At 38.5% G+C, this 144,179-nt stretch overlaps 1 protein-coding gene and 1 long non-coding RNA gene across 12 annotated transcripts; one reads left to right on the top strand and one right to left on the bottom strand.

Moving 5' to 3' along the window:
* Positions 1-26,104: 26,104 nt before the first annotated feature.
* KATNAL1 (katanin catalytic subunit A1 like 1) lies at positions 26,105-116,548 on the bottom strand. 11 transcript variants are annotated; one of them, XR_013763617.1, is made up of 13 exons: positions 115,762-115,931; positions 100,514-100,689; positions 98,670-98,830; positions 82,494-82,659; positions 73,218-73,345; positions 72,505-72,610; positions 62,286-62,444; positions 61,452-61,578; positions 58,860-58,994; positions 36,816-36,942; positions 28,249-35,525; positions 28,031-28,148; positions 26,105-27,244 (listed from the first exon to the last, which is right to left on the bottom strand). XR_013763617.1 is itself a non-coding variant. In XM_079138587.1 (12 exons), exons 3-12 carry the CDS (start codon positions 100,673-100,675, stop codon positions 35,327-35,329), a joined length of 1,470 nt encoding a protein of 489 aa, XP_078994713.1. In that variant the 5' UTR covers positions 100,676-100,689; positions 112,843-112,982; positions 115,762-115,932; the 3' UTR covers positions 26,105-35,326. The 11 variants fall into 11 exon arrangements, 7 of the variants coding, with proteins under 7 accessions (XP_078994713.1, XP_078994714.1, XP_078994710.1 ...); XR_013763614.1 differs by having other exon boundaries at positions 26,105-26,800; positions 27,158-35,525; XR_013763615.1 differs by having other exon boundaries at positions 28,031-35,525.
* Positions 116,549-125,262: 8,714 nt separating this feature from the next.
* Positions 125,263-137,591, top strand: LOC306660408. The gene is made up of 3 exons (XR_013763621.1): positions 125,263-125,440; positions 133,762-133,873; positions 137,069-137,591. It is a non-coding gene; the product is annotated as an uncharacterized lncRNA (long non-coding RNA).
* Positions 137,592-144,179: the final 6,588 nt, after the last annotated feature.

Below are 144,179 nucleotides of genomic sequence, written 5' to 3'. Positions count from 1 at the left end.
TCAAACCATAGCCAATCCGTAGCCCCATGTTCTACGGCTAGGAAGCAGGGAAACTGGGGCAGAAGCCTGGAGAGTCTGATCCCAGTGACCTCACTCTTTACTATTAGGCAAATCTGCATGGTGACCACTTGGACGTGACTTCAAAATACTACCAGTAAGGGTCATGGTGTATTGTGAGCTACGTCAGTCATTATGAACACTGAAAGAGAGAGTGGACTGGTCTTCTGCCTTTCTACACACCCCACAGCTACTTGCCATCTTGGGCCACAATGGATCCTATGCACATGCTCACTGGCTTGAACAGTCCTTTGGCCCCTGGAGAAATCTCTGGAGCGAGGCTGTGGAGTCCAGGTGCCCCCTGTGCCATTTCAGCAGGTTTCCACCTGGACAGAGCCTGACGTCTGCATTACCTTTGCTCCTTTTTCACTGACAGGCTTCCAGGAGTGTCCTCCTGGGCTTGTCTAATGCCAAACAGGCAGGTGGGGCCCAAGTGACCATTTTAAATCATGGCTCAACTGTGAACTGGCCAATTTATCCTTTTGTTCAGTAACTCCTTAAAGCTCAAGCATATTGTCTAAATGTTTCCCTGTAATTATATAGAGCTTTAAAAACAAGTTTCTACAGGTTCCTGCCTGGTGACTAAGAAGTGGTGTTAGAAGCCACGACTCTTCATAGCCTTCAGGTGGCATTCTGACCGGACTTTGAAATAAACAGACTCAAAACACTATTTCGTAAGAAGAGACAAGTCGATTACATCCTAAATTTTGAGAGCTTTTAACTTTGTCTTTTTTCTTCTCTTGTAACTAATAGCGTAGTTTGAGCATGAAAATAAACCAGGGAGGAAGAACAGCAACTTTTGTTTGTTAATGTTTTTTCCTTTTACTCACTGTTGTGAAACATCATTTTTAATGAATGATATTTAATATTATGTGTTGCCCTCCCTTGAGGTTCTGTTGAGCGTGACAAATTTGTGGATGATGACTTGTTGGTTCTCATTGAGAAGATAAAACATGAATATATTAAATTTTGTATTTTGATCACATTTTTCTACATGAGGGCTTTCGTTTTCTCCAGAGTTGTCGTTGACAAATAGGGGTTCGTTGTTTTCCAGCCGGAAGCCACCCTTTCTCTTTAGGATGTCACCCGGCTGCCCACAGTCTGGCTTCTCAGGGGCACTGTCATTTGGTCTTACCCAATGCTCACGCAGCCCCATGAAGGGCTGGCTTCTGACCCTGGGGACCGTAGGACAGTCACAGTCGAGTGTCCTTCAGGGTTCAGGGAGACAGGGGTCACTGCTGGTGAGACCCACGCCTCTTAGAACAAACCTCTCAGGACGCCGCAAGGGTTGCAAATTCACTTCCTGTCCCAGCAACATGCCATGGAAAGTTTTGGGCTGGGCAACAGCCTGCCCTTTTATCTTCAAAGCTTGAAAGCTCTTGGATCTAAGAAGGAAATAGCTTATTTGGGTTGAAAAAGACAATTAGGTTTTTGGATGGCTAAACCCAGGGTTACCAAAAAATTAAAACCAAACAACTTCTAGCCTCATAAGAAACCCACATGTTTGTAAGTCTGCTCTTAACTCATGAATGCCACCTAAAAACCAGGCTTCCTCTGTTGGAAACTGCAACTGAGGTGTGAAAATAAAAATTTGACAAGTAGAGTCTGGATTCCTATAGCCTTTTAAGGAGTTTGGGCCAAAAGGTTAGGAAAACAGTTTGAAATAGGACTATGGACAAGACAGTGATGAGATGCTCCTAAGTTGTCTTACATGTGTACACACACAACACACACACACCCCACAAACCTATCAGTGTTGACAAGGTGACTTGCCGACTGAGCCAACAAGCCGTTCACTGACCACTGTGGTCTCCTAGGCTGATAGACGACACTTGGCACAGTGATTTCAAGACTTTTCTAGGGCTGGGGCTGTCGTTCAGTGGAAGAACCTAGCATGCACAGGCCCTGAGTTTGATCCTCAGCTAAAAACAAACGAACAAACAAAAAAAAACCCTGTTTTGTTATGAAGTGATTCAATGACTAGCTGTATGACTTAGTCAAGGTTGCCGACCATGAGGCTGCTTCTTGCTCGGTGAGATAGGTCAGGTAATGCCTTTTATCCAGGGGTGTTGAGGAGTAGCAGCAGCGTCACCTGTGGTATCAGGCCCAGCACCTGGGACACAGAGTACCCCACACATGGCACCAATTGTAATGATTTTCATTCCTTATATTCAGGGTTTGAGAAAATCAGGAATTTGAAAAAAAAAATAAATGTCGATGGTCCTTTATAAAGGAATGTCCCAGGGATAAAGTAGATTTTATTTAAAATATTACCTTTCCTTTTAGATTTGCTTTAAGACTACGGCTGTATGTCCCTGTGTATCAAAAATCCACACATATAGCTATTTTTAAAATTGTTAATAAGGTATTGAAACCAGGTGCAATGGCGTGTGCTGTAATCCCAGCTACTCAGGAGGTAGGCACGGAGGATCACTGGAGCCCAGGAGTCTGAGGCCAGCCTGGGTGACATAGTGAGACTAGTCTCAAAAAGAAAAAAGTATTGGAACTCCATGTTTCTTTTCTTCTTCTTCTTCTTCTTTTTTAATGTTACCTTTTGACAACAGTTTGTAATAGAAACCAGAGTGTTAAATTATTTCTAGAAGACCATTAATATGATATGCCACCTACTTTCACAAAAGGACCCAGAACAAGAAAAAAAGTTTAAAAGTATGATATATTTATTATATGTATGTATGCATATGCATATATATATATATATATATATAAAGCCCTTTTTAGAGGTTTGGGAAAATGCCAACTACATACAAAGTAACAAATATTGGGAGAAAGTTGTGTCCAAAATCCTAAACCAATATTAGATTTTATGACTGAACACAAGATTTATCTAAGAGTTAAGATGAAATGAGAAACACAAGCAAAGCTTTCATTTCTTAATAAGAGGAAGTTCGTCAGTTTATAAACGGAAAGAAACCAATCACGTATGAGTCTTCATATAACAGTGACTTGATACTGTCATTCTTGCATGGATCCTCTTTGGTGGGATTTCCATGGACAGTTAACACAATGCAGCCTGGATATGTAACTTTGTGATGATCACGTGATGTGTTAGATGCCATGGCCAAGGATCACCCAGCTGCGCTCCTGGCTTCCCATTGCGGGTCCCTCCTTGGTGTCTGGCTTCGCAACTTCCTGGATGCCCCTCCCTGTGAACATCTGCCACCATCCTCCTTGACAGACCCCCGTGGCGCTTCCTGAAGAATGGGTCACACCAGTCTTTTCTCCTTTCTTATTTGCTACTAATGTGGCCCAAATGGAAAGAAGTTTCCACTGGTATCCACATGTTTTCTGAACTCCACGTTCAGAAATGGTGTTTAATTAGGGACAGAGCCATCTCTCATAATCCTTTAAACTCATTCCCTTTTATGGTTAACAAATAGATCTCACTCCACTCAAGGGGGAATGGATGAGAGAGGAATACCACCCATCTCCCCTCCATCAGTCCAAAGAAACTAGAACTTCACACTGCAGTTTTTATTAAGAAAATAATAGATCATCTTTTGTTCTGCAAAAATAAATGGTATTATAAATTGCATATTCTTCTTTAAAGCATGCCTCCTTCAGACGCTGAAGTTGGGGAGGGACATACACCTTCACCTCCAAGAACCATTTATGAGGTAAGGAAGGTTGGCAGGCTCTTAGGCTCTTTCTGGAAAATCATTTTCCTCATTTCACATTTTCATTCACTGTGGGGTTCAGAAAAGTAGGGGGACAAGAGGTAGAACTGCCTGACCCACAGGTACTCAGGGCAGCGGACTGAAAGGAAGTTCCCAAATTTTGCTGTCTCTAACTGTAGGAAGCAAAATTGTACATTCCCTGTGAAAATTAGAGAGTCCCTAATATCCTCTTGGTTGGGTGAAATACTGTTTTGTCTCCACTGACGGTGGATTAGAGAAGAAAATAAAGCGAGACTTTTCTGAGGAAATCGTTTCTTGGATTTAGCCCAATGTCGAGGTGCATAGTTGGAACCCCAGGGTTCCACACTAGAGAGAAGAGAACAGGTCTCCGTAAGTTTTAACATAATTTCTCTAGAATGCTGGATTTGTTTTTTGGGGGGGGTTGCTTGCTTCTTTGTTTGTTGAGATGGGGAGTCGCTAGGCTGCCCAGGTGGCCTGGAACTCCTGTGCTCAAAGGATTCTCTGCCTCAGTCTCTGGAGTCGCTGGGGCTACAGGCAGTGCCACTAGAAGTGGCTTTCCAACATGTGCTTTATATGACCACATCCTGGGTCTGCCAAGCTGAGCTAGTCACCAAATACACCTCCAGAAGTTAGCCTGTTGGCTGGCATCGACCACGGCTCACCTGGGTGCTGAAGAGAGCTGCCCAAACCAAAAGTACTTGGGAAAGTGGACCCGGCATGTGAATACTGAGCTGCACTGTCCCCTCATACCTGGGCATCAGGCTCGGATGCTTGGTGAGCATGTCACTGGCACAGGGAGAGGAAGAACATGTCATCAAAAGTCACTTCCTGCACTGGATGGGATGCCCGTCTGAAGATGACATCAATTTTTTAATAATGGTATCAAATCAGATGTTTATAAGGATAGGACTATAACGTCAGCTTGTAAGATGCTGTTTGGAGTTGAAATTTGCCCTTTTGGGAGCCCATTTTTATGTTTTTGTGCAGGAAGGTGGCTCTTTTATAAACTCTCAAGAGTCACTTGATGCATCCTATGTAGGTTATTCTGGAGAGAGCTTCTATTAAGGGAATTGAAGGTCAGCAGTGGATTAATAAGTGCAAAGATTGCAATGAGTGAAGTAGTAGCTCATTTTATGAGACTTATGCCTAGAGCACCTGTTTTCCATGCGATACATCAAACCAAGAGGCTTGAGCTGCAGTTTGTGGAGAGAGAACTTGCACTGTGGACAAGCCCAAGGACATTCCCCCAAAATCAGTTCTGGAAAAATTGCAGATGCGCAAAGGAGGCAGGTACAGATCTGAGACAGAACTCGAAACAGTGAGAAAATACTGGAGAGACTGAGGTGGTTGCAGCTGTGGGGGATGAGGGGGCCAGCAGCAGGTAGGGATGGTGCTGGGCACTGAGCCAGAGGAAGCTGTGGGGGCCTCCAGCTTGGAACTCACCATCCCTGTACACTGCCTGGGACTGTTGGGACCTGCCATGTGCCACAGAACGAGGTGGCAACCCCCAGGTCTTGGGAATGTCAGTACCTGCTGAACTGAGGAGCTGATGACAAACGGGGCCTGTCCCCCAGGACTGGACCCATGCATCCTGGGCACCTGCCTCCTCCCAGTGTGACTTCCCACCTGAAGGTGTATAGCAGTCCCCTTAGTGAAGGAGAGGTAGCAAACAGGGTCACAGTGGCTCTGTGGTTCCTGGGACTCTACACGTCAGGGCTCAACCCTGCTCCTCTACTTGAAGTCACCAGGAGGGACACACACTAGGACCTGATATTAGGTTCTTGCTGATACTCATTACCAAACAGGGAAGCTGACATGTTCCTGGAAATGAGCTCCTTAAACAAATACCTGTACCTCTGGGGAATACAACCATTGTAAAGGAAACCAAACCAAACAGCACACACCCTCTGCTCTGGTCTAAATATTTGTGTCTCCCTCAAATTCAGACATGAAATCTTTTTTTTTTTTTAACACTGTTTCTTTATATTTTGTCTGGAATGATAGATGTTGTTCTAGACAATGCTTGTCTATCTACTTATCTTCTTATCCTCAAATCTTTCTGATAGTTTTATGGGGTAGATTTTTCTTTTTTTGTGTTATTATTATTTTTTATTTGCAACATAAAAAGTGTTAACAAATGATCAAATAAATCTGTTACTGTGTAAATATGATAAATGAGAGAATGAACAATCATAACAAAAGCATCCCAACAATCTCTCTGAGCCTGACAGCGGGTTTATTCAACCTGTTTTCCAAAATATTCCATCATCAAACCTATAATTTGCCCAGTTTTCCACTGACCTTTGTGTCAGGTGTTCTTTTTTTTCAACAATATCAACAATATTCAACAATACCAATAATTAATTCAATATCAACAATATTCAACAATATCAATAATTAATTTAAATACAAATGAAGTAGATATTATAATTAAAAGGTATAAATGTTCAACATAGACATGAAATCTTAACCCCCAAGGTGATAGCATTAGGAGTGGGGGCCTTTGGGGGTAAAATAGGTCAGAAGGGTGGGTCCCTTGTGAATTGGATCAGTGCCTTAGCAGCCCTAAGCCAGCTCCCTCACCTCTTTTGCTAGATGGAGACACAGCCAGAAGCTGCTGTCTATGAACAGGAAGTGGGTCCTTACCAGACACCAAATCCGCCTTCATCTTGGACTTGCCAGTCTTCAGAACAGTGAGAAACACATTTCTGTTGTTTGTAAGCCCCCTACACCAGTCCGTTATTTTGCTATAGCAGTCCGAACAGACTAAGGCACCCCAGGAAACAGAAAGGTAGGAACAGATGAACCAAGAATTAATTTGGCATAATACATAAACTCAGAGACAGGAGAGAATTGAAGTAACACGGAACAGGAATACAGAGTTATCCAATACGAAGCAAGTAGCAGCTCAACACAGTCCAAGGGGGATGGAAAGAGGGCGGTTCCCAAATTCCCACTGAAATCTCAGTACGGCAGTTGGTACTCCAGCCCTGCCCTACCTTCCCAGTGTGAGCAAAAGGGATGATGGGAACAAGGTTGAATCTCCCCTTCTCTGCTGCTTTAAGGATGCCTTGCAATCCCAACACTCTACCCTAGTTGCTTTTTTCCACAGGAGTTGCTTGGGACAGCCACACACCATGTATCACGCTGAGAGCAAAGACAGGACCCTATACTGTGCACATTTTATTTCTAAAACACGAGTTTTGCCTGGAAACCTCCATCATCCACGGGATGGAGTCCAGAATGAAAGCTCAGGCACTTCACATCCCGAGCCCAGCCTACCTTCCCACCCTCATCTCCTGCTATTCTTCTCCCAACACCTCTTAACTAAACAGCACAGAACTTCAAATCCCAGGCTGGCAAGAGCTCTGATTCCATAGATCTGGGGGGCTGCCCAGACTCTCGCAGAGAACTGGGAGGTACTGCTGTGGCTGATTGGCTCAGCTCTTCCCAGGCTCCAGAGGTGGGAGATGGTTTCATGTACTGGAAGTTAATGAGCCGCTACTAGATGTTCCCCAGATGCCACGCGGCTTTCCATAACTTCAGGCCTTTGAAAACGCCGTTGCAACTGACCGGAGGATGGTTTCCCGCTCTATCCCCCAGTTTAATTCCTACTCAACTTTCAAGATTCAACCTAATCATATCTTTCCCGGAAGCATCTCTTATCCTTCCCAACCCCGTCCCTTTGCAGCCCCATGAATGGCTTCTTTCTAAGCTGTGATTTGTGGCACGTGTATGGACCCATCTCTCCAACTGTGAGCTCCTGGAGGGCAGGCACCAGCTTTCCTTTTCTCTGCATCCCCTCTGGATGTGCAAGGACAGGCATGTAGCTAGCATTTAACAATGCTTAATTAATTAACCAAACATAAATGTACATATAATTAGTTACGATGGGCAATTATACACTGCTGGAGGGAGTATTCTTTAGGAGTCCCACCTTGAAGGAAGGTAAAAGTAGGTCAGTCTGGCCCATCCTAGGGCCAGGTCAGTGCGATCTAATTGCAGGCCCTGGTCATGCCCCCTCCAGAGCACCTGTCTGTTCTCCAGCCCAAGGCTGTCCCCTGAAGGATCCTCCAGGGTCCCTTGCGCACAGGCTGTCAATCTAGCAATGCTGGTTAATCTCCTTCTGGACCCAAAGCACGTGGAAACAGACAGGCAGGGGCCTTTGAGGGGAGGCTTCCTGCTCTTTGGCAAGCAAAACTTGTTCTCTGACCCGACCGTCACACTTGAGGACAGAACTGTGCACACTTTAGGTCTGGAACATCCTCTGGTCAGCCCAGGATCCCTGGGAACTCCCTGCCCACTCAGCTGTCATTGCACCATTTCCTGTGTATGTAGTCCCCTGTGCTTCCGCATCTCGGCTCCAGGGACTTCTGCGCACGCGCACATCCACAGCCACGACCCCCAACACACACACACACACACACACACACACACACACACACACACACACACGAGTCAACTGGCAAACACATTCTTAATTTTGAAATTCCACCCAGGCATCACTTTCTGAGGAAGCCACCTTTGATGTCCTCTCCCTTGCCACTCCCAGGCCCCAGGAAGCACAGCCTTCGGTCCTAACTCCCACCATAGGGATGATCCCAAGCCAGAGAATCAGGTCCTTCAGCCATCTCAAGAAACAGTCCCTGCCAAGCCTGAGCCTGCAGCACAGAGGGCACATGGCACCATGGGGTGAGGAAGAGGGCTGTGTGGTCCTGCTAAGCCAGGATGATCAAAGCCATGTGGAGGGGAGCACAGGAGGGCAGCCAGGGGTGGCAGCCATGGATGGCAGGGTTCTCCAGGTGGCGGCGACCACCTGCTGTGGCTTTCAGGCCTCCCCAAGCAATTCATCTCTTCAACAGTGACACGCAACTTCAAAGCACTTCTCCCTTCCCTCTTCTGCTAGAGAAAGAACACTAACTAGATGCACAAGAATATTGCTAAATAAATTACGGCCTTCACTACAAGGAACAGAAACATCTTGCCAGACTGTAGTGGCCACCTGTGGCTAAGAAAAAGAGACGATCAGATCGCTCAACCCTGAATGAGGAACCTAGTGCTGTGATAAGAGGCCACCTACCGCACACAGACCGCTGTTCAGAAGAGCTTCTGAGCTAAGATCCCCAACTTGGTTGACAAAGGAGACTGAGAATTAGAGGAAATGGCACCCACTTTTTGAAGGCATTTCTTCCATTAAAAGTTGCTCTTCAGGAGTCATCTGCTTTAGGACCTAATATTCCGTGCAATCTCTCAGGGAGATTGCTTCTCAAAAATCACTAACAGAAATGCATCAGAAATTCCCTCTGCCTCCATCGAACCTGATTTTATTTTAGACTTCCTGTTTGGCTGGATGGACGTGGCATATCAAGCATGACAAGGCATGTCAGCATTCCTACAATTACAGGCTTTTAAAAGCTGGCTTACTTCTTAATGATGAACTTGGCAAAACAACAGGCACGCAGCGCTTGCCACGTGCTGGGCTCTGTTCTAAGTGCTCTCCATGGATTGACCATCTGATCTTCTCCACAACCCTTTAAGGGAGCTACTATTAGGATCATGATTTCATAGAACAGGAAACTGAGTCAGAAAGACTCACTTGCCCCGGATCACACAGCAAGCAAGAGTGAGGCCAGGAGTCTGGGCAGCAGCTGGACTCCAGTGCTGCTTTTAGCCACCCTGTGATCCCACTGCTTAGCACTAAAGGCCTCGAGGTAAAGTATGCAGGACAGAAAAGAGGGCGCACCCTCTCATCTGTGGCCATGAAAAGGCTCAATTGGATTCTTAGGGTGAATATTCAAGGGTGAGGATGAGTAAGGGGAAGAAATGAAGGGCAGAGACTCATTCACTGGAGGCTCCGGGCAAAGAGGCTATTGCCAGGATGTGCAATGACCAAGAGCAGTTCACGGGGACAGTGCAGATGGGCCCAAGAGTATGTTAAAGATGCAGACGACAAGAGAAGGCCCAAGTGAATCCTGAGGAGGAGCAGGCTTTGAAGTTCAGAAGCCAATGTGGGACCAAGAGGCCAATTTGGATGAGGACCAAGAGACCAATGAGTCAAGGCTTTGTGTGTTAGTCAGCTTTCCATCATTATAACAAACACCTCAAATAAGCCAACTTAAAAATAGAAAAGGTTTATTTTGGTTCACAGTTTCACAGGCTTTGGTCCATGATGACTTAGCCCTCGCCTTTGGCCCTGTACCAAAACAGGAAATTGTGGCAGGCTCAAAGAGAGAAAGAAATGGGGTGGGGGGTGCAGGGCTGGGGTCTCCTTTCAAGAGCATGCTCCTTGACCACTAACTTCCTCCCATGGGCTGGTAGCACCATGGGCTACAGAGCAAGCCTTCTGCACATGGGCTTTTAGGGGGACACTTAGCCAAACCAAAGCACCCCATTTGGAAAGGTCTGCATTGGCCAGCTGCAGTCTCCTGATGGATAGCTGATGCAGCTGCCTGAGGCCATGGGGTGAGTGGGCTATGAGGAGGAAGAGGCCTGGGCTAGAGGGAGTTTTGGGGGCAAAATGTCTGTAGGAGTTTGAAGTCTGAGCCTCAGAGTAAAGATGTCACCATAGAAAGATGAGCCAGGAGGGATTCCTTAGGAGGATGTGGTCAGGAAATGTTTAGGTAGGACCTCTGAGTTTTGCAGGCCTGGGAGGTCATTATTCAGCATCTGGCCCTAAGAGGCCTCCAGGGAAAACCTCCCTCTGTAGCCACAACCCAGCTTGCTTGGGCCTCAGCCCCAAGCTCACCCTACCGCAAGTACCCGATTGCCAGGCAAGCTTGATGCCATGTCACATCACATCCTGTCAGTTTTGGGCACTGAGCAAATACAAAACTATAAAACGAGAGCACAGAAATCATTAGCAATGTACCAATGATCCCATACGTCACTGTGGAGATATCCCAAGTAAAAAATTTCCTTTCTCACCACCAAGTATCATAATCATACAAAAAGGAAAGCTTTCCATGTCTTCCTGGCCAGCCCCTTTCAGGTTGACATCAGCTCGTCAGAAGCACCCTTACTGCATTCCCCTGCACCACTTAATCAAATGGTTCGCAGGCTGACCCCATGTGTCTTCAAGTTGGAATTATTTATGGCTATGGGTTTCTTGTGTAGGGTCACTGTGGGGCCTAATCTGCATATGGCTCTCAGGACAGCTGGGGAGTTATTTGCATAATAACCTCTAGGTTTCTTGGAACGGGCTATAAAAAAAGACTGTGGGGAGGCTTAGGGGCAGATTCCCCTCTATAGGGCACAGATACCAAAAGGAAGGTTCTAGCTAAACCCCAAAGCAGCAGCATGAGGGAAAAACCAGTCCCCACCACAAGTGTCAAGAGTGAGCCAGTCAACACCTGCTCTGCCTCCAAGGGCACCTCAGCTGTCAGCCTCTTGTACTGACAGGAATAACCTTCTCACTCCAGGGAGAAGGGGTGCGTGTCTGTGGGCCAGACCACATCTGCAAGCTACTTCCATTACATTTAGTTAAAAGCATTTCCTAAGCACCTCCTGGGGCAGGTAGGGGTGAGAGGATAAGACCAACAGGTGTGGTCCTCTCCCCACTGATGGTCCAGGGTGGGAGGGAGGAAGATCCGTGCCATCAGAACAGGGCAGGACAGGGCAATGATTTCTTTTTTACCTTCCTAGTTTATGACTCAAGCCTTCTGAGGTTATAAAATGCCCCTCTTTGTTTCTAAGAATTCTCTTTGATTGGAAGTCTACTTTATCTGATATTAATCTAGCCATTCCTGCTTTTTAAAAATTAATGTTTCCATGGCATAAAATAGAGAATTTCCTCTAACCATTCTTAAAAGATAGGTTTGCTAACAATAAATTCTGTTTTTCTTTGTCTGATGTCTTCATTTCCCCATCATTATTATTCTTCTTCCTTCTCCTTCTACTCCTTCTCGTCTCCTTCTTCTTCTTTTTTTAGACAGGGTTGCCTTGGGTTGCGAGGCTGGCCTCAAATTTGCGATCCTTCTGCCACAGCCTCCCAAGTCACTGGAAGTACAAGCAGGTGTCACCACACCCAGCTCCTCTTCATTCTCGCATTGGATACAGAATTTATGGTTGGCAGTTCTTTTCTTTCAATACCTGAAAAAGGTGGGCCAGTTCCCCCTGGCCTCCACGGCTTCAGATGGGAAGAGAATTGGAGTTCCCTTGTAAGGAAGGAATGAGTCGTTTCTTTCTATTCGCCTTAAAAAAAAAAAAAAAAAGTTTTTTGGTTTTCTTTCTTTTTGTTTTCTGGTCTTTAACTTTTAACATTTTAATGATTATGTGTCTTGGCTTCAGCTGCACACCATTTGGGTTTATCCCATTGGGGGTCCATTCAGCTTCTTGAATCTATAAATTTAGGGGGCTGAACCCCACAAATACTTTCTCAGCAAATGCAGGGCATCAACCCACACTGCCCCATGGTCTCCGAAGGCAGGTGTGAGCTCAGGAGCAGGGAAGACCCGGGTTGGCTCACACTGTGCTGCAGGGTTGGGGCAGAAGCTCAGCTTCTTGCTGGGCCCTGCTGACACCAGGGGATGGAAGAGGAACCGGACTGTCACCCAGCCTGCCTCCCACCTCCACAGTTTTGCGGCTGGGTAAGCGCCAGGCTTGGTTAGCCACTGGACTCCAGGATCACGACCCTGGCAGGGAGATCAGAGCACTGTGCTCCCACAGGAAAGAGCAGAAGAGGAAAGTCAACTCCACACTCGGCCCAGACATGGCCCCTGGTGCAAGAATGAGAGGCCCGGCCCACGAGAGAGGGGAGGCAAGGTCTGCTCAGCAGCCCTGCTCAGCAGGAGAACGGGAGCGTTCGGGGCTCCTGTCCAGCCCCACTGAAATCCTGAGGCTGTGTGGTTTTTCAATTTATCCTTAAGGGGAGAAGTGTTGCCAAAAAGATTTTCCGTGGCACCCTTGTAGGACACCCTTCATGTGCCAGCCGCAGGGAACTGGTTTTCTTGGACACTCTTGTTGGAAGTTCTGGTTGGGGCAATAGGAAACCTGGGGAGCCACACCTCTGCTGTTCCTTTGGTCCTGAGGACCCCGGGGGGCCGCCATCTTCCCCAACTTCCTTCAGTCTTCTGTGCTTGTCCTTTGTGTGGCATGGGTTGTAAGAGGGAGGAGCCAGTAGGAACAGGGCTACTTTGTCATGGTTGGAACTTTTAAGGGAGGTTGGAGATGATCCGAGAGACCTGTAGCTCCCTTTGGGGCTAAAAGGCTGTCACCACCTAACTTCATGACCAAGAGGGGTGGGAAAGTTGCTGAGAGAAATAGCCAGCACGCTGGCCAAAAGGTTGCTGTGACATGGAAGGAAAAGTTTTTACTGCTTTCAACATCATGCCTTTTCCACGAATTAAAATTAAGTAATGATCCAGGAACTTTGCACACTGAGCTGGTTTCAAAACATAAAGTACGAACTTTATAGAGCACAGCTCACTTTCCCATGCTGGGCCGTCGCATTTGGTCATGATTATTTATCACTCAGTAGGTCACCCAAGGTACTTTTAAAAAACACCCTCAGCACCCCTGTAAGCCAACACCTCTAGATCGCTGGGTTCTAACGTTTCTTAACTGCAGCTTCTTAAGACATTGTCTTCAAAGGCCCTTTATGAAGCATGGCACTCATAGGCACTAGGGCTGCACTTAAGCGTGGCGGGGCAGCGTGCGTGGGTAATTCAAATGGGCTTTCCGGGATATTTGGTGTGAAGAAACCAAATCAATAAGATGCCGTTGAAAAGGAGGACTTTGATATGCTGCAAGGAACGGTGACTTTCGTCCCCAACTCCTGACATCTCTTTTAACGCGAAGTTTCTAAACATCTGTTTCTGAGGCAGAGCAGGAAATCTCTGAGCATGGTTCTTTGGTGGTGTCGCGCAGCAACTACAGGCTGCCTGCTTTTTTTTTTTTTTTTTTTCTTCTTTCTTTTTTTTAATCCTATCAGAAAAATCTCTCTCCTTTTAAACTAGTTCAAAGCAGAGCATTTAATGGCCATTTAGAGGTAGGGCGAATTTGCAAGGCCACGTTTACAAATGATGTCATGAGATGAGTCATGGTCAAGGCTGTGATTCTGCTCCAGGCAGGTGATGGACAGGGCTGCTTTATTAACGAGCCGATGGGTGGGGACCACCCAATCCTACATCAGTCTCATCAGAGGCGCATTGCGAATGTGGGTGTCAGGTACCTCTCTTCTGGGCACCACTTTGAAGCAAGAATAACTGTTCTGGTCCTTTGTTTGATTGAATGCCTTCTGGAACCGTGTTTCCAATCTGTGTGACAGAGGTTTACATCGCGGTTTACATTCGGTGGTTGGGGATTAGACCAGGGATGGGGGTGTGTGTGTGCTGTGGGCTCCTGGGCGGTAGTAGGGAGGTCAAGGCAGAAGTTTTTTTTTTCCTTGATGAAATATAAGAGGTGCCATATGGTGGAACAACCTGAGAATGCCAGGTATGCCTGCATCAGAATCTAATGTGCTGTTGCCATGGAGACTGGTGATCCCTCAACGATGCGGGGCCTCTGTGCCCCCCGCCCAGGAGCTTACTTGTCTAATAGGAGCAGGTGCTTTGACATAAAAAGAATTAAGCCTCGAAGGCGAGCCTTCAGCAATTTCCAATTTCTTTTTCCTTGATTCTTCCTGGGGAGTTTTTGCCCTCTCTGTTTGCAGCTCTTATTTGAGCCACCGCCTTGGAGTAATAATAATAGTGACATTTATTAAGACTGTAGTTTGTGTTCTATATACACCATACCTACTCTCTGGAGTAAATTGTTTATCCACATTTATGAGAAAACCAAGGCTTCAAGAAAATGAGATTCTTCCCAAAGTCATAAATCTCTGTCCCAGTCAGGATCGGAACCCAGATGCGTCTGACTTCAACCTGCACGCTTAACTTCCCGCCAAAGGGGGGAGTGTGTTGCTATGACTACAGTATGTCTTTACAAGGGATCACCAAACTTTTCTGGTCCTGTTTGGGCTTTTCTGTTCAAATCCACACCATAGTCAGAGATGGGAACACATTTAAAACTGAAAAGATAAAGAAAGAAAAAGATGTGAAGTTGCATGTAGCCTTTAGAAACGCCAAATAGTGCCTTATTAATAGGACATGTCACACCACATTGAGAATGAATGGCTCAGATTTATGGGGCATCTCAATGTGTCATTCATTCTTTCAACAAATATGTACTGAGACCTAGACCTACTTATGCCAAGCATTGTTCTAAGTCCTGTGGACACAGCCGCTAATAAACCGTCAATGAAATCCCTGCCTATGGGGACTCTGCTCTGTGCCACTGTGGGCACTGCAGCCCTGGGATCTCGGAAAGCAGCACAGCACGTTCCTCACCCTGGAGGTTTAGGGCTGGAGCGGAGGCAGATGCACAAACCACCGGGGTGCACTGTGGCAAGAGCTGGACTCAGAAGAGAGACAGTGCTGTGAATGGTGGGTCCTTGTGGGCGGCGGGTTCCCGGCTTCCTCTCACTCACCTTTGAGGTGCTTGGCACCCTCAAGAGTCTCTGGAGGTTGACCTGCCTCACATCCTCTGGAACCCCCATGGCTAACTTCTGGGAAGCTGGAACCTGTCCAGTGGCATATTGGAGCAGGCTTTTGTCATACAGTGACCATTAGGCCAGGTCTCTGCCTCGTGCATCAGGCGATGGACGGGCACCATCTTCTACAGCTCTCCCTACCTCACTTTATTTCTTCACATTTCATTTTGTTCATTTTCGTTCTCCCTCCCATCCTACTGAGCCCATTTTAAATGTTGTTTAAAAAAATCTTGGATATAATCTGTCCTTCCCAGGTTTGGGTAATCTGTGAGTTTGACATCTTCATCTTCACCGTCCACCCGCAATTAAAACTCTTGGGCAGGGTCAAGTGTGAGGCCCCACAGCATGTGTGTAAAGCCTTCTTCTGGATCCAGAATAGGTCCACTAATTACCACCCTTTGGTGCAGTCATCCAGCTAGTCAAGAATCCAGGTCACCATCCTGCAGGTTGCAATCCTCCACCTTGTCACAAGGACATCACTGGAGATGTTACCAATGCCTTGGCAAGGATTCTACGTCCAGTCTCAAGGACACACACACAGTCCTGGTAGAAAGCCAGGAAGATCACAATTGCTTTCAAGTCCAAAATATGAAGAGACACCACCAGCTCTCAGGTTCTGGCCATGCTGGTCCACTCAGGCCTGTGGTTCACAGCTGGGTTTTGTTGCCTGGTGCCAAATTGTCAAACAGGAGAGAAACTTTCCAGACAGTGTTAATTTGTGAGCAGACAGGCATGGAATCAGAGCAAACATAAACAGAGTTCCGAGGCAACATTAACTAAAACTTAGAACTATGTGAATACAATACAGTTGGACAATATGCACAGTCACGATTGTGCTGTTCAGTAGTTGAAAGGGAATGATAGGACACTCACCATAAAGGGAGGAATAATTTCCTTAAACAGTCAAAAACCCCTAGAGTACAAATTGGGTAAAGAGATGTTCTAAAAGAAAAAAGAAGGGATGTGGGGGATGGAAATAGGGTCATCTGTAAGATCGGGGTTAGGAGTGACTTCTGCCCTTGCTAAACCAAGCAGTCTCAAGGACTGTAACGTATCTTTGTTCAATCTCTGGAGGTGGTTGAATGAGCTAGGAATTTGGGCAGAGGGGACAGACTCTAAGAATACTTGTTCAATCTTCTCAAAGAAAAGACCTCCTGGGAAGCAGGTCCTGGTATCAAAAGGTAAGTGCCTCTACCCACGAAGGCAAGCAACCCGGGGAACGCAGACTTCCCAGGCAACAGGAATGTTGATTCAAAGGCCCTGGGAAGCTTTTTAAAAATTCAGATGGTCCCAAATCTACCAAATCAGAACTCAAGGAAGGGGGTTTAGGCATGTGTATTTTAAAAAGTTCCCCAAGTGCTCCTAATAATCACCGTAGTTGAGAATCATCATGCGCACAGATTTGTACCCATTATATGTGTACCCAGAGGTAATTAGAAATTGCAGCCAAAGACAGGAAAAAATTAGGGAAGATCAAAGGAAGAGGCAGATGCACACAGTGCTAGAACTTCAATATGCATAACAGGGTCTAATAGGATTGCTTGCCTCACACCCAGCACTTGGGGAAGAGTGTTCCAGCTGACATGCAGATGGAGAAATTATTTTGACATGATACGAGTATGCTTTCGGTTGTCTCAATACGAGGCTTGGAAAACCTAAGAGCACTGGGCACTTGATTCACAGGAGACATTTCAGGAGGTGGAAGGAATTGGAAAAACAGGAAGAGGGCTTTTCATTTTGGTTGAACTAATTTTGCTTTCAATCTCCAGATGCTGAGGCTGTTTTCAATGAACTCCGTTTGGGTGTTCTTTCCCTTCTCTCTCCTTCCACTGCCACAAGCTCAAGGTGGAACAGCATGCGCGTCCAGGGAGGGGCGCTCTTCCCCACAAAGGGGCGCTGTAGCCCCACAAAGGTGTGCCTCCTCACCTCAACCATGTGGGCAACTCTACAAGAAGCCCTCTACCTTGGGGTCCTCTGTTACCTAGGATGCTGACAAACACAATCACAGATGTCACAGACCTTCGAATGGTGGTTGAGATCCATGCAGTCCTTCAAGGTGTGCTTGCCCATGAGCTGCTCTCCGAGACAGGGAGTATGCACCAGGTCACAGGCTCTCAGGGGCACATGACAATCGCCCCATTCACTTTCCTTTTTATTCCCTCCCAAAACAGCAGCAGCAGCTTCTACTTTTCCTCTTTCTGGTGTCTCCCTGCTTTGGTCCTCCACTTGGGAACCCTTCCAGTACCTTCCATGTACTTCATCCCTTTCTCCCTGATTGCTGACGTCAGGATTTGAAACTCCAAAGAACAGATGTGTGGTCCTGGGGAAGTCAATGACTGAATAAAGGTTATCCGTATCTCATGCAGGCAATGCTGGGTTTTGTTATTTATTTATTTTTTTTGATCGGTTGAGCACCATGAAAATGTAAGACGCCCACAGGATACCCACTGAATAGCTCTCATTTAGGTTAATATCTTCAGTCTTAAGAATCATCCACCCACTGTTCCACCACACAAAGGCTGAAAGGAAACATACAGAATACTATATACAGGTTATATTTTAAATCAAATCAGCACATGGTGCAGACAGTTTGTAAAAGAGAGATGCAATTTGCCTTGGCAGGAACTGTGACTTATTAGAGTATGAAATAACTCCTGGTGTTGTGTTGATACTACATAATAAATTTAAATGAGTTTCCTCTAACATGAATATGCTGGGGAGGAAAACTGATCAAAAATTGAGCTGGTTTTCATTCTAAAACTGACCACTCAGGTTCTGTTTTATGTCTCTGTCTCCTAGAGGGATATGATTTCAGGAAAAACAAAGCATTTTCTTTCACAATTAGCAAACCAAACCAGTGTGACCAAACTCTCAGGTCTGGCGAGGGGCCAAGGGGGGGTTGGAAAATAAAGATTCACGGACACAGATCTTGAAGATTAAGCTGGGATCAGGTGGAGCTCTGGTCTCTGATGAAGATGCCAGTCTAAAGAGTTACACCAGCGATCTTTATTTATATACATCTCATTATCAGGTTAAAGACTATGCAACCATTATTCTTCGTATTCAGGAAGTTACAGAAACCAGAACATCTCTGTAGCTTTTCCATAGTTGCAATCCACAGTTGCAAAGTGTAATGCTAGGAGCTTTGTGCACCTCTCAAGGAAGTCTATTGTTTAAAGTTACTATAAGGCAAGCAGGAACTGGAGAAGCCGAGCTGGTGAAACACTGTGGTTGTCTAGCATAATTCCTTCTTTCCCAGGAGCTGTGTGCCTGAGATCAAGGTCAGAGCTGACTCTTGCACAGAGCCTCCTCATGCAGGGCATTGCCACAGCAGCTAAGCGTCCTGTGCCCTTGCTCAGAAACATTCCCAGGCACCGGGCTTGCCACAGCCATGAGGTCATCAGAGACCTTCAATCTCAGTCTCTGCTCTCCCATCCTCTGTAACCGCTCTCCACAGTGAAGAAGTGCTAAAGTGAGATCTTGGTGTATGATGTTAGGCCAGTCACCTCACTGGACCTCAGTTCCCCTACTAGAAACACAAGTGCACGAGATAAGATCTCCAAATGTCCACCCAGCCCTAGAGCTTCCTGATTTTCCAATCAAACTTCCAGAAAAGAAAACATAAACATTAAAAACAAAGTTGTGCTGAATAGCAGGGTTGACCAGGGCGCTCAGTGGGACACATGGCTGAGTGGAGGAGTGGACCCCTCTCATGGTGGAGTATTAGTGTTCCCAATTATTCATCCTTCCTCCCTGGAAGAGGATGGTACCTCTCCACCCATTGCCACAGGATGCCCTGAGCAGACAGTAACATCTCCTGGTTCTAACAACAATGGGCCTTGCCCAATGGCATGGAGTGGAAGTGATACCTACCACACCTGAAAGCAGTTTCACGAGGCTCTGAATGTTTCTGAGTCCTCTTGCTCCTTTCCCTAGGCCGTGAGAACATGGACATGCTGAAGGCCTCCTGATCACCAAATGAGATGATGCACAGGGCAGGACTGTGGCCAAAGCAGAGCAGTAGGTGACACATACATGGGAAGAGAAGTGTAACTTGGTAATTGCAAGCCACCTGGAGTTTGGGGTCATCTTACTCGAATCCTACCTTGGAAAGCTGGCTTGACATTCAAGACAAATGCTCAAGCATGACAGGCACAGCTCGACTGACACACCCTCAGAGCAGAAGCTCCTGGCAGCAGAAGCCTGTCATTCTACTAGTTCATGGACAACAGGGGTGCAAGACCATTCAAGTATGTAACACAGTGGCCTGCCACAGGGGTTTGGGGCCAGCAGGATGTAATCCTCAATCACCGTATCTCCAAGGGGAATCCCATTTGAAGAGGACCTTGGACTTATCACCCAGAGCCCCAGGTCACTCTCTGCTGAATTCTTTTAGGTCTGCAGACTTTGACCTTATCCTTGGAGCCAAGTCATGTGATCTTGCAAAATCATGGTGTCTGGTGGCTCTCCATTCAGAGAGGGCATCCTCAATGGGCCAGATTGTGCATGTCCTTGCTGTTGCTCATCTAAATAAAGACATAGTATTTAAAAATTCCTCACAGAACAAATGGACTCTCGAGCTCAGTCTAAGAAATATTGAATTCAATGATCCAAAGGTCCCTCCCAGCTCTGGAATAGATGAATCTTAGCGCATTACCTAATCTGGACGTAATTTTCCTCACCATTTCACAGGGGCATACCATGTCTATTAGTGGCACACATCAACTTGATGCAGCAAATTAGGGCAGAAGAGAAAAGAGAAGCAGATGAATTTTCCAAGCGAACCGACAAGATCATTTAAGATGAAAGTGGCTATAGGCGAAACTACCCTTACTGATCAGTCTTTGTTTGGTAAGCAACGTGTATGTTACTTTAATAGAGAAAAAAAATCCAGAGAACTAATTAGATCTACAACCTGTGAACAAAGTCAAAATAAAGAGCTCAAATCTATTTTTTTTCATTCTTATATAGCCTGAGGGCAATAGCCAAAAGAAATTACTATTAAGTGTGAGTAATGCAAAATAGATTGTGCGAATTCCAATCTGAAATGTGTGAATTTAATATACAACTGCAAATTAGGAAGTGCCTTTTGATTTTCAAAGTAGGTTTGGTTCTAGATATGGGCCAACAGACTGCATGTGGACCTGGAAAAATGGAGGGGGATTTTGTAGCAACGAAAAGACACTGAGAACGTAGTGCGGCATCACCGGCTGTAGCACTTAGAAATCAGACCCCCAAGAGCAAGGCCTGTGTCTGTGGCTGCACTACGCAGGGACCGTGGCTTCGGGGCAGCCTCTTCCCCTCTTGAGGAAGAAGGCTGAGTGGCTCATCCGCAACCCCATGGGTCAGCACAGGAAGTTTCCTTTAAGCTACACAAAAATGAAAGAAAGTGAAGTTTTGTATTTATTTGGGCCATGTTCGCAGCCAAGGCATTGACTTTTCTCTGGGCTGTCTGCCTGGAAGCTGACTCCAAACCCCAGCTTCGCTGGTGCCACAGTGAAGGCATCTGCTCTCAGTGTTCTGTGGGGTTCAGGCTGACAGGGACGTGATGAAGAAAGGAGACCTTCATGTGTGCTCACAGATTCTCCTTGTCCTCAGGGGATTTGAACATCTGCAAAACCCTGTGGAAGTGGCCGTGAAGAGGGTGCTCCCAGCCCTTGCCAAGCACAACATCTAGAAAAGTAACAACTGTGCAAGGAACAGCTTCCAGACTCCTTCAAGAAAGACAAATACAGCTCCAATACAAGGGCCAAGAAGGCGGGGACGTGTGCCTATGCCCACTCTGGTGTCCCCTCCATGCCGCCTATAAGTGCCTGTGCTTCAGAACCCTGTGACCTCACATCCTGTTAAGCCTTCCAGTCCCCTTCTCTTCCGGGTCACCTCTTGGCGCATGCTAGCTGCTCTTACTGCATGGAGTCCTGGGACGGTTTCATGGCTTTCTTTACCAGGGCCCGAGTTCCTCAAGGGCAGGGGGTGTGCTTCAACTCTGCTGCACATTTGATAGGTTGGACTGACTTTTTATCAGTCTAGTAATAGACCTACGTAAAAGAAATATTTGTATAAAATTCAAATTAGGATGATGAAAAAAACAGAGCTTCCAGATTTCCTCTCTGAGTAACGCCCTATGGATCACACAGAAACTATATTATGGGAGACCTTTGAAAATTCCCTGACATCAAGCAATGCTTTTTCTCTCTTGGGCAAAGCCAATGTTACTAATGTTACTAATGTGACTCTAGCCTGTGATTCTTAAGTGAGGTACACAGACATCTGCCAGATTCCCCAAAATATATCTGCAATAAGTTGATGTATAATTTTTGTAAATTCCCTGAAGTGCCTCCTTACTGAGCAATGGTTTGCTTTTTAGTTTCTATTGAAAATTGGGAGAAATGTGATTCTCACTGTGCTACTTGAGGCAAGGGGGTTCTAACTGGGTGCTAACAGCAACCTTTGGTTCAGGAAAGGTACTAACATAGGTGAGAACCCCTATTAAAAGAACCCCTCTTCCTCCTGCCTCCCCAACTGTTGCTGGAAAAGCTTCTAGCTCTCACACTCAGCTGAATACTTCCGTGCATAGGTCTGCCACCACCACTAGTAAGCCACATCGACTGGTGGGGTTCGGAATCTTGTGGACAACTGAACAATCCCACCTTTGGCAAAAGGCTGAAAGCAGTGTGGATATGTCGAGAAGTCGCTCAGAAGGTGTCTGTCAGGGAACAACAGGGAGTGAACCCTCTGCTCTACTTCTGGTGTGCTAAGAGTTCTGTAACTGCAATAAAAGTTATCAGGATACTGTCTGGCCCAGAGAAGGAGTGGCCTCTAATTTTGGCAGATGCCAAAATAGTCATTTACCCCTTCGGTCAAAAGTGCTCACCACAGTCAAGCTGATGCCAGATGCTGCAACTGGCAAGGGCAAGTATGTCATCACCACAACTTACTTTAGAGGGAGTGACAATGAGCCAGGACCGGTGTCCAGAAAATTGCTAACCAGGGACATGCTGGTAAACAAGTTCTCCAGAAGGGCTAGAGGACGGGGACAGCACCGACCTGCAGTGCGTGCTGGTTTCCAAGGTGTAAATGATCTCGCCATGGCCAATTCCAAACTCTCCGAGGTCAAAAGGCTAGAAACACTCCTTACTACCCAGCTGGCTCTAGGAAAACCACACCTACAGCCACCACGGCAGCCAACGCTGAGTTGAGGGTTTATTACCGAAAGACACTTGAGTAACTCACTTAATCTTCCCAAGAGCGCTATGAGAAAGGCATTATTATTGTTATTGTCTTCATTTTTAAAGTGAGGTAACACAGGCACAGAGAGGACCTGCTCAAAGTCCCACAGCTTGGAAGTGGTACAGATGGGGCTAAAATCCAGGTTTCTGACTCCAGAGATATTTTCCCCTACCTTGTGGTGCTGGGGATTGAACCCAGGGCCTCACACATGCTAGGTAAGCATTCAACCATGAGCCACATCCCCAAGCCCAGAGTGGAAGTTCTCACAACTTGTGATCTGACAGATGCCTCCTTGGGAACAGGTGTCTAGTTAAGGAGTAGGAATTCTGCTATGGCCAGAGGCACAGGCAAATAAGACCAAAAGTTTGTGGCTCTGTCACCTTCAGGCACAGCAGAATGCATCCAACTATCCCCTTTCCCTTGAAGACTCAACACCCTCCTTCCTTGTGGTTCTGTCTTCTAGTCTGCAGACCTATATAAAATACCTTCCTTAGTAACCACAGGTCTCTGCTCTACTCTGGGTGTCCGAATGGTTCTGCCCTTGTGAGCAGGCGGCAGGCTGAATGCTCCACGCGAGCCTGAGAGTCACAGTAACCTGGTCCCAGGGGACATTCTTAACACAAGATGGAGAAGCTTGTGGACACTGGCACAGGGATAACAACTTTTCTTAAGAAAATGGTAATGACACATTCATATGATATCTGCAAATCAATGATTATTTTAAGACTGAGGAGAAGTGAACATTTAATAGGAATTAAACTTGTCCTAAGTCATCCAAGGACTATCCTGTCTAGACAGAGCAGTCAGGAAAACAGTCAATGGGAGCAACAGCTGGAATTCCAAGGCATACAAAGGTCCGGGAGGAAGGCAGGCAGAGCAAATATCCAGGGCTTCACACTGGGAACTTGAGAACAAGGTTCAAGCAATAAACTCCTAATAGCCTGTCAGGAACAGCATGGTGAAGAACAGGCTCCTGGGTGCCTAGAAGACCAGGTGCGGGTGGCTGCTGCCAGTCCACTTCAAAACGGGTTACCAAGGACTCAGCACAAGTGAACAAGGAGGGCGAGGGCTGCACCCAGAGCTTTCAGTCCAGGAGGGAGCGTTTTCGATCACGAGGTGTCAGTGGTAACGAAATCAATTTCTTGCAACAAGTCCCGCAATTTTACAAAATGAAATTGATTGGAAAATGTCAGAGTGCATTACACATAATGGCATTTTTTTTTTTTAACCAAACTCCAGTGGGGTGTGTGTGTGTGTGTGTGTGTGTGTATACATGCACTCATATACATACCCATGTAAAATGAACTGCTTACTCTCAATTTACAACTTGTATGTATACAACTATGTATGAGAAAATAGCTACTGGTTGAAAGAAATCTGTTATGTGGAGAAAATCCATACTGAGAAATGTTTCCACTGTTACATAATTTTGCTGCCCAAAACAGTCTCTTATTAAAAAATCTAATATGTGCAACTTAAACTTGAAACAATTTTTTTTTGTCTAAAAATCTTCCAAAGGAAGAGGTTCAGTGGATTTTGAACTATTAAAATAAAATTCAACCTTCCAATTAATTTGCAAGAACTGACTGACATCAAGGAAAATGTAAATTTAACAGCCAGAGTTAAACAAAAACTTCTGCATAATTAGTGAGCATGATTAAAAAAGAAATTTATTAAAAAGTTGATCTTGAAGAAGCAGAGAATAAAACAGTGGTCATCAGAGCCCAGGACAGATGTGGGGGAGGGGAAGATGGAGAGAAGATGGTTAATGGCACTAGGGCAGAGCTGGATGGGAGGAGTAACTTCTAACCTTCTATAGCAAGTAGGATAACTGTGGTTGACAAGAGTTAATTGAATATTTCAAAATAACTACTAGAGGATTTTCAATGTTCCAATACAAGGAAATGATTGAACAATATTAAGATCATGATTTACATTTATAGCCTATGATCTGTTTCTTCCACTTGGACTTACACACTTTTGTAAAGTAACTTCTTCAGCTATAATGGTCATTGAAATGAAGCAGTGAAATAAACTAAATCATTGTTCCTAAGTTGTTATCCCAAGGTTAAAAAATAATAATGAAAGATATTAATTGCATGGCTCTTGATAAAATATTATTCACAATATTAGGAAGGATTTTAGAACAATAAAATTACTTTCCAGTGTTTTCTAATCTAGTCTTTAAAATTTCTATATTTTGTGTTTTGAAAATTATATGGAAGTACTATCAATTCCCAATATTCTGTAAACTATCAACATAGTAATAGTGTATAGCTCACAAGTTTTTGTTGCTGGAGCAGCACTGTCAAAGTTTGGTGAACACTGTCCCATATTAATGACAGGGACTGGCACAATCCTGCCCCGAGGCCAAAGGAAAGGGTACTAAGAGACTTGTCTGTCTCTTAGGCCAAGGGCTCTTGAGAGAAAGAAATAAAGGCAGGCACTAACTTGATGTCTCCAAGTACTACTTTCTAAAACCTTAATAATTTTGCATTTCTTTTGCCAGATAAAACAATTAACCTATGGAAAAATACAAAGTAGAAGTCTCTCCTAATGCAAGATGTTTTGCATTCTGGTTTGAACAAGATGTTATGTGTCAATCCTTAGGAGAAATTTACCTATCATTAGAAATTTTTCTTTAATGTTCATTTATGTCATGAACTCATGAAATATGTAAGGAACTGGTTTACTTTGAAAAGTACAGAAAAACGTTTTTACAAAACAATTCAGGGGGAAATGAAATAATTTCCATTAAAAGAGAGTCTAAAGATTTTTTTTCTCTTGATTAGTAAATACGCGATTGCCCACTGAGAACTGAAGAAAATGGCACCTCTCTTTGGTATATTTCTGAATGCAGTTTCTAGGTGCCTTAGGCAAATGCCTTTCTTTTGTTGCTATGTTTCTGCAAATCTTTTCCAGAGCCATTGTGGTTTATGACATTCTGTCCAATTAGTTGTCAGCAGGTTTCCTTTTACCTTCTGCAATGACCTTACTTTTTCTAAGACGATTTCGTACCACTAACCTGTTCAATTAGAGCTATACAAAAAGCAGCTCTCAAAAACCTACTGCTAGGCAACAGAAACCTGTTGAACTAAATCTCAGGTGAAAAAAATATTCTTAAATGATAATACATTGTTAATTCAATCCAGAATACAGAGATGTCTTAAAATTTATAAGAACAGACTGAATATCCCTCAAAAAACCCCAAAACCAAAACCTTTTGAGCACCAATACAATACTCAGTCTCAGAATTTGAAACATTTGGAATTTTCAAACTGGGGCCACTCTCAACTGGTAAAGTTTATGCAAATATTCTAAAATCCAAAAAACTCCAAAATCTTACAGTTCTAGTATTTCAGGTAAAAGATACTCATAACCTACACCAAAAGCAAAAAGTTAGCCTGTACAAATCTAAATGTGTATATTCTCATGTCTATGTGAATATGTACATGAAACCAGTACACGTGACAGACTCCCAATAACTAGTTGGTTCAGTTTACTGTTAGACGGATTCACTTCTGCTATGGATTTGGGAAGACAGCAATATGCTGTGTTTTCAAGAGAGCATGGTTCTTAAAAGTCTTTTGCTGATCCTAGCTTTGAAGAGTAACAAATGAAGCAAGTTCTCACAGTAAAAACAAAGTAATTTATTATCCTGAATTCAGGGCTTAGATTTTGAAACATGGGCGCTGTATTATAAACCAAACTAAAATATTTCATCCACATTTATTTATCTTGAGGGAAAAATGTTTTGATTGGGGAAAAGGCTTTTAAAGGCTGACAGAATTCCTGAGAAGGATTCCTAAAACTTCTTGGAAACTAAATTGTTCTTAAAAAACGTTGATGAGTTAAGTGCAAATGAATCAGAAACATATGGATTAAATTTCCCTTAAAATACACAAGGGTTTAAAAATTAGAGGAAATGTGTTTGGTAAAGTATGTTTGAGAAATGTTACAAAATATATTTCAAAATGCTTGAAAAATAGCTCGAGGTATTTTACAAACCCCAAATGAAGTGCAAGTCATTCATCCTTAATTGCATAATAAGTATTAATGCTATAGTTGAAGATTTATGTTATGGAATACAGTAGTCACACTCTGATTAGTTATTTGTTTAAACAATTATTTAAGACGTGCTAATTGAAAGACATTTTGAGCATTCAGAACTAAATCCAGTCTTCAAGGAGAGCTTTGGAAGGGCCTTGCAACTGATGACAACCATACATCCAGCAAGGGACCCAGGAGCTGCCAGCCAGTGAGCAGAGCAGTCCATCAATCTGAGGAACAGAAGTAACGGTTGTAGCTTTATGTCTCTTAAGCTGGTGGCCTAAAGAGAATTCATGGAACTCTTAGAACAATGAGTTCATTTCATAAAAGCTTTGCCCTGAGAAACAATAGGCATATATTTATACTCTGACATAGCAAATAGCACAATATCCCCAAATTCATTTAAATCCCATGACACAAATCTCATGGTTAACATAAAAACTATCAACAGGACACATCATGAGAGTCTATCTACAAAACTCCTGATTTAAAAGAAGGTGTTAAAGGGAAGAAAAAGAGTGGTTAAGAACCTCAGAAAACTGGGTAAATGCAACATGTTTAAGAACTGAGAACTTTTTGTACGTGTTTAACTTGTTGAGAAGAATCTTGAAACATGGCAAAGGAAAAAGCCTCTGACCTAAACTGAGCTAGGTTCCACACTTCCTCCGCTTCGTAGGATCCATGCACTGAGAGCAAGTCACTCTACAAGCCTCGATTTCCTCTTCTGCAGAAAAATAGTAAATACATCCTTAGGCTAAAGTATGAATTTAATGAAACAATAAAAGTACTTAGCACCTACTAGATGTTATGTTAGTTCCAATCCTTTGATTTCAGCATCTTGTATTTCTTAACTATCATCAACTGGGCTGAATAGCTTCAATACAGGTAGAGGATCCCTAATCTGAAAAAATCCAAATCCAAAATGCTCCAAAATCTGAGCACTGACATGAGAGAAACTCCACACCTGAATTTGACAGGTCAGTCAAAAAACAGGTGCATTTAAGATAATACACTAAGATTACCTTCAGAATGTGTTTAAGACATATCAAGTGAATTTCGTGTTTATTCTTGGGTTCCACCCCCAAGATAGCTTATGATGTATTCAAAAAAATTTCAAAATTTTTAAAAATCCAGAATCCTGAATGCTTCTGGCTTCAAGCATTATGAATAAGGGATGTTCAACCTGTGCCATGCTATACAGTCTTAAAGTTATTTAATATCTGGCTGTCTTGACTTGCTTTCTTTAAGCCTTGTCAGCAGTATTCTTCAAGATCAGAAACAGATATATGTCCTGATTGCCCAAGTCAGCATGTGAATTGGAACATGTATTTTAAAATCTCCATGGGTGTAGTTCTTTACCTAAAAAATGAGGGGATTGGACTATGTCATATGCTCCTGGATTCAGCACTAAGCACAAAACTTATATGGCAGGTCTTAAGAAAATATTAGGAAAAGTTAAGGAAGAGTTGTCCATGAAGGCTACCTGATCATAAAGAGAACAGAAAGTAACCTTGCCACATGTGCCTCTCCTTGATTCCCTTTCCTGCCTGTTCAGGGTGCAGGAGGAGGAATGGCAATGATGAAAGAGCCAGAGGAATCCCAAGTAGGCTTGTGCCAGCTGCATCTGGCTGTGGAAATATCTAGTCAGGGAGGGTGGCGCCTTAGCACCAGCATCCAGGGTGAGTGTGAGTTGGTGGAACCAGCCAGGGCAGTTGTGGGCCCACCTACCATTCTATCCGTCCATCAGAAAGGAAGTAGCTGATGCTGAGAAGGGAATGTGCAGGTCAATGCTTGTATTTTTGCTCAGGGTTTCCAGCTGAATTCCCGACTTCTTGGGGCAACTCCCCAACCCCCAAACACTGAACCATGCTCTGCCATGCTGGCCAGTAACCATGTCCCATTCCCAGGCAGCACTGGGCATGTCCACTGGGGAAGGCAGAAAGGACTGAAAAGGAAGTGGGGAGGCTCCAGTTGTGCGGCTCCTACTTCTGCCCCACGTAACCTAGTTCTTTTCCTTTATGCCCTTCAAGAGATCTGAACTTCACCACGGTCACGGGAGGGAACAAACAGGGGTGGGGGCATGGAACTGCTTCTGGATGCTTCCAGCTGTAAATACTACCTAACTGGATAGTAATGTGATTAAGCTTTACTGACTTCACACTTGGTCCACCTGGAACACTTCTGGGAACCAAAGATAAAAAGGCCACAAAGAGCCCAGAGAAATGACACAAAGCATAGAAACTGCTCACCATTCCTCACGTGATAACTGCTGTACTAACTTACCCAGGAGTCTACCCAGCTGGGTAACTGCTTCACAGTCCCCTTCCAATTGGAAGGAGACTGGAAGAGGAAGAGAGGCTGTCACTCTGATGCAGACCAGTAGAAATGTTATAAAAGCAAACAGTGAAATCCCGAGAGAGGCAAAAAAAAAAAAAAAAAAATTCCCTCCACTACTGTTGAGAGCAGCACGGAACAAGAGATTGATGCCCACGACTCTGAATAATGAAGGAAAGGGTAAGATCACATTCTCTAGTTTACAAACTCACATTTCTCTAGTTTACAAACTCAGGCTATATCTATTTTATCAAGGTATCAATCACAACTAACTAAAACACTGATAAGCATGTTAACAGATTCTCAACATCATTTGTCATTAGGGAAATGCAAATCTAAACAACTAGTAGAGATACCACTATTGTACACCTATTAAAATGGCAAAATTCAAAACATCAATGACACCAAATGCTGGTGAGGATGTGGAGTAATAGGAACTCTCATTCACTGTTGTTGAGAATGCAAAATGGTACAATCATTTTGGAAGACAGTTTGGTAGTTTTTATAAAAGTAAAAATACTCTTACCATATGTTCCAGGAATCACACTTGGAGATATTTACTCAAATGAGTTGAAAACTTATGTGCACACAAAAAATCTGCACAAGAATGTTTAAACCAACTTTATTCAGAGTTTCTAGAACTATAAACCATCAAGATGTCCTCCAGTAGTTGAACAGATGAACAAACTGTGGTACATCTATACAATGGAATATTATTTGGTGTTAAAAAGAAAGGAGTTATCAAGCTATAAAAAGACATGGAGGAACCTCAAGGGCATATTTGCTTTATGCGTAACTCATAGCAAGTAGATGGAAAAGACTACATACTATACGATTCCATCCATATGACACTCTGGAAAAGGCAAAATATAGATATTAAAAAGATCAGTGGTTGCCAGGGGTTTTGGAGGGGAAGAAAAAATGAAGAGGAACATGGGATTTTTAGAGCAGCAAAACTATCCTATATGATACTGCAAAGGTGGATAAATAACATGTTTTTGTCAAAATCCATAACACTGTACAACACAGTGAACTCTAAACTATGGACTTTAATATAACAGTGACAGAAGTCATAAAAAAGATTCAATCATCTGGAAAATTCACCATATGGAACATCCATTTTGCAATGGTGCTACCAAATAAGACAAGTGTAAAACAGAAATAACCACACTTCTTACCTGCACCAACCTTGAAAATATTAATACAATGCACTGCAAACACAAAATATAAGGTTAACAATATGTTATTTTATGATGAACAAAAATCTGGGAAAAGTCATACCTTACTAGTGAGGGGTCTGTTGTTTCCACTGGTGGCAAAAAGCATATCAGTGATTATACAGAAAAAATAAAACACAAAGAAAACACCAACAACCAACACTCTAGAAATTTATTACCAGATTACAACCTACACACAAACACAACAAAGCTCAAGACTAGCAAAGTAGCAGCACAAAATGTGAAGAAAAACACATTTAATAAATACAATTAAGAAAACCCTTTTTCTTTAAACTAGGTTCAAATACTGGGAGATAAACACTGGAACAAAAATCTTAGGAAGATCTTTACAAACAACTGTAACACGCAGCAATTCACCGGACACTGTGTATGCAACAGTGTTCACTGAAGCCTTCTCCCGATGAACGTACATTTGTCCACTTTGAAGTGTTTTTCAAAAAGTATTTAGGTTCTTAGAGAATAGCACAAGAACAGTTAGGTTCCAAAATTTTTAATGTCCCTGTTTACAAAGCTACAAGGAAATAGTAGGATGCACGTTGTATTTGAACCTGCTCCTAAGAATGACATACACACAAATTATGAAGCTGGCCATGACAACAGTGGGGAAAGTAACTCGGACAATTCACAGAGGCATAATCTGCAAGAGGAAGAAAGGCAACATAGCTTTTAAGAAAATTTTGTGTTTAAATAAAAAAGTTAATAAGAAGAGGGCATGAGCAGAAGGGAATAGAGTACTTAAAGAAGCAAATCTGCATAGATGAAGAACTGAACTGGGTTCACTTCTAGAACTAATAAGCATGGTGACCTGAGGTAGACTCTGGGAATAACATGTGCAAAGATGCAGGTTTTCTAAAGGGTAGTATTTAGTCATTTCAGAGAATGTAAAGTAAAAGTGCATTTTATAGCTCTGAACATATCAAATGAAAGCCCTTTGATAAGAGGGTGACTTTGCTGTACTAATTCCCTATTTGTTGTGCCAAGTATACAAAAGCTACATACTACTTGTGATAAAATAATATATCCAGGTTTTATTTTTATTTTCTCAACAAATGAGAAAAGTAAAACAAAAAGAATTTTATCTTACTTTAACATTTTCCCTGTTTTACTAATAAGCCATCTGAAATTTAGAAATATCAAAGCTAGAGTTCAGAATCCAAAACCTAAAAAAATTCAAATTATTGTCAATGACATAAATGTGTGAAAACATCTATCATTATACAGATTTGATTTTTTAAATACTCATAGTTTCCACATTCAGAAACAACATTAAAAGTGAATGTCCAAAAATAAATATGAAAAGTCTAGTTTAAAAGTATAAATAAGTAAACTTACAGTAATTACAATAGGGTTTTAGCTCTTTATGCAAATATTAGTGGAAATGAGAGCAAAACATTTTTATACCTTTAACATGTCCTCCCAACCGTAGTTCCTACTTTCTTCTGTTATGACAGATGCTTAGGTTCACATAAATATTATGTGCATCACAAATCAAGTGGTATGTAAAAAATACACAGAACAGTTAAAGAACAAAACAAACACACAAAAAAAGTTAGAATAGTATGATTTTTTTTTTTCCCTCATACAAGTTAAGTGACCGTTTCTTGGAAAAAGTCAGCATACACCCTTAACATCTGATTCCTAACATACAGGATATATCCTCTAAGGTGATTTATCTTCAAGATAGAAAAAGGAGAAACTGACCATAATGCAAAAAAAGACTCAATAACTTTGACAATACCAGAGGAGTCAAAGACACCCACACATGAATACCTGCCTTGTCCTTCATGTTACCTCAAGCTGTGTCAAAGACACTGTAACTGCTTTATGATTCTCATCTCAGACTCATCAGTGTACACAGAAACTTACTTTCAAGAAAGCCAAATGAACTCATGCTCTCCCAAACCCAAGTAGTATCTATTATTTCTTGTCCAACAGGCTGCACAGGACAAAGTGAAAGAATAACTATACTTTCAGTTTGGCCTGTATATACACATTTTTCCTTGATATAGCTGTATGGCTGTTCTTATTAGATTCATCAGATACCTGCTTGTTTACTTTCTGAATAGTGATATCAGACAATTTTCTGAGATATTTGAGTCAAAAATCACATCACAAACACCATAATCTCAGGGGCTCAAATGAAGTCCTTGCTATATAGCCAGGCTGCAGGGTGATTCCACTTCACTGTGTCCTGGTATCTGAGGAGATGGGAGTCAGAGTCTAGATGTGCTCTGTCACTGTGGAGTGACTACACTGTTACCAGCAGGAAAGTGGCGGATGTGATGCTGTCATCTGTTGTCTACTTGAGAGACTAAGAAGATACAGCCTCCAGTGAAGAACAGTTTATCTGGTCCATTTCATCAACATTAATTCCCTTTTTAAAAAAAAAAAGGAATTACGGGAACAAAATGTTTACAGCAAAAACGTAACATGTACACATTTACCATAATTGCACATGTAATTATGATATAGAAAATGATAAAAACTGACATAACAATCAGATTTTTAACAAGTTTATACTGTTCAAACAAATGGATATCAGTTCTAATTTTAAAACTGACTGAAAAGCAAAAAAAAAAAAAAAAAAAAAAAAAAAAAAAGGGGAAGGGTTTGAGGGGGGGACATTTTTATATTATCTTCCCAAACATAGATTGCTGTGTCTTTCCACCTATGAGGTAAACTCTTGTTTCAGCAGAAGGCAGGAGCTACACAGAGGAATCGGGGAAAGGAACAAGTCAGAACTTCACCATCTGGTCCAGCTTTGCAAGCCACAGAGCTCCCACCAGCTGCCCTGTACAAAGAAAGCAACCAAACCACGTCTGCCCATGAAGGGACTCTCTGATAGATACCTGCGAAGCAGAATTATGCCCAACAGAACTCTGAATACTCACGTTATCAGAGGAATTAAAGGAACCAAATATTTCTACTTCTGATAATGCATCTGCTTTGCCACATAGAAAAGCAAACCAAAGCAATTCTATCTCTTTCCAGGTAAGGTAACACACTGCCTTGCAATAAAGACAGTGTATACACATGTACACTAAAAGATGGACAGAACACGTGAGAGAACTCTTCATGATCTTTTAAGGGGCTTAAAATATACAAAGCCTTCACCATCCACTGGCAGAGCAAAATGAGAAACAAAGGAAACACGCACAGCTGACTCACTGAACATAGTAAAGATAAGCTTCCAGGAAGTTTTGAGTCCCCAAATACTGCTTAACTGGTAATAAAAGAAACACAATTGCCATGTCATTATCCATGAAGAATTCAGAAAATTAAATATGCACTGAGGCACAAAATTCAGAAAAGGTCTACTAATCAATTAAAATGTGACAGAGAAGTTTAATTACCAAACTATGTTTTAACAACTGTCCCTAAAAATTTAGAGGGAAAAATACACTACTGAATGGCAATAGTTCACAAGATAACTTTAGTGGAATTATTTCTTTATTTTCAAAGTTTAAAAATGATGCAGGGTGCAGCAGTGCATACCTATAGTCCCAGTTACTTGGGAGGCTGAAGCAGGAGGCTCAATCGATCCCAGGGGTTTGAGACCATCCTGGGCAACACAGGGAGAGCCCCTCTCAAAAATAAATAAATAAATTAAATTAAATTAAATTAAAGTTAATAAATAAAAGGAAACTTCCTTCATTTCAGTTTTTCAAGATGAATTAACCCGATTATTAAAATCATGGTGCTTTATGATTTGGAGTCTTTTATCTGTATTTTTGAGGAAAAAGGGCAATTTATTGCATCAGATAAACACTGAAGTTTAAAAGGAAACTTAAGTTATCTGAAAAGAACATGAGGCATTTATAGTTCTTAATGGAAAAAATTAAATCTTTTAAGCAAGACTCTAAGAGTTTTTCCATCTGCCTATAAGCCATATATATATATATATATATATATATATATATATATACATACATACACACATTTTTAGTTTTAAATCAGTAGGTGCTATTCAAAATCAAGAATTCAGTATGTTATCAAATATAAATTTTAAAAAGATTGATCATGGGAAACAGATTGTCTAGTAATTCAAATAGGATAAATGTAATTAATTACACATTCTGAATGTTCTACTTGTGATTAGATATATGCCATTTGCCTTTTCTGGTTCTGATCTACCATTAAATTCTTGTTAGACTAAATGAGCAGACAGATTTCTAACCTGATCTTACTTTGTGTACCAGTTCTTCATCAAGACAAGAAAGAACTTCAAACTTTTCAAATGATCATCATTCATTACATATGATGCTGTTTTGTTAAATAAGCTGTGTGGAAACTACAAAAATTTTGTTTTGCATTAGCCATGCAGACTAAGTTTGTTTAAAATGCCGAAGTATGTTTTTAAATACTAATATTGAATTCAACAAAAATCAAATTGTGTTGGAGCTGAGAAAAATATTGGCTGTTACCTGTTTGAACACGTTGAAAGAAAAATGAAAACAAACTTATAAGTCTAGAATGAACAAGTGCTACTAATGTAATCGTAACATTCTTTCCACTTTTCCAATATGAAATGTAAGAGACATCAGCAAAAAATACTACAAACCAGAGAAACCACTTGGTAAAATGATTAAAACCCAGAGCACAGGTTATCCTTGATACAGTTCAAGAAATAATCAAATAGCTAATAGAGGAAATGGGGGGGGAGGAAGGAGTGAATATTGTAACTATTATACTCTAGTAGGAACTGAATTCTAAAGATTGAAACTAGCAAATTCCTTATTTCCTCCAAAATTTACTATCACTCTTCTTATAACAACAATGAATTTGACACAAACCCATTTTCGCTGTTAAAAGCCAATATATATAGCTCCCTCATAATCACAGAGCAGTAGATTGAAAGGAAAAAAAAAAGATGAATGCAAATAAGAAATAAACATCCTTCTAAATCTTTTGTAAACAAGTTTCTAAAATAATTCACTGCTACTTTCTTTGGCCTCCCTGATATACTGGTTTGGGTACAGAATATCAATGCATGAGTATGTGGAATACCAGCACAAGGCCAGGCAAGGGAGATAATCAGATTCTCTGTATAAGTTTTTCTTAGTTCTCAATCACACTGAATATTCTTTGTGGTTTTAGATTTTTTTTGTTTTTTTTTTTTTGCCTCTAAGTCAAAATATCTCAAATGAAAAATTCCAAACCTGTCTTGAAAAACTGTAGGAATTTCTTCACATTTTATAAGCAAATACACTGAAAATGAAAAAGCTGACAAAAACTCAAGCAGATCCAAATTCAACCATCCATTTCTCATACTTCTCCAAGTCTGCAGCAGAGACAGACTTAGCAATTTTCTTAAGAGCCAACTCAAAGTCTCCTTTGGTAACAGGCATCTGAAGCTCCTCCTTAGAAAGTGCGCGGATCTCCTCTGGACTTAGGCCATTGATACGCCGCCTCATGGCCATTAAAGAAGCATCCCTAAAAACATACCAAGATCAGTTAGCAGTAATTTTTGTGTTTTGACACTTTGAACTGTTAACAAAGTTGTAGTAAAACATTTAAAAGATTATTTTATATGTTTTATGATGTGCTTAGAACTTTCCACTTCAGAGACATCTTGAGGTTTCAGAAGAGATTAAAAGAGGATACAAAAGTCTTAAAGCATAAATCGTACAGATAATGAACCACAGAAGTCTAGAAGGAGCTCAGATAGTACTGAATTCTCTTTTCTATACCCCATAATTCAAAAATAGCAAAGTTTAGGAAACTGGAGCCAAATTTTGAAATACTGAATTGCACACTTGGAAACGAACATATGGCCAATATTAATTCAAGCCACATATATGCCAGCGTGTCTACAGCCTAGTTAGAAAGGATAAAATGAAGAACCCCTCTTTCTGGAACGTGAATACATACACACATAGTAGTACATACAATTTCCTATATGGGAATATTTGTGGGCAACTAACAGTATAAGCTCTGGCATCTCCTGATCCTATCTGCAGTTCTATTTGACCAATTACAAAAAAATATGAAGCTTTGGAAGAAACAGATGATTCATGGTCACCTAAGAGGAAGGCCAAGGTCATCAAAACTTAAAACATTTAAATGTTTTATTAGTTACATTGACAGTAAAAAACTACTGTAAGCTTACTGTATGCCACTAAACTTAGATGCACATAGGAAAAACACTAGCAGGAAAAAAAGAAAAAACAGGCATTAAGACTTTAAAGAAAAGCCACTGAAGTCAATGTAAGTTCAGTTAAATAACTGAAAGAAAAAAGTTGAGTGATGTGAATTGTCTAAAAATTATTTTGCAGCTAAACTGAAAGGAAAATTTACAAAATGTGTTTGTGTTTATTCTACAACTTAAATCAATCAACTTTGTTCATCTTCATGTGGCCTAATAATGCCAACCAAAACTAAATGATATTACATTATGGTGATTCAGCTAGGCTCCAACATAGAACTAAACTGACTGTAAGTTGTTAAAGTCATTATTACCAAGTTGAATATACAATATTTTTTAAAAATCAAAGGATCAAAACCATAAGGGACCACATTGTAATGTAATCGTTTAACGTAACAATGACCAATGAAGCAATACAGCATTTTTTTTTTTCCACAAATAAGGAAATACTTCAAAGAAATGGGTAATTGCTTTTGGGTTAATGGCTAACTACACTGACTTTAAGACAGGTTCTCCTGAAAAAAATCTGTAACTAATGTCCAGGATCACAGATCATTAAAAAAAAAAAAAAAAAATACCTGCAAACATTAGTTATATCAGCACCAGAATAGCCCTCAATCTTCTCTGCTATATCTTCCAGTTGAATATCAGGATCTAACTCAACTTCACGAAGATTGATCTTCAGAAGCTCAGCTCTTCCTTTGGCTGTTAAAAAATTTTGGTTGTTAGATGTTTTAATTTACAAATCATTTTGCCAACAAATCATATATTAATGTTCAGGAAAAGAGAGAGAAAGAGTAAAGCAGATTAAGAACTGTGAGCCCACAAGTATCATCAATCCACTGCATAACTCAGACAATCATTCTGTGCACCTCTGCTGCAATAACTGAAATCTGAAACATAACTCAGTTTTCCTTACAGACTGTGAGGATACCTGCTATGAGAACAAGGGAATTGAGATCGTCTATGAAAACACAGACATCAGTATATTCAAGCACCAGAAATGCTTCCAATAAAATATATTTGGCCTACATTTACAAAACTAGACTGTATGCAGTATAAATCCTATGAATTATTCTGTTTAGTATGACACAGAAGGAAATTTCCAGAACTTTCATCAGTAGTTTTTTAAAAAATTAATGGAAATCAGTAATTTTCATGAAAAGCTCACTATTACGTTTTTTACATGACAAGCCAGCCCAGAGACATTTGCTATTCCTGTACAATTTAAATGAGTCAATTCAAACAAAAAAATTTTTTTTTCCAGTACTGAGGACTGAACACAGGAACAGTCCCTCAATGACTTTTTAAATAACCAATCATATCTGCTATCTCACTATTGCTTTTAGTTGCACATTTGCTTAATATAGTATAAGAATACATAATGAATTTATCTAGCTCTATATTATTTTCTGATAATAAATGAAATTTAATTTCTTCAACTTTTGTTTTGAAAAGATTTTAAACTACAGAAAAAAACCATTTACCTTTCATCAAGATTTGCCATTGTTAACATTAGCTGCCCACCTTTCCCCAACCCTTTTGAACTAAGAACTGACCATAGTATGATTATATTTCACCTTAAATTCTTTAGCATGTATCCCCTAAAAACAAGGGTATACATATAATTACCAACCTTATTAGGAAATAAGAAATGGTACATTACTAACATCCAAAACACAATTCAAAGTAAAATATTGCCATTTGCCCCAGGTCTTTCTAATATTTACAAACCATCATATATTGTATTTAGTTACCATGTCTCACTAGTCCTCTTTCATCTAACACAGTTCCCCCATGTTTATTTTTTGTTTGTCTCATCTTTCATGACATTGACAATTCTTCAACTGATCTTATAGAATCAAAGCATTCCAATAAAGATCTTAAGAGGTATGTTTGTGGAACCTAACAGGCAGATACTAAAATGTTTATGGAACTGGAAAGGACCAACAACTTTCAAGACACTCTGGAAGAGTAAAAGCAAGATCGGAAGAACTGCTCTATCAGTTCATAAGACTTACAGAAGCAACAGGATTCAAATCAATATGACATTCTGTGGAGATAGACAAAAAGATCAGTGATAGAGATTGGAAGCCTAGAAGCAGATCAAAGCATATACTATGGACAGACGTTATTCAGGCAGCAGTGGTTAGGAATGGCTTTTCAATTAACAATGTCTACAGGAAAAAATAAGACTGGATATACCTCATATTGTACACAAAAATTAGTGCTGATTATTTCTAAATATATGACAAAAAAATGATCAGCATTTTAGAAGATAATTCAGGAAAAATATCTTAATATTCTTAATGTTCTCAAGATACACATTCAAAAACAGATTAGAAAAGACTGATAAACTGACCATATTTAAATTACTTCTATTCATCAAAAGACAGTATTAAATATAGTGAAAACAGACAAACTACAGTATACTTATGATATATATAAGAACCAAGGGACTTATATCCAGAGTATTAAAAAAAAAACTCTTACAAATCAATAAGAAAGAGTCAAACTACCCAACAGATATATAGGCAAAAGACCTGAATAGATCTATCATAAAATCCAAGCAGGCATTACATTAAAAAGAAGATGGTCAAATCATTAAATAATTAAGGCTATGCAACTTAAAACCCAATGAAGTAATGCTGCATTCCAACTAACTGGTAAAATTTAAAAGTCTGTCAATACTGGGTGTTGGAAAAATATGAAACAACAGGAACTCTCATACACTACTGGTAAAAGTATGAAGTGGAACCACCACTCTGCAAAACACACTGGATTTATCCACTAAAGCTGCAGCTATGCAATATGACCTACAATTTACTACTAGGACATAACCCTCCATCCTGGCCTGAAGAAACTCAGGCATTTTTATACATGTAAAAGAAGGTTCGTATTGGATTGTTCATAATAATCTATAATGAGAATCAGTCACAACACTGAGCAAATAACTAATGGTAACATAATCACAACATGGATATTAAGGGCTGAATTTTGACTCCCCCAAATTCATAAGTTGAAGTCCTAACTCCCAGTTCTTCAGAACATCACTGTATTTGAAGAAAGGTTCACTAAAGGGTTTTTAAGGTAAAACGAGGTCATACGGGTCCATGACTGGTATTTTCATGAGAAGAGATTAGGACACAGACACACTTGGGAGAAGACCACAGGAAGACACCTGAGGAAGACAGCAATCTGACAGGTGAGGAGAGAGGCCTCAGAATGGAACCAACTCTACTAACACCTTGATCTTGAACTTTTCAGGCACCAGAACTGTGAGCAAGTTAATTTCTGCTGTTCAAGCCACCCAGTCTATAGTATTTGTTGTGGCAGCCTAAGAAACAAATGCAGTAGCAATAAAAATGAAGAGCATCCACATGTGCCAAAATGAATGAACCTTAAAAATGAACTGTGCTGGGGCAGGAACACACCAGGCAGCAGCTGTGCTCAGAGGATGCTTCATTTTTATCCTAGAGGTGGTTATGCAGTTGCTTGTTTTGCTAGTTACTGGGTAAAGCAAACGTTTTAATGAACGTTTCTGTCCTTGAGTATATGTCACACACACACATATACACACTGTCAAGTATGACAAAGCAAAGCGAGACATAGTAACCACAGTACAAAGAGAAGCAAACAGGCATTGTTGAGACTTGCTAGAAAAAAAGATGGAGGTAGGGGAACAAAACCAAAAACTTCACCTCCAGAATTCCCTGATCTTGGGACTCCAGTCAAGAAGCTCGCCATGCAGTTCACAGGGGTTATCTGGCAGACTGGTGGTTCAGAGCTGCAGACATCCTCCACTCAGGTGAATGGCAAGTGAGGTGGTGGGGAAGGAAGAGGGAAGGGGAGGAACTCCTACACCAACTGCTACAAAGGTGCTATCTTCCTGATGTCCACATAACAACTCATAATTTCAACAAGAGAGCATGGCTACTCAGTGCTCCACATAGACCAAGTGAATAGTGGTGAACTACTATTTAATTTTTTAGTTCCAATATCAGAAAACCATTGCACTTGTAAATTACTCTGTCTGAGCCTAAGAACTTTAACCACTAAGTTTAATACAATGTATTCTTCCACAGAAATGAAGTTCCAAAAGCTGATTTCAAAACAACTTTGGAATATAAACCCACTCCTACAAAAGGATAGTAAGTCTGAAGCATGGTAGGAAGCATCCTCCTTTACCCTAGAATTGTGACTTTGGGGGCAATTAACTTTTAAGAGCAGCTATATCAGTGATTTATTAGAGGATTCTAAGATTTATCAGCTCTGTAAAACTGAATTAACGATATTTAATAACCTTGTAATAAGATTTAATGAGGGATTAATGTGTTAATAATAGTGTAAAGAACTGCCAATGCTATTTAACAAAGTTAATGCAATTCTAAATTCAAACAAACAAACAAGGTTAGAAACACCAAACACCATTTCTTATATTCACAACTCGAGTACAACAGGCAGTTCGATGGAGGGGAGAGATAAAGAGAGCATGCGCGAGGGTCAAACTGGCTCACACACCTGTTCTGCTGCTAGGTGGAAACTTAAGCTCTGAGTGCCTCAGCTTCCTCATCTGTAAAATAAAAGATCAGAACAGAATCTACCTCATCCAACCTTCATGAGGGTTAGATGAATTAATACACGTAAGGCCTGGACCACAGTCAGCATTCAATAAATATTCACTCCCCCAACTCTACCACTGCCACCAGTCAATCAACAACCAAGATGTCAAGGAGATGAGAAAATCCAGAATTCCTTCTGTGGAAACCAACACAGAAGAAATACAGAGAGAAGAGATGGGAAGTCCACAAGGAAGACAAGCCAGGGTTAAAGGCTGCTGGAGTAGGTATGCTTTAATGTTGGCTTTGAAAAATTGGTAACACTTAAATAGAAGAGAAGAGAGAATAGTCCAGGAAATAGGAGCACCATAAACAAGGACGTAGAAATAGGAAGATGTCTGTATGTTCCTGAATGGAAAAAAAGATAAGTGGAGAAAGTACAATGGAATACTAATAAACATACTAAGAAACAGGACACATTGGTGTGAACTTGCAATAAAAAACCAAATAAATAAAAGAACTCTGGCCCTGATACGATAGAAAGCTAGTCACTCAGAATCTAAAAGACTGTAATACCTTAGTATTTTAGGGATTAGTCTAAAAGCAAAATATAATTAAACAAGTCTGCATAATGTACATGTAGAAAGTGAGAAGAGACTTACAGTAAGGACATTAGAGTTTCACCCATGCCCCTCACTCTGCCTTCTGTCCAGGATGACAGATTTTATTTACCAAGATGGCTGCAAAGGGATCCTCATCCCAGGCCTGCTTCGTTTCTACAATGAAGCCTTACCATTCATTCCCCACCCAAAGGTTCCCACTCCATGAATCCTGCCAGGTTTGAGAATGCTTCTTCCCAAAGTACTGCAGAAGTATAGCCTCTAAGGCTAGGTCATAAATACAATGCAGCTTCAAACATATCTCAAAGAACAATCACTTCTGGAGTACTGAACCATTAGGTATGAAATCTGACTATTCCCAGATCACAGGCAACAGGTGAAGTGCTTCAGAAAGACAGCCCCACGAGGTCCCAGACATGCAAATGAAGCCATGGCCTAGGGATCCCAGGTCCCAACTGTGATGCAAGGCAGCACAGGACACAGCCAGCCCTGCTGTGCCCCACCCCACATGAGCACAATACACAACTGTCTTGAATCACTGAGTATTGGAATGGTTCATCAAAGAGCAAGAGAAACTGACACACTGACTTTTCCTGCCACCATGTTCTAATTCTCAATCTTAATTTCCTCATTTCTTTATGTAAATTACATAATTTTTTTTTTTTTTTTGGTACTAAGGATGGAACCCAGCTTAATGCTCTATCATTAAGCTTCATCCCCAGCCCTTTCCATTTTTTATTTTGAGACAGGGTCTTGCAGAGTTGCCCAGGCTGACCTTGAACTTGTGATCCTCCTTAGTGACTTAGCCTCCTAAATCAGTGGGATTACAGGCATATAATGTGTCTTTCTGGTGGCCTTTATTGGCTCATTTATTTCTTCTCATTCTTTTTATATCTTGCTTTATTCAATTAAATTTTTTTATTTGCAAATGCTTTTGTTCATAAGATGCACTTCCATTTTTTTATATTAATACACTCCACTTTTCTTCTCATTAGTTACTTTCTAGACTTCCAAACTGTTCTTTCAACTCTCTTTTTGTTTCAAATTTCTGTATTATTCTCTTTTCCAAACCCTTTTATCTTCCCAGATGCTCCAGCCACAGTGGCTATCTACCTATTTACTTTCAAGCAATCATGCCTTTGTTTCTGGTTTTTGTTTATGAAAATTCAGTTAAAATGCAACATCCTCCATGAAGTCTCCCATAGGTACACAAATCAGAATTGATCATTCTTCATCCTCCACTCTAAAAATACTGTTTAAAGCTTTCGTATCCCACGTACCATTGTTTTCATGGTAACCAGGCTCAGTTCACGTCTGCCTCCAAAGGCCAGTGTTGGTTCTCTAACGAGGACGACACATTATTTACCTTTGTATTTCCATAGTACCTAAAATAAATGTCTTACAGATAGCAATGAGCTAAATAAATACCTATTGATGGATTAATACAGATGAAAGAAAAAGAAAGGGCAGAGTTCTAATGATTAACTTGCTTGGGAGTCTTTAGGAAAAGGTGTGTTCCACAGTCATCAGGCACACAAGCTTCAGACCCATAAAGAGCAAAGTAATTAGCTATAATGGATATAACTGTCTCATAAGGGAAGGAAGCCCTTGTCAGCCAAATTTCTTTTCTTCTACATTTCCAAGAAGTATAAATATACTTTATACTTTATACCATAAAGTATGTCTTTCCTCTCAAACCTAAGCTTCCCTCAGAAATTCAGAAAATTACTGTCATCAACTATTTTTATCATTACGTATTTTTCTCTTTACTGAGCTGAAGTTCAAAGTATAAGAGCGTGAATGATGTAATAGTTCAGAAGTTCAAAGTACAAAAACTTGAATGATATAATAGTTCAGGTAGTAAAACTTTATCCCCCCGCTGGTATCAATATTTTATTTATAATCACTATACAGCAGCCCGCCGAGTCCCACACCGAGGTCGGACGCCATCGCTGAGCCTCCCTGCCTGCCCCCTACTGCTGAGGGACACTGCGCCTGCCTCTATGCTGACTCAGCGCACCCTCGCTGGGGCTCCCCAGCTTCTTTGGAGGCTGGTGCAGGCATTTTGAATTATTCCTGAGGGCGAGGTCACCATCATTGGAAGGACGGCTCCCTTCCTGAGACACCTACAGGAGACTGGAGGCCCTTTGACAGGACTCAGGATTCAAGAGGAGGAGGTACTGAGAGACTCGGGACCAACTCAGAGCCACCAGGTGAGTCTCTCCCACTGGGCAGGCTCCCCGGATGGGGCAGCAGTCCCAGAAGGCAGGGAACTCCGTGGAGTGGAGAGGCCCAGTGAGACTCCCCCGCTGGAACCGAGAACCAGTCAACTGGGAGCACTGCAGAGGAGGGCCACACAGCGAGAGGCTTCAATGCACAGTGAGGGTCCCAGGCCTGGGCAGTAGGTCCAGTCCCCAGAGAATGTCGTAGTGGAGGGCCACCCAGAAAGAGTCCCTCGCAGGGCCAGGCGCCCCAGCCCAGTTGGTAGTTCCAGGCCCCAGGGAACATCGCAGAGGAGGGCTGCCCAGCCCAGGCAGTAGTTGTGGACTGAAGGGAACTTCTCGGAGGAGAGCTGCCCAGCGAGACATCCCCACCGGGTGAGTCTTCCCCACCGGGCGAGGCTTTCCCACCAGGGCGGCAGAACCAGAGACACAGGCCCAGACCAGCCATGCCCCAGCCTGTAGTCTAGTCCCCCTTTTGACTGACCATCAGTCAACAAGTGGAGGCGTCTCTGCCCAACAGCAGGAAATATACCCCACCTGAAGGCTATCACCCCTAGAGGGGCAGCTTCCTTGTGTAGCACCGCATTATCAAGTTCCTCCAAGACTTCAAGCTACTGAAGGCTAGGAGGTGAGTTATTGGGAATCTACAGGGACACTATAAGCCAATAGAGTTTCACTACTAGATACCTGAGCAATATGAAAAAACAAGGGAAGAAAATGTCCCAAACAAACCTAGATGCTACATCAATAAAATCCAATGACAGCATGGCAGAAGAAATGTCAGAAAGAGAGTTCAGAATGTACATAATTAAAATGATCAGAGAAGCAAATGATGAGATGAAAGAGCAAATGCAGGCTCTGAATGATCGCACCACTCAACAGTTAAAAGACCAAATGAGGGAACCAAGAGATCATTTAAATAAAGAGAGATATTGAAAAAAAAAAAAAAACACACACACAGAAATCCTTGACATGAAGGAAACAATACACCAAATTAAAAACTCCATAGAAAGCATAACCAATAGGATAGAACACCTGGAAGACAGAACCTCAGACATTGAAGACAAAATATTTAATCTTGAAAACAGAGTTGACCTAACAGAGAAGATGGTAAGAAATCATGAACAGAATCTGCAAGAATTATGGGATATCATGAAAAGGCCAAATTTAAGAATTATTGGGATTAAGGAAGGCTTAGAGAAATAAACCAAAGGAATGAACAATCTACTCAATGAAATAATATCAGAAAATTTACCAAATCTGAAGAATAAAATGGAAAATCAAGTACAAGTGGCTTATAGGACTTCAAATATACAAAATTACAATAAGCGCACACCAAGGCACATTATAATGAAAATACCTAACATACAAAATAAACACAGAATTTTAAAGGCTGCAAGAGAAAAGAATCAAATTATATTTGGGGAAAACCAATACAGATATCAGCAGATTTTTCAACCCAGACCCTAAAAGCTAGAAGGGCCGGGAATAACATTTTCAAGCTCTGAAAGAAAATGGATGCCAACCAAGAATCTTATACCCAGCAAAACTTACCTTCAGATTTGACGACGAAATAAATTTCTTCCATGATAAACAAAAGCTAAAAGAATTTACAAAAAGAAAGCCAGCACTACAGAACATTCTCAGCAAAATATTCCACGAGGAAGAGATGAAAAACAACAATGCAAATCAGCAAGGGGAGGAACTGTCCTAAAGGAATAGCCAAATAAAGGAGAAACCAAGTTGTGTCAAAAAAACAAAAATGAGTCAAATGACCGGGAATACAAATCATATCTCAAGAATAACCCTGAATGTTAATAGCCTGAACTCATCAATCAAAAGACACAGACTGGCAGACTGGATTAAAACGAAAGATCCAACAATATGCTTCCTGCAAGACACTCATCTCAGAAAGAGATACCCACAGACTAAAGGTGAAAGCATGGGAAAAAACATACCATGCACACGGACTCAGCAAAAAAGCCGGAGTAGCCATCCTCATACCAGATAATGTGAACTTCAAACCAAAGGTAGTCAGAAGGGATAAAGAAGGACATTTCATACTGCTTAAGGGAAGCATAAATCAGCAAGACATAACAATCATAAATATCTATGCCCCAAATAGTGGCTCATCCATGTATATCAAACAAATCCTTCTCAATTCCAGAAATCAAACAGACCACAACACAATAATACTAGGTGATTTTAACATACCTCTCTCCCCACTGGACAGATCCTCCAAACAAAAATTGAACAAAGAAACCATAGATCTCAAAAACACAATAATTTAGACTTAACGGACATATATAGAATATACCATCAAACAAAGAGTGAATACACTTTCTTCTCAGCAGCACATGGATCCTTCTCTAAAATAGATCATATTCTATGCCACGAAACTATTGTTAGCAAATACAAGAAGATAGAGATACTACCTTGTATTCTATCGGATCATAATGGATTGAAATTAGAAATAAATGAAAGAATAAAAAACAGAAAATACTGCAACACCTGGAGATTAAATAATATGTTATTGTATGATGAATGGATAACAGAAGACATCAAGAGGGAAATAAAAAAATTCTTAAGAGTTAAACGAGAACAAAGACACATCATATCAAAATCTCTGGGACACTATGAAAGCAGTTCTTAGAGGAAAATTTATTTCATGGAGGACATTCAATAAAAGAAGAAAAAAATCAACAAATAAACGACCTAACACTAACAGCTCAAAGCCCTAGAAAAAGAAGAACACAGAAACACCAAAAGTAGTAGAAGACAGGAAATCAGAGCTAAAATCAATGAAATTGAAAGAAAAGAAACAATTGAAAAAATTGACAAAATAAATAGTTGGTTCTTTGAAAAAATAAACAAAATTGATAAACCCTTAGCCACAAAGAGAAGGAGGGAGAAAACTCAAATTACTAAAATTCAGAATGAACAAGGAAATATCACAACAGACACGAGTGAAATACAAAACATAATTAGAAGCTATTTTGAAAATCTATACTCCAACAAAATAGAAAATCTTGAAGACATCAACAGGTTTCTAGAGACATATGAATTACCTAAACTGAACTAGGAGGACATATACAAATTATATAGATCAATTTCAAGTAATGAAATAGAAGAAGTCATCAAAAGCCTACCAACAAAGAAAAGTCTGGGACCAGATGGGTTCTCAGCCGAGTTCTACAAAACCTTTAAAGAAGAGCTCATTCCAATACTTCTCAAAGTATTCCAAGAAGTAGAAGAGGAGGGAACCCTCCCAAACTCATTCTTCGAAGCCAATATCACCCTGATACCTAAACCAGACAGACACATATCAAGGAAAGAAAATTTCAGACCAATATCCTTAATGAACATTGATGCAAAAATTCTCAACAAAATTTTAGCAAATCGCATACAAAAATATATTTAAAAGATAGTGCACCACGATCATGTGGGTTTTATCCCAGGGATGCAAGGTTGGTTCAACATTCGGAAATCAATAAATGTAATTCACCATATCAACAGATGTAAAGTCAAGAATTACATGATTATTTCAATAGATGCAGAAAAAGCATTTGATAAAATACAGCATCAAAACACTAGAAAAAATAGGGATAGTGGGAACATTCCTTAACAGTGTAAAAGCCATCTACGCTAAGCCCATGGCCAATATCATTCTAAATGGTGAAAAACTGAAAGCATTTCCCCTAAAAACTGGAACAAGGCAGGGATGCCCTCTTTCACCACTTCTATTCAACATTGTCCTCGAAACTCTAGCCAGAGCAATTAGACAGATGAAATAAATTAAAAGGGATACGAATAGGAAAAGAAGAACTCAAACTATCCCTATTTGCTGATGACATGATTATATATTTAGAGGAACCAGAAAATTCCACCAGAAAACTTTTAGAACTCATAAGTGAATTCAGTAAAGTAGCAGGATATAAGATCAATGCTCATAAACCTAATGCATTTTTATACATAAGTGATGAATCTTCAGAAAGAGAAGTTAGGAAAACTAACCCATTTACAATAGCCTCAAAAAAAATAAAATAGTTGGGAATCAATCTAACAAAAGAGGTGAAAGACCTCTACAATGAGAACTACAGAATATTAAAGAAAGAAATTTAAGAAAACCTTAGAAGATGGAAAGATCTCCCATGTTCTTGGATAGGCAGAATTAATATTGTCAAAATGGTCATACTACCAAAAGTGCTATACAGATTCAATGCAATTCCAATTAAAATCCCAATGATGTACCTTACAGAAATAGAGCAAGCAATCATGAAATTCATCTGGAAGAATAAGAAACCCAGAATAGCTAAAGCAATCCTTAGCAGGAAGAGTGAAGCAGGGGGTATCGCAATACCAGAACTTCAACTATACTACAAAGCAACAGTAACAAAAAAGGCATGGTATTAGTACCAAAATATTCAGGTAGATCAATGGTACAGAATAGAGAATACAGACACAAATCCAAATAAATACAATTTTCTCATACTAGACAAAGAGGCCAAAAATATGCAATGGAGAAAAGATAGCCTCTTCAACAAATGGTGCTGGGAAAACTGGAAATCCATATGCAGCAGAACGAAACTAAACCCCTATCTCTCACCCTACACAAAACTCAACTCAAAATGGATCAAGGACCTTGGAATCCAACCAGAGACCCTGCATCTTATAGAAGAAAAGGTAGGTTCAAATCTTCAACATGTCAGCTTAGGATCAGACTTCCTTAACAGGATTCTCATAGCACAAGAAATAAAAGCAAGAATCAATAACTGGGATAGATTCAAACTAAAAAGCTTTCTCTCAGCAAAGGAAACTATCAGGAATGTGAAGAGAGAGCCTACAGAGTGGGAGAAAAATCTTTGCCACTCATACTTTAGATAGAGCACTAATTTCCAGAATATATAAAGAACTCAAAAAACTCTACACCAAGAATACAAATAATCCGATCAACAAATGGGCTAAGGAAATGAACAGACACTTCACGAAGAAAATCTACAAGCAATCAACAGATATATGAAAAAATGTTCAACATCTCTAGTAATAAGAGAAATGCAAATCAAAACTACCGTAAGATTCCATCTCACCCTAATTAGAATGGTGATTATCAAGAACACAAGCAACAATAGGTGTTGGTGAGGATGTGGGGAAAAAGGTACACTCATACATTGCTGGTGGGGTTGCAAATTAGTGCAGCCACTCTGGAAAGCAATGTGGAGATTCCTTAGAAAACTTGGAATGGAACCACCATTTGACCCAGCTATCCCACTCCATGGCCTATACCCAAAGGACTTAAAATCAGCATACTACAGAGATACAGCCACATCAATGTTCATTGCTGCTCAATTCACAATAGCCAGATTGTGGAACCAACCTAGATATCCTTCAACTGATGAAAGGATAAAGAAACTGTGGTACACATATACAATGGAATATTACTCAGCCATAAAGAATAATAAAATTATGGCATTTGTAGGCAAATGAATGAAATTGGAGAATATCATGCTAAGTGAGATAAGCCAATCTCAGAAAACCAAAGGATGAATGATCTCGCTGCTAAGTGGATGATGACACATAATGGGAGGGTGGGAGGGGGGCAAGAATGGAGGAAGGAGGGACTGTATAGAGGGAAAAGAGGGGTGGGAGGGGTGGGGAGAGGAAAAAAATAACAGAATGAATCAAAAACTATTACCCTACTTAAATGTATAATTACACAAATGGAATGCCTCTACTTCATGTACAGAGAAACAAGATGTATCCCATTTGTTTACAATAAAAATAAATTTAAAAAATCACTATATAATTGTAGTAAAGTAAAAAACATTTCATATACACTAGATATCATGGATACATTTTGTTTAGAAAGCAAGGAAGATGAGCAAAGAAAAAAAGGAGAAAGGGAAGAAACATAAAATCAATGATACAAACCACTCAAATTTCAAAATTCATGTGACTAATGTAATAGAGAAGCAAATTAAAGAGTTATTTCTAGGGTTTAAAATATCCCAGGACATCTTGGTTTCTAAATCTAATCACTTCTGTTCCTGCTTTAAATAAGCATATTATTCTATAAGCTACATCAGTAAATTAAGAACTACCTTAAGAAAAAGAAAGTTTTCTTTTTAAGTAATAAGGATATTAAAATGAACAGAGTAAAGAATAACAGCCAGGAAAGACAACATAAGACAAAACGTGGGAGCTAAAAGCCTACTAATTATATTATACAGCCTTAAGGTCAAATCACAGAAGTGATCAAGGAATATGTGACAAAAATTGTTTCAAAATTCATAAATGAGTCAGGCGTACAGGCACATGCCTGTAATTCCAGCAGCTCGGGAGGCTGATGCAGGAAGATCACAAGTTTAAAGCCAGCTTCAGCCTCAGCAATTTAATGAGACCCTGTCTCAAAATAAATAAATAAATAAAAATAAAAAATTGGTGGGGGGAGAGGGAGGCTGGCGATGTGGCTCAGTAAGCACCCCTGGGTTCAATTCCCTGTACCAAAAAAAAAAAAAAATCTTCGTAATGAGGCTTGTTTTTAGTCATGAATACCTGTACCAGACTTACCCTCCTATGATAAACAATTACAAAATGAGGCAAAATATAAGAGGCAATTGTTCTCATGTATTAGACAGTAGAGAATTTTAAGATAGGCTTTGTAGCTGTCTATATATCTGAGTACCCACTGGAATATCAGAACATCCTTAAAGGAAAACGACATAACACAGATTCCCTATAACATAGAGCACACAATAAAAATTATTGGACACATTAGGAAGCTAAAAAATGTAGCCCATAATAAAGAAAATTAAAAAACAGTCAAGAGAAACAGATGATCTAAATGCTAGAATTAGCTAACACAAAGTATACAGTAGTACGTTAATTATCTATTTCTAAATAGTAAACTGTACTAAAACTTAAAGGCTTAATTTATTGTTCTTACAGTTTCTTTGAATCTAGAATTTGGATATAGCTTAGATAGGGTTTAGCTTGGGCTCTGTTGATGGCTTATTTTATATCAGCAGGCTGGACCACGATGCCCAAATATTCTGTCAACTTAATTCTGAATGTTTTTGTGAAGTTGTTTTGGACAAGATTAACATTTAATTAGTGGGCTTTGAGTAAGGCAGACTATCCTCCATAATGTTTGTAGCCTCAACCAATCAGTTGAATATCTGAACAGAATAAAAGACTGACTTCTTAGGAAGTAGGAATTCTGTAAACAGCTGGCCTTCAGGCTTGAACTGCAACATCAGTTTTTCCTGATCTGCCAGTCCACTGCAGATTTTAGATTTAGCGGCCTCTGTAGTTGTGGGAACCAATTCCCTAAAACTAAGCACCTCACCCCCCAGTACACACTACTTATCCCATTGGTTCTATTTCTCTATTCGTTCTGTTTAACACAGGGTGCTTCATGAGTTTGTGGTCAATTTATAGGTCAAGACTGCAGTCACCTTAAGGTAGCTCACTCACATGACTGGCAAGATGCTGAAGGCTGCTTTCACTTCCTTCCCATGCGAGCTTCTCCAGAGGCTGCCTGAGCGTTCTCATGGCATGGCAGCTGGATCCCCAACAGTGAGTAATTCAAGAAAGGAGAGCCAGGCAGAAACTATTCTGTTTAGATCTAGCTTCAGAAGCCACTTTGCATCACTTCTGCCTTATTCTATTCCTTAAAAACAGATCACTAAGTCCAATCCACATTCAAAGAGGGGAAACTAAGCCCCACCTTCAGAAGGGAAATATGTCAAAGAATTAAAGTAAGAGAAACAAAAATAAATGAGCCAGTGATGAAGAATCCCAGCAAAGTAATGGAACTAAAAATTAACTTAGTAGACTAAATTTGTAAAATAGCATATCTACAATAAAATATTCCCTGGGCAGTTTGAAAGCAGATTGGAGATGGCAGAAAAGTAGGTCAGCAAATACAAAGACAGATGAACAGAAATTATCCAATCTGAAGAATGAAAAGAAAAAAGATTGGAAAAAATTTAACACAGCCCCAGTAACCTGTGCAAGAATATCAAAATGTCCAACATACATGCAGGATAATAAAAGGAAAACCCTACAGACATATATCATAGTCAACCTGCTAAAACATAAAGATAAATAGATTATCTTAAAAACAACCAGAGAAGATAACAACTCAAGATACCAACCCATTTTCTTTTATTTATTTGTTTATTTACTTATTTTTTTTTGGGGGGGGGAAGGGTACCAGGGATTGAGAGGAAGAGGGTACCAGGGGTTGCTCAGGGGCACTTAACCACTGAGCCACATCCCCAGGCCTATTTTGTATTTTATTTAGAGACACGGTCTCAATGAGTTGCTTAGCACCTCACTTCTACCTCAGCCTCCTGAGACACTGGGATTATAGGCATGCATCCCCACACCTGGCCCAACTCATTTTCTATGAATACATACTATCACATGCCGTCATTTCACTTATAAGCATTTGTTCAAGGGGTAATGAAAACAAATGCCCAAGGACTCAACAATGAATGCTCATATCAGCTTTATTCGCAAAGCCCCAAACTAGAAACAATCCAAAATATCCATTCATAAAAGTTATGGTTTAGATATGAGGTGTCCCTCAAAAACTCCTGTGTTAATGCAGGAATGTTCTGAGGTGCAAATGTCTGAATTTTGAGAGCGGTAACCTAATCAGTCCGTCCTGATTTGAATGAACTAACTGCAAAACTACAGGATGTGGGGTGTGGCTAGAGGAGATAGGTCACTGGGAGCATGCTCCAAAAGGGTTCATCTGCCCTGAGGCCCTGTCTCTCTTTTTGTTTCCCTGCTGCCACGATCAGACTAGCACTCTCCACCACACCCTTCTGCCATGATGTTCTGCCTCACTTTGAACACTGAGCAATGGACTCAGCTGACCATAGCCTAAACCTCTGAAATTGTGAGCCAAGGTAAACTTTTCCTACAAGTTATTCTTGTCAGGTATTTTGGACACACACACACTGCACAAATACTCACAAAACAACAAGAGAATAAACAATCTGTGGTCTATCAATATAATAGAATACTACTTACCAATAAAAAAACAACAAACAATATGGATGAAACTAAAAATCATTATGCTGAGTGAAAATAATGAGCCACAAAATAATACAAACTACTGGTTGCCTGAGGTGGAAGGTATTGGGGAATAAGGGAAGGATGGATTGCAAAGGAGCAACAAAAATCTTTTCAGGTAAAAGGTAGGTTCCACCACTTCATTGTGGTACGGTGTAATGGCAGTGCACAACTATTAAACGTATGACTTTTAAATGGATGAAGTTTCTTATATGTAAATTATTCTTCAATAGAGCTGATTTTAAAGCAAGAAAGTAGCCAGAGCAAAAAGGACATATTATAGCACACAAGAAAGCAATGATATGACAGCTTATATCACATCAAAAAAGAGTAAAGGCCTCAGATGTTTTTCCTAACCAATAATGAGACCCAGACTTAACAACAACACATGATTCAGAAGCCTATATGAGAACTCCAAAAGCCAACCCAAGAAGTCATAGCATCCCAGGTTAGCTCAAAGCCTACAACTGTACTGAAATGGGTGAGAAAGGCTATTTCATTTCAACTGACTCAGCTTTTCACCAAGCCAACACAGGTCCCTGTAATTAGGAAGAAAAGCCCAACTTTCCCTCCATTGGAAAGGAAAGAGAAGAAGAGTACACACATCCAATATTTCAGATTTCCAGAGCACTGCCCAAAGGACTGCTTTCTGCTTCATCAGACTTGAAGTACAGAGGAGAAATAAACATCCCTTGGATTCCCAGGGGCCACTGAGAACAAAAGAGAGCTCAGAGTTGTTTTAGCACCAGGAGTTTATGATGCCACAGACCAAAGCCAGCTAAGCTTCATATGACTCAGAGAAAGTGTCCAGCTTGTGGCTTTTTCTTTAGGAGGGGAAGAGAAGAGTGGGACATATGTCTTACATTCCAGCTTTTGAAGGTGCTTCTCAGAAACTGGTTTCTGCCTCACTTTGTGTGGGGCACTGATGGAACTGGTATACCTTGGAGGCTTGTGGGCCATAAAAAACAGGTGTCTTGTTGCAACATTAGAGAGCCTACAATACCACAGACAGGCAGCAGAGGGAGCAAGAGAACAAAAGCGCCAGAAAAAAAGAGATCACTAAACCTCTCTGACTGGGAAATTACACAAGAAACTCCAGAGGAAGCATCCCCACAAAAGGTTTGAGAGAGCTCCAGAATCTCTAGGCAGGCTGACTGGTGAAGCTCTTCCCCTGTCAAAGTCAGACCAAAACTACCAGAAGAGGTGGCTAGTCTTTCAAATGCACAAATCACAACAACAACAAAATAAAATGGTATATGAAGAAATGGAAATGTGGCCCAATCAAAGAAAAACAATATCAAATAAACCAACTAAAAAAAAAACAAAGATCCATGAATTACCTAACAAAGAATTCAAAACAATGATTTTAAAAGAACCTCAGTGTTAAACAAAAACATGGATAAACAACTACATGAAATCAAGAAAATATGCAAGAACTAATAAGTAAGAATTCAATAAAGAGAAGCTTTAAAAAGAACCAAACAGAAATTCTGAAAATGAAGAATACAATAACTGAATTGAAAAATTCACTAGAGGGAATCAGCAGCAGATTTGATGAACAAGAATCAGTGAACTCAAAGACAGGTCATTGGAAATTACGGAGTCAAGAAAAAAAGTTTTCAAAGAAAAATGAAAAAAGCCTAAGGAACTTGTGAGACAATATCAGATGAACCAGTACGAATAGTATGGAAATTCCAGAAGGACAGAAAGTGAGAAAGGGACAGAGTGCTTATCTGAAGAAATAATGGCCCTAAAATTACCAAATATAAGAAAGGAAATATGCATCCAAATTCAAGAAGTTCAAAAGGACTTGAAGAAGATTGAACCAGAAGTTGTTCACATTCAAACACACTGTATCAACCATCAAAAGTCAATGAAAGAATCCTGAAAGTGGTTTTTCACCTATAAGGTAGTTCCCATATGATTCTCAGCAGATTTTGCAACAGAAACATTACAGGCCAGAAAGGCATGGCATACGAAAGAAGCCTGCCAACCAAAAATATGACATCAGGTAAAACTGCTCTTCCAGGAGAAATAAAGACCCTCCCAGACAAACAAAAGCTAAGGGAGTTCATCACTAGTATAGTTGCCTTACAATAATATGCTACAGTGAGTCTTCAAGTTGACACAAAACTACGCTAGACAACAAGAACGACAAAACGAACAAACGAAAAAACAAGGGAAACTACAAGCTCTCTGGTAAAGGTAAATATAGAGACATGCAGAATCCTGTAATACTATAATGGTGGTATAGAAATCACTTTTATTTTAGGTATATAATTTTAAAGATAAAAGCATAAAATCACTATATAAAACTATGCAAGCCGGACATGGTGGTGCACACCTGTAATTCCAGTAATTCGGAAGGCTGAAGCAGAAGGTTCACAAGTTTGAGGCCAGTCTCAGCAACTCAGCAAGACCCTCAGGGACTGAGAGAGACCCTGTCTCAAATTTAAAAATAAAAGGACCAGGATTATAGCTCAGTGTTGTAAAGTGTCCCTGGGTTCAATCCCCAAGACCAAAAACAACCAAAAAACCCCAAAAAAACTATGCATATTGTAATTGTTAAAGCAACTACCAAAAAAATTAGGTATAGCTAAAAAAAATCCAAAAATGGCATTAAGATGGATTTAAAAATAAGTCAACTAGGCCACAAGAAATTAGTAAAGGAGATACAGAGAAACAGAACATCAAGATGGAAGGCTTAAACACAGCCAAACAAATAATCACATTAAAAAAGACTAAATAATCCAATTAAAAAGCAGAGATAAACTGGACAAACAGCAAGAGCATATCAGTCTTATACATGGGCTACACCATAAATATAAAAACAAAGTAAACATCGAAGACAAGAAGATGGTGAGACTGTACTAATATTAGTCCAAGTAAATACTAAATCAAAACAGTATTATCAAAGGTAAAGGCATTTCATAAAGACTGAAGAACCAAGAAGATAGAGCAGTGATAATTACTTATGTACCCCATAACCGAACTTCAAAATGCATGAAGTAAAATAAGCAGCAAAAACTAACAATTAAAAAAGGAAGGAATTTTTAACTTAAGTACAGAAATATGATACAGCAAAATCTGTGAGATGAAGCTAAAGTTGTGCTTCGAGGGAAAATTTACAGCTTTGAAATGTTTTAAAAAAGAAAAGCCTAAAATTAATACTCAAAGTATAAAGGAGAAAAATAAGTGAAGAAATAATTGAAATAGGAAAATTAACAAAGCAGAAATTTGGTTTTTGAAATACTAATAATACAGACAAATCTCTAGCAAGAATGATCAAGACTAGAGATCTGTTACCAATATTAGGAATGTAAAATGAGACATTATCACAGATCCTACAGATAAAAAAAGGAAAGTGAAGCATGTGAATTTATATTATGCCAGCTCCAGAAAAGCTGGCATTTCATTTCCCACAATTCTCTTCACTGCATATTTCTGAGTTAGTGTAGGCCAGGCAAGTCATTATACCTGAGTCCTGAAAGGCAGAAATGAATCCACTCATAAAGTTGATACATATTGTCACTTATGAATTGGTTTCACACCTTACTAGTGGGGCAGCACTTGCGCTTCCAGCTCTTAGCTGCTGCCACATTTCTTCCTTCAGCTTTTTTGACTCATGAGCTAGGTATACACTTGGCCAGCTTCTTTTATAGGAAACACCAGTCATCAAAGTTGGACATCTTAGAAGAAATGAGAGCCTAAAATGGGTTCCAATCTATCCTCCTGGGTTCCCATTCAACTCCACAGATTAGTCTGTCATTACTTCAACCACTTCACATTCATCTTCTGTTTCTGAGTGCCTTCTCCTACTGACTTTAAGTTCTAGACTGGAAATCAACAGCTTCATCTAAACTGTTTAGCCAGCATCCACACATATATAAGTTAAAATCCAAATAAATTTGGCCACTTAGAGGAAATGTATCAATTCTTTGAAAGACACAAGTTAGCAAAGCTTTCTCAAGAAGAAATAGTTACCTTGAATAGATAGCCCTAAATTTATCTATTAAATAAAACCATCAACTAGACTAGTGTTCAGAAATAGACCCATACATGGCAAAATAATTTTCAAAAAAAGGGCCAAAATAATTTAATGGAAAAAGCAAAGTGATGCTAGAATAATCAGATGTACCATGAAAAACTAAACCCAACCCCACCATCCACCCATCCCTTAAACTCATATACACACAATTAAATCAAGAGGGTTCACATATCTAAATATGATTTCTAGAAGGAAATACAGGAAACTTTGCAACCTTGGGGAAAGTGAAGATTTCTTAAGACATGAAAAGCACTATCCATAGAAGAAAAACTTGAAAAGAGGGCTTCATCAAAATTAAAGTTTTTCTGCTTATCAAAATACACCATAAAGATAAATGAAAAGCAAACTACAAACAGAAAATATTCACAGACACAAACTGTTAAAGAACTTATATAAAGCATTAATAAAACAACAAATAACTCAATTAAAAACTGGGGGAAGCTGGGCATGGTGCCTCATTTCTATAATCCCAGCTACCTGGGAAACCAAGGTAGTATGATTACAAACTTGAGAACAGGCTGCTAAGCAACTTAGTAAGACCCTGTCTCAAAGGAAAAAAAAAAAAAAAACCTGGAGGGAAAATACCACACAAAAAATACAGCAATGTAGCAATGACCAACCAACAAGTACATGAAAAGGTGTTCAACATCTCTCAACACAGAAATACAAATTGAAGCCATAATGAGAGGGTATTTTAAACTGACGAGAATGAACAAAATTAAAATTCACTAACAATACTAAATGTTGGAAAGGATGTGGAAGTATTGGAATTCTCATTCACTGATGGTTGAGAGTATATAATGGTACAATCACTCTGGAAAACAAATGGGGTACTTCTTTTAAAGTTAAGCACACACCTACTGTATGACCCATCTATTCTAATTATATTAAATTAAAAACATACATCCATAAAAAGATTTGTTCAAAAAAGTAGCTTTGTTCACAATAGCCAAAAATTGGAAGTGATTGAAATGCCTATCAACAGAAGAATAAATTATAGTATAATCATTTCAAGAATAAGCTACTGAAAACATGTAATCACATAAATGAATTTCAAAAATTTTTCATTGAATGAAAGTAGCCAGAAAACAAGATTATAAGTTGTTATGTTTCCATTTATGTAAAGTTTAACAAAGACAAAACTAATCTGTGGCAATAAAAATCAGATAAAGTGAATTTTTTTATAGTTCGGATCTGGAATGTCAAAGGCTCACATGTTAAAGATTTGGTCCCCAGATGGTGGCACTACAAGGAGGTGGTGGAAACTGTGTAAGGTAGGTCCTAGTCAGAAGTATATAAAGGGGGTGTGCCCTGGAAGGGCATATCCTGTCCCCAGCCCCTTCCATCTTTCCTTCCCAATCACCATGAGCTTAGCAGCTTCATACCCCTCATGTCCCCCCACCATGATGTTCTGCCTTACCTAAGGCCCATGAAGCCAGCCAACCAGGAACTGAAACCAGAATGTGAGCCAAAATAAATCTTTCCTCTTTTAGGTTGCCTGTGTTAAGTTATTCTGTCACAGTCATGGAAAACTAACACAATGTCTACTGGAGGTTTGGATTAACTTGTAGGGGCACACAGAAACTTTAAAGGGTAACATAAATGTCCTATATCTTCACTGGGGCATTGATCAAAGTGGAGGATACATTTATCAAAACTCACTAAATTATTCACTTAAGACATGTACGTTTCACTATTTGCAAATTTTATCTCAAAATAGAAAGAAAAATTTCACTTATGAAAATTTCAATATCCATTAAGATGAAATTATATTTTTCAAAGAAGCATACTTTGAAAAATACTCCATGCGAATGTCATTTTTAGTCACAAATAAAGTTTGATGAAGACTATTCAAGTTTAAAAGTAAAAACTTAAGTGCTACCAAACTGATTAACAAAAATACAGTTCTAAGAATTTCTTTAAAAAATAAGGTACTTCAACAGAGTACTGTGGCCTCTGTTTCTATCTACTACAAATTGGTTATAATTGGTGACGCTATAAACTTCTTTAAGCAGAATGACAATAAAGAGAAAAAGGTAACAGGAAATGACAGAAAAGTCCAAAATACAATAGAAGGAAGTTATCATACCTGTTGGGAGAGGTATATATATCCTTTTTTCTAATCTCCTTCGCAAAGCTTCATCAATGTCCCATGGGAAATTGGTAGCAGCCAATACCATAACCATTTTGGAAGGATCATCATTTTCTAAAGCTCCTCCAACTCCTAGACACATTAAGTGAGGAAAGGTTGTTACTGTTTTTATTACAGCCCTTTATTCTTTTATTCAACTAACATTTCTATCACACTGCTTAGTGGTAGAATTAATAATGAAAATACTGTAGTCCTTCTGACCTCTATGTGGTGATAAAATGAGATACATCAACAGATAACTATAAAACAAGGAAGTAAAAGAATTCACATAATCTTGCTCAGGGTTCTAATGCAGTAAGAAAAACTAACTTTTTTAAGAAAATAAGTATATTTCTTCTGAAAAGCCTTCAGAGACTAGTCTTTTTCTTTCTTTCTTTTCTTTACTCCCTTTTATCCCTATTGTTTCTTTTGTTTATTTCTTTTTTAAGAACTAGGGATTAAACCCAGGGGCACTACCACTGAGCTACATCCCTGGACCTCTTATTCTTGAGATGGGACCTTGAACTAGACTCATACTTCCAATACTCCTGCCTCTGTCTCCCAAGTTGCTGGGATTACAGACATTAACGACTACACCTGGCTTCATTATTTCTTTTTTAACCACATATTTTCTCAAAAATTATTTTATTTTAGTTCTGAGTCTAATCCAAATACTGTTTCCTTTTATAACCAAATCAACTACAGGTATGTACAAAGAGTCTGCCTTTTAGAATTAAAATTTTAGAATATAAAATTTCAGGTCAGAGCAGAGTAGAGAAAGGGGACTAGGGGAAGCGAGAAGGGAAAGAAAAAGGGAAGTACTGGGGACTTAAGTGAAGTGAATTATATTCCATGCATTTTTGACAATGTCAAAATGAACCCCAATATTTTATGTATAACTATAATGCACAAGTAAGAACATTAAAACATTTTAGGTCACTTAACAGAGATTCTGGAAATAATTGGCAAAATAGATACACCAAAAACTCACAAACTTTATTGATATGATTTTCTAGCCTGATGTAACAAATTAGTGGCTTTAGAATCACCCAGTTCAATATGTATTTTCTTAATAAATTAACACTAAAACTCCTATTTTAGTCCTATCCCAGAGAATCAAGCATCCAACTGATAATCAAGCATAGACATAAGCAATTCTCAATGAAATTCTCCTGATGAAATGTGTATTCAGTTTTTTTTTTCCAATTTTGAACAACAAATATTCTCTCCTATACCCTTCCTGCAAAACATAATGCAGCTGCTCCTTTCTCTCATACTTCAGCAAAAGTTAAAATGGCAACTCATTGAGGAAAAGGCACTATATGTAACACACGCTATAAATATTCAGTAAGTATTCATGGTTAGTGGATAATAGCCAGGGCATTTTGAAACATATACTCTGGGGATAGCTTTAAATAGTTTATAATCTCTTCTCATGGTATGTGCCATGCACTACCAGAGGAAGCAGCACCTCTAATCCCGTAACTCTCTGGGATGATTACCCAATGCCTTTTTTTGTCTGGACAACCCCAACCAATGCTTCAAAACCCGACTCATCTATCCCCTTCCATAACCCCCTTAGTCTGGGTGGTATGACACCTACTGTGTTTTCACTGCACCCGGAGTTTTCTTCTACCACAGAATATATCAGCATATTATAAATTTTCTGAACAGTTGGCCTGCTTCCCAAAAGTGGTTCTCAAAATTTTCAGTCTCAGAACTCTTTTATGCTCTTAAAAATTCTTGGGAATGTCAAAGAGTTTTTTTTTTTTTTTTTTTTTTTAATGTGTGGATTATATCTATTGATATTCACCATTATAAATTAAATTTATAAAATATGATTAAAAATAATATATCTGGGCTGGGGAGATAGCTCAGTTGGTAGAGTGCTTGCCTTGTAAGCACAAGGCCCTGGGTTCAATCCCCAGCACCACAAAAAAAAAAAAAAAAAAAAAAAAAGAAAGAAAGAAAAAAAATTAATATATCTATGAATTGTTAACATAAATAACATATCTTATGAAAATAAGTATATTTAGTAAGATGAGACTTTTTCAAACTTTAATGTCTGACTAAATAGAGAACTGCTGGATTTTCACATCTGCTTCTGGTTTCTAACTTTTCTGATACTCCCAGGTCTCAAAGTCTCTGGAAAACTCAACCATATACTTGTGAGAGAATGAGAGTGAATAGAGGCAAAGACTTGATATTGCTATTAAAATAGTTTAGACCTTGCAAAGCCTTTAACGGGGTCTCCAGGACCCCTGGAACTCTAGATCACACCTCTAGAGCCTTTGCCTTCACAGAGGCTCCTTGAAGGCCATGGAGGTCCTGTTCTCTGTGACCTCAGAACCTGGGAAGGTACATGACTCATCACAAGTACATAATAAATTCTTTTTGAATTCAAGAACAAATGAACATATGGGTGGGTACATAAGTGGTTAAAAATAAATTCAGGCTGCCTTTTAGTTCATTCATTGAAAACATCCAAAGTATGATTCTATCTAAAAACATAAAGACACTAGTTTGGAATAAAAATTAAATGTCAATTACCATCCATCTGAATGAGGAGCTCAGACTTGACTCTGCGACTTGCCTCATGCTCATCAGAAGTTCCTCTTCGGCTACAGATAGAGTCTATTTCATCAATGAAGATTGTGGTAGGGGCATAAAACCTAGCCTTTGTAAAAATATTTTAAAGAAATCATTCAACTATCTCATAAAATAATATGAATATTTTTAAAATATCATTTTTTTCCTTTTAAAATATGGCAAATGAAAGTTGAAAACCTAATTATTTATTAACAGAAGGTAAATCAATTAGATAAGCAAAAATTTCCAACATTATAAGTTATATGGTTGGTGAAGTTGGGTGATAGCTATATGGGGATTTACCATACTATTCTACTTTTGTGTTTGGCAATATCCACGGAAGGAAAATTTTGAAAGATAAATCAATTTCTATCCCCAAACATGCATTCTTAATTTTTACAAATCCCTTATGAAAAAGAAAGAAGTTTTAATGCTGTATCACTTTCTGATGAAGTGGTCTGTGCTAGATATTCAAATATATATTAAATTATTCTTCTGCTCCACCAGTTCTCTAGATATCCAGGGACACCATCCAGTCCATGTATGTCAGAGTCTCTTTTACTCCCACTGGGCAAGATACCAGAGGGCCCTCTTCAGAGACAAAGATGCATTGAAGAACATGAACTACCTCACAAAATCCACCACCCCACTGCTCAGGGCGGGTGTATGTCCAGAACTACTGAAATGTAAGCACAAAGCCCTTTTTGAAAAGATTCCTAGGGAATGGACTTAGAATATGGGGGCACCATATGCTTACACAAATAGTACTTTAAATCTAAATACACCATTACTCACCATTTCAAACAAGAGACGGACTAACTTTTCAGATTCACCTCTGTATTTAGATGTCAGTGTAGAAGAGGAAACATTGAAGAATGTCGTTCCACATTCAGTGGCAACGGCTTTTGCCAGCATAGTCTTACCAGTGCCTGGGGGTCCAACCATCAACACACCCTGAAATTTCAAAAGATGAATTAAATGATTTATCAGATTAAAGTACTTTTTTCATAAATCACCGTCATGTTGAAGTACATAAACTCAGTCGTCACAGTAAGATCATGGTGCATTTGGCAGGAGTATCATTTTATGGATAGAAAAAAAGTGAAGAGTAATTGAAGCAAGTTTCTATACTGTAGGAAGAAAGAGTTAATAGATAAGAAGATATAAGAAAGAGGTAACAATTACAGGAGTAAGTTCATGAGGAGGTGAAATAATAATTATTTAAATATTCACTGATCTTTAAGACTTAGAGGATTGGTCTTCTTAAGACATTTTCATTATTCACTGATTTGTTTTTATAGATATTTAATGTATTTGTTTTCAAAAGTAAGAAGTAGCTCAAGTTGAGTTTTTAGTATGCATTTAGTGACTCTTCATCATTAACACTATTTTATTTACACTGCATAGCACATTAAACTGATATAATTCTAGCTAATTTAATTATGTCTGAATGACCACTGGATTTCACTGCTACCTTATTACCTCAAGTGGATCTGAATTTTTGACCAAAAGGTATATGTTATAAATGACTTCTGGAAGGTAGGCTTATTCCCTTATTGAGGACAAGGAATGCTTAGTTCACCATGTCACAGAAAATGTCTTTTTATTTTGAGGAAAACTGCTCTCAACCTGTGAAGTTTGGCCCAACTCTGGAAAGGTGGTGTCAGAAGTCACTACATAATCCTTCAGTTGATCCTGGAATCTGGGAGTCATACAACTTGTCCCTCTCCCTTTCCCCTATAAATAATCAGTCCTTACTTCTAAATACCTCTTACAAATCCACCCATTTTTCACTAGCCAGTGCCTTTGTTCCAGTCCTCGCTGTTTGGTTAGAATACTGCAATAGCCCTCCGACCACATTCCTTACCTCTCTTCAGCTATGTCCACCTCCTATCAATCCTCCTACTGCTATCAGAAGAGCATCTTTCTACATGTGCAAGTCATCTGCTAAAGCTCATCAATGACTCAGGCATCTTTAGCATGACACACAGGGCTTTTCAAGAGAGGCAGCTTCCACCAGCTACTCAGCAGTCTCTTGTTACTATGACCCATATAAACGCTTCATGCTTCAGCCATACTGAACTATCCACGATTCCCCAAATACACTACATCCTCCTACACCTTTCATGTTTGGACACAACAACCTTTCTGCCTTAGAGACTTTCCTCGTCACATCTGCCTGCTGAACTCCTATTCGACTTCCCCAAATCTCAGCTCAGAGCCAGCGGCTCTGGAAACTATCCCTGATATTTTCCGTAGCAGATCTAGTAACTCCTCCTCTGCTGCCACGGCAGCTTGCTTACTCTCTATCACAGCACGAGTGACGCTGTCCTGTTGAACAAACACTGCACACAATACGCTGCCTCCGTAACAACGATTTCCTCAAAGACTATGAGCTTCCTGTGGGTAGTTATTTACTCATTTTGGTGTCCTCTGCACTTATCACTTGACACACAACTAATAAATATGTATTACCCAAGGTATATTTACTGAATCCTTACTAAGAATTAGGCCCTGAGAATACGTAGTTGACTTAGTCAGGAATCACACATAAATCCTTAAAAAAAACTTTTAAATCTAATACGGTAAAGAGATAAATAAATGACAGTGCATTTTAAAAAGTGCTGAGGAAGGCCCGAAGTATGAATACAGTCTCAATGTAAGAGGGACTCAGGCATACATATCTATTTGAGCCACTGAGAAATACAGCAGTCTACCTCCTAGGCAACCCCTTATCTTCTGAGTATAATTTTAAGTGCTGCCTTGAAAAAAAAGTCATATAATCTGAACTTAAAATTTATAAGGAAGGACCTCATCATTATTGCATTAGAGAAAATTTCATCCTAGAGATATTCATTTTTGAAAAGGCACTGAATATCCTTGTCCTTAACCTCTCTCAATAGCTTCACCCCCTTGGGAGGCTGAGGCAGGAGACTGAAAGTTCAAAGCCAGTCTCAGCAATTTACCAAGACCCTAAGCAACTTAGCAAGCTCCTTTCTCAAAATAAAAAAAAAGGGGGGGAGGGGGGCTGGGTTCAATCTCCAGTACCAAAAAAAACCAACCAACAAACAAACAATACAGGTAACTCTCAGACATCCAGGTTTCAGTTTCAGACTAGTGCAATAAAACCAATATTGAAATAAATCAAGTCACACAGAGCTTTTGGTGTCCCAAAGCTTAAGGTATGCTTACATAATGCTGTAGCTGTAAGTGGACACTAGCACTATGTTTAAAAAACCTACATATCTTAATTAAACTACTTTGTTTAAAAAAAATGTCAACGATCATCTGACATATTAGAAAAATGGACCCATTAGACTTGCTTAACAGAGGGTTGCCACAAATCTTCAATCTATTTTTTTTTAAATGTAGCATCTGCAAAGCACAATAACTCAAAGTACAATAAAAAAGGCATGTCTGTACCACCCTGTTGCTACCTCCCTTATAAAACTTTAATGCATCTATTTCCCAAACGCACTTATACTTTCTCACCTACCTTCCACTGCTCACATCCCATTCCTCCCAAGTTCCAACAGCAAGTGAAATGTCTGCCCCAACATAAAGAAACTTGCAGTCCTCCAGATCCCACATCGTCAGGAACGAAGGCTTCTCTAACCAAGCTCTTTGCTGAGCTCTCAGGGTACATGTGGCCTACAGCACCCATCGGGCTCCTCCACTGTCTTTAACTGAAAGCCTCCTGCATCTGCCCAACACTCCATCTTGGATGGATCACAGTCCAGGCATCTTCTTGAAATTCCCATACATAATCCAAGTTATTTAACAAAGATCCTTACATATAACAAGGCTTGATAAGTATCTGATAGCTAAATAAAGAAATGACATCACATCTGATATAGGAAAAAGTATGCTGGGGAGGGAGAGGTCAGCACAGATGTAATAAGCTCAGACATGCCGAATTTTAAATTTTCTCAAAGAACAATTATGGCTGTCACAACCTATTTGGACCTCGAATTTTTAGTCTGTCAAACTTCAGGGATTTTATTTATAGGATGATCTTAAATGCTCGTTTCAATTTTAAAATTCTACAATTTAGATTTTAAGACAAATTTTATAAATTTGATGCATTTTTGTGGTCTCCTTACTTTCATATCTTCTAAAATCTATTTAATGTCCCATTTTTTAAATTTTTATTTATTTTTGAGGGGGTACCAAATTTCTAAGTAACTCAAAAATCTCTAAAATATGTCCAATATAACTTTTAAAAATCAAAGTTCCATATCCCGGAATTTCATTTTACTAATGCAGAAAAAAATTCATTGGTCCAAGAATAAGATTCACTACAAATCAATGCTTACATTATTTTCTTAATTGAGGACAATAAATACTACAAAAGCACATCATAAAGAAATAAACTGATGAAGTCCAAATCATATTTTTAACAGTGAAATGAACTGTTTAAAGGAAACAACTAAAGATCTTTTTAGAAAGAACATTTATGAAGGATAAAGTGTGTTGAACTTTCAAAAGTTCAAATAATGGCTACAAATTACAATCACCTTTAGTCAGATACTTTTGCCCCTTGTCCCACATATCACTGTGACCCCAGCCTGGAGACTTCATCCTTTTAGAGATATAATGGAACTTTCAGTTGGTAGGCCTTTCATTGGGGAAGCTAGTGGACCTCATGTCAAAATATAGACCCTATACTGCAAAAAACCCTTCTTCTTCATTGATGATTTGATATAATAAAATGACAGTTTTATTAAACAATAAAATTCCATTTTCTTTAATTTTATTAGCATCTTTGATTCTAGATAAATAGAATAGTAAATCCTATAATATTCTTCATTATTAACCAATTTGAAGAAAAACACCTCGTATGTTGCCCTATCGTGATCATCACGGGTAGATCAAAGATAGAGGGCGACATACAAAAGAAGTTGGAAACTTCAACTGGTAGACCACAAATTCAGAAGGAATCAAGGACTGACCTCACAACCACCAGAAGCCATATATGGACATCACTATTCAGCTGCCCAAGATGTCTCTGCTTGTTTTTACGTTGTTTTGTTTTACATATTTTGATTCAAATATATGAACTGATGATAACACTGGTCCTAAAAAAAGAAACTACATCTAGGAAACACTAAATTTTAAGCTTTCTAACATGACACAAGATATTGGCTATGTAATTCAACCATTTATTTTTAGTTTTACAAACACCACAGATATAATTAGATTCTCAACCATTATGATTATGTATTACTTTATGACACACAAGCTTTATTGTGGCAAATGTTTGCTTTTAAATTATAACATCAGTCATCAGTCATTAAATAAATGTTTCATTAAAATATACGAGCATAAACACACAATACATATGTAAATCCCTACTTAAAACATTTTGTCTTTTAAATATTTCCAAAAGTTACAATAAAGAGGAAGTTTTTGGTCATATGTTCCCAAAATAAAGTCAACAACAATCTATAGCAGGATGTTGGCAAGATGGACAAATAGAGTTACCTGTCACTCATCAACTATATTTCAACTGGAGTGACAAGGGAGCACACTAGAGAGTAGCTGTGCAGTGGCAATATCCTCATGTGGCATGAAAACCCCAAGACAGCACTATAAAGAGCCTCTTCTCACCATCTCCCTGACCAAATGGCTTGGAGAAAAATCAGACCTCTCTATGTAAAAAATGTAAGCTAGAGAGTGGCAATGGTTCTTCTTGCCACTAAAGGTGACTACGCAGAACAATCCTGCAGCCCTAACAGGCCCCAGAATTTAGCAAATTGCTATGAGTTCAGGTGGCTATACTGCCCTGAACATTTTGCACATTCCCATCTCTGTGAGCTGAGCTGCTACAGCTGGGTGCCACCTTGAACCTGCACTCACTGCTAGAGTGCATACTGCCCTTCAGTGGCATCCACAGTGTATCTTCAATGTGGAAATTCCACTGTCATTTCACCATGTCCATACAAGTGACCCAAGACCATGATCCCAGATGCTCAAACCACAGGCTGAGCAGAAAGGCTCAAAATGTGGACTCCAAAACGATACGGTGTCCCATCCCCTGGAGAACAGTGGACTTGCACAGAGGGGAAACCCTCATACAGCTGGGGGCCCAAAACACACTCAAGCCCTGCCTCACAGTCAGCCAGGCAGTGACCCCATCCCTCCAGAGAACCCACCACACAGCCACCAGCCCACGGCACCTGTGGGCACCCATGAACACTCCAAACGCTAGTCATATGGCAGTCTCACCCCCAGCAAAACCACACCACAACACCACAGTCACAAACACAACCTCAGCCAGGGACACAACCACTGACATCACTGACAAGGGTCACAGCTAAAGAAACCACACAGAAGTGACACACGTGTCCCCCAGGTCAGCTAACACATCACAGCCGACCAACACCTCTTCACCACCGCAGCGTTCTCCCCCCACGGGGCAGGGGGTGGGGGCAGGAAAAAAGCCATAGAACTGCAAAGGGCAGGCTGGAGTCATGACTCAGGGGTAGGGCACTTGACTGGCATGTGTGAGGCACTAGGGTCAATTCTCAGCACCGCATATAAAGAAATACATAAAATAAAGGTCCATTGACAACTAAAAAATACATAGAGAAAACTTTTTTAAAAACTGGAAAGGGAAACTGCTATACTAGATGCACAGGGAAAAAAACACACTGGCACACAAAAAGCAAAGAAAAATGACACCCCCAAAGAAGTATGATAGTTCCCCAGTATTAGACCCAAGGAAAAGGAAAGTTATGAAACATTTCAAAAGGAATTCAAAATAATAATCTTTAAAAAGCTCAGTGAGAAATAAGAGAATACAAGTAAGTCAGTCAAAGTCAGATAACCAACTATATCAAGCAGCAGAAAGAATTTCTGAACTTGAAGACAGATCTTTAAAATTAACCTAACAACAAGGTAACAACAATAAAAAAAAAGAATAAAAAGAGCAAAGAAAGCTTATGAGAAATTAGAATAAACAAATATTTGTACTATGGGAATTCCAGAGGGAAAAAGAGATGAAGAAAGGCACAGAAAATATGTTGAACAAAATAAATATTGAAAATTGCTCATGTCTTAGGAGAGATTTAGACATTGAGATCCATAAAACTCAGAAAGAACCTCCATTAGGCTTAACTGGAAGAGGTCCTCCTCAAGGCACAGTAAAATCAAGAGCCAAAGTCAAAGACAGAATTCTAATAGTAATAAGAGAGAAAGTGTAACATATTAGGGAATGTACATTGGACGAACAGCAGATTTCTCAGTAGAAACCTAGCAAACCAGTAGAGTGCTAAAAGAAAAAACTTTATTTGCCAAGAATAATATACCCAGCAAAGCTATTATTTAGAAATCATTGAGAAATAAAGCTTTTTCTCAAAAACTTACCACTAGACTGATCTTACAAGAAATGTTTAAAAGAGTCCTACATTTGGAAGCAAAAGGGTGATAATGACCATAATGAAAACACATGAAAGCAGATACGCAAATGAGAAATAGAAAATAGTCAAATATTATTAGAAAACTACCAAATCACAAAGGTCAGTAAAAGAGGCAGAAACCAAGTATATACAAAACAAACAGAAAAAAATTAACAAAATGACAAGAGTAGATTACTACCTGTCAACAGTAGTATTGAATGCAAATGAATTAAATTTTCCAATTAAAAGATAGAGACAAGGTAAAAAAAAAAAAAAACTATGTTGCCTATAAACAACTCGCTTCACTGATGAAGACATACACAGATGGAAAGTGAACAGATGGAAAATACATCCTATGCAGCTGAAAACCAAAAGCTAGCATGTAGCTACTCTTCCCAGATACACTCCATATCAGAACCATAAAAAGACAGCGGAAGCTCAATTGAGTAAAGTAAAGGGAAGGGAATGATAAGATAACATAAAGAACAATTAAATACAAATTAATAAACAAGTGAAAGGAAGTCTAGTGGAGCAGAGGAAGGAGAATGCGGGGGATCATGAACTGAAACTGATTCCCAGGCATGTATAATTTTGTCTGTATGAACCCAATACTATGTATACCTATAAAGTTGTAATAAAAAAATTAAGTTAACCCACTCACAGGGGATCAATAACAATAAAGAATAAAAACAGCAAAGAAAGCCTATGTGAAAATGGGATACCCCTAATAAGCAAACAAATATAGTTATACTATGTATACCTATAAAGCTCTAATAAGAAAAAGGATGTTAAAAACAGTTAAAAAAAAAAAGAGACAAAGGTCATTCATTACACAGTGGTAAGAGGATTTTATATATATACATACATATATATCAATTCAAGAAGAGGAGATATACACACACGTATATATAAATAAATTATATATGTGTGTGTGTGCATTTATATATCCATATCCATATCCCAACATGGGATCACTGAATACAAAAAGCAAATATTACTAGATCTAAAAGGAAACAGAGATTCCACTAAAATACAATAGTTGGAGACTCCTTTACCCATGTGGACAGATTATCCAGATACAAAATTAGCAAAGAAACACCTGAGTTAAACTATACTATGGACCAAAAGAACCCAACAGACATTTACAGAATATTTCACCTAACATTTTTCTCATGAACACATGGAAAAATTTCCAGGAAAAATCTTGTTACAAAACAAGTATCAATAATTTTTTAAGAATCAAAATTATATTCTGTATCATTTCTGACTGAATGAAATGGAATAAAATTAGAAATCAACAAAAGGACCTGTGGAAATTGTACAAATACTTGGGAATTAAACAACATGTTACTAAATAACCTGAAGAAATTAAAACAAATTTTAAAATATCTTAAGACAAATGAAAACAGAAACACAATATACCAAAACCTATGGGAAACAGCAAAAGAAATACTATTAGTGAAATTGAGCAATAAATGTCTTCTTCAAAAAAGAAAAAAGATTTCAAATAAATCATTTGACAATGCAACTCAAGAAACTAAAACAGCAAGAACAAACCAAACTCATAAATAGTAGAAAGAAAGAAACAAACAAAGAGGAAGGAGGGAAGGGAAAAGAAAGAAAAGAAAAAGGAAACAATAAATTGAGACTAAAATAATACAAAAAAAATCAACAAAACAAAATTCTGGCTTTTTTAAAAGTCAGAACTAGACTAAGAAAAAAGAGAGAGAAGACCCAAGTAAACAAATAAAACAGAGATGAAAAAGGATATATTTATGTTGATACACAGAAATACAAAGATTATTCAGGCCTATTAAGCACAACTTTATGATAACAAATTGGAAAACCTAAGAAACAGAAAACCTAGACACACATAACCTACCAAGATTGCACCATGAAGAACTAGAAACCTAAACCAATGAGGAACGAACGGCAAACAAGTGGCGGGGAAGTGCTCAACATCACGCTCACCAGGGAAAGTCAAGTCAAAACCACAATAAGACATCACCTTACCCCTTTGGCTATTATCGAAAACACAAAAAATAATAAATGCTGGACAAAGGAGATCTTTCAAACACTGTTGGAGGGAATATAAAATCAGTAGAGCAATTATGGAAAACAGTATGGAGGTTCCTCAAAAAAGTTAGAAACAGAACTACCACAAGATCCAGCAATTCCAGTACTGAGTATACATATCCGAAGGAAATAAAATCAGTATGTCAAAGACACATCTGCATGCCCAGTTTACTGTAGCACTATCCACAAAAGTCAAGACATGGACTAAGCCTAGATGACCATTAGTGAATAAATGAATACAAAGTGCTATACGTATACAGTGGAATATTATTCACCTATAAAAAATGAAATCTTGTCATTTGTGGCAACAGGGATGAGCCTTGAGGACATTATGTTAAATGAAGTAAGTGAGGCATAAAAGGACAAATACCACTCTTTCTCATTTACATGTGGAACGTCAAAATGTTGGTCTCATATTAGAGGATGGGAAAGGCATGGAAGAGAAGGGGATGGAAAGAAGGTTGGTCAACACATGCAGCTGGATAAGAGGAGTAACTGGTAATGTTCTACAGCACAAAAGGGTAACTGTTGACAATGATTAGTTGTACATTAGCTAGAAAGGATTCTGAATGTTCCAACATAGAGAAATGATATATGTTTGAGATAACAGATATGCTGATTACTCTGATTTTATCATTATATACTGTATACTATTTTGAAATATCACACTGTATTACGGAAATACATATTATTTGTCAATTAAAATAAAATACATATTAGGAATAAAAATGACCTATAACAAACATAGTCTATATAAGTTCTCAAGTTGTGAGAGGTAATCTAATTGCCATGGGTGTTTCAGACTATTCAGGTAACTACACAATTTCCCCTCCCTCTCTTTTTGGCACAAGAATAGAGGAAGAGGTGTTAAACAAATAAACAGACCTTTCTAGCTAAGCCAGAAGGGCAAAGTAAGGTCAGGCTTTCATTTCATTCAACTAATCAAAATAAAGGAAGACTCTGCCTATGGCGAAGTAAAAAAAAAAAAGTTCTAGGCAGGAAGGTAGCTTCCAGAGAGCTTGGGAGAGTTTTTAATATGCTAAAATGAAACTGTTGAACTTAGAGGACCTGGGCCTGGGTAGACTTTAAACTCTGTGGTAGCAGGTAAGCTAGAAAGAAGCAAATGTTCTGATTATGTCTAAGAATTTTACTGAGCCTAGATTAAATGATAATGATTAGTGAGAAATAAATCAACCTAAAAAAAGTATTTATTTGGTCAAACACTTATTCTATAATACTATGTACTATTGCTATTTAATTTGCTTAACTTTTTATTTATAGAAATGACATCTAGGAAATTCTTAAAACTATCCTCTAGCTCAGCACCTGAGTGAAAAGACTTTTATAGCTTAAACACTCCAAGCCCATCTCTCTTGCCACAAAGCCACACACCCTAATTCAAATTCATGTGTTCTGGATGCACACAGACCTCCCCTGATACTGACAAACTGTGAAACACATAAAAGTCTACAGTAACGCTGCCTTTCATTACCACACAAGCAACGTTCTCATACCACAACTGCTTTAACAGTCCTCACCTTCCATGGCCTTCTAATTCCTTTGAAAAAGTCAGGCATCCACATTGGAAGAACAACAGCTTCTCTTAGCAATTTCTTTGCTTCTTCCAGATCTGCTATGTCATCCCTGTGTAAGAACAACAAAGTTGCATGAGGTTTATCAGGAATGCCTATAACTTACGGTCAGAACTAAGTCATACATTTTTTACTTATGACATTATCTTTATATTAAGAATATTGTTCTAATCCTTACTGCATAAAATGAGTGAAAACACTACAATTATTAAGACATGTTATTTAATTAAGACCTTCATCAGTTATATCAACATCAAATTAACATGTAAAATATCCTTGGTTTTATATACATATATATTTGGAGGGGGAGGGTATCAGAACCGAGGGGCGCTCAACCAGAGTCATAACCCCAACCCTTTTTTTTTTGAGTTTATTTAGAGACAGGATCTCAGTGAGTTGCTTAGGGCCTCACTAATTTGCTGGCTTTGAACTCACAATCTTCCTGTCTCAGCCTCCTGAGCCACTGGGATTACAGGTGGGAGCCACTGCACCTGGCTCCTTGGCTATATTCTTACAGAAGTCTCCCATCAATTCTATATGCTTATATTACAGATGAAGACATAATCAGTAATTAATGGATAACAAGAGAAGGCTCAATATCAAGTCAACCTATGATCTGTTTTCTCCTCTATTTTAATTCAAGAATTTAAAAGACTAACCAATGAATGCTAGGATTCCTGGATACAATGTCTCTCTCAAGGGCTTCTACCAGATCCTTATCATATCCAGCACCATCAAATTTTGGAATTTCACCATCGCTTGCACCATCTTGCGTATTTTTCCTTCCCTGGGGACAGGTATAAAAAAGTTCTGGTCAATAACAGGATAATTTTAAATAACATCATTAAGTTTTCAAAACGTTGTAATATAATCACTTTTTTTTCTTTTTTATAAAGATACTGGGAGTTGAACCCAGGGGCACTCTACCACTGGGCTAAACCCCCAGCTCTCTCTATTTTTTGAGATAGGGTGTCACTAATTTGCCCAGGCAGGCCTCAAATTGTGATCCTCCTATCACACTGTGTCACTGAGGTAACAGTCATGTGCCAAAACACCCAACTAAAATCACTTTTAAAATATCTTCTTACAATTTAAAATAGTATTTTCCGATTGCTCAGGTACAATCCTTCCCTATTTAATCCATCAGAATTAGATGCATTGGTCAAATTTATTATAAATATCTTTGAATTCTTAAAGGGATAGTTGCAGGTAAAACTAAAATGATCCTTGCCAGATCCAAACAGACTGGAAAAGTCTCTCTGAATTGGTACATGGAGAGACTTTTCACCAGTGCTACAGAATATTTAAACTATTAATACATGACAAAAAAGAAAATGAATTAACTAAGACTACTATGCAGCAGAAAATCCCATATACATTATTTCATTAAATACAGCAACCCTGCAAGATAGACAGTATTTTTCCTTCTTTTTATAGATAAGGCTAAGTAATTTAAGTTCACTAGTAAACATTATGGTGGAGATTTTTTTTTAAGGTGATGGTTTTAATTCAGTTTCTCTGCCTCCCTAAACCCATACCATTCAACATCAGATCATCTCGTGCCTTGACTGAATTTAAAGATGGCAGAACTATTAGATTCTCCAAAGAATCTGAGAAAGAGGCTGCAGATGAGGAAATCGTTGGGACTGTGCAACTGCATCTTACTGAGCCTTTTCCTTTTTACCATAAGTAACCCCCTCAGGATTCAGGGTTTCTTCCAGTGGGATTTTTGAGGCACATCATAACGTCACTGTAGTGACAATGATAAAATGACTACTTCAAATCATATTACTAAGATCATTAAAGCCAATATGCTTTTGCCCCAAATTATTCATTTAATGATATGGTGGCTATATTTAAAAAGTATATGCTATGGTTTCTAGTTATGGGATTCTGCCAAGATTTACTCAGTTTTGAAGAGACTTACATGAAACATGAATTTGCCAGAGAACACTTCAACTAGGGAACTACTTTGACAGGCAGTCAAGTACTATCCCCATAGCATCAGCCTCAAGTTACTGTCTAACATAAAAATGAAGGGGGGAAATGAATCAACCTCTTGAAAAAAGACAAAAGAACAGGGTGACCTCTGATCCTACTTCTGAGATAAACTAAAGGAACAGTAAGTGCCGAAAGGGGACTAAATAGCTCCCTTTTGCAGATGCCCGTTATTTTAGCCACCAGGTAATGACCAAACAGTATTCTAGTGACCCGACCCCCAAAATAAACTATATATCTGGGCGGTATGGCAGCAATATTAAGTTAAATTTTCAAGTAAGATTCTCGCATTTCAGATGACATACCAATATTGACACTATCAAAAGAAGTAATTTCTGGCATCCCTACCAAACAAACAAAATTTAAGTTCAGCACACAGTCACATTTTATATTACAGATAGGCCAATGCTACAGTTATTTAAACAAATCGCTGGAACACTCTGTAGTCATTTTTAAATTATTCTAGAAACAAAACAAGTAAGGAATACAAGAGAAACTGATACACCTAGAGCTTAACAAGTCTTCATAGGGCACTGTAATTTGAGACTTATCAAATTAAAATTTCATATTAATATAAATGTCCAAGTAGCAGGGGAGGATTATACCAAGAGAAAAGAAAAACTAGATACCCACCTAGAAGTAGTAGTATCACAGGATTTAAAGAACAGTAAATATCTGAGTATATCCTATGTACAATATATTTTATTGTGCATTTGGTTTTAAAGAAGTGAATAAAAAAATACATTGTCTGCCCTCATCAAGCATCTCATCTCATCTCGGGGGTGGGGAGTAACACGTACACAAAGCAAAGGCACACATAATCATAAACTGAAATGCTGGGGAAAAACTAGGTAGTCGGTATAGCTAAAAGACTTCAAGAGAAAGAAGAGGTTGGAGGGATAAGCAGCAGTGAATTTGGACTTCACACTGGGAATGACAAGATACGATTTGGATTTTTAAATGACCCTTCTGGCTATTATATGGAAAAGGATAGTGTGGAGGAGAACTGAAGAAGTAAAAGCTGGTTACTGCATAGAAGAGGAAATGTGGGTAAAAGCCCAACTGATGACCATTTATGTACTGTGTCCTGAGAATAAAAAATTTCTCAATGATAGAAACAAGAATCTCTCTACCATTAGATACTCCAATGAAGATTCTAGAAATTTTTTCAAATCAAAATGGCAAAGTAATAGAAAAAACAGACTCAGGAAAACTAAACAATTAATTTAGTTATAACAAGGAATGAGTAAAATGGGTGAGTTACCCTCATAACAAATACTAAGATGAGTTAGAATAGGGATATCAAAATTAACAACCGCTGATGAATAGGCAACGCCTAAAATACAGTGTTAGCTTTTAGACAATAAAGTTAACCTTATCCAAGATATCATTACCTATGCACAACACTAGTTACAATGTCCCAGAAAGGATCTTAGAATTTCATCCTTCGATTTTCACACTAGTTGACTAATGGCAACATTACAAAAATTTTGATATTTAGCATGAAGGTGGATATTCTTTTTACTCATGGAAAAAATATTTTAATTTCTTTTACTAATATCTGAATTATCCATATCAAGAAAGCTTTGTTAAGGATCTTTTATTAGTATTGACTAATCATGCTATTTGAGAAAAATAAGGCTCCAAATGACTAAGAGAAATAGAGTGATTGATACAATTTGGTCAAAAATACAAATCATGGTTTTTGTGTTTTACAAACCCTCACACTGGCAGACTAAGTGAAATATAGTCCGTTGCTAGCTCTTGATTTGCATTAAAAAAAAAATACTGACAAACAAATTATAGCCAGGGAAGGATGTGCAGGGTGACAAAGGTTCAAACAACATGCCATATGGAGGAAGACAAGAACATTAGGGACATCTAAGCTGAAGCATAAAATGCTAATCCAGCAACACAACCAACTCCCTGCTCTCTTACTCCAAAGAAAAGAACCAGGACCCACACGAAGTAACAAAAGAGGTAGATTTCAGATCAACAAAATAAAACATTTTTCTAACAATGGTCCTATCCAACAAAGCAGTCAATCTCTTGTTAGGCAGTGAGCTGCCTGACATGACTACTGGCTCATCAGTAATAAAAACCACTGGCCCAAAGTCACAAGGATGTCTAAACTGAATAAGAGCTGACCTTTGATTCTTTCTGTAAAGCCACAGGCTCTCACTTGCCCAGTGTTGCCTGGATTCCATGGCCCAAGTCAAGTGCAAGATTCCTTAGACATCTCATTTTTTTTTTTTTTTTAAAGTGACTTTGTGTTCTCTTTCATATCTGTTTAGTCACCCGACCCACATACACACAATTTCATGTCAGATCAATAGCTAAGAGTCAGACACTGCTTATTGGGTGGCAAGCACCACTGTAACTTCTTGGCGTATATTAACTCACTTATTCATCCTACAAGTCCCATGAGGTAGATACTTTAATTATTTCTACCTCACAGATGATAAAACTGAGGAAAAGAGAGGATAAGTAAATTATCCAAGACATACAGCTAGATCCTAGGCGATTTAGCTCCAGAATTGGTGAATTTGTTCACTATGGCATCCTGCAGCACATCCCTGGGCTACTCCTACCTTGATGTGAGCAGCAAACACAGGAAAAGTTGGACAGGGTCTCTAAATTGCAGTCTCTCCTAAGATTATTATTTTGCAAAGTAAAATAGGTTGATAAATCCAAAAAGTGCTTTCTAATTTTGGTGTCATGTCCTGCATTGGAGGAGTAATACAGAACACATTTAGGTGGAAATAAGGGATCCACAGCACTCCACATACTTATCAATATACCTGTTCTTTCAACACTATTTATGAAGACTCACTATGTGCTAGCCACAGGGAATATATCAATGAAGAAATACATAGAAACCCCTGCCATTATAAGGCACACATGCAAGTTAGAGGACACAGTACATAAAAAAGCAAAATATACTGTAAAACATTTAGGGGCAGAACAGCAAGTACAAATGCCTCAAGGTGGAAGTAGGCTTGACCAGCTCTAGGAACAACAAGGAAACCAACAGAAAGGAATAAGAGAACAGGAAAAATAGGTCAGAGGTAATGGATGCCAGTCCAGGTAGGGCCCTACAGACCACTATAAGGACTCTGGATTTTAGTCTAAGATGGAAAACCACTGGAAGGTTTTGTACAGAGGAGGGACATAATCTGACCTGTTAAACAGGAATTCCCTGGTTGCTATATTATAAACAGACCAGGGTAGGGGGTTGTCTTGTGTTCTAGTCTACCCTTTCTGTAGTATACTCTGAGCAGCTAGCTTGAGTGGTCGATCCTAAGAAGGAGAAAACATTTAAATATGGTTACTAAGATTCACATTTAATCTTACTATATATGAAATATCACATCATGAGCTCCTAGTAAAATAGCGCTGAAAGTGAGATTCAATGGACAAGGTTTAAATATAGCAAAACCATTCAGTCTAAGGAAAATAAGTTGAGTAGTCTTTTGAACAAGGGGTTAAAATATTTTAATATAAATCTTCCTAAGACCTAGGAGCTCATCCCCTCTCTCAAAGACTAAGCTGATGCTCATACAGGAAAAGAAAATCAGGTGCAGGTTTTTTTAAAAAAAATACCAACTTCCACAAGTAAGTTTGGAATTACAAATCATAAGTTCGGCCAAAAGGTTTAGTTTTTAAAAAAACTACTTTATTATAATGCAATAATGTTAAAAAAAAAAAACAGCTCTATAAATTAGCTACCATAAGATAAAAAAACGTGTGGAGTGATTCACTATCCAAATGCCAGAATACTTCTTAAGACCACGTCACTGAAAATACAAATTCATAAGTATATGAAAGGATTTTCAATTTAATAAGTTATAAAGCAAATAAATGCACGATACACATTAAACATGATGGTAAAATTGTAAGTGATACAATTACACCTAAAAAAAATTGGCAATATGCTGGCAGGTACGTGGAGCATCCTTCTCCATAGGTAAGAATGAAAACTAGCATCACTACTCTGCAAAATTACTTAGTATTATATACTAAAGTTTAATTTACAAATAGCCTATAACCCAACAATTCCACTCCTAGGTATATACTCTACAGAAACACACACACACACACACACACACACACACACTCAAAGGAAACAAATAGGGCTGGGGAGATAGCTCAGTCGGTAGAGTGCTTGCCTTGCAAACACAAAGCCCTGAGTTCAATCCCCAGCACCGCAAAAAAAAAGGAGACAAAATTATCTCAAGTAGTTATTCATAACAGTTCCAAACTAAAGGCAATTCAAATATCCATTAATAAGAAATAGTTTTAATTGTACATACACGATATAACAATGAAAATAAACGAGTGTATCTGCAAGAGCATGGAAGACGCTCACAAATACGTTTAGCAAAAAAAGCCAGATGCAAAAGAATATTTAACTGTACATAAAGTTTCAAATGAGGCAGAGCTAATTTATGGCACTAGAAATCACAAGTGTTGTTACCTCTGGGAAAGAAGAAAGTGGCGGAAATTAGGAGAAATCATGAACATGACTTCTGAGGCACCAAATGTTCTACTTCTTGACCCTGAGATTACACGTATTACGGGGCAGTTACAAAAGTTACATACAGTGCTATGCTGAAACTGTTTCTTTTTGGTTTGTGAGAGCCAATTAATAAATTTTCAGGAATTTTGTGAGCCAATGAAACACTGCCATTAGTTAATGGAAAAGTACACAAATTTAGAATATATTATATTTTTAGAAAAGATAATACTCAAAATTCCTTACTTCTTAATGACCTTAGCATTACCTATTCTCTGGAGATTACTCAAGTCTACTGCATCTGCATGGTGGAACCCTGCATGATAGAAGGCTACCCATTCTCATCCAGAATCACTTCAGTGACATCATGTGGAAATCTGTCACAGTGGAGGTATTCATAACAGAGAAATCAGCAACTGCTATGCTATAAATCAGGGTTGGTTTGTTCTGTTGACTGTTTATAGACTTCAGAAGTGAAGGGAAAATTTTTAATAATGCAAATTAAACTTAAAAGTGTGCCATTTCAATTGTCGTTACATTATAAATAGCACACTAAAAATTCTTCCACATGTGAAAATTATCCAAATTATCAAAGTCATTCAAGTCTTTGATGAGTAAGTGAATTCCAGCATATTTTTATTGTTTCATCACCATCTTACTAATAAAAACACATTATCCACTATCATTCAAGTCAGCAGTACATTTCACCATCAAATGCAAATGCAAGTCAGGTACAGATAGAAGAATTGGGCCAAATGAGCAAGAGTACTTTGTGGGAGTCCACTGGCTCTATGAAATTTACAATAAAAAGAACATAAGGTAGTTTACTATTTACAAATTATGTGCTACACATCCTTTTTATCAGATGTATAACAAACTCATGTGTGAATGTGTCTATGTGCACAAGACTGTTCAAGAACAAGTAACATTTGCTACTACACTAAAAATTCAAATATCACAAGGACTTTGAGCAAGGTATGTAATTTCTCTTATCCTCACTTTTCTATATCAATAAAGTGAGTGGTTAAAGTATAGCAGCAGCAGCTTTCAAAATCTGACCATGACTCAAAGCAATAAATGCACATTAGATCATAAGCTAGCATACAAAAATGTTGATATTAACTAAATTTCTGCATATTTAAATAACTAAATTTTTTCTCAAAATAATACCATCTTTATTATGGGCAATAAACTGAATTTTCTAGTTTATTCTTTTTTTTTTTTTTTCCCAAAGCTGGTTTCAAGAGGAAGTTGACTAAGGTGGGCAGTAGGGACAGAGACTACAAAATCTCTGAGGATGTTTTTAAAATTCACTTTCAAATTACCTTTCCACAGAAGTGGATGTTTACCAGTTTTACCTAACAGCTTCAAACCCTATCATACAATTCAGTTAGTTTCTGAGACTATAGTATTCTAATGAATATTTAAATGGTTATGAGAATCAGAACCAGACAAATACCCCTTCATATTCTAATGAAGTTTCCATGAGTTTGTTAAGTCCCTTTTACTTTTAGTGACTCAGAAAATTCTTTATCTCCAAACCAAGGAAGGTTCTTTTTTATTTTATTTTTTTTAATAAATGGCTTAGTTTACAGTGACATTCTGAGTACTTAAGTGTCTATGAATAAAAAGCTAATAATCAGAAAATTATTTGAAAACATCACGAAAGACTATTTACAACCTCCAGAAGAAAAGGTATCTGATACTTAACAAATGCTGCTCGGTTGTTTTCGTCTCAGCTTAAGCATCACTGGACGCATTTAAAAATCAACATTTACTTATTCTGGATTACTTTTTTCAAATCCAATTCAGATTTTAAAAATCTAGTTTGGTATGTAAGGATACTACATACTATGGGGGGAAAAGAATACAAAGGCATGCGACTCTACAGACTCCATTCCTCTAGACTTCACTTGCACCCTGGCACGTTACTTCAGTGCTCTATGGCACAGTTTTTTTGTCTGTAAAATAGCAATAATAAGACACCTACTTCTTGGAACTACTGCATGAATTATTCTGTAATCACTCTGAATGATGCCTAGCAAAAGAAGCATCCAATAAACCATGGTTCTTCTCTTGTATTACATGAAATTAAAGACAAAGTTCCTTATCTTGTTCTAAAAGTTGACTTAAAAGCTAACATCAGAGTGAGGGTTGGACTTCAACCCCTACTTTCATTCTCTAAAATGCAAACTGAGGTTAGCTGAACAAAAATAAGAAAAAAAGATGAAACTTAAGATACATAATTTCAAGCATCCATTTGTGTGGCTTTTAATAATGGGGGGAAACCAACTCAATTTCTCAGCAGGAAATAATTTATTAGTATCTCTCATTAATTCCTAAAAGGAACTGAGATGGATTCACTTACTGTTTTATGAAATAAAAGTATCAACAAATCACAAACAGTCAAAAAATACTATTCATTTTCAGTGTTGTAGTAAGGCAGAAAGGTAAAATATGTCTTTGAATCTCTTGAGTAGAAATACCCAGAAAACACCAGTTTTATTCTGTCACAGTCTCAACATGCATAATACCTAGGAAATTGATCTATTTAGAGTCCTTTTCTACTGATCAAAACTTGCTAATAAAAACATTCAAATACAGTATACAGTTTTGAAAGATAACTACTCGCTATCAGTTATATGATTATGGCATGAATTTAATGATAAATCCTGAATTTATAACTAGTAAAATAAAATCTCTTTGTGGAAGTTCATTACATTATCATTCATTTGTAACATCATGCTGGAATGAAAAACTATTACTAAAAATTTGTCTTCTCACTAAAATTAAGGACTGGAGATACACTAGATAATCCTGACTAACTTCTTACTCTTTGATCATCTTCCACCCACTGTTGTAAAGCCCATTTTACCGGCAGTACAGACTTTCCATCCACGACAAAATTTATCTGACAATCAATTTCCTAGGTAAGTAAATGTGCACAATGAATGTTCGCCAAGGGACATTTTCTCATTTAAGAAAATAAAAGTCTTATAATACTCTATAAATTCAGCTAAATTTAATTTTACAGTAGTAAATCATATCTTTCACCTTATTCTATGAATTTGCTTTCTTATAAGTCTTTCTCCTACAATTATGTTTTCATTTATTATTTATTTCCATTCAGAATATTTGCTAAAATATTGTTTTTAAAGTTTTCAAACTATTTGAAATAGTGCTACAAAGGATCTGTTTTACTTAATACTTTTCCAAGTGTCCATGTGTGTTTGCTTTCTCTCTGAAGATTTTTACATTGCAGCCTGGCCTTCAAAATATTAAGATCACTCAGGCTTTTCGAATCAGACTTTCTTTTAATCCTTCACATTAGAACCACGATACCCTGAAAAGCCAGCAACAATTGTAATATCCACCAAAGTCATGGGCTTCGAGAGAGTGAATTGCAAAGAGACAGTCTTGCCTTGTCATCTCTCCCTCTTGCTCTACAATCCTTGTCCCTACTTGTAGGTTTCTCACTCTTTGATATGGGATGTGCTCGGCCTACAGGTCCCCGGGCTCCTACTCCTGCCATTTCTTTCCTCAGAGGTCTTACTTCTCGATTTGGACGCCTGATTTGAGGTGGAGCTCTGACAAAAAAATAAAAAATAAAAATTAATTAAGGACAAAAGTATTTCATTACTACCTTAGTAAATAAAACTGTTAAATCAAGAAGCCCAAAACCTTACATTTCCAATTTGTGCCCATGACTATTATGCTGGTTTTCAAATTCTTGTTTTTTTTTTTTTTTTTAAAGCATGTTGTTTGATACAATTATTACATATATATATGATACATATGGTAGCACTTTGCCAAAGTAGCTATTAATCACCAATAGAGGGCAACACAGAATACCCCCGTGATTAATAACGTAATGGTAAGTCAACTACTTTATTCATTGCTGTCCTAAACCAATAATAGGTAACCTTTTAAAAAGCACTGAAAGCTATTCTTTAAGAACTCAAAATACAACTATTAGCACAGTTTACAAATTTTAGCTTTTTATACAAGATGATTTTCTCTGCTTCTGTACTAGAAAATTCAACATTTCATTCATCAAATTACAAATGACGGGGCTTAACAATGAAATCTTCTTATAAACAGAGGAATTTCTATGTAAAAATATCATTCATGCTTTAAGAATGCCAAAAAGTACAGGATCATTTCTGTTATATTGCCTCCAACTGTGATTAAGAATTATGACAGGGCTGGGGAGACAGCTCATTCAGTAGAGTGCTTGCCTTGCAAGCACAAGGCCCTGGGTTTGATCCCCAGCACCACAAAAAAAAAAAAAAAAAAAAAAGAATTATGACAAATATATGCATGTGCATACAGAGTAGCATATTTTGTTAAATACATGTAAAACTTCGTCCCTTCACATAGTAAAGATCTGAGGTTTCTGAGTCGGTATTTAGTAATCTCTGTTATCTTGCCTGAGGGACCTAGTTCTTCCTTGAACAGTCTCCTGCATTACTTCCTTTTCTCTCTTGATGGCTATACTTATGTCTGTCATACTTCAGATTCCTTTTGGGTGTTGCTTATTCATCCCTATACCATACCTATTTTTCCTTTCTCAGTCTCATGCTGTTAAATTTACCTAACTCATCAGAGAGTTTAATTCCTAGTATCAGTAAAGGTGATGTGGTATATAACTACAAATCCAACAAGATAGGAAAATGGATGAAAAGTCATAAAGGTTGCAAACTTGGTGCAAAAAAGATTAAAAAGGGCCAATGTGTTGCCAGTCTAAAACAGTGTATTCAAATTGTTGGAATCAGACTATAACCTGAAACTGCAAAGATAAAAATGGCTGGTGAAAAACTGTGTCTCCCTAATAGATACAATTAGGTTACCATAACCTGACATCTTAATCCCTGGTGTTCAGTCCAATTAACTATTTACTGAACATCCATTAAAGAGAAAACAGCCTCTACTGTGCTGGCCCTACAAGAAATGAAAATAAATAAGCAATCTTATAAAAGAAATCTACTAAAAAGGGACTAAAAAATAATGCATAGTAAAATGGCAATAAGGTACTTTGTAATTTAAATATTATTATTGGCTCTTAGGGCATTATTAGTCTTTTCAGTATTCTGTCAATAAAATAATAATGTGAATAGACTGGTAAAGAATTCAAGACTAATAATGATAAATTGCTCTATTTCCAGTACTTCAATGCAACCACTGTTTTTTCTAACTTATTTTTTCTGTTCTAAAGAGGTATAAAGTAGGAGTACAACTTTAGTGTGCATAACATCTTTCCTAATCACATTCATGAGTACAAACAAAGATAGTAATATGAGATCAACAATCTCATCCAACCAGAACACATGTCAAGTTTGCCCTCTTGTTAGCAGCTGTGCCTGCTATTTAAACATCTGTCATTGTTTGTGGTCCTGCTTTTTAGACTCAACAGCCAACTGAAAGCCTCTGCTCACCAACAGCAAGGCCAGCCCCTACAGCTGCACAGCACGATGCTCTGCAGCTGCTGTGCCTGTCCGTTAGGCCTCACTGCTTAGGGTCGACCTTGAGACAGTCCTTCCGTCTTAGCTTATGCTTTCCCCACTGCAACCTGCTATTTAACAGTCACTTAGGACTGCCACAGTCCATTTTGCATACGCATTCAGCTAAGGAAGGCTATGTTGTAGAATTATTTCAAATTATTTCAAAGCTGGTACACAGGCTGCCAAGTATTTGCTGCTGCTGACCTTTTCCTGCCACTCAATATTTTGATGGGCTTATAGATGGTCTGAATGAAACTGCTCAAGAAGCCAGATGTTCCATTTGTGTCAAGTCCCATGTCTCACAGGAAGTGTGGCTGTGCTTTGTTAAGTTTTCGGTTCCATCTCATTGCAGTTTGATATTACATTTGTAACAGACCCTGACAACTTCCCAAAGGACATTCTTGATTCTGTTCTGTACTTCTTTGTCCATTAGTGCATCACTGCACAATGTCATGCTTCACTTTAAGGACTCAGTGACAGCTTCCAGGCTGGGTAAACAATAAGACTCTCAAGGCTTCTTTGGCTAGTCTCTCTTTAAAAAGATACTTTATAGGGTTACACAACATCACTGACCTCTGTCCTAATGGTCAAAAAGACTGCCACTATACCAGCTTATGGCATTTCAAATGTAGAGAATAACTGTTTAGATCTACAGATGAAGTCAGAAGTGTCTACACTGCACTCAGTCTTCCTACTTGAGATTTCCCTATAGGAATAAGAAATATGCCTATTACGTGCATGCACAGGCACCTGATTTCCCCTTAAATCTAGTATTTCCTTTTTTCTCACCAATTTTATACATAAATGTTCTTATAAATATTGCTTGTAATAAACACCTGAAAATAATCCAAATATCCATTATCAGAATAGTACACAAATTATATTCATATAATAGGAAACACTAGACAAGTGAACCTAATTACAGCTACTTAAAACAATGACAGGTGAATCTCAGGACCATAATCTTGAGTGAAGAAACAAGTTCAAAGCATACAGGCAGTAGGAGTCCAAGCAAAATAAGGTGATACCAACATATGTAGTCAAAATATAATGTGAGATTAAGGGAAAGATTAAGACTAAATTCAGAACAGTAGTCTCTCTCTGAAATAGAGGGAACAGGAGGAGTACACATGACTTTAAAGGTCATACTGTAAACTTCTTCATCTTAAATTTAATACTTCATACTATATTATCTTGTGATTCTTTGTATCTTACATAATTGTAATTTTTCTACTCAGAAGTTAATAAAATGTTAAACATGAATTATAACACTAGTTAAATATTTGAGCACCTAAGAAATGAAACTATAGGACTGCTACAAGTTTTAGCATGTGCACACAATGAGGGCTCTGATTATACATCCTAAAAACTGAACCTCCTGGATCCGAACCTAGAAAAGCTCCATAAAATATCAGGTGACAGAAATAGGATTGTCCATTTGGTAGACATTCACTCTTACATGATTCCATGAAGTCAAAGGAAGAGAGACCTTTTCCAAGAGGCCTTGATTCCATACCATGCTAAGAAACAGGGTCTACTCTACTATTACAACTTTCTCCAAGAAAGACACAAAGGCTCCTTCCTTCTTACAGCTACTGAGCTTTCCACTTCCCCTTTCTGTTTGATGATGGTTTTAAACTCCTTGGTTACATCTATTTGTCCATACATTGTTAGAATTCGAGTATCAGAGGAAATAATTTGAAACAGTAGGATTTTTGTCCAAGAACATTAATTCACATTATTTAAAGCTAACTTCTAGAAAAGAAAGACAATCTTACTCTATTACGTTAATCTATATAACTTTAGAATTAAATTAAAAGGAAAACACACCTCTCCCCATAGCTAATAAAAAGGTAAGAAACATAAATTCCAAGTAGTTCATACAGATATTTTCACTGAAGGACTTAAGAGTCAAAACACGAGACTTCTGAATTCAAGATAAATTATTTGGTGAAAAACAAAGAGAAAAAAGTTTAAACCTGTGCTCTAAAATTAAACAGTGATGATTATAAACTCAGATTCATCAGATATATAACTTGTTTTTTCAAATTAGAAAATATTTATTATGTACCTAATAATTACAGAAACTATGCTGGATATTATGATTATCTTAAAAATACTACAAACACTGTTTCAACCTTCACAGTGAACAGAACAGTGCCCTGAAATCAGCAGATTTGGAATCCTAAAACCTGAGTACCATTTTACTTCCAGAGTCTACTAAATACAGAATATATGCAAGTATCAAAGTCTACAAGCTTCACATTCTTCCTCTATAAATGGGATGATAATAATACATCACGAATTTTTTTTTTGTTTAAAAAAGTTTCAGAAGGAAAAGATCCTTGAACTGAGCAGTGTTTCAGAATAAAGATGATTCCAAATATCCCAACTTTAAGAACTTTTTAAGTTTACTTTTCATTTGGGTACAACTACATATAGTAAAATGCACACCTATTAAGAATACAACTCAAGGGTTGGGGTTGTGGCTCGTGGTGGAGTGCTTGCCTAGCATGCATGAGGCACTGGATTCGATTCTCAGCACCACATATAAATAAATAAATTAATTAAATAAAAGGTCCATCAACAACTAAAAAATATTAAAAATAAAGAATACAACTCAAAAAAGTTGTACCATGTAACTACCAGTAGATCAAAAATACTGAGCATTTCCTAATATTCCAGAAAGCTCTCTTAGACTCTCTCTTGTCAATTCAAGTCCCTATAAATGCAACTACTATTCTGACTTTAATATCACAGATTAATTTTGCCTATTCTTCAGTTTCATATAAACGGAATCCTACAGTAGTACACTTTGTGTGTCTGGTTACCTTCTTTCAAACATTACCTGAAAAATTCATCCATGTTTGTTCCATTTATTGCTGTGTAGTATTCTACCACATAAATATACTAGTTTATCTGTTCTTTTGAGGACTTTTTTGGTTACTATTAAAGCTGCTATGAAAATGAGCATTATGTTCATATAATGAAGACAAAAGCACTCAATTCTTTGAGGTATATAGTCAGCAGTGGAGTTGCTGGGTCATAAAGCATATTAAAGATTAGCTGTAGTAAACAGAGTCTTCCAAAGTGATCATACCATTTTACACTCCTACCAACAATGTATGAGAATGCCAGTCAGCCCATTTTAGCCATTTGGGTGGCAATGTAGTGGCACCTCATTGTGATTTTACACTGCCTTTCTGAAATGACTATGGATGTTAAGCATCTTTTCATTTGCTTACAGTCATGTATACCTTTTATTTTGTAGAACAGCTGTTCCAGTCTTTTGTCCATGTTTTAAAAGTCATATTCTTTTTTACTAATTTCTTGATTATTGTTATTATAATAATCATTCGTATATTAAAATTATCTTCTCCAGTATGTGGTTCACCCTTTTGACTCTTTTTCATGGTATCTCTCAATAAGTACTGGTCTCACCTATCAATCTTTTTTCTTCATTTTTTTAATAAATCTTTGCTACCCCAAAATCATGATGATACCTTCCCATGTTTTCTTCTAGGAGCTTTATTTTTCTATTTCCTATATTTTAAGTATTGATCTTGATCAAATTAATGTTTCTATAAGATATAAGATGGTGAAGGCTGTGAGAAGATTTTCCCCCTAAATGGGTATTTTAATTAACCCAGAAGCGTTTTCTGATAAGACCCACCCACCTTTCCCTACTGAATTGCAGTGCAAATCAAGTGACTTCACCAAATTCAATCTTTAATGATAAATCCCAGTTCTAAAAAACATTTAAGAAATTTGTTTGCTATCAGAAAATTAAAAACAATATCATACTGAAGTCTATTTAGAATATTATTTATTAATTCTTTCAACAAATATCTGAACTCTTACTGAATTCTAAGCACCATGCTATATAATATAAAAGGCTACCTTAGGTTAACTCTTCCCTCATCATCTCAAGCAAATCAATCACACCCAGAAATACATTAAGTACTGTAGACAATGATGTTTTTTAGTTTTTTATATCTTCCGTAAAAGTATATTTTGTGCAGATGATACTCATTAGAGGTTTTGATTTAAGATATTCAACTTATTAAAGTTGAAAATAAAAAACATTAGCTTTCTCTTTAAATATTTTGATTCCACTACAATTTTTTTTTTTTTTTTTTTTTTTTTTTTTTAGTACACGACAGAAAGATCTTAGAAGACACTTTTAACAGAGTTTAAATGTTTGGTCCAATTTACAAACCTAGTCAACAAAATGCCACCAAAATTTTTTTACTTACCTATATTCAGAAATTTATTTTCTCCTTAGTTCTTCCATTCTTTATTTAAGAATAATTTACATATATTTATTAATTTTATGACAAATCAAACTTACAATCTTAAAATTCTAAAGTTCCAAGAAGGTCCTTGGCATAAATATTTATGTAAAAAAAAAAATCACAAATCAAAAATTATTACATATTTAATGTAGAATTGCATATATAAACTCCTGTTAATCATTTTCTTAAATATTTTATGTAAAATTAATAAACATGGGACTATGCACATCTCTCTTGATAGAAAACCATTATTACCACTAATCTTACAGGTCCTAATTCTTAGTCTATTTTATTTTAAGTCTTCTAGGAGTTAAGAGATATTTACCAAGTTCAGAAAACACTCATTATCCAAGTTAACCAAGGTACAATTTAATTAATCAGAAATTGCAGCTGGTGTAAGAACTGGCAGTGCAGGCAGACATCCCACACCAAATATTATATGATCCCATTACAACGATGGGGGCTGCCCTCAGCATTCTCATGTTACCCACAACCATTTATTTCAGTTGGGACATTAAGTAGATTCTTGTCAGTGATTCAGATGGGCCATACTAAATCCTATTTACAGTTGCTAAGTCAGTCATTCAAACATTCTGCGGAAGGAAATAACATCACTAATTCTTTAATCTAACAGTGGAATTTCACTACTGTCACACAGGTTAACTGCTTGCTTGCGTCTTATCTTTTCCATTTAATTCTAAAGAACAATGAACTTGAAGGAGGTAAGTTTATTTTTGCCTAACTAGATCTTAAAACTAGATAGACAATGGTATTCTTTCAGATTATTAAGACTACACAACCTTTACAAATATTAATTGAATTTATATATCTCACAGGTCTCTCTCCAGCTTCTAGTCAATTTGTGAGATTATGCTACTAATTTGTAAGATAAGGGAATACCTTACCAGTGGCATATCACATCATCTCAGCAAATCTGAGAAGCCTATAAGTTAGCAAAATATCTACGTATTTTAGAATTACACTAGACATTCTTTTCTGTCCACACATAAATCCTGCAACTAAATAAAGCCTTACTAAACAGCCCTCCACTATACCAAAATCATTTAAAACAACGAACTGTAGAATAAGACTCTCAATAATTTATGACAAAACTACAAAAATAACAGTGATAATAAAAATAAGCTGAAAAACCTTCCCACAATAACACATTCAGAAATAGTGGATAAAATGTAAAATATTCTTTAATGTACAAAACTGTTCTTACCAGAAGGTAAGAGAAATATTTCACAGACCAAACAAAACAAAAAAGAAAGAAAAAACTGTGAGATGAAGATAGAGCAGACCTTCAGGGGTGTGGGACCTGGGTCATCTGAGGGCTTAAGTTTTAGTGACCAAATAGTGAGACCTAAAAGAGGGTCTTAAGCCCATGCAAATCATAGAAGCTGTACTAACACTACAACATAAAGTCAGGACTTTCAAAGGGCAATAACCACGATGAAAGGGTAGAATTTAAAACAGAGAAAGTAAAAACATTTGTCTGTCTGGGTCTGTTTTCTATTAGAGTAAAGCAAAGTCTCCTCTAGAAATATTAGTCAAGGGACTGTCCACTTTGGGACTCAACTTCAAACTACTTAAGCAAAGAAGTTTACGTAAAAGTGATCTTGAGCAGGTGATGTCCTTAAGGCACCCGACTGAAACAAACAGACCTTTTCAGAGTGATGCCCTCTCCAAATAAGCTACACATTGGGAAAACTAATTAAAACCTTACTGAAGAGACATTCCTAACTTTAATACAAACAAGAGTCACCAGAAAGAATAAAAAGATAACAAAATAAGTGAATAAAATGTAAAATATTATTTTATGTACAAAACTGTTCTTGCCAGAAGGTAAGACAACAAAATAAGTATGTTTAAAATGATGAAAAGAATTAAAAAGGAATTTTAAACGAAGGAAATAGAAGTCTGAAGTAGCATAAATAAAAATAAATCCACAGGAAGAAAATTTGCAGTGAAACTGCTCAGCACCAAAGACAGAAAATAAAGTCTTAAAAACAATGAAAAAGAAAAGTTAGCCATAAGCAAAATACAACTATACTAATAATATAAGCCAGAAGGCCAAATAATACTATTACTAATAGACCTTTAAAACAAAGAATAACTACCAACCCAGTAATCTATACTGAACTATCATTTAAGAGTGAGAGAATAATATTTAACTATTTTGAGAATAAAATCAGTTTACATTTATAGAGACCTCTGCTGTTAAGAACTACTAAATATACTTCAGTAAAGATGAAACTGAATCCAGAAAAAGTAGAGTGCAAGGAATGGAAAACAAAACAATTGATAAAAAAACGTGGACACATCTATCTAGTAAGCATTTTAGTCACTCATTCTTTCAACCAACAGTTACTGAATGCCTACACTGTACCAGATACTGTTCCTGGTTCTGGGGATACAGCAGTGGGCAAATCTAAGGACCTAATTTTTCATGTCTTACAATCAATAAACACATATAATTTACTATCAGGTAGCAGTAAGTGCTACATGGAAATGTAATGCAGAGTAAGGGACAGAGTAGACAGGTGAAAGGGAAAATATTTTAAATAGGGTGGTCAGGGTAAGACGTGAACAATCACATGGGCGGGAGTGTGTAATGAAGCTCCAAACCTTTCCTGACATGCCACATGTACCAGATTGTTCTTTACACTTCACTTGCATTAAATCATTTAATTTTCACAATAACCCTGTGAAGCAACTGTCATAACTGATCCCAACTGACAGAGGAGGAAAATGATGAAGAGGATGAATGGCTCATCCTCACAGACACTACGTGGCAGAGCTAGAATGACGATCCTCGTAGCTAGGAGCCGGTTAATTATCAGGCTCTGTGCAAAGGAAACAACCTTCCTAGAACATGAGCTCCTGCAGGCAAAGTCCTTCTCCCACCTGTCTCTGCACCCGTGACTCCAGGGACATTAAGTTGAACTGGATACAGAAAGAACAGAGGGCTGAGAACTAAAGAACAGCAAGAGAAGGAAATTAGAGAGGCCACAGTGAGAAAAGGGAAAAGAGAGGGGAAAGCAGAATAATGTAATCCCACAGAAACCAAGAGGGAGAAGCGATGGCAAACACTAAACGTTACAAAGGTGAAAAGCAGTTAAGTTTTGAGAAAAGCCATTCCATTATTCAATCAGGAAGTTATTCAGTATCTTCAAAAGTATGCTACGATAACTGAAAATCCACAATTTCTAGTAATTAAGGGGCAAAGGACAGTGAAAGGAAATAGATGTATACTCCTCAGTGTAGAGCAGTTTGCCAAAGGAACAACAAGGGGAAATGACAGTGGCTAAAGTATAAGGCAAAGATTTTTTTCAAGAGCAATGTAAAAGTAATGTGTTATGGCTTCATTCTGACTTACCACTATCTCGTTCCCACTCCTTAGTTTATCTCTAATGATTACAATTTCTATCTTTCAGTTGCCTTTTCTGTAACATAAAAAAAAAAAGATAGAAATACCACATTTTTAGGCACTTGATGTAATAAATACCTAGAATTCCAAAACATCAATTTCAAAGGAGTGACTGCTGAGTTCTATAATGTAAGAATAATGCTCCCTAGAGACTATTTACATAAAAGATATAATTTAAAAATAAAACAGAGAGGCCAAATGGAACATCCTCCCACCCTTGGGACACTTCAGATTACAACTCAGACCCTGCTCCCTCTGTCCTCACCCTCAGATGGTCTTGTTTGCTTTTGCTTTCCTCAGTGAAATGATCACAAAAGAACTTGCACGAGTTGCCACCTCTGCGTGCCACTGCTCTGCACCAACTGCCTGTCCTCCTGTGACTGAGCCAGTTGCTCTCCTACTCCCTCTACATGTGCACTGGAACCACCTCCTCTGTCTACTCTAAGACTGCTTCTGAAGTTGTGCATTTTGCCCATGTAGAGTCTATTTTCCTCTTTGTACCACAGCATATAAAAATTCTGTTATTCCTCTCCTCTCTAAAATAACAAACCTTGACTCCTTATCTTCCCCAACTTCCACTCAATTTCTCTATTTCCCTTTTCAGCAAGACTCACTAAGACTCTGTCTTCATTTCCTCTATTCCCATTCTCTAGACACACTCCATTATTCTCTACCACTCTACCAAACTGCACTGAGGATGGTCACCACTGAGCTCATGCACCTAAATCCAATCCAATCTCTGTCCTTACTCTATTTGACCTATATGCAGCATTTGATAAAGTAACTTGAGATTCTAAACATGTTTCTTCTTCTAAAACACTTGGTGTTAACAATATTGCCTATTGTAGAGAGTGATTATGAAAAATAAGAAATCATGTTAAGAGTTTATTAGCACAATAAAAACAATTAATATTAGTTATTTATTACTCTGCTTAAACAACTCTGCTACCTACATTCTACTCAAAACAGAGTCTATTCCATATTTTAGAATCAGAATCTGAGAAGATAATATGACTCCAGAGTGTTAAGAAAATTAATAGAACCCCAACCTACAAGCAGTATTAGACAAATAACCTATTCTATCATATAAAGAATGACCTTAAAATTTCTGCCCCAGCCTTAGTTGTTGTTGATTCCTAAATACTACTAATCCCAATCTCTCTCAAAGTTTGGCTCTCGTTTCTAATTCCTGTTCAACAGCTTGGTCTAAACAAATTGGTCAAAATTATCTGTACCAATTTTTCTTCCCTTCTCTACATCTCATGAATGACTAAATCCAGTCCACTCTATCTCAGTAATGGCTCTCACACCCATCGACAAGACCAAATGCTAAAAAGGGCAGAGACCATGTTTGTGTCTGCATCCCACTATATGTGGTCAGGATCTCCTGGCACAGTACTTGGCATATACAATATCAAACTTTCTAAGATGCTTATTTTCTTTTCTTGGTTTCTTGAGGCCAAGGCCTATGGGTTTTTTAGTTGCTGCTACACTGCCTTCAGGGCCAAAGGCAACATCTAGCATATGATGATATTTATGAAATACATGTTGGACAGATCAATGATATAGCAGTTTTCTTCCTAAGACTTCAAAACAGTTTTACAAAGCAATCTCATATGTATACTTGACAAAGGGAAAAACAGTTCACAGAAAAGTGAACTTGTAGGATGTAATGAAATTGATACAAAAACTTGCTCTCCAATCTTCTAATTCCAGGAAAATAACTAAATCAGAGACTAGGTAAAATATTTGTACAGATGAGATGGTAGTTTACTATTTACTAGTATTTGACTTTGGCCTTAATTGATCTTTTCACTGCAGACTGGGTATTTAAATGCTACCAATTAATCTATTTGGGTACCGAAAGAAACAACTTTAATACCAAGTCGATAAAAACTTCCTCTTTGCTGAAATTCTCCAAAATAGCACTGATTTGTTTTTTTAAAAAAATCAATCTTCTTGTATGTACACAGAAACAAATTACATAATAAGTGCCCTGGGATTGATGACACAACATTAGAAGCTCTACTTGAGTTTTAGTCTACCGATACAAAGTAAGTCAAATGATTAATTTCAAGCTTGTATACACTATTCTCACTCCCACCTCTCCCAAAAGATACAGTTTTTAAAAATCTACTACATGGGAAAGTAAACTATAATGGCCACTATGGAGAATTCTATGAGGGCTCCTCAAAAAATTCAAAATAAAACCATATGATCCAACAATCCCACTTCCGAATATACATTCAAAAGAAACAACCTAAACATCCATCAACAGGTGAATGGAATAGCATTCAGACTTTAAAAATAAGAAAATCCTGATATTTGCAATAACATGGTTGAATTTGGAGGACATATGCTAAGGGAAAAATAAATAAGTTGCAGAAAGACAAATACTGCTTGATTACTTATACATGGAATCTAAAACAATCAAACTTAGAAACAGTAGAATGGTGGTTACCAGAAGCTAAGGGGAAAGGGAATGGAGTATCTTAATCCATTTTGTGCTACTGTAACAGAATACCTGAGACTGGATAATTCATAAAGAACAGGTTTATTTCTTATAGTTCTGAAGGCTGGCAAGTCTAAGATTGAGGGGCTCACATCTGACAAGGGTCTCCCTGCATCATTTCATGGATAGAAGGGGAAATGGCAAGAGAGCTTTAGAGAGCAAGAGGGGGCTTTTATAACAAGCCCACTCCCACGATGACAACATTTATTAGGCCTAGCCTCATGACCTAATCACATCTTAAAGGTCCCATTTCTCAATGCTATTACAAAGGGGATTGTTTCCAACACATGAGCTTTGGGGTCACACTCAAACTACAGCAAGAATGATGTTGGTCAAGAGGTACCAACTTTCAGTTGTGCATGGTAAGTTCTAGAGATCTAAAACACAGCAAACTGTCATTAAGAATACTGTATCATATACTTGGAATTTACTAAGATGGAAGATCGTTTTTTAATTATTTTTAAAATTTTTTAGTTGTAGGTAGACATAATACCTTTATTTATTTTTTTGTGGTGCTGAGGATTGAATCCAAGGCCTCATACTTGCTAGGCAAGTGCTCTAAGATGGTAGATCTTAAGTGTTCTCACCACAAAAAGAAAAAGGTGAACTATGTGAGGTGATGAATATGCTAATTAGCTTGATTGTGGTGAATATTTCACAATGTACAGGTATATCAAATCATTAAGTACACCTTTTTTATTGTCAACTATATTTCAATAAAGGTGGAAAAAAGATCTACCACATTTATTTTTAAGCCGAACAAAGAGAATTGAATATATGCTATTTCAAATACTGTTTTAAAATAGAAAAATCTTAGTTTCATGGTTTAGGTTTCACTAGATCATCTCATTAAAGAGAATGTACTTAATGAACCAACATGCAAAATATTATGAATATCATTTCATTAATACAATAAACTTTAACTTTGAACACTAAGAATGATCTGAAGACTTCCTCTCTTTTGGAGTATAATTCTGATACTGCTACTACCTCCTTTCATGATCCTACTTTTACAGTTCCATTTCTCCAAATTTAAGGCAACCAATCTATTTTAAAGGATTGCTTTGACTTATCCAAGCAGTAGCTGGTGATTTAAAACATAATCATAATTAAATTCAGCAGACCATGACACAGACACACAATGAAACAAAACCACTGGTGAGAAAACCATAGTGTACACATTACCCTCGTATGCAGCAACAAGGATGGAGAAAAAATTTATTAGAGGTCAATGAAGTAAAAAGGATGGAACCAAAAACAGGACTAACACATAACTGGTTAAAATCAAACACATAAACTGCATACCTGAAATGCTTTGTACAAAATAAAGGTGCAAGTTAATTATATTTTCCTATTCCCAAAGTTACGGGGGAGGGGGGGAGGAAGGGAGAAAGGGGAGTTGGTTAAACTTCATAGAGTAGAGAGGATATACAAGTAACACTAAAGTTGAGATCTGGGTTCAAATTCTGGCCCTACCACTTTCTTGTTCAGATGACTTCAGAAAAATAAACTTTGATAAGCTTCAGTATTCTCAGCTGAAACTCAGGTCCACAATAATAAATTACCAATGATAATACAAGTTCATAATAACAATATCTACTTTATGGGCTCACTGGAAGTTCAAATAATGCTTATAAAACAAATAGTAAATGGTCTATAACTATAAACTATCCTTACCCTGAAAATGATCACCAACTTCGTAAGACCTGTACATTTAAAAATATCCTCTCTGCCAGAATTATTCAAAGTATTTCAGAAAATTAAGATTTTATGCAAAATTTGCAAGGAGAAAATAAAATTACTTGAGGAATTTTACTCTTAAAACTGGTATTTTTTGGTTAACATTTGCTTTATATTTACATCACTATAACATTGTTGAAGACATTCCTGTTGCTTTGCTACGTAAAGATTTTATTAATTAAGTTTGAAACTATTAACTCCATGTAATTACTCAAGGTACTAAACATAATTCCACCTCTAGTAAAAACCTCCTGGAGTTGTTGGATGTTTTCTTATTGTCACTGATATATACACAAAAATGGAATTTTTTCCCCCCAGATAACATAGTCTTAGATTTGCTTTTGTGATCCACGGAGGAAAAACATACATGCACATAAGATTTTTAAAATTTAGTATGGAGAAAGGAGATTTGAAGAAATACATTCTGGTCCATTCATTTTTCCTCATGAAAAGGATTAAAAAACAAGTACAAAAATAAATCAGATCTACATATGGACAGGTAAGGAAGGGTAAAAGAAAAAGACCCAACTGGTCCAGTGTTTCTCTAATGAGGAGTTTTCGGGTTAGTATTCACCAATGGGAAAATGCTATCCATAATTTTTTATTCAGTTTATGCCATGAATATCAGTTATTATCTGTGAGCACTAAATTTTTAAATGAATCATGGTGCTCTAGGAATTCAGAACATGTATTCTTATATTTAGATTATCAGCTTTTAGATTTAAACTAGAAATCGACTTCAGAATTAATGACTTACAGAAAAAAGTTACTTTATTACACGCACAAACAGAAAATTTTCAAATTCTAAAAGATCACAATGCCATTATTTATTTCTTCTGGTATTTACTTTGGAACTTCCAAGGTAACAATCCTATAACCCTTGAGACAGTGCCTTTTGAGGGATCAGGATCCCTTAATTCAAAACACCTGACAGTGATTACATTGGAGGAAAATCTGACACTGTCCTTAAAAAGTAATCTTCATCTAGTGGTTTTACTGTGGAAGTCACAAAATTATCTAACTCAGTGGAAAAAAATCCTGAAAAAAAAAAAAAAAAAAAAATTAACCACTTTTCACAGTACTTTAAATGTTTTTAGAAAACTTCAAGAGATCAGTTAAACAGATCATCACAGCTACTGACCAAAGGAAAACTTATTTTCTATGGTGCAACACCCTGGCCACAATACCACTTCACAATAAAGGGGTCAGAAAGCCAGAAAGATGTAAACTAAGATTCTGGTCTAACCTAACCTACAAGTCAGGGTATCTTGGGCCTCAGTTTCCTCACTTGTAAAATTAAGGGAGTTATTCATTCAACCTTGGCTGAATTCCTACCATGTGCCAAATTCTGTGTTAGCAACAAAAATTTGTTACTTGGCTTTTGTTTTCAGTAAACAAAACCATGATCCTTGTCCTTGCAAAGTTCCTTAATCTTGTAAAGAGGCAAGTCAACACAACATGATAACTGCTCTGAACAAACTTTTATGCTATGCAACCTAAAAAGATGCAGAGAGAACTGTCAGTGGAGGAAAGACTAGAAGAATAAATATGAATTGCTGAGTTTGAGATGGGGATTATGGGTATTCTTTAAAGAAAAAACACACTGTGTCCAAACAAGAAAACATAGAGCAAAAAGAGAGAGATTTATATAAATCATGCATAGGCTGGGTTTCAGAAAAAACTGGTGGGAGATAAGCACTTTATACATTCAGAAATTTGACAGTAAAGTTCCTTCTAAGAGCCTGGATATTATCTGTGGGTCCAACAAGATGAATTCAATTCTCCACCATTTTACATGAAGTTGTGAGTCTCTTTAAACAAAAACAAAACAAAAACTATCTAAGTTTCCAAGTTTTGGTGTTGATATTATGGAGCCTAAAAGACCTCTCTTAACTGATAAATTTTAGGACATCTGTTATTACTACAGTAGTGAAGTATTCCAAAAGCAAAGTATGTAACAAAATATGTAACTCTAAAACAATAAGGTATAAAAATTATAAGCAAATATTAAATTTACATTCCCCTAAAAATGCTGTCTCATACTTTGTTCAAATAAAGCTTCACTATGAATATCGATTATCTAGAAGTTCCATGAGAGATATGAAGTCTCATTTACCTGTGCTCTGCAGGAACAGGAGGAGGCCAAACAGCAGGATCTCTAAATGGTTCATCTTGACAAGACACAGGAAAATCTGGAGGCTTTTCAATTTTAAAACTTTCTAAAGTGCTGACAATACTTTTAACTTGTTCATATTCTTCTAGTAATTCCTGCCGAACCTTAAAATTTAAAAAAAAGGCCTTTATGCTAGAAAACAGTCTAAAGTTTACAAAAATTATAAATAATAAATTGATACAGTATTTGAGTTTTTAAAATGTCAAAGTATGCAAAAATGAATCATTAAAAAATATCAAAACCACCATCACCAAATAGGAAAAAAAAAAAACTATCAGAGTAATATACAGAGAAAAGCAGAGATTGGTTTGAAAAAAAGACAAAATTACATACCTTTTCCTAAGAGAAGTAGTTACGTATTTTCCATAATGGAACTCTATTTCAATCAGACTATGATGATCATTAATACAATTTAAAACAAGCAATGTAAGTTAGTCACAAGTTAACCACTATGCTAAATCTGTTATGCTAAATCCTTTTAATACATTTGTAAATAGAATCCAAAAACTTGTTAGTAAAAATTTTCACCAGAATTTCCTACGCCCAATTTCACCATGATATGCTTGCCATGAGGGTCTGAAAGTCTAAAGCACTATAATGCTATCAATTACACACAACTAAAATCTGATTCTTTTCAGCCTTAAGTTCTTCCAGGTTTATTTTGAGTTTAACTTGACTGCCCCCTACATTTAAAAACTTAACTGAGCACCTATTATGTGGCAATTGTTTTCAAATTGAGCCCACACTGGTTTTCAAAATAAACAGATAAAGATTAAAAATTATAAATTCATTTTAACAATTCTATTGTTCTTAACCAGAGAGCACATTTTACTGTAAAGCATAATGAGAAATTTTCCTTTGTCTTTACTTTGAATAACATATTGAAAAGAATATATAAAGAAGTTACAGAATCAAACATATGCAATTACATATTACATAACATGCTATATTAAGAGAACTGAAACTCCAGAACCCAAAAGAAAGAAACACAACAGAAACATCTGAACAGAAATGGCCACTACTCCACACTAACCATTCTGTCTGGGGTAGTACAAAGAACAGAACTAAAACTTTCAGTCCAAGTTAAAGCAAGCATGGTGTTCTCATTCAACATAATTTGGTAACACTTAAGTTTACCCTCAAAATTTCCCCTCAAAACTTAGCAGAACACTAATTTTTGACTAGTGGAAAAAATCATCAGACATACTTGAAAGGCATTAGCACATGAAATGGAAACTTCAAAGAAAGCTTGACTTTGTACTTTTAATTTTAAAAGGATTTTAAGTCTTAACAATAATTGGAAAAATTATAATTCGATTTTTTATTAACTGTACTATTATATAATCAAGTTGTATAGTCAAGAGACTGCAAATATATTAAAGTTTTTATTAGATTGCTGACTCATTTGTATTTTTAAGAAGACGTTCAAAAAAAGTTTAACAAAATAGGTCAGAACTACATGTAAAAATGAGAAGAGAAAGGGCAAGTAGAAATACATTACTTCAAAACTGTGTAGTCTGACAACTCATGAAAATTGAAAAAAGTTAAAAATACATTCAATTAAAGTTAAATATATTCAAATTAAACTTCATAAAACACATGATCAAAAGGATAAAATATTACCTAGGTAAGACATCAGAAAATTAACAGAGTACTATGAAATGTATTTCAGTATTCAGACAAATAAGAACTACTTACAAAATCTCAAACTAATTTTCCAACTCTCATCTCTCAAATATAAGAAATTGCTGCATCCTCATTCATCAAACGCCTTAACACGATCTTACCTGATGCCATTTGCCTTTGATGGCTGGGTCTCTGACTGACTGGCAATGTCTTTGAATCTGCTGTATCACCCCCTGGTAATACACCATTGATGAGTCATAATTTCCAAGAAGTGCATATTCTCTTCCTTTCTTTGCATTGTCACAAATCTCAGCCAAATTCATCTTTTTTCAGAGACCTAAAGGTAAAATAAGATGACTTTTTAAAAGTTTTTAGCATTGACTTTAAAATATTTTTTAAGGAAATGGGGAGGCACTGAGAAGTAAAATTGACCAAATGATACTGTGTGCATATGAATATGTAACAAGAAATTCCAATATTATATATTATTATAATGACCCAATAAAAATTTTCAAAAGAAAAAATTTGTAAATTTTATCATTCTTTAAAATATCTGCTTGAAACTACTTTGAAAGTCAAAATAGTTATCTTTCATTCTTTGAGGTTACCTGAAACCATCTTATAATACTGAACAAAACTTCCTTTGGGAAGTACAAAGGGGTTAACAAAGAATGCCCAAGGAGACAGGAAAGAAAAAATTACACAGCTCTAAACTATTGAGTTATTTGAAGGTACATGAATTGAATACTCACTTTCCATGATCATTTATAATTATCACAAACTATAATAATAGTAAAAATGACTTTGCTTTATTCAATTTGTTCTTTACAATATAGAAATAAACATGACTATCACATACATATATGAATATGTTATAGTTTCCACTGATGTCAGTTAAAACCACAGAAAATTGGTTTTCATTGAGACTTTTGGGATCCAAGAGGCAGAAAGTCATACACATGGAACACATCTGAAAAACAGCCTATTGCTATCCATTTACCCCATACAACTTAAATCTAAACAAAACCAATGAATAAAACTGTGAGCCCTTTCTGCATCTCAACTTGTAATCTCTTACAATCTTATCATTCTCTATAGCTTTTTGGTAGTGCAAATAATCATAAAGCTTTCCTTTCTATAAGATGGTAGTAAGAATACCTTCCAAACCTCTGGTTTCCACCAAAGCCATTCAGCCCAGTACTTCTGGCTTTTCTCCAGGCTTTCCAAAAGTTGCCTAGAATCATCTGTGGCTTCTATGCAAAATATTTTCTTCCCAAGACTATACGAACTGAAGTCCAGAGATAAAGAAAATGATATCCAGGGCAAGAATCAAAATTGTATTTCTCTTATTTCCTGGAACAGTAAAACAATAGGTATACCCAGTAGAGAAAAATCAAAATATTTCTCTATGTCTGCCTTTGGTTTGGGTAGCTTCACTTCTCCTAACTCTGAATATTTTATATATTCTTAAGGGGCTCAAAAATTTCTTCTGCAGAATTAACCATAACTAGTTTTAAGTGTTTCAAATGACTCCAGTACATTTTTTTTTAGTTACTTGCTTTCTGTGTTTTAAAATACTATTTGTCCCTTATTCAAGTATAAGTTCTTTGAGGGCAGCATTGTTACTTGGGAATCACACTTGAGGTAAACAACATACTACTTTTATGCAGTAAGAAATTTCAGTATTTCAGTGGATCTATCCACAAAACACTAGACACTTATGGAAAACCTCTTGTTCAACTTTAGAACATTAACACAAAACACTAAGGTTTCATTACAGTGACTAAGCTGCAATTAATAAATTCAGTAGAAACAAAGCAGCTCCATAAATTATTTTCTTCTAAAGCTACTGTGAGAACAAAATTAATTAGCTTATTTCTACTCATAAGTGCAGATACACACTGTACAGGACCAAAGAAAAATCTTGATGTAAAGAAAGGGTCAGCAAATATTTTCAGTGGCACACATCTGTAATCCCAGCAGCTTGGGTGGCTGAGGCAGGAGGATCACAAGTTCAAAGCCAGCCTCAGCAAAACTGAGGCACTAAACAAATCAGTGAGACCCTGTCTCTAAATAAAATACAAAATAGGGCTGGGGATGTGGCTCAGTGGTTGAGTGCCCCTGAGCTCAATTCCAAGTACAAAAAAAAAAAAAAAAAAAAAAAAAAAAAAAAAATATATATATATAAAAAAAATATATATATATATATTTTTTTTTTTTCTATAAAGGTCCAGACAGTAAACATTCAAGGTTTTGAGAACTCACAAGTTCTCAAAATGGAAGACACTATGTAAGTACTTAAATGAGACAAAAAAAAGACATAGTTTTCACTGATGAAATTCAAAATATTGTAATAGTAATAAGAGTACAACTTTCTGTAAGACAGGTCTCCTAATAGGAAGAATAGAACTCTTTTTAGGGCTAATATTTCACTTAGAATTCAAAGTTAATGTTCCCTAACATCAAAACCAATCACAAATGCTTCTATGTTATTAGTGCCAATCTTTAATAAGATTTTACATATTTCATCTTTGAAATGTCTTTTTGCAAAAAGTACCACTTACATACTGCCACATATTGATATCAAATCACAAGCATATGATTTCCATTCAGCGTATTCATTGTTTGGAAAGCGTTTAAAGAATTTATTCTTCTCTTGGTATTTACCTTTTAGCATGTCATTACATTGCAGATTAATCACTTCCAATTAAAGGTTAGGCAGAAAAGTACCTCAACTGAACAGGTAAATGAATTTTGTAATATGGAAATTTCCTTGCACTTGCATCAGGAAAATGCTGCTGAAACTAGTTTGAGCTCTGGTAAACATATCTACAAAAACTCTGGGTGGGAATGGAGATCTCAATTCTTAGTTTTTTAAATTTTGACAGCATGGAAAGATTTATAAAAGCTTGATACTATTTGTGATTCAAATATTGGTTGGCATTGAAATAACTATCACAGTATTAGTTTCAATATAAGTACTGTTTTGTCTTGTAATTTTAGGTTGAATTCATTAAGAAACATTATCAAGTATACAGTAAAAACTGATTTCTAAAGCCATTCAGTATTCAATAATAGTGACTGACAGCAGTTCCTCTCAGTCAGAAAAATTTTAATCTCAGTCCTAAGCTTAAAGTTCACAATAAACCTTACCATTAAACCACCAAAATGCTGGTGGTAAGGTAAGTGAGACTATTCCATTTCTATTTCTAACAAAATTCATGGAACTGACAATGGCTAAGACCACGAGAGTAAATGTTGAATCTGGTTATCACATAACAGTCTCAAATATTCTCTACAAAATACCTAAGAAATAACACAATAAATAACCATAAACCTTAAATATCTTACATTTCCACAGGTTTATAAAGTTTTCCACCTGAGCTTATTTCTGTCCTACACAAATTTTTACTACCGTCAGTTCTAATATATCTTAGCAGATTCCACTAGAGGTGAAATGGAATTAGTGTTTTAACTTTTTGAATATGTTCTGGCTGTAGTTTTTCCACACACACAATCCATTAAGACTAATTCTTCAATAACTTCAAACTCAGCATTGACTTCTTAAATAAACAACAACTGAGCAGTATTGGTAACATCTACTAACTCATCAAGAGCCAAGGAAAACCACTCAAAATCATTTGCCTTGTTTTTTAATTGATTAATGATGTCCTCAACTCTTCGAGCAACTGTTCATGCCAAAAGGCTAATAGTTTTAAACAAGTTTATTTTCTCCAGACACAATTCTGTGCCTGCTGCAATCCAACATGATTTAGTTAATTCACCATCGGTAAATGACTTCCTTACTTGGCTAACAAATGAGCCACTTGGAAATTTACTCTGGGTGCTGCCACCTCATTTTCATTTTTTAATTTTGTGATGAAATTCTATTGGAATAAGATATTCCTTTGTAAGTTTCCTAACCATTACATTTTTCTAACCATTTTCCAACCATTACTTTTTTCTCACGAGTGGAGAATACTGTGATGAGTGCCTCGCTTAGTCTGGTAGCATGGGTCTATGCTGTGTTTCTTTACTATAGCTATAGCGTCACTGCGTAATACACACAATGCTGTGTCATCTAATTCAATGCTCCACACTTCACCGTGTCTTAAAAGCATAACATTCCAAGTTTATTTTTTTATCATTTCTTGTTTTGACACAACAGGTATGCACTGATAAAAATAAAAGCGTAAAGTGTGTTACAGTACAGCACTCCAGACACTGATGACAGTGCACCAAGCAGCAGTGGCAGCACAGAGAATGGCACATCTCTGACACAACTACTCAACTCTACACTCCCGCACACAAGCAGCCACAGACAACACATATGGTGCACCACAGTAGAACTTTACTTACACTAAAATCTGAATTCATTTGATTTCCACATCACAAAATATTCTTTTGATTTTTTAAACCATTTTTAAAAATGCAAAAATCATTCCTAGTTCATGGGTTATTCAAACAGCACACTGAGTTTGGCCCCCAGACTGCAGTTTGCTAACTCTCGTCTATAGTTTCTATATTTATAATCTGGGGTTGGAAGAAAATTAAACCTAAGAGAAGAAATCAATGAAATAAAAACAGAAAGACAATAGAAAACTCTAATGTGGTTAAAAGTAAGTTTCTCAGAAAGATCAGTAAAATGAAAAACCTCTAGTAAGGTTGGCCAGGAAATAGAAAAAGTATTACCAATATCAGAAATGAAAGAAGGCTATCACTATATATACATTAGAGATACTAAAAAGCAAAAGATAGCTTAATAAAATGGACAATTTATGTGATGGTCACAACATACCAAAACTTGCTTGAAAAGAGTTAATCTATGTAGAACTACTTGTCCTATATCAATGAATAAATTGAATTTGAAATTTAAATCCCTCTCAAAAGATATTCCAGACTCAAAATGGCTCTGCTAGTGAATTCTATCAAGTTCTCAGGGAAGAAATAAAACAAATTTTAAACAAACTCTTCCAGAAAATAGCACTTATGACTCACAAGAATGTGCGGGTGGGGGGAGGGTACTCAGGGACACTTCACCACTCCAGCCCTTTTTATTTTTTATTTTTCTGAGACATCGTTTCACTAAATTGCCCAGGCTGATCTCAAACTGCCTCAGCCTCCAGAGTAGCTAGAATTGCAGGCACGCACCACTGTATCAGTCTTAACATATCTTCAGGCCAGTATTATCATGTTACCAAAACCAAAAACTTTATAAGAAAACTGCAATCAAATATCCCCCATGAATACAGATACAAAAATCATTAAATTTTAGATAATCAATCCAGTAATTAAAAAGATAATCCATTAAGACCCAGTGGGATTTATTCTAAAAAGTCAAGATGGTTTATATTTCAATATCAATCGAACTAATATTATGAAATCAGAAACAAAACACTGCATGATCATCTCAATAGATGCAGAAAAAGCATTTGATAAAACTCAACACAATTCACAGTAAGCATGCTTATTAGCAAAGTCAGAATATAAGAGAATGTCCTCAATCTAGTAAGACATCTACGAAATACAGTTAGTCTTCTATTTAATGTGAAAGACTAAATGCTGTCCCTATAAGATCAAGAACAAGACCACTCTTCTATGCAACATCAGAACCAGGGGTTTTAAGTAATTCAACAGGTAATATAAAAATAAAAAGCATATAGACTGGAAAAGAAGTAAAATCACTTTCATTCACAGCCAACATGACTGTTAATGAAGAAAATCCTAGGGAATCTAAAAATAACTCTAGAACTAATAAATGAATTGTGAAAATACAAGGTCAATATACAAAACTCAATCACACTTGTACCAAGAAAAACTGGAAAATAAAATCAAAACAGTGAAAACATTCCAAATGTACAAAATACTCAGATAAATTTAGCAAAATATATGCAAGATCTGTAAACTGAAAACTACAAATAAACTAAGAGAAAGTAAAGATAGCCTAAATTAACAGATATGTATGTACAAGTTTTTAAGAACTAAAACACTCAAATGGGTAAGATGACAATTACCTTGAAAGTGACCCATAAAGATCAATGCAGTCCTAATCCAAACTCCCCAGCAGTCTTTTTTGTTTAAAAAAAAAAAAAGGCTGATTCTAAAATTTACATGGAAATACAAATAATACTGTACACACAAGTTTTGAAAAATACAAGTAATGTAGGAGGACATACTGATTTCAAAGTATACTATAAAGCTACAGTAATCAAGACAATGAGTGACTGACATACACACATATATCAATGATACAAATTAGAGTCTTTATGCTTCTAGCCAAATTAATTTTTTATAAAGATGCCAAAGCAATTCAATGAGGGAAGGACAATTTTTTTCCAACAAAAGAGAGCTAAAACAACTGCATTTCCAGATACAAAAAAAAAAAAAAGTTTGAACCTCAACCTTTACTTCACATCACTTACAAAAATGAACTAAAAATGGATTATTGATCTAAACATAAAGAGTCAAAACTATAAAACTTCTAGCCACAGAGAAAAAAGGAAAAGAAAGGGGGCAGGGGCAGATCTCATGAAAATCAAAGGGAGATCCGTAGAGGAAGGGGATCAAGGGGTGGAAGTACTGGGGAAAGATCTGGCCAAATTATATTGTTATATTGTGTACTCTGTGCACATATAAATATGTAACAACAAATCCCACCAGTAGGTACAATTATAATACACCAATAAAAAAGTGGGGGGTTGGGGGAGCAAAGCTTTCAGAAGTCAACCTTCCCCTAAGGTTTTTGCTTTGTGGATGTTTTTTGTTTTTGCACCATGTTCCCAAGCCCCAATTCACATAGGCAACAAGGTGAGGTAATATCTGCATAGGCAGTAGGCTGAATTACAGGAAAGCAACCCTAAGCTTAAAAAACTTGAATCTAGTACAGTGAGCAGTATGCATGTCTACCCTTTATTCCAAAGGGAGATCATCTATCTTCCAAGGCTGTAAGCAGACCTGAGTTTTGCTCTGAAGAGAGAAACTCTATCTATTCTACAAAGCTGTTGGATTGGCACCTCCCTTCATTCTGGGGAGCCCCTCTGCCACTTGCATTTTCCTTTTTTTATGTTACAATATAACACAATATAACAATATAATATGCCTTTCTTTTGCTTGCTTTACTCCCTTACTTTTATGAAGGACATTTCCACAAAAGGGAGATAGTTTTTTGACTGTGTGAAAATTAACTGATCCCAGTATTCATCATAAACTCCTATAAGATTTACTATCGTTTTAACTATACTTTTGAAATTTAGAATTAAAAAAAAAACTCCTTTAATATAAATTAGAAGAGTTTTGGGGGCTTTTTAAAGGCCAAATTAAATCTAAGGAAGACGTGATATATTTTAGCAATGTCTAATATTTGACAACACTTATTTTGACTTTATCATGTATTCAACACATGAATTCCACATCTTCTTACAATATTTATTGTTGACATGATCCAATAATGTTGCCCTACACAGAAGGATCCATGTAATATTTTTAAAGGAGAGTTCTATATTCAGATTGTGAAGAGCTGATTAGTTTAAGTTCATATTCAGACTAAGAAAGCATACTGCTTATGTGGCCCTGGATAATTATGTGTCACTCTTTCATGACACAGATCCACACATAACACATAAGTCATGGTTTTGACCTACCTACATCTCCAACCACTCCCTTCTCTCTTGTGAACTACTATTCTCCACAAGGTACACATACAAGCTCTCTCTCTACACATACCTGAATTAGTTCCTAACAAGACTAACCCACATAACTAAGAAATTAAAAGATGGCTTGTATCTAGAACATAAACCCACTTGGGATGTCATTAATATAATTCTTTTTTTAATGAAACCATGATATTTACAATTCTTTTATTTCCACGGTAATAGTTTTTAATAGGAAAGAAAACATCTTTTCAAACTAATTTTATGTGAGTAATATCTAACTCAGTTATTACACATACAGGGCAAAGAAAAAAAATCTGCTTTAAATTATTTTCATTCTCACATAAACATATTTTTCCCATATTGCTCCTTTTCCTTTTATGAACTATAAATTCCTGAAAATAGATGCTTATTTTAGAAACAATGACACAGTCTCAACTATAGTAATGTGAAATAAATAACACCAATTATTAATTATTAAGTGGTAACAATTATTAAGTGGTAACAAAATTATTACCAATTATTAAGTGGTAACAAAATAAAAAAAATTAAGCTTGATTTTCAACATTTTACACAATGTTGAATTTGACCAACGTGTCCACACTTCACATATTTAAAATGTTTCCCCAAATCACCAAAATCCAGTTTATTTCATGCAATGAATGCTATAAATATGTGCAATTAAGAAAACACATAAGCACAACTTCTCAAATCAATGCATCTTGAAGTTATGTTTCAGTAGCAATAAATTAACACACTATGTGAGTACATATCGAAATAATTAACTTTGAAAATCACAATACCTCCCAACCTCTTAATGTTGGGTAATACTCTCAAGGACCATAGCTTGCCATGAATATAACAATCACAAACCCAGAGATAAGAAAAGAATAAGAATAGCAACAAAGTCTTTCCATTTATTTCCTTACCTGAACTCCCAGCTTAAATACTTCATAAACAGAAACAGCTGTCCCTGAAACCAACAAAAAAATCTAGAGCTTAAATATTTCTCAGAAGTAACCACAGTAATTTCTGCCCATGTGCTAAATTTCATTGGCATCTTTAAAACATTACAAAATGTAGAAAATGTTACCTCTGCCACTTTGACTCAAAAATCACAGCTTAACTGTAAATTTTACCTTAAATGTATAACTTTCAAATATGAAAATAATAGTTAACAGTTATTGCACACTTGCTCCACATCAGTCTATATGATAAAAATGGCTTTCTAGTCATGATCTCATTTATTCCTCACTACACTAAAAATCAAAAAGTTACCCTTTCATTTAATAAAGGAATCAGCTGAGGCTCAAAAGAATGTAGGCAACTTGCCCATAGATCCTCAATTTGAATTGAGAGGTGTCTAACTCAGAGCCCTCCTGCCTCATTTATACTCCACTACCTCAAGTTCCTCCAAAATACATCAGTTCCTTTAAAGTTATGCAGCTAGTGCAAAAATAAAGGGCTTATTAGTAGAGATTAAATAAAGTATGTTGTTCTAGTTTCCTATATAATTATTTCCTTCCTAGTTTCAGTGTTCTGAATGGTATAAAACTTTTTAAAACCATCTGCTTCATATTATTACTTTATCACATAGTTTTTAAGCAAGCAATTTACTGTCATATATATTGGCTCATCCATTCATCATTCAATCTGCACCACTGAGTAAGCACCTAACCATTAAGCAATTACCTATGTATATGTAAGAAACCATGTAAGGTCACATGGGAGTTTACTAACATAATTCTTGACTTCAAAAAATATATAATAACAGTCTGTTAGTCAGCTTTTCATCATGTGACAAACAACCTAGAAAAACAACTTAGAAGAGGAATGTTTTCCTTGGTTCAGTTTCAGACCATGGTTGGATGGCTTGAAGGCAGAAGAAGCATCATGGTGGAAGGGCCTGAAGGAGGAAAATTACTCACTTCATGGCAGTAGGGAAACAGAAGGACAAAAAGGAAGGGGCCAAAACAAGAAACACCAGGGCATGCCCCTAGTGACCTTCCTCCATACATGCCCAACCACCTATAGTTTCCACGACCTTCCAGTACTCCATTCAGCTATCAATGGATTAATCCACTGATGAGAATTCTCATGATCCAATCACCTTCCAAAAGCCGACCTCTGAACACGGCTACATTGGGTAGCAAGCTTTCAACACATGAGCCTTTGGGAGTCATTCCAGATCCAAACCATAACAAACACAAAGGAAATATTATAACAGTAACTACATTCATATCAGAAAGTATGTGTCAAATATTGCTTTCAACTACATTCTCTCTTAGGTAAGTAAGAAAATAAACAGAACTTACTGATTCCCTTTCTCGTTCATTTTCTCTTTCTACATTCTAGTCATCAAGAAAAATAGAAGGAATGGGAAAACAGCAGAGAGAAAAAAATACTGAAGTATAAAGACACTCATGGGGACAGAGGAATAAATAAAAATAAAAGAACAGTACTGAAATACAGCAAATGAAGTTATATTATTTGTTCCTAGCGAAAACTGTGGAAGAAATAAAATACATTAAATGATGAAAGCTATGAAAGAAATAAAATAAATTGTTTTGGGGAGACTATCTCCTTTAAAAACACAAGCATATACCACAGCTAAATTATTTATTAAGCACTGACTAGACCCAAGGATCCTTTGAGAGAAGAGTCAAAACTTATTTGTGTATTGCCAGAGGTTGGTACAATGTTCAATATACAGACAAGTGTTTTTTGAATGTAAGGCACATCTACTTGACAAATGTCCATAAAATTATGTTCAGAATTCTAGAATACATCGGAACATAAATACAACTGGTGTTCAGTAACCAAGCATAAAACTACAAAACACAAAAACAGTATGTAGACATGATTAAAAACTATAAAAGTGTTAATAAACCAGCTTCAGACCAGAAAAATATTTAAAAAGAATGAAGATTTCAAACTAAAGTTCATTTTTCAATAGACTGCTTAATAGGATCTTTAGTGATTACTGATGGACAGAAACAAAGCTAGAAAGGGACTTCAAAAGTAGTTTGTTTCCCTTCCCTACCTTCAAGTAGCACCACCATCAAACCAATCCTAGCAAAAGAAACAAGTCAGCCAGTGGGGATTAAGCCCACCTTGGAAAAGAACTCTATTTTTTAACCACTCTCACATTGCCTTGAATTTATTTGGCAAATGTCTATTACAGTTATTTTACCAAGAATTCTATGGCATAAATTTCCTTAAGTCTACCATTCATAAGTACAGCTATCACTGGAGATAAAAATGTTTAATATTGCTGAGTGCATTAAAATATGCATCTTTTCATTTTCAGATGCTCAAATATCAGTGAAATTAGAATATACATCAGAGTAGAAATGAGCCAGATAATGAAAGAATTTTAGAGCAATTGGAATTTCACATCATCCAGTGGAACTTCTTGTTTCTTTGAAGACAAAAACACATTACTGTTAAAGGCCATAAAATAACATTTTATAGCACTTAAGGAAGCTTCATTTAAAAAAAATGAATTATTTTATAAAATCAAATCATTATTTTTGTAATGTAACTACTAGTGGGTATGCCTGCTTAATATAAAATGTAAAATCATAGAACATGCCCTTTTCCTTGACAGAACAAGTCCTGCCACACTGTTAGTAATGAGGGGAAAGATGCCGAAGAGAAATACATTGTTACTGAGTAGCTTATGGTTTACCTTCATTTAACTGTTTAATCTTTCCAAAAAATAAAAAAAAAAGTATTAACACCTCTTATGAGATAAAAAGTACAAGTTTGAAAAGGTGTTGATAATCACACAGAAAATGAGCTGAAGTTCTACAAAACAAATCTGTTTAACATCTTCCACTGCCTCACATTCAATTAAATACTACTTGGGGAAACACACTCCATACAAAAACGTTATTGTAAATGTTGAGAAAACAAAGTATTGAACAAAAAGGTTAATAGGGACATTTCTACTTTACTGTTACATTTATGTAAAACAGACAAAAATTATTAGTTAAATGGACAAATCTTTTTGGGGGCGTACTGAGGATTGAATTGAGAGGTATTTTACCACTGAGCTAAATCTGGTCTTTTTTGTTTTGAGACAGGGTCGGGTCTCACAAAATTGCTCAGACTGGCCTCAAACTTGTGATCCTCCTGCCCTGGGCTCCGGAGTTGCTGGGATTATGGAAATGTGACACCATGCCCAGCACACTACCTACAGTGGTTAAAGATGAATCCAAATGTCAGTTCTTTGCCTGGATTCTCCTCTCTCCAGCTACACATTAAGTTACTAGTTTCCCCAATATTTTAAGCTCTTCACTAGTAAAGCGATCAAAATTTAAGGAGAAAAATCATAGGACTACAAGCCTTACGATCATCATAAACTACCAATTTCTAACTTCAGTTCAGGGAAACAATTCTTGCCTGTATTAACTCAGTTCATCCTCCAGTGGCTATTCCAAATCTCCATCATTCTCCTGAAACCTTCAACTCTTCCCCCATCGCTGACTTTTATTGCTATCCACCTCTTAGAGACCATAAGCTTTCAACTCCCATCTTTTTACCACCCAGCATACAAATGCAAAGTCCATTCTCACCTCTTCCCTTCTCAGTGCACCTCCTTTTATCAACTCTGGCACACTGCCTAAGAATACAGCTAGTACTTAAATAGTAATTGTTAAAGATAATTCATCCAAGACCAATTCCTCCACACTGTTCCTCCCATCCCTCCCTAAGTTTTCAGGGACCTATATCAGCTCTCTCCTCCCTCTTCATCTTCAAACATTTCCTCTTTATTGGCTATTTCCCTAATGGCTTATAAATCTTTAAAAAAAAAAAAAAAAATCAAGCCCACAAACCTTTTTTAGCTACTACCTCCTCATCATAGCCAAGCTTCTTCAAAACAAAGTGTGACTGGAAATCTTGTATTAAGGAAATAATGTCCCAATGGATAAAGATATAAGACTTAAAAAAAAGAATCTTGAACTTTCGCAGAGACCTATTGAAATATTATGGATAAAAAGCTGAGTTTAGCTTCAACATAACCCAGTTAGGGGAAGGGGTTGTACATGAAATAAAACAAACTATGTGTTCACTCCTCAAGCCAGGTGATAATTACATGGGGTCTTGATATTCCATTTTCTCTTTTGCATATGTATTATTACGGAAAAACTTAAACGTTTTTAAAGAAGCGATGCTTACTGATTCCTTCTCACTTACACAAAATTTTTAAATGATTTCTAACCACCAATCCTCGTGGACATTTCTCGGCATTTACCTCACTTGCCCTCCCTCAAGCACTCCACACCACTCCTCCCTCCCTCTCTTCCTCCTTCCCCTTTGCTGTTTGCTTTCTCCCAGTTCCTCCTTTCTTCCTCTTTACTTCTTCAGTCTGAGAGCTCTTCCCCACCTCTTCTCCAACATGACCCCTCCTCCAAACACACACACATACCCCTACTTTAAAAGATGTGCTTCCAGAGTTCCACAGTCAAACCTCTTCCTTTTTTTCATTTCTACTCATTCCTTCTAAGTGAGCTGATCATTCTCTTCTGCAGTATTTGAACTATGCATCTGTATGCAACCTCTATATCCAGCACTGATCTCTTTCAATGCCAGACCTAAAAACATCTCCACCCAAATGTCCCATAGGAACCTAAGCAAACATTCAAAACTGAACTTACTTTTATCTTTCATCTCAACAAAAACCTGCTCTTCCTCATTTCAATCAAGTTTCAGTATTCTCAGTCATCCTAGCCAGAAACCTAGGCATCATTCGTTGTAGGGTTCCAAATCTCCCCAGCTTCCAACATCCAAAGTCTTAAGTCATATCAAATTTACTTCTTAAATATTCCTCAGTCATCTCTTTCTATAACTCCAACTGCTTAGTTCAGACTCTTAGTTTCTCTACTGGACCTTTGGTTTTCCTATCCCCCACTCTAATCTTTCCTCCATACTGTAGCTGGAGTTATTTTTCTAAAATACAAACCCAATGACACTACTACGTTATTGGAAATTCTTCAATGGTTGCCCCATGTTAAGAAAAATTCTAAACTCTGATCATGATACCAAATACTATGAGATCTGACTTCCCCAATACTTTGCAAGGATTTTAGAATTCAATCATTTAGAACTACTCCCCAAATACAAATGCTCACTCCTAAATCTTTTCTGTGTTCACATTATGCCATTTGCTTACTATAACATTCCCCATCTCTCTCCAATGAAACTTATTCAGCTTTCTTAAGACAAGTCACTTCATGCCAAAGACCTCCCCTGACCTCCTTAGACAGAGTCATGGCCTTTCTACTAATGAGGGGAGAGAATGCCATCAGTGGTTGAGATTATGACTTACATCTACAGCTAGATCCACCTGGGCTCACTTGACCAAACATGACTTTAGGCGAGCTATCTAAGCCCATTTCTTCATCTCTAAATAACAGCAATCAACTACTTCACACCTGTTGTAAGGACTAAAAAAGGACTGGCCTGCAAAATACCCTGCTCAGAGCCTCTCACACAGAATTAAGTTTAGCAAAGGTTAATGTTGGATGATTATTCCCACTAAATTTCCTATTGTTCCTATAGCAACTTGCACCTACCACACTACTGAGATGACATAAGAGCCCATGCATGACACGGGCAATCTTCTACTCATCTCTTCATTCTCACCACTTGACATAATACATGGCAAATAGGTTACTGACAAATTATGAGTGAAAAAAACAAAATACTTCAAATCCCTGTACCACATAAGGTCCTTCTTTTCCCTAATGGTCTTATGAAACCTACTTCTGTTTCCAAGTACATAAAATTGCTCCTTTAAGTAAAATTTATAAAGGTCAGCATTTTGAGAGAAAAAATATTGTAGTGTTCCTGACCTTATGTTGTTTCTTAAAACACACACACACACACACAAATAAACTCACAATACTAACAATTTCCCAACTTACTCTATAAAATACCAAACTTCTAAAAGGTTATCTACCTTTCGAAAATTTTTAAAGCACAATCAAGGAAGGTTTTCTAAATCTGTCAGCTCCCTTACCACCAGGCCTTGAGTCAACTTTTCTAACTAAGGTGTATTCTGCAACATTAAAAAAAAAAAAAAAAAAAAATGGCATTTTTCATTTTAAAAACATGCTCCTTAGAAATTCTGAAAAACACTGGAATAGTCAAAAGAAAACAACTACTTCCCTCTACTTAAAAAAAAAAAAAAAAAATCCCTGCTTTAAAAGTTACTAGTCATTTTAAACTGAACCAGTTTTCAAAATATGCATAGGCAGGCTTCAGACTAGTAAGGAGGGGTGGCGAGGGAGGACAGGTGAGGACTTCTTTCACAACCCTGAACCTCTGTAGATAAAATGCAGAATTGCAAAACGGTAAAACACCGGATACACCAGACAAGAGCAATGATGTCTCATCCACGTTCACACTCCTCATTTAAACATCACTGCCCTTTGAGAAATTAATAGATGGGTTTAAAATTAATATGGTTAAATACCTAGAAATAAACATATCTGGGAAAGGAGAAAAGTCTGTTAAATTTCGGTCTCTCTGGTCTCACGCCAAATTCGTGCCATACATACGATTCTGAACCGAGAGACAGCAACCTGGGAGGGTCGGAGGGTCAGAGGAGCGGGAGGCGCGGAAGGCCCAAGGCCCTGCAGCTGGGGTGGCTGCTCCTCCCGGAGCCTATGCAGGGCGGTGGCCCCGCGGGGTGGGGCTGGGCGCTGCAGCCCGGGCTGGCCAAACCACAGGGCGGGAAGCCCACGTCTCACCTCCACTTCCCTTTCCCAGCGCATAGAGCCGAGCTTCGCGACCACCCAAGAGCCCCCTCAAGACAAAGAGACACAGATTCGCCCTCTCCCGATCCGCTCAAAGTTAATCGGTCTTTCCCAGCGATCGGGGCCGCCGGGCTTTGTAGTTCGCCAGGCCGAATCGCCCCGCAACAGCCGCGAGCCGGGCGAGCCGCCGAACTACAATCCCCACGATGCTCCGCGAGCCCGGCGCTCGCGCTCCACTCCCCTTCCCCACCCGGTGGCCCGCGCCCCAGGAACCCGGCGGCGCAGTACCCTGGCGTCCCGGGCGGCGGGAGACGGGGCGGGGCTGCCCAGTTGGGCATCCCACCACCGGCTCTCCCCGCCCCCTGCTCTCCAGCTCGCCTGCGGATTCAATACCTAGGTGCTGCAAGGCGTCGGGCTGTGGGTGATGCGGTCCAGGTGGGGTGGGGGTGGGGCGCAGGCCGCAGCCGCAGAATCCGTTAGTTCGCGACGTGCGTGGAAAGGCGGCGGCGGCGTACGGTTGCCATGGCAGTCGCGCGCGCCGGGACTCTGAATGAGCTCTGGGAGGAGCCTGGACAGCCCGCCCCGAGGCGGGGGAAAGGAGGCGCGAGGGCGCGCTCTGGGAGAACCGCGAGACTGCGACGTCGAAGAAGGCGGCTGGCTGAGCTGGGCCGGCGCTGCCGGATGAGCCCAGTACGGCGCGCTCGAGCTCGCTGCATTCGGGGAGGATGCGTGACGGAGGACCAAGCGACAGGACGGGCACGCGCTCGGCTCTCTAGTTAAAAGGCCTCCAGCGCCATCCCTCGCTGGCCCTGCCCACTAGGGATCTGTGGAACCTCAGCCAGTTCTGTTGGTGCTTTTCATCAGTCAGATCGAACTTGCAGCCTTTTACATCCCCCTTCTGCCATTTTCTGGGGAGTGGGGTAGAAACCATCCGGTATGATGGAATGCATACTTGACCTTTAGAACTGTTCAGGTTTCTAGCACCTGTAGACGGCCTTGATCTCTACTGATTTTGTAGCTATTATATGTATTAGGCAATCGTTTGGGAACTCTGCAGGATTGTCAGTGTAGTATATACTGAGGTTAAAAGCGTAGGCATCTAAAATTGATTCTCAGTTCCCTTATAGTTAAAGTGAAAAAGAAACCCATTATAGCTGATGAAGCACTATAAAGCAAAGCCTGGGGTCCAACAATTGCTATCAAATATCAGTTATTTAATTTATCGTGATAAAAACCATATTGGTTGGCTGGCTGTGGCAGGAATGGTTTGGCTGAGGAGGGAATTCCCCTTAGTGATGGTAAAGCTCTGTATCAGGCTGGGGATATAGCACAGTTGGTAAGAGTGCTTGCCTGCTGTGCCCAAGGCCCTGGGCCGAATCCTTGGTACCATCAAAATAAAATGGAAAGAAATATAAAAGAAGCTCCATATCTTATTAAAGCAGTATCTACAGTTATAGAAGTATCTACAGTTGTCAAAATTTGGAATGGTATCATTAAGAGTTGTACAGTTTTGCTGTATGTAAATTTACCTCAAAAGGAACATAAAAATTTATTATTAGAGCTCTAAAAGAAACCATAAAGATACTCTAGGTCCAATATCCAGATTTTATTGATGAGGAAAGTGAAGCCTAGAGATTTCATAGGAGAAATGGAGAAGGGTATAGAGTGAATTGTGGCCTTGTCATTTTCTGGTAATAAATGTCTTTTAAATTATGGTCAAAAATAGCAAGTTACTGTGTTGTTAGGGTCACCCTGTCCCAGAGATTTTGTTGAAATTGATTCATCTCTGTGGAGAGACCAATGTCCTCTTATGATTGCACGTTATGATTGCACAGTCCCTAGGCCCATACAATTTCAGGGTCATTTCTGACTCTTGAGTTCTTGCTTTCTCTGAACACTTACACTCCTTCACGTGTCACCTGCAACTCTTTTCTCTGTTTCTGCTGGCACATAATGTGGAAATCAACGCCTTTTCTTTGGTTGTTTCTATAGCACACTCTTCTGAAAATTTGGAGCAGCTGAGGGGTTTTAAATGAAAGATACAAAAAAACTAAAATTATAATTCCCTGCTCTTAAGAGTCCTTCACTTCCCCCCATGGCATTTTTATCCACCAACTCCATTTCTTCAGTATAAGCTACAACCTCCCACTGTTCACAATCTCTCTGTTCCCATCTCTCCCCTCCTCTTTTCTCTCTTTACACAGTATTTTTAGTTATCTCCATCTCTTAATCCATGCCTTAAGAGTTACCTACAATTGCTAAACTATTTGCCAGGTTTTTCCTATGCAAAGAAAGCATCTTCCCCAGGAAAAACTCTGGTGCCAGCTATTAAAATAGTTCTTCATCACAGTGTCTTCATATTCTATTTGGTTCAGTCCACAGGGTAGTTAATAAATATTAAGCAGTACATATGTGACCTGTCCAGGCTATCTTCATGAGTTCAGTTATGAAAACATTCTATTACATCCATAAAGGTAATTTACTCTATTTAGTGTAAGTAAGAAAGCAGGTGATAATAGCTGGAATCTATTATCTAGGAGAAAGAAAAGAAACCAAAGTCTGTGTAACCACAGCTTACATTGTGCAGAAAAAAAATGACAGAATTTAAGTCATGAAGTCCAGAACAAAATCTGAGCATTAAGCCATGATGATATCCTGAAAGACTCAACACCTGGACCTGTCACCTGTGGCACTTTAATCACAACTCTGCATACGTAACGAGCATATAAATAGATTCTCCTTTACTCCTGGATAAGTTGATACTGATCTGCTACCAGCTGAACACATGTTTTTGTGGTAGGGATGATAGGTTCACCTGATCCATCTCTCCCTCATCTGGTTTCCCTTGTGACCAGTCAGCAAGGCAGCTGGCTGGGGTTGTAGGGCTGTCTGCAGTCATGAAGAAGTCTCCAAAGGTAAAGTCCTAATGCATAAACCTCCTTGGTTTTTGATGCCAGGATCCCAGAGAATCAGTTTGGCAGGACAAGCCACTTGAGAATGGATGACAACAGAGAAAGCAAACAGCTGCTGTGCAGCGAGCTGGAGGTAGGCAGTCACACGAGGGAAGACCATGAGCCACTGAAGCACAGCTGTAAAACTCCTCACAGGCCATGAACAGCTGTGAAAGAACAAGGATCATGAGAAACTTTATTATTTTCACTGGACACTTTGGACCCATTCAAGTGATAGTTAAATACACTGAACAAACCCAAAAAATGAAGCTGAGAGTAGCAAGAGATTAATGCGCATAGACCGTGTGGTCAAAAGCCACCACTCTCATTAAAGAGACTTAGTGCTTCAGATCCAGTCAGATGTTTTTCCTAGGTCCTCAGCTTCAGCCTCTGTAGCAATTGATGTTGCTGATCACCCTTATTGGTGGTCCATGACTTTGGTTCTCATCAAAGCTTTCCACCCATCCCTCAGTGTATTACTTACCACTCTCTCCCAGCTCTTAAATCTGAAAATAATCCCCAAGGTTCAATCCCTACAACCTCTGCATTTCCAAGTTCACCTCAGCTGTGGTTGAGGCTCAGATTTCTGTTGCTCATTCTGAGCCCCAAGTCTCAGTGCTACAGCAAGCAGAACTTGTGCTTCTTTACCTGATTCTGTTGCTTCTGTTGTTCTCTTCCCCTGAGAAGCCATCCCCTTACCCCATCTAAATTTCACCTGTTCTACAAAAGCTAACTCAGGCTTTTATGTGAAAACTTTCCAGATCATTTCTGCTCATAATCATATCCCCTGCTCTGTATTACCAATATTTCCTGCCTATATCACTCACTTGACAACTGGCCATACTGCCTAGTGGCACTCATTTATTATTTAGCTTTTGTCCTTTTCTCTTCACTGTATCTCAAACTCTGTAATGTGCATTTTTGCATCTTTATAATACCATATATAAATAAATATATACACATATAAGCTAAGAATACAATATTTTGGTAGGTAGTTCCTTAACTTTTCTCCTCTAGTACCTACCTCCTTCTCGTACTACACCAGTCCCCACTTAACTGCAAAAGATGTGTTCAAAGACCCCAGTGAAAGCCTGAAATCACAGATAGTACTGAACCCTATAGATACTAGTTTCCTATATATACATACCTATGATAAAGTTTAATTTGTAAATCAAGCATAGTACGAGATTAACAATAATAATAGAATAATTATAACAATGCAGTGTATTAAGAGTTGTTTAAAACTTTGAAATTGTTTGTTTCTTGAATTTTCCATTTACTATTTTAGAACCCTGGTCGATCATGGATAACTGGAACTGGAAAGCAAAACCAGGGATGAGGGGCACTACCATATACAGAACATTTGCAACCTCTTAATATAAATATTCCTGAAGCCTGTGGAGGTGTGGGTCCCATATCGGTATGCTGTAGAGGGGTCCCTTGCAAAGAGATTCCCATAAGTCACTGTTGCTCTGGAAGGAGTCAGTTCCAGTGCTCAGTCCCACTGCCCTTGAAGACCTGGAGCAGAGCTTCCTCACTGGGTCACAGCTACAGTAGGTCATGAAATCACTATGAAGAGCTCTCCCAGCTTTTTAATATTCCAAATGTGATAAGGTAACATAGGGTAAAGTAAAACAAAAGAATGCCATAAAAAAATTCAGAGTGCTCGCTTATAGTTAAGGTGAAGTACAGTCTAGCAGACACAGGGTTGTTCTCTTTCGGCTTCAGAACTACCCCCTCCTCTGCTTGGTGTTGGTGGGGCTGAAACTGGGAAAACCACACCTCTACTTTGTTATCAGGCCAGGGAGGCACTGGAGAAAGAGCACAAAGCAGGGAGGAGCCAGGACAACTTGCTCTTCCTGTTGGATTTACTGTGCTCTTCAGCATCCCCCAGCTATGGCCTTTAGCCTGGTGGCAGTTTTTCCTACCTCTAGCTTTTTGTTGCACTTTCAGAACCAGCTGCATTGTATCCCTTCTCCTTTTGTCCCAGAGTTAATGGCTCAGCCTGGTAGTGTCCCTTTTCAAAGGTCTGAGTCCAGCTCTATGTGGCCCCTCCTCCAAGCTTCTGGCTCCTGATAACCCCAACCTTCTTCTCCTCTCTGATTCCCAACCCTAGAGGCTGTAGCTGCTAATTGCAGTTATTATTCTGTGCTTTTTAATATTTTTCTACTCCCAAACATCAGTTTAATCAGTGCCTAACACTAAATTCTCTATGTTGAAATACTCCAGGTTCTTCTTTCCTAATATACATTAGGAAGTAAAATACGTTTCCTACTGTGAATTCAATCTAAAAGGCTTAAGAAACCCTGTCTTAGAGGAATAGAGACCTCTTTAATAGATGCCCTAGTACCAAAGGTTCAGTCCTAGCCTTTAGAGTCACTCTGAATTCTAGTCTTACGTAAAGCAAAGACCCAGCTCCACTACAGCAGATGATTATGGGACCCCAGGCCCAGTCTGGCCTATATGGGTCACTGCTGATGATCCCAAGCTTGGCCTGAAGCCTGAGCTCCACATGAACTGACCCCTCTCAGACTTGTGGAAACTCCATTTTCCACTTACTATACTACACCTTTACTCCTTATCAGCAAGTGGGAGGAAGCGAGGAAGTAGTAAGAGAGATCTCAAAGTGAAGTGGAACTCAGCGATGGAAGGGAAGAACTAAACTAAAAAGTCCAGTTTTCAAGGTGGCAGCTTTATCTCTCAGATACTGCTATTTCTTGAAGGTCGTATGAGAGGATAATAGACAAGAGAAAGAAATAAAGATACTTAAACATCTCATTCCTTCATTTCTGTCTTACCCAAAGTGAGAATTTTGCTCTATTTTGTTCATGAACTTACTATATCTAGGCTTCCATCTCCCATTAGAAGCAAGCCTCACTTTAATCACACATTCCTAATGAAAAGAACAGTTCCACATTTTAGGAATTCAAAATATTTCTCATATATGCCAAAATAAGCAAAAAACCACCAGGCAATAGTCTAAGAATTATCCTTGCCTATGATTTTTTCATTTCTTTTTGCTAATTTAAAATTATGAACAGAAAATCCAAGACTTGAGGCTGCGAAGTGGATGCTAACACTCTGGAGTATTGTGGACACATAACTCAGTGCATAAAAACACAGTTAGCTGTGGGAGCTGGAGTAATACTACTTCCATTGAGCGCGGCAGTAAGTCAGAGCATATACCTGTTAGAAAGAAACAGATTAGCAAAGGCTTCTTTCACCTAACCATTTAGGCCCTTCACTTAGTAGAGGAACTCATAACTAAATGCGAATTACTCATGCAAATCTTGGTAAGAGTTACTTTGTGACACGCAGAGTATCTTGCAGTGAATTGGAAAGCATGTCACCTTCTGATTTATCCACTGATGCGTGTTAAAATGTAGGTGGCAAGTCATAGAGGAAAAGCAGCTTGGGATCAGGTTTTCTATTCATAGAAGACAGCATTGTGCCAAGCAAACCCAACCACAAAACATTTCAAATCTCAATGGAAAAAAAGAATGGTACAGCTGGAATTCCCCTTTCCCTTCTAGAAGATGCCAGCCATTCCAGGGGGCCCCTTCCATCCCTGTTATTCTTTCTTATTTTTCTTGTGTGTTGCTTCACTTCAACTATATAGAGAGTTTAGAGCAGCTTTGGGGAAAATTTTTTCCATTCCTTCATCTCATTTCTCTGGTGCATTTTAGGTCTTCTTTGTGATTTATACGTATAAACAATATAAAATCATAATTATCAGCTTACATGAGTCTCTCCCAAATGGCTAACTATTGAATAAAACTGTTCATCCATTCTTATTTTCCTTGATAGTCTCTCCTTATGTTCACCAGGCTGCCTTACTCCTGCCTCAAATCTTACCTCAGATTTTACATTTCCAAAAAATTCTCAGCGGCAAAAGAATTCTAGCAACGCTGTCTCTATCCCCTGCAAACACTGGTCCCCTGTTCTTACTCTCTGCAGTTCAGCATGCCTGTAATCCCAGGATGAGGCAGGAAGATCCCAAATTCAAGGCCAGTCTCAGCAACTTAGTGAAACTATGTCTCCAAATAAAAAATTAAAAGGACTGGTAGTGTAGCTCAGTGGTAAAGAACCCTGAGTTCAATCCCCAGTGCCCACCCCACACACACACCAAAGACTGTGAAATAAAGTAAGGATAATGATTAAGTTTTGGAAGAAACATGTGTTTCTTCCTTCTTGACCAGTGCCAGGACTTACACCTTCATGACAGATAAGCATTTGAGATTCTTAACAATTAAAACATACAAAATTTAGACTGGAGATGTAGCTCCATGGTAGAGGTCTTGCTTAGCATGCCCTTGATTTACCTCCAAAAGAAAATAAAACACATAATTATAATTGATCATGATATTTGATGTTATTTGGGGAACACATTTTCTTATTATTATTTTGTATCTGCTATATTATAAGCATCACATATTTTTGAGTGTTTTCAAGCTTTATATAAATGTTGTTATACTACGCTTACTTGAGATTCCCTTTTCGTTGTTGAACATTGTGTTTCTGAGATTTATCCATGTTATAAGAGTAGAGTTAGCACATTAATTTTAATTTCTGTAACAATACAATCCATTCATTTCCATTTATGTTCAAGGTTATTATGGATAGATAAGGACTTTGCCACTTTGTTAATTGTTTTCTAATTGTTTATAGATCCTTTATTCCTTCCTTCCTTTGAATTTTTTTGTGTTTATGTACCATAAGTTGTTGCTTTGTGATTAACACGAGGTTATTATATTTAATAATGTGGTCTTTCAACCTTCATACTAAAGTTAAAAGCGATTTATATACCACCATTACAGTATTAGAGTATTCCAATTTGAAGGTGTACTTACTTTTACCAGTGAGTTTTATACTTTCAGATGTTTTCATGTTACTTGTTAGCATCCTTGCCTGTAACTTTAAAAACTCACCCTGTTTCCTGTTGATGGATATTTGACTTGTTCCTTGCAAGCTATTGGCCAGAGGTTAAATTCAGTTCTTTGCTGTAGGGTTCTCTGCATAGGGCATTTCATAAAGATGCCAACTTGCTTCACCAAAGCCAGCAAGGGATAAGATTACTAACAAGACAGAAGCCAGAATCTTAAATAATCTGTTCATGCAGTTGTATGAACAATTAGCAAATTCTATTGATTAGAGACTAGTCACAGGTCCCAGTCATACACAAGAAGAGGGGATTATGAAGAAATATGAATTACAGGAAGTGGGTTTATTACAGACCATCTTACTTTCTAGACCCCTCCAGCAGGTATAACAGTGGAGAGCCCACCATCACAGATCTATGCTTTAACGAGTCTAGAGATTTATTTCTCTTTCATTTAAAAATCTGAATAGGCGGTGCAGGGCTGGGATGACATCTCCACAGTCATCAGGGGCCCAGGCTCCTCCTGTCTCATTGACCTGCCCTTTGCAATATGTGACTTCTCCTCATTGTACAAAATAGCTGCCATAGCACTTGCTGCATTCCAACCCCTCAGACCCACCCCACACGCTGTGGTCAGAGTAACTGTACTGAAACGTAAGTCTGATCATTTCACTTCTCTGGGCAAAACCCTTCAGTGGCAGTGCTGATCTACAAAAGTGGATCCAAAACCATTTGTACCATGAACCACTGAACTCAGTACATACTTATGTACATTTATTATTTTTTAATTTAGACACACACGCACACTAACCACACACCGTACAAAGTGGCATTTATCTGTGCTGTGGATCTTTTTGCGCGGTACTGGGGATCGAACCCAGGGCCTTGTGCTTGCAAAAGGAGCACTCTACCATCTGAGCTATCTCCCCAGCCCTGTACTGCAGATCTTGTTCTCTGATAGTCTCTATTCCATTTCATTCACATTTAATTCATGAACTAGGTGGGTGTGAGTAGACACAACCTCCAGGTGACTTGGTCCTGCCCGCTCTTCCTTGCTGTCTGCCGTCCACCCTCCTCGCTCTCCCAGACATCCGTGCCCACACACCTCTCCTGCCCACCCCAGCGGACCCCTCTGTACCCTTCACCTTCCCAGCTCCTCTGTACCCTGCAAGAATCAGCTCAGGCATTGCCATTCCCTAGCCCCAGTCCTCTTCCCGTGTGCCCCATGGGACCCCACGCCCCCCCATCAGCGATCATGCTGACTCTAACCATCTGTTCACTTCTGTTTTCCTGCTGAACAATATGCTCCTTGAGAATGGGGAATGGGTCTTACGGCTTTGTATCCCTGGTCCTAGCCTGGTGCCTGGCATAGAGTTATAACTCAATAAGTGTTTTTTATATGAATAAATAAATGAACGAATGTCACAAAGACATTCCTGACAACACTTATTGAAAATCTACTGTTTGTAGAGCATTGGGCCAGAGAGAATTATGAAAAGTATAGTGGAATTTGCTGATGTTAAATAAAAAATAGGTATAAAATGACCTGTACTTATAAATAAGAACTGTCTTTATATCTACAACTAAGTCCTATCTAACGGCTCACTGATGGTCGATTGAAAGGTCTCATCTCTTTCATCTCTCCTTTTAACATTTTCCCAACTTTCATCTCTTAGGCGAGAAACCTCAGACATCCCTCAGACGTTGCTCTCCTAACCCTGGTCTGCTCTCCAAGAGCGAGGCCCAGTGTGGAGCAAAAGAAGAGCTGTTCAAGCGATTTTGATCAAGTACCCTACATGACTAATCCAGACCCTCCAAAATAGCACCGGGGAGCCAAAATGAGGTAATGGAGCAGGTGATGGGAGGGTAGTTAAGGACATGCCCGGCAGCTGCTCCAGATGCCAGTAAGAGCCAGAATATCCAGGAATGCAGCAGAGCAGAGGAGAGTGAATCCCAAAACAGACTCAGTGCCTCACCGTCAGATCCTTCCTTGACAGGAATCCCAGTGTGCCAAGGACCACTCTGCAACCCTGGTCTGGTACATTAACAAACAGACCAAGTCAAAAACAGAAGCAGACCGTATTAAAAAGAATGAGATATTCTAAGGTAACAGTGCAGCGTGGGCTTCATGTAGAATCCCAAGCGCAGGAGAGCGCCATCATAAGTGTCCTGACCCTCAAACTGCTGCTCTCTCCCTCTGGTTAATAATAGTACAACGGTTTATATTTGTTCTGAGTTTTATACCCTGTGAGGAGGTGTTTTATCTCATTTTATCCTCACAACAGTCCTGTCAGACAGGTGCAAGTATTAGCTTCCTTTGGTAGACAAAGAAACAGATTTAGAGAGGTTAAACAATGGCTCGTGGGTCACACCACTAGTAAGTGACTAGAACCGTTTGGGTTTCTAATTTATCACAGTACCGATTTGTTACAATGAAATAACAATCAGAAACCTGGATACTAACCCCCAGGCGGCTGGCTACGCAGCTGTGTGATCTTGGACTAATCATCCAACTTTCGGGGCTTCCTTTCCTCACTTATAAAAACTGTATATGATGATACCACCCCTCTCCGCCTCCCAGGGTGCTTGAGAGGACAGTACAGGGGAGGAAGTGCTCTGTGACTGACATGATAATCCCCAGAGGTCAGATATCAGCAATCTTTTCTAACAAAATAATCAGAGTAATACTTTTAATAATCTTTTTATTTTGGCAGTGCCTTTCATCACAACCATTCAGTAATTTCTCAGCTTGTTGTCATCTATAAAGCACCCCTGTGGGTACCATATCTCAAGGTGTACCAGCTGCAGATCAGTGAGGGAGAGGGACTCTTTCTTCTTAGCATAACTTCAGAGCAGGGATTCTCAGTGTTGTATCCACTGGAATCTGTTGGGGAACTTTAAACAGACAGGTTTCCAGTCCCCACACTGACCAATTACAATTTTAATCTTAAGGCAGAGAAGGAACTGAGCATCAATATTTTTTTTAAAGTTTCCAAGTCTATTCTAATATGCAGATAAGATTGGAAACCAATGCTACTGAGACTATTTATGCATCTTCATGGCTACTGAAAGGGATCTTAGTTTTTAAAGGACACAACTTCTGCTTCTGTAAATATCCATCCCTTTGCTACGAAGATGGAAGTATATAAGTCAAGAAGATCTGAGGTTTGTTAGGAAAGAGACCCAGGAACTTAACCCTGAGCTCAAACCAAAATCATCCTAAAATACCACCAACACATATGTAGCAAGCCTATTGTATTAGTCAGCTTTCCATTGCTGTGACAAAACATCTTAGGTAATCAAATTAAAAGGAGGAAAGGTTGTTTGGGGCCTATAGTTTTAGGATTTCAGTTCATGGTTGGTTGACGCTATTGCTTTGGGCCTGTGGCAACACAATACATTATGACGGAAGCACATGTCAGAGGATGCCTGTTCACTTCAGGACATCAGGGAAGCAAAGAAAGAAAGAAGAAGGGGCTGGGATTCCAGCATCCTCTTCAAGAACATACATCCCAGTGACCCGACTCTTCCACTAGTGCCTGCCCTCTAAAAGTTCCACTACCTCCTAATTGTGCCATAGGCTGGTCATGAAGCTTTTAACATACAGGCCTTTAGGGGACATTTCCAGATCTAAAGTATTGAACCTCTTTTTTAAACAGCCACTGTTGGAGGGAGACACAGATGGATAAGGCAGAAAACAGAGTAGAGAATCCTGGTCAGAGAGTTCCTTCTCCATTGCTGTTCCTCCACTAAAATCCACTTCTTGAAAGCATTCCACAATGTCTTCCCTATGTCAGAGTGAATAGAATATTGTATACTTTAAAAAAAAAATCTTGAAGGATAAATACATAAACAACTAGTGGCCAATTCTATAATTTTCCCTACTGATAATAAGGAAATAATCATGCAACCTTTAATTTTAATTCCTTCCCTTGAAATTCCAATGTATTTGTAAATTGTACATGTATGATGTTTCATTTTAAGGTTAACCCAAATAAGCATCAATTTACTTTATAAATAAAAATGTGATATGTTTTTATCCATTAAAAGTAATTTCTAGTAAAAAGGTTGGTTCAGCTATTTATCTCAAATTGCCTAAAGAAGCCATTATCAGAAGAAAAAGTGCAGTAAAATTCGAAGTATTGCTATCATTAGGGTTTGATTTTGTGTCTCCACAGGAGAGGAAGTAGTAGCATTTCCTTATCTATTAACCTCTGAATTTGTTAATCATCCCCCAAATGAAGAAACAAAATAATAAAAGGATTTTGACCTTGCGGGGAGCTCCCTTTGGAACTGGGAACCACCCAAATGAGACAGTCCCTTCAACTGTTCGCTTTAGACATGCTCTTGGGATGAGTTACACTGTCTCATTTGATCACTTCTTTCACAAGACGGCAAATAATTTGGATTGGGACAAACTCTTATTACAAGACCTAGAGATTTAAATAATGAAGGGGTTTATCTCTCCTCTGAGATTTTATAGTGCACAGCAGTAGCCTGGAGACAAATACCCACACCTCTGGGATTCCACAAAAGTGATAATTAGGCAACATTTTACTGCGTTGCAGTGAGTGGGTAAAAGGTGGAACTGGACTACTCTCAGGGGCTTAGGGACAAAATTGGCTTCCTGGAGAGCCAACAGAAGAATCTGGAAGCCTAAAAATAGTTAATAAAACTAAGACCCCCAAGGGAGACTTTCCAGCTGTTGAAGTGAAAAAGATGAAATATCTTCTAGGTTCGAAAAGGAGATTTTTTTTTTAACGAAAAACTCAACAAAGTTCACCAGAGTTTGGGTAGAGCATTTAAAAAAAATAAGAAGAAGATCAGAACTGTTATAGTCACAGTAATCTAACTGAAGACTCTTCTTCTTTATAATGTCTTTTTAAAAACATCTAAAACTAGATCCTACAGATAATGAACTGTTCTTTCTCCTGAGTTCCTTAGAACACAACACCTTCATGACCCAGAGGACACGTGCTGTCTTACCACCTCTCAGACGTAAATCCTGACAAGGTCCTTCACAGTTTTTCCTCTGGCCTCTAATTATAATTTATTCCTTAACTCGACCTACATTTCACATGTCCTTGTATGAATGAGCTGCAGTATGCACTGTGGTTAAGCCCCTGGACACCAGGCCCAGCCGCCTGACCATGGCAATGACTTCACCTCTTTGTGCCCTGGTGTTCTTGGCTGTAGGATGGGAGAACCCCAAGTACCAGAGTCTTTGGGCTGTCAGGAGAATTAAGCAGTTATTACACAGAAAAGCACTGGGAAAGTGTGCAAGGTACAGTAAGAACTCCTTACATGTTTGTTATTATTACCACCACATTTTGTGATTCTTTAGCACCTATAAAAATAGGTAGCATATTTTGAAGTTTAAAAACAAGACACATGGTCTAATAAAAAATTATTTTCAGGTTTGTGGATTTATTTATGTGCAAGATCTCAACGAGATATTTACTTACAGGTCTAAGGTATCATTTTTAAATTACATACAACCCTAAAACCTAAGAAGTATTCCATAGCATGGTCCCTGACCTCAAGCAGTTTGCATTCCACTTGAGAAACAGAACATAGTCCCAGGAAACGAAAGACAGAGATCCAACATGGTTCACGATTATGTAAAAGTGAGGAGTTCAGACCATAAGAACTACAAAAATGCAGAGGAGAAGGAACTCCGAGGGAATCAGGCCTCCCTGGGTACCTAAAGATGATGGGGAACTGCATCTAGACCACGAGGTAAAGGCAGGGGAAGGATCGGGATTTTCCAGCAGGAAGGGAGCTAGGAAGGTGAGGGCGAGGGACAGAGCCATTCATTTGCAACGTGTCGTTTTCTGTTTGAAACTGGGTGAAATCCTTCAGTGAAGGAATTCCAGGCACAGGCCACATGGCTGAGGGCTCCCAATGCCAGACTGAAAGGGTGCGACCCTGCCCCGAAAGGCCCTGAGTTCTGTTAGTTGGAAAGTGTTAGAAACAGACGTGCGTGTGATAGATTCGTGTGGGTAGACAAAGGAAGCAAGGAGCAGCGCGGATAACTTCTTAATAATCAATATAACCTGAGGAGGTCCTGCCAGGGATTGGGTAGGGAGACTGGGAACCAAGAGCAACAGCCCTGAGGGCATGACAAAGACGGATCCCCCTTCACTCCGTTCTGATACAGCAGATCTACCCCCCCAAAATGGCCCAAGTTACCTGAGCACGGCAGGCCAAGGTCGGTGTCAGACTGCTTCCCAGGTTCTTTAGGGCAGCTGGACTCTGTCCCTCCGCTCTTTCTTCTTAGGTGCTACGGAGCAAAGACCCCACAGCCTCAGAAAACCGTTCCAACATCCTTATTGATTGTCTCAATAAGTCCACATACTCATTCCCAATCGTATAGGGTTTCTGAAATTATTTTTAATTTGCATTGATGAATAATTTTAAGTTAATAAGTCACTAGTGATTTAGTAGTTTAGAGGTTGGAAGAGTGTGGTGGTTCCACCCCTCACTTATCCACAGTTTTGCCTTCTGAGATCTCAGCCATCACTTTTTTTTTAAATTAATTTTTTTTTATTTTCACAGACACAAAATGGGGTACACAAATGGGATACAACTTTTCATTTCTATGGTTGTACACAATGCAGATTCACACCATTCATGTAATCATAAATGTAGATAGGGTAATACTGTCTGTTTCATTCTACTATCTTTCCCCACCCCATTTTCCTCTACACCATCCAAAGTTCCTTCATTCTTTTCTTCCCTCCGCAACCCCCTCCTCGTTATATATCATCATCCACTTATCAGAGAAAACGTTCAGCCTTTGGTTTTTTGGGCTTGGCCTATTTCACTTAGCATGATATTTTCCAACTTCATCTATTTACAAGCAAATGCCATGATTTTATTCTTCTTTATGGCCCAGTAATATTCCACTGTGTATCTATACCACAGTTTCTTTAACCATTCATCAATTGAAGGGCATCTTGGTTGGTTCCACAATCTAGCTACGATGAATTGAGCTGCTATGAACATTGATATGGCTGCATTACTGTAGTATGCTGATTTTAAGTCCTTTGGTTATAAACCGAGGAGTGGGATAGCTGGGTCAAAAGGTGGGTCCATTCCAAGTTTTCTAAGGAATCTCCATACTGCTTTTTCAGAGTGGCTGCACCAATTTGCAACTCCACCAGCAATGTATGAGTGTGCCTTTTTTCCCACATCCATCAACCATCACTTCTGCCATTGCATGGGTTTATACTGAAGTTCATCTCTCCACTGATTACCTGAGTACTCTCAGCAGCTGATCTTCTGCTGTTGCCCAATAATAAAGTATTGTTAATGAATATATTGAATGAAAGAATGAATGAATGGTACCTAAACAAAATTCTGCATCCTAGAAATGGGAGCTATAACCACTAATCAGTCACAGTGAAGAGATAGCATTTGACCCAGGTATCAAAGGTCAAATTTGATTTTGCTTGGCAAGGAAAGAAAAAGGGGTGGGGATTATAAACAAACAAACAAACAAAAATAACCAGAACAAAGGCACAGAAGTGGGCAAATATATGGCCTTCTCAGAGAGCAACTAATATCACAGGTCTAGTGGAAGAGAGCCATGAAAGAGCAAGTTGGGGCCAGAATAATGTGGGGAGCCTGGGCCTACCTGGACCTAAATGGAGAACTATGAAGGAATTTCAAGTAGGGGAGAGATGCGATCAGATTCGTGACTTGACTGGAGATTGGTTAGGAGGAGATTGCTGGAGTCCAGACAATTATCATCAGTAATAGCTTTGTAGAGAGAGTCCAGCAGCAATGAGATGAGGAAAACAAAGTCGATTTCAGAATTTTGGAAATAGGATCCAGAGAATCAGGTGACCAGTTGAACGTGGGAAGGGAGCACCCAGCGAAGTTGAAGCTTGGCCAGGCTTTCTGACCCGGTGACTGAGAATGGTCAGGCCACACTGACCATTGCAAGCTCTGAGAAAGCAAAGGCGGGTATTCTCTGCAGCTCCTACAGCTCCTAACACACGCCCTGCCTTCAGACACACTCAGTCAACATTTGTTGAAAGAATTAATGTTTCTTACATAACCAAATATATAAAAGAGGAAAACATTACTGAACTTGATAATGTCTTTCTCAGAGGCTCTCTGGCATTTTTTAGATTCTCACCATGTTTTTCAACCACAAATGGATTCAGGAGTATGTCAACCATGTCATTCGACTTGTACACGCACCAAACTGGCCCGTCGCTGCACAAACTGAAACCTCCTTTAAGACTGTGTGTGCTGGGACAAAGGCCAGGTGGCTGGTGTTTTGACTTTTTTTTTTTTTTTTTTTTTTTTTTGGAGAGAAGCCTCTGGTAGTCTCAGTCCTCTGAACATGAATCCAAAACAATAAGACAAGCAGAATATTTCCTGCCAGTGGAATGAAAGAAGCAAACCTACTACAGGTAAATTGGAATCTTCAAATAGGCCCATAACACATTGCTGAGACGGTCTGCAGATAATGGCTTTAGTTAGCGTGGGGCCACAGATCTTTACATTTCCTTGTTCACCTGGCAGGACTAATGAGATTTTATGGCAGGCAAGTGTTTATCCCTTGGGTGACATTGGCAAGAACAACTCTATCTTTATCAGTAAAGGGCTTTCTGCACAGCAGCTTTTCCCCCACAGACGGCTACGGGCTAGATAACGACATTTACGACATGGAAGAGCCTCGTTTCTTCACCTGAGCCCTCCACCCAGCCCCTTCTGTTAGTTGGAGCTGTCGTTCTATCCTAATGTTACATTACTCCACAACAAGTGGCTGGCAGGAAAAAACAGATTAACGACAAAGAGAAGAAAAAGTTTCAGATGGGACCTGAAAAGAGATGCAGGGCTGTCCACTCCGTATCTCAAATATCAAATGCTCCCAGGAGACCATTAATGATAGGTCTGCAGGAAGGCGGTTGCCTACAGTACCATAATTGCTTTTCTTCCCATGAGTAGTGGCTAGGACGAAGAGAGGGTGACTACCACTTCAGTCTGTGACGAGGGTTTGATCCCTCCTTGTAGCCATCACCTTGCTACAATAGCTCACAATGTCTGTTCTCCATACCTAACAAAGGCTCATACACAACTACGCAAACCCACATAATTGAAAACTGCCACCATAAACCCTTAGCATGATGCATCCATTCTACCCTTGTAGTCAGGAAACTATCCCCAGTTCTCAAACCAAAGGGATTTTGGGGAAATGGCTCAGCGAGGTTCTGGTTCTGCTTCTCCTATTGAATATAGTTAACAGGTAGACAGAATGCATGGGGATGCCACATGAGGACTCTTTTTTTGGGGGTCCTGGGGATTGAACCCAGGGCCTTGTGTGTGCGAGGCAAGCATTTTACTGACTGAGTTATATCCCCAGCCACACGTGAGGACTCTTAAGAGAGCAGGTAGATTGGAGAAGAACACAAGAATGCAAAGGGCCACCAAACTAACTGCATTTGCCATGTTTTCGCTCTGGTAGGACTCAAGGTAGCATGGAACCCAGAAGTGGGCTTCAGTGTGAACAGAGAGCTCCAGCATCAATCTCATGGTTCAGGTTCAAGATGAGAGAAAGGCATCTTCTGGCAGTGACAGCCACAGCATGGAAGGTCCCCCGACATGGAAAATGCTGAGGAAGGGAACACTTCCAAAGGACCGTGGTCTCCTGAGCATTCTTTTACTTTGTGTGCCCCCACCATTGGTCCTAAACAGGGGCGGAGACACAATAAGGGCACAGAAGAGTGGGGTAAATAAAGCTGCAGCTTCTGGGATGGTCAACCAAGAAGGTGAGTCCTGGGAAAGTGGAAAGTTCCGGGGAGATCGTGGAGGGGGAGATGCTTGGGAAACACAAAACTCAAAAAGTCATTTGCAGACTTTGGGGCTTAACCCCAAGCTATGAATGCTTGGATTTGACCAAAAACTGCATAACAAAGAATGTAAGAACTGAATTGACAGCTATATCACTGTTATGGTTTGGACTGTAAATGTCCCCCAGAGGTCTGGGTACTGAAGTCTTGGTCCCCAGTCTGTGGCAATATCGGGAAATGGTGGAACCTTTAAGAGATGAGGCCTGTGACAGAAGTTAGATCACTGAGGATGTGTCCTTGAAGGGAATATTAGGAGTCTAGCTCCTTCCTCTCTTTCTTTCTCTTCTTTGTTTCCCAGCCTTCATGAGGTGAACAGCTTTGTCCATCATGGCCTCCCACTATGATGTTCTGCTTCCCTGCAGGCCCAGAGCAATGGGACCAAGTGACCATGGACTGATGTCTCTGAAACTGTGAGCCATATCTTTCCTTCTTTTAAGTTAATTATCTCAGGTATTTTGTCATAGCAACAAGCTGATTAATTAATCTAGGTCTTAGCCTGACCATGAGAGAGTAGTCATCCAAGAGAAATCTAAACAGCACTGCCAAGACTTTGAAAACAGAATTGACATTCCAACCACAATCTCAGAAGGCTGATGAGAATGTGTAATCTAAATCAACTGTCAATTTCGTGCTAAACAACAGGCAAACAAACAAAGATTATCTACAGGTTTTAATAAGACCCATTATCTCATGGTACAATATTCTAAATGTCCATGATGGGATTCAAAGCTACTTGAACCAGGAAAATTTCACCTCACAAAGAAGACAATCACAGATGTCAATGCCAAGATAACAAAGATATGAAAGTTATTAAAGCAGCTAGTAGAAAAATGCTCTAAGAAGAATAAACACTCTAGAAAGCCTCAGCTAAATAAATGAATAAATAAAATATAAAAGAATCAAATTCATGTTTTGAATTAAAATACACAATAATAAAAATTTAAAACTTACCAAATGGTTCAATAAAAGAGAGATGACAGCATTAAGTCAAGCAACCAGAAAATAGCAACAGAAATTATACAGTCTTTTCATAAAGATTGAAAAACAATTAACAGCACTTTGGGGTCCTACAGAACAATTCCCCAAAAGTCTAACATTTGTATTAGCAGAGTCCTAGAAAGGTAGGAAAAAGGAGCATGGTCCAAAAAAATACTTGAAAAATAAAGACTGAAAACTCCCCAGTCTTAGCCCAAAGCCCAAACCTGTATATTCAAGAAGTTCAGTGAACCCCAAACAGGACAAAGCCAGAGAAATACATACCCAAACACATCCTAATCAAACTAATAAAAATTAAGACAAACACAAAAATTATGAAAGCAATCAGTGGAAAACAACACACCATTTATAGGAGAGCAACAGTTCAAATGACTACAGAATTCTCCTCGGAAACATTTGGAGGCAAGAAGGCAGATGAGCAACGAGGTTAAATTGCTGAAAGAAAACAAAATATCATCCCAGAATCCTACATTCTAAGAAAATATCCTTCAGGAATGAAGGTGGAATAAAGTCAGATGAAGGAAAAATAAGAGAATTGGTTGGCAGTAGACCAGGCACTAGAAGAACTGCAAAAGAAAGATCTATGGATAGAATTCCCCTGTGTGAAAGAAGCCAGCCATTAGAGCTATGCACAGGAACAATTTCATTTCTCTGGCACTCTCAAAAAGACAGAACTATGGCAACTAAGAGCAGATCAGTGGTTGCCAGGGGCCAGGGGTGGGATGTGTGTGAATTAAGGGGGACAGCATGGGGGATTCTGCTGTGATGGAGTTGCTATGTATTCTGATTCTCTACACATATTAAAATGCATAGGTTTCTACATTATGCACACACAAAGTCAGTCTTGCTGCTTGCTAATCTTTTAAGCAATCAACAATGTTTTTTTTCTTTCCTTAAGAAACTTCTAGTCTTTGAATAACATCTGTAGCTTCACTACCTCCCTTTGATGCCTGCTTGTGAAGGTACTTAGTAAGGTCAATGCCAGGCTGTTTCTGCTGCCTTTGGGTACAACTCATAGTCAAATTTGCCCTCCCCACCTGCCGGATTGCCAGTTCAAGCAAAGAAAATGTCAAGTGTTTGAGTTACACTCTGAATAAGAAATCAGGATGCATTTTCTGAGCTAGTGCTCTCTCCACAAAATAACTAAAAGGTCACCCCCCCTCACTCCTCATCCTAAACAAGAAAAAACCTCTGGACTCATCAGTATCAGGATTTAGAGATCTGTATGTCACCTTCTCACTAGAGCATTAGCTTCTTCTGAGTTTCCTTACTAGCCTGCTATGTTCATGTGTTTCATTGCTGTGACCAAAATACCTGATGAGAACAATTTAGAGGAGCAAAGTTTATGCAGGGTACACAGTTTCAGAGGCTCGGTCCATGGTCAGTGGACTCCATTGCTATGGGCCTAAGGTTATGATGGTGGAAGGGCATGGTAGAGGAAAGTTTCTCAGTTCATGGCAGCCAGGAAGCAGAATGTGAGTGAAGAGCCAGGGACAAAATATAATCCCTAAAGGTATGCCCAGAGTGACCTAATTCCTCCAATCACAACCTACCTGTCCATAGTTACCATCCAATAATCTGTCCAAATTATTAATACATCAAATGGATTAATCCACCAATTACATCATAACTCTATAAACTAATCATTTCACCTCTGAACATTCCTGCATCTTCAAACACAAGAGCTTTTGGGGGGACACCTCATAACCAAACCACAGTATCCACCATACCCACAAATGCACAGCAAACCCCAGCAGACCCTGGGACCCTTATCTACTGCACCACCCTGACACTTTGCCACATATACAGTATTTATGCTGCAACAGACACCCTTTTGGTTAAAGTAATTCCTGTGGTTTGAAGCTGAAATGTCTTCCAAAGACCTGTGTGTTAAAGGCTTGGTTCCCAGCCTGTGGCACCATCAGGAGGTCATGGAACCTTTAGGAGGTGGGGCCTATTTGGAGGAAGTAAGGCATTGGGGGCCTGCATTTGGAGAGAATTTTGGAATCCCAACTCCTTCACCTCTGTCTCTGCTTCCAGGCTGCCCTCAGGTGAGCCACTTCCTCCATCACATGCTCCCATTGTGATGTTCTGCCTCACTACAGGCCCAAAAGAAAGGGAGTCAACCAACCATAGACTGAAACCACGAACCAAAGTACACCTTTCCTCCTTTGAAGTTCTTTACCTCAGTTTTTTTGGTCACAGTGATGGGAAGCCAACTAATGCAGTAATAAATCTTTTGTGTCAATTGGCTGCTATTATTACTTTTGCCTCCGGCAAACCCATAGGAGCAAAAGAAAATCGCGTGTTTGCAAGAGAAGGAATAGCAAGACCTTTAGTGCTGCTCCAATACTGCAGTTCTGCTTTGTTTAAAAGCTGTGTTAGCATGACTTTCTCCCCCTTAAGGCAGGAATTGTGTCTTACTCACTTGGGGTCTCCAGATAATTGCACAGTGACAGTGACAGACAGATAAAGGGGCTCACATAAGTGTGAGCTGTAAAAGAGTGAAGGAAAGCGTTCATGGCTGAAATAACTGGATGACAGAAAAAGGTGAAGTTCTGCACATGCAGGAGGGCTGGGCTCCCCTCACCAAAATGTGTCTCTGCCAGTGAAGGTGGACCTGTGGCCACTGAGAGAGGAGGATGCCAATCAAGGAGACCCATCTGGTAATGGAAAGGCAGGAGAATTTAACACAATGGGTGACTGACTCACCCCTCTGTCCCATGGGTTGGCATGAGCAGCCCATCTCTGCAATGAGCAAAAGGAAGGAAATCAGCAATGGAATAGAAAAATGATAATCATAGAGAAATACAAGTCAAGTGTGAGCCAAGCATCATTCCTCTGAAAGGTTTTCTATTCCATGAGATGTTCCTTCGAGTGTTCCCTCCTGGAATATGTTCAAGAAACACTTTATGCTCTGTCTCCTTCTTAAAGATGCACAATACATTTCTGCTTGTTAAATCCTTTCTACAAAGTTTCATAGTGAAGAAATATGCTTTAAAAATGGGTATAATTGAGGTATAATTAACATATGCACAGATCTCAAGTATTTAGTTCAACAAGTTTTGAGAGTTTCATGTTCATTTACGACCACCCAAAACAAAAGGAGACATTTCCATCACCCCAGAAAGTTCCAAGCCCATTCCAGAAAGCCCCTGTGACCCCTCAGAGAAAAGTACTGAGTTCTGCATGTTTTTTTTGTATGTGTCTGACTTCTTTTGCTCAAAGATTTTTCAATTTCATCAATGCTGTTGTTTATATCCATAGTTCAGGTTTTTTTCTTTTTTTATTGCTGAGCTGTATTCCACTGTGCGTGTATAAACAAATTCATATGACGTGCATGCAGCCTCGCATTACTTAATGACAGGGATAAAGTCTGATAAACATGCCATTAGGTGATTTTGTCATCATGGGAGCATCGTAGAAGGTACTCACACAAACTGACACAGCTACAGCATCACTAGGCAACCTAACCTTATGGGGCCACCTTCATACATGTGGTCCATCCTTGGCTGAAACATTATTATGTGGTGAATGACCATATAGCCAAGCTTTGATTATCCATTCTCAGGTTGATGGACATTTGGCTTGCTTCCAGGTTTTAACTATAATAGATAAGGCTTGTACAAACATTCTCATGTGAGACTGGTGGGGCACCAAGAACATAATGTAAAATCAGAAAAATGAGAAATGATACTCCATTTATGTGTGATTTATCAAAATGTATAAATGCATTCTACTGTCATATACAACTAATTAGAACAAATAAAATAAATTAAAAAATATAAATATGTTTAACTTTATGAAAAGTGCTAAGCAGTTCTCCATAGTGTTTGCATTGGTTTAACTCTTTAAACTTCATATTTCCCAGGCTGAGGATGCAGGTCAATGATGGAGTACTTGCCTAGGATGCTCAAGGCCCTGGTGTAATCCCCAGCAAAAATAAATAAAGAAGTAAATAAGCAAACCAACTTCATATTGCCATATTCACTTGATCATTCCCACACATCTGAAAAGTTGGCTTGAGTATCTTTAAGATCCTTCCCTGTTTTATCCAATGAGATAAGCCATTCAGAAGTGGAATCATTCAAAGTCTTTTACAAATCTTATGGGTAAAAGCAAATTAGGAGAATCCCAGATGAACAGAAAAGCTTTAAAAGGTAGAGAGTAGGAAGAGAAAAGAGACTGATGGGCCACAGTGCGGAGGAGATGCATGTGGGCAGAGACATGATGACGGGTATTCAGGCCGGAGGGAATCCGATACCAAAGATGGACATGAATGAAGCAGAGAGAATGCTCCAGCAGTGTTTAGGAAGTTTCCTTAGTTTAGGGACATTGATAATGATAAGATAGTCAGAAAACTCTTCATTTTTTTAAAGGGAGGGGTTAGATAAGGGATTTGGGATAAAGATGAAAATAAGGTATGATAAAACTTTACTTTGCATTCTATTTTCATTTATTAATAACTTAATCTCAAGCCAAGCTTGCTGGAGCACACCTGTAATCCCAGCAACGCAGGCGAGCAAGGCAGAAGGATTGCAAGTTCAAGGCCAACCTGGGCAATTCAGCAAGATCCTTCCTCTAAAGAAAAAATGAAAAAGGCTAGAAATGCAGTTCAGTGGTAGAACATCCCTGGGCTGGATCCCCGATACCAGGGAGAAACAGAACAGGACCAGAGAAAGAATTCACGCTCATACCACTGCTAGGTTATGATCCTTTGTAGATCCCTTTGCTATTTTGAAAGACACACTTGCTGCCATTTGTTCTAGACTATCTTTTGAAGGAAGTTTCTATAATGAACAACTTGGAAAAATAACCACTTCTACCTCTAGAGTAAAAGATTGATTTGCCTATGTCTTTGGAAGGTAGAGAGAACCATCAACTTTTGAAGTAAGGTCATGCATGCTACTGCCCTTTATAAAAGATTCAGGTCCCCTAAGCTCAGAATTCCTCTCCTGAAATGCAATCCACTGCATGTGCAGGAAGAATCTGGCCTTCCCTGACCTTTAAAATATATATATATATATATATATATATATATATATTTCTTTTAATATATTAAAAAAATACACACACACACACACACACACACACACACACACACACCACACACACCTTTTACCTAGGAAACCAGTATAAGTTTTAAAAAACATTCTTGGGGTCTGTCTACTGCTCTGACTGTGAGTTATAGACTGTCTTCTCTGACAAAGCAATCTTGTGTATTTTCCTAGCACCCTTAAAACTACAGCAAGATAATTCATTAGCTTGCAAGTGGGATAAAATCTCAGCCACTTCGAATTTCTTGCCAATTATATGAGACTTCTTGAATAATAGCAAAAGTTCTTCCTCTACACATTTCCAAAATCTTATTTGTCAACCAGGGTAATTTGATATAAAAATCAAGAGTTTGTTTTTTTATTTTTTTTGAAAAACAGGAGTTCAAGAAACTGAGAATTTCTCAATACATTGTTAAATTTCTAAACCTAGGGGCTCTGGGCAAGCATTTTCTTGCACTTTTGGAAAAGTTATTGCGCTTGCAACAGTTGGTAAAAGATCCTCCTTTTGTTCCAGGAACTAATCTTATAAAATTTATCTCTTGGATCCCGGAGCACAAAGAGAATCCAACCCAGCCTCCACATTGAAATCAGCAGTGTTGCCCCAGGGCCAAGCTCTTCAGGTTTACAGACTCAGAGCTTGGCTGGCTCTCTGCTCTAACCTCCCCTCAAGGAAACCCTGAGGAGGGCATATCTCCATAGTTTCCGAAAGTCAAAGGACAAATGTCCATCCACACCCCAAACAGCTGAGAAGCTTGAACAAATCTTCAGCAAGAAAGGAGAGGGTCACTGGCAGGGTGCCTGTACTTCCAGCTTGCCAGGAACAGTCCAGGTTCTTGCTGTTCCCCATTTGGACAATAAATCTACATCCATTTGGACAGTTTTCCAAGTCAAAGGGTTCAGGAAGACTAGTCCCCACCCCCACAGCTCTTGGGTCACCCCCTTTTAAAAATTTTTTCCCCTTCTCCATTGATTCCATCTTTTGCAAATGACCTAAGTTGCGCGGACGCTCCCAGCCACTGCCATCTCCACATTACAGCCGTCCACCTCTGATATCATGACCTCCCCTCACCCCATTCTGCAGTGCCAGCATCTCACCAGTCTCCAGGACCCACCTCCCTCCCTATTTTGAAATTGGTGGTCCTCTTCTTGGTTCACACTTACCCTTATCTCAACCACTGAACCAGTTTGATTTATCAAGATTCCTTCTAGAACTACCATCTGTCATCTGACGTTCCCCACTCATTCATTCTCCTTAAAATACACTCATAACCAGGGGAGAAGGGAGGTGGGAATGGACATTAATCCTATATATCTTCCCTCCTCTTCAAATACAAGTTCCTAAATATCTACTTTAAAGTTAATTCACTACTGGATAATTTCTAATATATATTTTACTCTCTATATGCTACACAGGAGATATGTTTAATAAGGTCCCTAAAGACCCACTTATTTCAAATCTAATGAGCATCTCCCCTCTCTCCTCATTGCCCTTTATCCTAAGGGTGTGAGTGTGCATGTGCATGCATACATTATGCCCCGAATTGGGTCCCCTCGGAATTCGCAAGTTGAAACTCTAAGGCTTGGTGTTCCTGTATTTGGAGATAGGGCTTTTAAGGAGGGAATTAAGGTTAAATGAAATCATAAGTTTGGGTCCTAATCCTATAGGACTGGTGTCCTTATAAGAAGAGGAAGAGACACCAGGGTGCTCTCCATTTTTCTCATGACATGCGTGCACACACAGAAAAAGCCAATCGAAGGCACAGCGTGAAGGCGTAGTCTGTGAGCCAGGAAGAGAGGTCTCATCAGAGACGAAATATGTCAGCACCTTGATTTTGAACTTTCAGCCTTGAGAAAATGAATTTCTGTTTTAAGCCACACAGTTGATAGTATTTTATTATGACAACCAAGGTTCTCAACCTTGTTTTACTCACCAAACATAAAATGTAGTATTCTTAGCATATTCCATAGAACATATGTTCTTTACTACAAAGCATAGTCCACATAGTTTGTAAAGCACACACGAAGCATTAGATTATTACAGAACGGTAGGGCTGGAAGTAAAGGTCACAGCTAAAAGTGGAATCCTAGCTCTTTTCTAGTAAGAAAAAAGGAAAAGAAAGCAAATGCAAATGCTATCTTCTTTATATTTCAAATAAGCCCTTCTTTTCACTAACATGCTTATATCTTATTTATTCACCTAGTGGCCATTGATAAATACAACTGTTTTAACTTTTCAAGCATATTTCACAAAAAGGTTAACCTTAGTCAATATTTTTATATGGATCTACCTGCAATGGAGGAGGAAAGTGTTACTGGAACCATCTAATGCAAAAAGGGGAACAGTTCATTAATGGCTCTTGTTTCATATTTTAGGTATTAATTGGAGATTTTTGCTTAAGAATCAACCATTTTGCCAGGTGTGGTGGTGCACACCTGTAATCCCAGTGACTCAGGAGGTTGAGGCAGCAGGATCACAATTCAAAGCCAGCCTCAGCAACTTAGCCAGACCCTGTCTCTGAGTAAAAATACAAAAAGGGCTGGGGATGCGGCTCAGTGGTTGAGCGCCCCTGGGTTTAATTCCCATACCAAAAAAATAAAATAAAATAAAGAAGGAGAAGAAGAACCAACCAACCATTTTGAGATGATGAGGAAAATTTGAACCTGGGTTGGGTCTCAAAGAATATTAAAGAATTATTGCTAATTTTGTCAGGTCTGATGATGATTGTGAGGTTATGAAGGAAAATGGAGCAACATAGAACTTTTATTGGCGAAAAAGAGAAGAAAAGGAGGGAAAGGAAAGGGAGGAAAGAAAAATGTTGACACTTTCACTGGGGAAAGGGCACAAGAGGTTCACTATGTGATGTGTCCACTTTGGGGTAAGTTTGAAAATCTTCATTTAAAAGGTGTTTTTTATAAAATGCATGCTTGGACTGGGGTTGTGGCTCAGTGGTAGAGCACTCACCTAGCACATGTGAGGCCCGGGCTTGGATCCTCAGCACCACATAAAAATAAAATAAAGGGGCTGGCCCTTCCGGCTCGTAGCTTCTGGGTGGGCTCCAGGTCTTGTGGTCTCAGCCTCGCCCTGTCGCCGCGGCGAGCTTGGCCTGTCTGCCCGGGATTAGAGCCTTTGACCCTCGCCGCGCCTCCAGCAGAAGCTGAAAGGAATGGAGTGCAGTGTTCTGTGATCCGCCCCACCCTTTTCTAAGTGAGGCTGTGTCCCTTACTCCTCGGGTCAGGTGGAAAGACTATCTCCCAGTTGGACAGGATGGCTGAAACTTGATTGATTGCTTTTAAAGTCCCTTTGCAAAAGAGATCTGGAAAGACAAGTGACAAGACATATCTTCTATGTGGGCCAGGCAGAACAATGCACCTCATCAGCTCTGACTGTCCTCCTTGCCTGAAGTACAGCTCTAATTTCTTCTACACTGGATGTATATACAAAACAGGTAGATCCTTGCTGTGTGGATGAGATCCTTTCTGGCAACATGAAGAAATCTCCTGTAGTCCGTGGTCAGTTCTCAAGAAAAGGCAGATTCAGAGGCAAACAAAGTTTCTCATCAAAGAGAATTCAACTTGCTTCTACTCCCTGAACAGTGCTGGCACTGGAGAAACTGAGGTCACACCCTTCTGCGCACCACCATAAGGCGCAATCCATCGATTGTAGGAACTGTAATGGAGAAGGGAAAAGTCTGAGACCATGAGGCTGAATCATGCCAAGCAGAGCTCGCAGCTGCTAGCATTGGGAGAGCAATGCTAAGTCACTGGAATCACCCCAACTTCAGACATTGAGTGAGCATCTCATTCTCATGACATCAAAAGCGTCATAAAATCTCTTCTCCAGCCTGAGGCCACAGCTCATTAGGAGATATGATGGTCAATTTTATGTGTCAGCTTGACTGCATTAAGGAATACATACATGGTAAAGAGTTATTTCTGGGTGTGCCTTTCAGAGGTTTTCTGAAGGAAACTGATGTGTGGTTCTCCAGACTGAGTAGGGAAGATCTGCCATCAATATGGGTGGGCACTATGCAATCAGCTAGGACCCCAGACAGAATCACAACAAAGGCATTCTTTTTCTGCCTTTGAAAATCAGGACTGGGTTTCTAGACTTTGGACTCTTAAGACTTGCACTAGTGGCTCCTGGAGTCTAACATACTTGGACTGAAACTGAGAATTATGCCGTGAGCTGCCCACGTTCTGAAGATTTTGGATGTGAACAGAGCCGCATGGCTAGCGTTCCAGGGTGTTCATCTAGCAAAAATATTTTGTGGAACTTCTCAGCCTACTTATTCATATAAGCCAATTCCCCTAAGAGCTGTGGGGCCAGGTGGTCCCTACCTAGATTTCAAAGTATGTTGCAGACAGTCTGAAGGCCTGTTCCGAGATGTGTCATAGGAGCAGAGCCACCAAGATTCCATTTGGGGCAGTACCTTGTCATTAGAGGAGTGGGGCAGTGCTTAAAGACTCAGAACCAGAGAGCCATCAGTCCATGATTTCATTCTCTACAAATCTGGGCATAAGACTCCAACTCATGAGTGCTCTAAGCAAATTGAACTCAGCAGAAAATATAGAAATGGGCTGTCTGAGGTCTTCGGAGAGTCTATCCCTTGTCCTGGTGTACCCAGGATGCAGGATATGGAATCAAAAGTGATTGTTCTCCAAC

This window comes from Sciurus vulgaris (genome assembly GCF_902686455.1).
Source record: "Sciurus vulgaris genome assembly, chromosome: 4".
Classification (NCBI taxonomy): domain Eukaryota; kingdom Metazoa; phylum Chordata; class Mammalia; order Rodentia; family Sciuridae; genus Sciurus; species Sciurus vulgaris.
This window is presented reverse-complemented; position numbering and strand designations above follow the sequence as displayed.

What these genes read in the sequence shown, in the direction of transcription:
- KATNAL1 (XM_079138588.1), bottom strand. Translation starts at nt 100,675, where the DNA reads ATGAATTTGGCTGAGATTTGTGACAATGCAAAGAAAGGAAGAGAATAT. An exon ending in ATATATACCTCTCCCAACAG is followed by an intron (nt 36,943 to 58,859) that starts GTATGATAACTT and finishes ATTTTTTAACAG; the next exon opens with CCAAAGGAAGAGCTGAGCTT. An exon ending in GATATAACTAATGTTTGCAG is followed by an intron (nt 35,526 to 36,815) that starts GTATTTTTTTTT and finishes GTATGTTTTTAG; the next exon opens with GGATGCTTCTTTAATGGCCA.